This window comes from Nelumbo nucifera, chromosome 1 (assembly GCF_055504915.1).
Source record: "Nelumbo nucifera cultivar China Antique chromosome 1, China Antique-T2T, whole genome shotgun sequence".
Lineage (NCBI taxonomy): Eukaryota > Viridiplantae > Streptophyta > Magnoliopsida > Proteales > Nelumbonaceae > Nelumbo > Nelumbo nucifera.
In genome coordinates this window covers 28,274,228-28,394,220 of record NC_142649.1, presented here as the reverse complement: position 1 = coordinate 28,394,220, position 119,993 = coordinate 28,274,228, and the positions used below count along the sequence as shown (strand labels likewise).

General features: G+C 40.4%; 1 protein-coding gene and 1 non-coding gene across 2 annotated transcripts; both read right to left on the bottom strand.

The window, feature by feature from the left end:
- Nucleotides 1-13,458: 13,458 nt before the first annotated feature.
- LOC104609682 (O-fucosyltransferase 10-like) lies at nucleotides 13,459-65,027 on the bottom strand. The gene is made up of 10 exons (XM_010276053.2): nucleotides 64,205-65,027; nucleotides 59,718-59,799; nucleotides 59,179-59,246; nucleotides 57,929-58,017; nucleotides 35,370-35,567; nucleotides 33,582-33,786; nucleotides 33,298-33,465; nucleotides 14,824-14,991; nucleotides 14,563-14,750; nucleotides 13,459-14,197 (listed from the first exon to the last, which is right to left on the bottom strand). The coding sequence occupies exons 1-10, from the start codon at nucleotides 64,622-64,624 to the stop codon at nucleotides 13,984-13,986; spliced, it is 1,800 nt and encodes a 599-aa protein (XP_010274355.1). The 5' UTR covers nucleotides 64,625-65,027; the 3' UTR covers nucleotides 13,459-13,983.
- Nucleotides 57,095-57,194, bottom strand: LOC148803045 (U6 spliceosomal RNA). Its single transcript, XR_016081772.1, has one exon. It is a non-coding gene; the product is annotated as a U6 spliceosomal RNA (small nuclear RNA).
- Nucleotides 65,028-119,993: the final 54,966 nt, after the last annotated feature.

The following is a 119,993-nucleotide window of genomic DNA, read 5'->3' as shown; positions in this document are numbered from 1 at the left end:
TTTCAAAATACTATAATATTACAGTCGAGGCCATGGTGGGGCAAGGACTTCACTCCCCATATCAATCACTATCCTTGGTTAGATATTTAGATATCTAAATCTCATCCTTGTCCTCACTAGAGTAGTCTCCAACTCTCCATTCCCAACTCATTTGGGATGGGGAGGTCAAATACCTAGTGGAGATGAGGAAATTGCCATATTTGTCTTAGGGCCTGTTCGTTTGCTCTAAAGTCTGACATTTGAAAGTGCAATAATTACATTAAGAGGTATATTGGTATTGGTGAACTTTTCTTTCCTCTAAACTTTGAATGCAGAGAATGTTGTTTTGAACTCTGAACTCTGAATTCTGGAAATTATCAAATATCTATTTTGACCCCATATATTAGAGTTTTTGTTTTCTTTTTTAGGGGTATCATTGAAAAACAAAAAGTTGTATGATTGCACTTTAAGAGATAAGAGATAAGAGGAAATAAACAATTATTTTTCTATTAAAGTTAAAAGATTCCTCTTAAGAGATATGAGTTAAGAGGAAACGAACAGGCCTTTAGTTTACCTAAATGGATCTGGTCCAACAAAAAAAAATTGACCTGGCCTATATAAAATAATTTAATTAATTAATTAATCATTACTATAAATGTGTTAATTACTCTTAATTATTGTATTTCAGGTAAAATGCAATTAAGTTAAAATAAAGTAACATACTTTACTAATTTCAAAGTAAGTTAATAAAACTAAGTTTTTTAATTTATTTTGATTATTAAGTTCATTGTAAGTTGTTGATTTTTAATTTTCCCTTATTTTAATTTTTTTGCTACAATTTGATTTTTTATTTTTTCTCAAAAAAAATATTATTTTTAATATGTTGATAAGTTCTATTATTTTAAATGAAAATTTCTCTTATTTTATTAGTTAATTAAAAAAAATCATGTTTCTATTTTTTGTTATTTTCTAATCTTTTGTAGAAATTTTTCCTTGTTTTATTGTCTTTCTATCAATTAACAAAATTCTTAGTATTTTTCTTGTTATCTCATTTTTTTTCTATTTATAATTAAAAAATTTCCCTTATTTGCTCTTTTGTTTTCAAAATTGCATAACTGGGTGGAACCAATCAAACTAGATTAGTCCAGTTCCATATGAACCAGTAATTGAAGTAGCAAATGGATGGTTTTCAAATGTACAAATATCTTGGTCCTACTCTTTTTGTTTTCAAAATTGCATAATTAGGACCAAACCGATCAAACCAAATTGGTCCAATTTTGTATGAATTGGCAATTGAAACTAGCGGATTGAACAATTTTTGAGTATTCAAATAATCCAACTCTTGAATTTCGTCTTTTTTATGGATAGTGATTTTTAGGTCTCTAGTTCATTTCGTTTTTGGCTTTCTTCTTTTGGTGGGAAATTGGCAAAGATGGGGAAGCAACTTAATCCATTTGACCAACCATTTAATGCTTCAAAAAATTAGCATTTTTCCTGTTTTTCTATTGTTTTATAATTAGTACAATTATTTTTTTAGTGAAAATTTCCCTTATTTGCTCTGTTTGTTTTCAAAATTGCATAATCAGGTCGAACCGATAACCAAATTAGTCCAGTTAATTATGAATTGTTAATTGAAGCTGGTAGGTTGTATAGTTTTTTTGAGTATTCAAGTAACCCAATCCATGAACTTCATCTTCTTGATAGATAACAGCTTTTAGGCCCTTGTTTCATTTCTTCTTATGCTTTCTTCTTCTAGAAAACTGACAAAGATGAGAAAACAACTTGATCCATTTAATCTACCACTCAATGCTTCGAAAAATTATACTTGCAATGGAGATATAAGATAAGGAGACAATTCATGTTCACAAAAAATATTTTATTTTTAGAAAATTAGCAATGAAATTTTTAATGCAAAATATCAACTCATGTTTTATATTAAAATAAAATTGAAGTCAAGAACTAGGCAATTCCTTGATAGGAGAGAATATAGAGAATCATTATGTTTGATAAAATGGACAAGTCATCACTTGACATGGCAAAGACGATATAAAAAAAATGGTTATTCCTCTTCCCTAACTGGTATCAAGGAATTGTTCTCTCCCAAAAGAGAGTTGTGTAAACTTGACTAAGAAAATTTTGTAATAGTTTCCAAAATCTCTTTACTATGAAAGTTCCATTTGGACTTCCAAAGTAAAGAATCCAACCTATTCTAGTGGTGGATCTATTTAAACATACCTAATAAATATGTCTCCATTAATTAAGATGCTAGTAAATATAGTGGATTCTCAAAATCTATCTCCATGTTAAATAATTCCTTTAATGTCATTTGATCATGTTAATGAACTCTATCAAACTTCATGACTTGGGGGAATTAAAACTCTTTGCCCATCCTTTAATCAGTTCATCATGAACTACAACATGAACAAGCTAATAGATAGCTTGTAAGAACTCGACAATATGTTGTAGAGAGCCGAGGAATTGATCAAAAATGACAAGTCAGTGACCATGCCTAGTAAAGGAAGAAATTCTAGTAGGAAGAAATAAAAGGGCAAGAATAGGCCTCAAAAGAAGGGGGACAAACAAAAGAAGTAGAAGAAAGACAAGTCATCAAATCAAAATCACTTATGCAAGGAGACCGGGCACTAGAAGAGGAACTGTCATTAATATCTAGAATCTCTTAGGGGGAAGAGAGAAGGTAATTTCAAAACTCAAGTCATAGAGACCAACATGTTGGTCACTTCTGCATCCTGGTGGCTGGTGTATTGACTCTAGAGCTTTTACTCATGCATGTAACACACTGCAGGGGTTCAAGGAAAGCAGAAGGTTGAATGATAATAAGATCGTACTTGGGACATCTACAACCTGATGGAAGGGTTAGGATCCATCATATGGATGGCCGAACCATGCTAAATGACTGGGCAAAATTTCAAAAATTTCTTAATCCTTCTGACAATTGAATTCCCTATGTTTTGAAAAATTGCATTTTTTAGGATCAGTCTTGCACTGAACCAGACCTGTTTTGAAACCAACCAAAGAGGGAGATGTATACCTGATACAGATACCATAAATGCAGATCCCAAGGTGGAAGTTCACGCCTAAATCAGTCATAAACCAACCTCTACTGAAAATGGCGCAGTGTATTCTTGAAGTTAGTTCACCAATTCAATTTTTAGCAAAATTGCAATCCAACAAATTGGATCGAACTGGTAAGGTGAGCACAAAATTCTTCTATATTTTTCTTGCAAAAATCAGAAGAAGACTAATCTCTATCAGTCCCAAAATAGTTATAGTCGAACTAGGGTTTCTTGGGAGACAAAAAGGAGAGAACAAAATAGAGAGTTGTTCTTATCTAGTTCGCCCTCTTCTTCTTTTATCTCTTTATGGAGCATTTCTCCTAATCAAATTAGGAGATTATCCAAATCTAATTTGGATCTGGACTCTATTAAGAGATAAGCCTTATCCTCTTAAGAGGATGGGTGCTCCATACCCATTTCCAAACCTAGATTCGCCACATGTCACATGACAGTTGTCATGTGACAACTTAATTAATCATATTGATTATGGGCCTTAGGCCCTTCAGTTATAAGGCTCACGACCCAAGGGTGTTGCATGGCCAATTTAGGCCTGATTTGTATGGCGTAAGAGCCCACAATGACCTCACATAAGTTCACATAGGTTGGGCCTTGCCTCTGTGAAAAGGCCTTGTCGAATTCATTGCTAAATGCAGTGAACGCCTGAGCACATCACTATGGACTTAAAATGGGCCCAACATTTATACTTAAATGATCATTGAATTTAGGCATCCTATGAAGACCCAAGGATAATGGATTTAAGTAAGATAAAACTCAAGTAATCATCCCTATAATGGTCTCTTACACTTAACCTCTTGGCCCATAATGATCAAACATTGCCCAACAGGGAAGGACCTCTCCCCTGATTGCAAGGTGCAATGTCACACTTTCTGCTCGGATGGATCCCAGGAATATATATATCACAAATATATTTTGCACAAACCAAATCTCAAACACAGTTGAAATCCACTATCGGCAATTTAGGTTTCCATCAGATAGTATGTAAGCACTATCATTCACTTTGTCCGAAAAAAGAGGCTGATCATATCACTATGATCACCCGCTTAGATGAATTCTCAAGCAGCCCCAATATACCTAGGTTTGACCCTCAATGGATTTCACTAATTGGCATATCAAAGACAGTCCAATCTGACACCTAGTGTAGTACCATAATCAAGTCTAGGGGTTATGTGTAACTTTCCATTTTTTCTCATCAATTTCCAAGGTCCAGAGCATAATTGGAAAATGGTTTGGGTTCAGTGTTTCAACTAAACACACACTACATTTGCTTTGGGTCTAACCCAAGCAGTTGAGACAAGTTACCCCAACTTCTTTGGCAGCATATCAGTGTTAGCCTTGACAGGATAAATTCCCCTTGTCTATCAAATGGCTAAGAACATTCTAAACTAACACGAGTCTCATAAGTGTCCAATTTAAGGGGTAATTTCATAGAAACATAGCAATATCGACATGAAACAATAATGTACTTTTATTCATTTACAATAAATGTAGATGTACATCAATCTGATTGGAGCTAAGGGCATACATTGTCTAATACAACCGTTGTAGCTACTTCTATAAGAACAACAGATTTAGTTTTTTGAGAATGAACTATTACTTTAAAAGATTGTCTTTATGTTCTATTACTTAGAAGAAATTGAATAACAACCGTTGTAGCTACTTTAAAAGATTTATGTTCTGTTATTTAGTAATAAGATTACAATTAAATTGAATAACAAATTCCTTATTCATAGAGAACTTGAGAATGGTTTTTATATTTTCTATCATTTTCTAGAAACAAATGTGACCAAAACAATGACGAAACACATCCCCAAGAAAAGAACACAAGAAATGATTAATCCCACATGTCTGTGGAATTATCGACTTGGCCATATAAACAAAGAATATATCACAAGATTGGTGAAGGATGGTCTTCTAGATTTTCTCACAGTAGAAAATCTACCAACTTGTGAACCTTGCCTTCAAGGCAACATGGAAAAAAGGCCATTTGCATGTAAGCCTGAAAGAAGTACGAGCACACTTGACCTTATACATACTGATGTATGTGGTCCCATGAATTTTAGGACATATAACCAAGACACTTTATAACTTTTACCAATGACTATTCTCAATATGGTTGTGTACCAGATGAGACATAAGTCCGAACCCTTTAAAAAGTTTAAAGAATTTAGACATGAAGTCGAGAAATAGTTAGGGAGACAAATCAAAATCCTTCAATCAGATCAAGGAGGTGAATATCTCTCCAACAAATTCAATGACTACTTAAAGGACAATGGGGTTATATCACAATTGTCTTCTTCTGCTACACTATAATTAAATGGTGCATCAAAGAGAATAAATTAGATTTTAATGGATATGGTTCGGTCACTCCTCGTTCACTCAGAGTTAACCATATCCTTTGGGGAGACGCATTAGAAACTATGATTTATGTGCTAAACCGGGTTCCAACCAAGTCGATTCCTAAGACTTCTTTTGACTTATGGACTAGCAAGAAACCAAGTGTAAGACACTTGAAAATATGGAGTTGTCCAGCACATGTCAAAAAGACAAGTATAAACAAATTAGAATCTAAAACAAGTTGTTGCCTTATTTGTAGGTTACCCCAAAGACTTATTAGGTATATTTTTTATGACCCATGAGAACAAATGATTTTTGTTAGCCAAAATGCCCACTTCTTAGAAGACGACTACATCCTGAACAATCATCATCAAGAAGTCATTCTTGGTGAGGAGGGCTCAGGGGTAGTGGGAGTTAGTCCGCAAGTTCTAGATAACAATATCCAACCTAAAAGATATACCCGGGCATCTAAACCTCCTCTACGTTTTGGCTATGATCAATAAATTTACTTAATGGAAGTTATAAAAAGCAAAAAAATCCCATGACTTATACAAAAACTATGTTAGACATAGACTCATTGAAATAAGTAGATGCCATGAAAGTCGAGATGGACTCAATGAAAATGAATAGAATTTGGACTCTTGTAGAACCAACCCCTGGGGTGAAAGCAATCGGTTGCAAATGGATATACAAGAGGAAGAAGGGCCATGATGGAAAGGTTGAAACCTACAAAGCTTGGCTTATAGCAAGAGGTTACACTTAGAAAGGAGTCGATTATGATGAGACATTTTTCGCCTATGGCTATGCTCAAATCTATTAGGATAGTATTAGTTATAGTTGCACATTACGACTATGAAATTCGATAAATGGATGTCAAATTGCGTTCCTAAATGGAAATCTTACTGAAGATATCTATATGCAACAACTAGAAGGTTTTGTTGCCAAGGGTCAAAAACACATGGTATGTAAGCTGAATAGATCTATATATGGATTAAAGCAAGCTTCCAGAAATTGGAACATTTGGTTTTACTCAACAATCAAACAATTTGATTTCGAGCAAAATCCAAATGAACTCTGTATTTATAGAAAGATAGTGGAAGATAAGGTTACATTCATGGTACTATATGTAGATGACATTCTACTCATTAGGAATGATGCAGGAATGTTAACCACAATCAATGTATGACTTTCTCAACAATTCTCTATGAAAGATCTTGGAGAAGTCCCTTACATCTTGGGACTCCAACTCTATAGAGATAGATCAAAGAGGTTAATTGGATTGTCCTAATCTACTTACATTGACAAAATCGTCAAAAGATACAATGTGCAAAACTCCTATAAGGGATTTGTTTATTTCAGGCATTGAGTCATTCTCTGCAAAGGAATGTCACCTAAAACCCCTAAAGAGATAGAGGACATGAGAGAGATTTCCTATGCCTCAGTCGTAGGGAGCATCATGTATGCCATGTTGTGCACTTGGCCAAATATTGCTCAGGCCTTAAGTGTAGTGAGTAGATATCAATCCAACCCAGGACAAGAGCATTAGGCAACTATAAAGAATATACTAAGATACCTTAGAAGAATTAAAGACTATTGCCTTGTCTTTGATAGTAGTTCACTACAAATGGTTGGGTATACAGATGCTGACTTTTAGTCTGATCTAGATAATAGAAAGTCTACATTTAGATACATTTGAGATCCTATGTAAAGAGTTAGAAAACGAGTCCATGATTGAAGCCAAGAACATTGGCGTAAGTGAGGCTACCAAATAAGTAGTCTAGATGAAGAAATTCATCTAGGAATTTGGAGTCATACCACATTACCCATTCCACTATTATGTGACAACACTAGTTCTATGGGAGATTGTTGGTAGAGGAGACATCCGAATTCAGAAGGTAGCATCAACGGGAAATGTGGTAGACCCACCGACTAAGACGCTAACACAAAAAGTGTTTAAAGAACACATGAATAATATGAAACTGAGGCTTATACCCGATTGGACTAAGTGCAAGTGGGAGCTATTAGACAATGTATGCCCTTAGCTCCAATGAGAATGATGTACATAAACATTTATTTGTAAATGGATAACATACATTGTTGTTTCATGTTAATATTGGTATGTTTTTATGTATTACCCCTTAAACTGGGCATTTAAGAGATTTATTTTAGTTTAGAATGTTCTCAGCCATTGGATAGATTTAGGGAGTTTATCCTGACAAGGCAAGCACTGGTGTGCTACCAAGGAGTTAGAGGAACTTGTCACAACTGCTAGGTTTAGACCCCAAGCATAGCTAATAAGTGTTTATAAGAAGCACTGAACCGAAACCAATTTCCAGTTATGCCTTGAACCTTGGAGATAGATGGGCAAAACTGGAAAGTTATATATAATCCCAAACTTGATTATAGTACTACACTAGGTGTTGGACTATGTTGTTTTTAATATGCCAAGTAGTGGGATCCATCAAGGGTTAAATACTTAAGTATTTTGGGGCAGTCCAAGAATTCACTTGAGTGATCATAGTGATAGAATCGACCCCTTTGTCAGACAAAGTGAATATTAGGGTTTACACTCTCATTAATAAAAAGCTAAACTACCGGTAGTAGATTTCACCTGTGCTTGAAATCTGATTTTGTAGCCAAGGGTTTACTATTTTAAAAAAAATGTTTGCAAAAGGTTTTAATCCTAGGATCCATCCAATAAGAGAGTGTGGCACTACATTTCGTAGCCAAGGGAGAGGTCCTTCCTTGTCGGGTAATGTTTTGATCATTATGGGCCAAGAGGTTAATTGTAAGAGACCATTATAGGGCTGATTACCTGAGGGGTTGTCTTACATTAATCCATTATCCTTGGGTATTCATAGCGTAGCTGAATCCAATGATCATTTAGGTGTAAATGTTGGGCCTAAATTGGACCAATGTTTATTGGGTCAGGGGTTTATTGCCCTAAGTAGTGAATTCAACCTAGCCTCTTTTGGAGGTTGGGCTGAACCTATGTGGGCTTAAGTGAGATCATTTTAAGGTTTCATGCCATATAATATCAGGCCTAAAGTGGCAATGCAACATCTTGGATCGTGAGCCTTTGAAGTAAATGGGCCTAAGGCCCATAATTAATAAGATTAAGTAAGTTGTCATGTGCTCTGGGTCAAATATAGGTTTGGAAATGGGTATAGAACACCTAACCTCTTAAGAGGATAAGGCTTATCTCTTAATAGAGTCCATATTCAAATTAGATTTAGATAATCACCTGATTTGATCAGGAGAGTGATCCATAAGGAGATAAAAGAAGAAGAGGGCAAACTAGACTAGAACACTACTCTCTCTTCTTCTCTTTTGTCTTCCAAGAAAGCCTATCACAACTTAGGCTTTCAAGATTGATTTAGATTACTCACCTCACTCAATTCAAGCAAGTTGGGTCACAATTTTGTTAAAAACAATGTTACCGAATCAGCTTCACCTACACACTTTGCCATCTTCAGTGGAGGCTGGTTTTTAGGGCTAATTTGGGTGTGAACTTCTAGCTTGGGATCTATGTTTGTGGTATCCTTATCAGGTATAATTCTCCCTTCTTGATTATCTAGTCCAGTTCAGTGCAAGATCAATCCGAAAAAATTCAGTATTTAAACTCACCAAAAAATCGGTTCTCGCAATAGTTAGAAAAATTTTTGAAATTTCACCCAACCATTTACCATGGTTCTACCATCCATGTGATGAACTATAAAGCTTTCCAATAGATGCCTATAGGAAACATCTACTGTACTTGATCATTTACTAAACTTGTATGAGCTTAAATAATTACCCTGTTATAGTGAACCTTTTGTTTAAGCAAAAGAAAGGAATGGAATTATGAAAAGAAAAGTTTGTTAGTGATTAAGATCCTAACAAAGCACTTAGTTGAACTAATAGAATTAAGTCATTTTTCAAATATTGACCAATAGAAAGAGCCATATAAAAATATCAGGATTTTTGCAAATCACAATTTCGGTTGAGAAATGAAATAGAAAGAATATTTTTCTAAGAAGAGAAAATATATGTAAGAATTATTATAAAATTCCTTGAATTTATTATTATTGTTGTTGTTTTAGAGTGAGAGGTGAAGAGCTACATACAGATGCTACTTAAAGCAAATTAATGGTGAATGAATCATTTGAAAACCACACATAGACTCTACCATGAAATTAAAGGCAAAATAATATATATTTTTTAATCATAGGTAACTAATTTTAGTGACAAATGCCTTGAATGTGGTACTTTATTTTCCCATAAAAGAGTTGTTAAAAATTAGCTCACCTTGAACAATTTGAATAGTGGGAGATCAAATATTTAATATACATTGTCAATCTCCACTTAATGAGAAAGCTATACAATGGTTGAACTCCTGAAAAGAAATTCTATGGGAAAATAATTGATGTTTTATGCCATTACTTCGGAAAATAATTGATAAGATATGCCATTTCTTCTTTGTTGAAATTATAAATTCTAGAATTTTGTACATAAGATGCATTGTTATCATACCCATTTCTATGGATATTAAACTAACCAATACAGTTCTTTTCTTGTTGACAATAAAAGGAATGGAAAATAAATTTATGTCTAGCAATTGAAAGCCTTTCTTTATACATATGTACCAGGTTTATTTGTTATGTGGTTAGTAAGCTCTTGAAAGGCTACAGTGTTATTAACCTATATTATGATGGTTTAGGTAATTTTAATTTGCAAAGAATGTGTTCCTTGAGCTGTTGAGTTATAAACTATATGAATCCAACTTATTATTTGCAATAATTGATGTCTTGTGGATTTCATTGTTGAATTCATAAGGATACACAAGAGAAAACCAGTTGAAATGGTGAAGGAGCATCAAAGCCAAAGGCAAGCATCTAATGCAAATGTCTGTTAGGAAACTACCAAAGAAAATGGTAGTAAGAACAACATTATAGAGTCTCTACCAAGGGAAAACAACCTAGTAGAGATCAACAAAGAGCTTGAATGAAACTTGCAAAGGGAAAAGAACCTTGTAAGGTGAATTCATTTTTTCACATAAGAGCTACCAAAGGTAAAGAACCTGGTAGTAATCTTATTGGGTGAATTTACTTTTCACATGAAGACTATCATGGGTAAAGAACTTGGTAGTGGGATCGAAAGGTCATAATGGCATGGTTGCTTACAACCAAATCAAACAATTAGCCCGTTAAAGAAGAAAGTTATGAGTGGGAGATGTTGGTAAGTGGCAAGAGGCCCTCCATTGGAAACCTCAGTGTATAGATAAATCCTATGGCTGAAGGAGCAACTTACACCGATGGGCAAAAGTATTAATTTGTTTGAACTTTGAAACACTAATAGAGCTCTTAAACAATCTTTATCCATATCAGTAGAGGACTTACTTGGCATGGTAGTTGAGAAATTCTGGGATCGAAATCATGCCTAATTGGACACTTGTCCAGTGATCCAACAGGCTGAACAGGTCCAAGTGAAGCTTACTAACTGCTCTCGATAATGTGAGGGAACTCTCTAACTTAAAAGCCTGAACGGGAATATATGAGTCCCTCCTGAGCAAAGATATTATCACTTGGGCTATTGCCAAATTGGGTCATCTATAGAGTTCTTAGTCTTGTACTAGGAACAAGCCAACTGCTTTGGCCACCAGATCAGAATACATGTACTGTTTGTAGGGTTCATCAGTGCTTACAAGTACTGTTTGCAAGGACCATCAACCAAGACATCTTTCAATCTCGGAGAGCTGTTTAGGCATGTGGCCTATTGTCAACCTGCTCCACTTATAGAGAAGCTCACAAAGAGTATGGGAAGCCTTGACCTGTAACGAAACTTCCATGATGGCACAAGTGGAATTGCACACATGTGCATCATTTTGCTTATTGAAGCATATTAACAATCGGCTTCCACTGTGACAATGCATATTAACAATCAACTCCCATAATTGATAAGTTATATGTAATTATAAGGATTTAAACTTTGATAAGCCACAACTCCAAGAGCCTATACTACTTTGATCTATATTACATGAGCACATTAAGATAAATTTGGTTTTAACTTTTTAAGTCACCTCTTCCATTAAGGGGTAAAAGACATGGTATCAAAAGAGTTATGATCAATCAAAACATCCCTGTGAATTTTGATTAATACCATCTGATTGGTCACTTTTTTTTATGTCTATGAGTTTTCCAATGTCATGTATTTCTGGTGTCATAGTTCTAATTCGCCGTATGTATCTTAAAATTGTGTTTTTAATATTATCTCTATACCGTAATCAAAAGTTCAAAGTATTTATGCACGATATACACATTGCACATTGCATATCCAAAAGGAACTATATACTTGCATCAAAACTTCTACAAGTACAAGAAATGAGCTACGACATCTCTAGAAAGGGTATTATCCCTCAAAAGTGGCCACATGCCAACTCTCAGTAATTAATTAGTGTATCAGTGGATTCGAAAACCAACACGTATGCATCAATACATATCAATACATTGAACCTTAGCCATAATATATATATATATATATATATATATATATATATATACGAGACTAGAATTATGCATTTCAGTCATTGCAATCCAACCAAATTATAAGACTATAATTTATTTTTGTTGGACCATTTTCTCGGAGTGTTTAGTTTTGTGACCCATTCCTTTTTCAATGCCTCTGTATCTGTATTCTCCTGTGAGGCAACTGGTACTTGAGAATACCTTGTAAGTGGGGTTGGGACATGGGAGAATAAATTTCCTCCGTTACTGAACTTAGAAGTTTTATACTGTATCGCCCCCCCCCCCCCCCCCCCCCCCCCACCCAACAACAAAATAAAGAAAAAGAAGAAAAAAGATTTGACCTGTAATTAGGAGCATACGACCGATAGCTTCAATTCCGAACTAGAGAACATGACCAAGCTGGTAAAGGGGAGTTGAGAAAAACTAATGATGCAAACGCATCCTCAACATCACCTCTGAGATGATGCACCTTAGAGTCCGGATCACCTGTCAACAAAACAGGTTCCAGCCCTCTACCAACATGATCTTACACAACACTTCTCATACATGGCGAGTCCCTCTTTTATGGTGGTAACTGGGTAGTCTCATGGTGAGATGTGCATTATTGGAATGTATTTTGTTGGCAGAAAATCTCAACTCTGCTCTTTAACGTATTGCCATTGAAAGATGGAAGTGAGGGCTGTGCCAGTGGTGACATTAGGCCCATTGTTAGCTGCTCTATCTCACTTAGGGGGCATTCGTTGTAGGGATTTTGAGGGACCAAAGAAAGTTTATTTTCCTAGGGGTATCACTCACCTGAGTAAGTGATACCCATTTCCTAGGTGGGTAAATTAATTTTCCCATCTAGGGGAAAGTTGTAAAAACTTGGATGGGACAAAAATGCCCCTTTGGATAATGAAATTTTTATAGCTAAAATGGTCATTATATTATTTACCTGGGAAATAAAAGAACATGGATAAATCATAAATGCACTCACTCGGATACATGTTTCCCAAGAAACTTACCCGAAACAAGACCTTAAAGGTATACAAGAAATACCATGAATTTAAAGCATTTAGTTAGCTAATGAGTCTAAGCGGGAACTTTCCTCAAAAATATATTAACAAAGTCTAGTTACTTTCACATTTCACTGCTAATCGGGTGTCCTTTAAGCAAAGATGTCAATATTGCAGAGGGGCGATTCAGTTGAAGCCTTGAAGGTAAAGGTGAAAACCTAAGGCAAGTTATCTTTGGTGCAAAAACCCCTCCTGAAGAAGATGGTTTTCCCCTCATCTGTTTCTCTTCTTATTTTCCCACCAAGCATGTCATCTCAGTTTGAAAAGCCATATAGAGCACTGAATCTGTGAATCAGTTGAATAAGCAGATTTTACCTTCTTTGCTGGAAACCCTTGCTCAAGGAGCTTGGCAAGCAATGGAATCCAGACCCATCTACAGGTTCTGTGTAAATAGTGGAAGGGATATTGCTACACTTCTAGAAGTAAATTCATGTTTCTGATATGGGTAGGGACCCTAATTCCCTAACATGGAACACATGGCTGAAAAAAAAATAAAAAAATAAAAAAAACAACTTATACATAACTCCATAAAGAGTCCTCTATTTATGGAACCAAATTGACAATATTATATGGATGGAGGGTTCAATGAAATTTACAGTTTTAAAACTATGCAAAGAACGCTATAAACAGTCATCTTGAAACTAATCTGGTCTTCTTCATCCTTGTGTAAGCTTTGTAAAAGGAATTCTGAAGGCCCATCACTCGTTGCAACTTTTAAGTCCTTGGACCTATGTGGAAATACTTAGATGCAAAGTTAGTTGATCTAATTTATTGGAGAAGATTAGGCACCCTCATATAGAAGCAAAACAAGAACCAAGGTCTCTCAAAATCCAAACACCTGCCTATTGCATATCCATCAATAGTGGCTTAACTACTACTTCATGGCAGGCTTGATCATGGTTTGCAAAGGGTCAAAAGGGATTCAAAGAAAGGGGGATGGGGTTGATGGTGGACAGGAGCAATCAAAAAAATGTAAATGAAAGGCGGCAGGGAAATAAAACAGAATATTCTGTTTTTCTAAACCATGGCATGGGGTTTATGGCCGATAGAATGAAGAGTCTGAGCAGATGAAAGGGTTAAATTTTGTGATCCATGTAGACACCTGCATTCTGGAAAAGGATATGCATAGATGGAAGTTTGTTTGCTCTCTTGTCCCATTCTAGGCACCATTATCCCCTTCCGATCACTTTCTACAAGCATCTCTTCCACATGCACTTTGAAATCTTTCCAGCTGTATAAAGTCAATAACAAAAAAATGGCTTAAAATTACTGAGTATATATACATATTAAATATATAGATATGCACACACATTATATGGGGGAAGAGAGAGAGAGAGGTGACCTATTACTAGTGTTGTGCAGTAGAACAACTAATTTGCACTTGTCTGGCCTGATGGTCTTGGCATGTCCATACAAAAAACACACAAGATAGAGAAAGAGAAAGACACAGATAGACAGAGAGAGAGAAAGGTGACCTGATACTTGTGTTGTGCACTAGAACAACTAGTTTGTATTTGTCTGGCCTGATGGTCTTGGCATGTCCACACACACACACACACACACACACAGGGAGGGATGGAGGGAGAGAGAGGTGACCTGATACTAGTGTTGTGCAGTAGAACAACTAGTTTGCGTTTGTCTGGCCTGATGGTCTTGGCATGTCCATACAAAAACCGCCTGTGGCCCATCAGATGATGGGGGAAGTTACCACCTTGAGTTGTCACAAAAATTTCACTAAACAAGCAAACGGTGTAGTCCAAAGCAGCCAACCTTGAAGAATAGCCCTATAAATCCAAGAAAAATGGAAGTAAAAAAAATGCCAACCAACATGTCATACGGAGCTAGCAAGAAATTTACCTCAAATGAAGCTAGCTCCTCTGGGGTTGCAAGGGACTCTTTAGTCTGCAGAAGGGGAAACATCTTCTTTAGAGGAGTTAAATTCCTCTCTGCTTCATATATCTTCCCAGATGCCAGATAAATTGCTGTATTGTTATCAAAGCCCATACCCCTTAGCATCATTCCAACCTATCCTGACAAGAAACAGTATTTACAAGAAAATGGATTATAAAAATATTTCACATTTGAATGTGGGAGGAAGAGATAACATGATGCAAAATAATATGGCAGGGGTAAAACCATCTGACAACCACATTGTACAATAGTTATATGCATGCAAAGATCCTGATCAATGAGAATTTTTAGGGCTTGGAGCACATTGACAGTTTCTTACAAGGACATTACCCAATGTTGGTCCTAGCTATCTGGCTAACAGAAAATTTATTAATAAAAAAAGTATGACACGGTATCAGGTGATAAAATTTCACCACAAAAAAGGGAAAAACAAATATAGTATTAGACTTTAACAACTACAAAACGACCAATAAGTTTGTTTCCAGCAAAGAATGATCCAAATCCTTGAATTCAAGTGACGAGCACCAGTCCAGTAAAAAAGAAATAATGTCTGTCACATTTCTATTAAGACTTCTACATTTGCCCTCAAATATTCTTCAGTTTCTCTGTTTGCAAAGTCCACAACAAACTGCAAAAGAATTATGCTCGAATAATTCTTTGCCTTCTTGTTCTCTTCAATGCTTTCCAATAAGGAAAGTTTTCCCTTTGGATTACCTGGATTAAATTGAGGCTTCCCAAGTTGTAGAAAAAAAAAGTAAACCCAAGTGAATTCCACTACCTTGCAATGAAAGAATAGGTGCATCATATCTTCATCATTTCTACATAAAAAAAGGACACGTTTGGCAAGATCCCATTGACATAAGATGATCGATTGTCAGAAAATTATCCATAGATAGTAACTATGCAAATGCTTTCATCACCTCGGATCACATTTCTCTGGGTTGATCTTAAGGCTCCTCTAATTTGTTAAAGATTGATGCATTTCTTGATTCTTTTCCATTAAAGATCTTGTGAAAGTAGGATTCCAAACCACATATTCTCATCTTTTTCCAAATCAGTCACTTACCAGTAACATGTATAATCTTGGACAAAAATCACTTATATAGACACTACGGCAGTGATTAGTCCTCCTATCATAAGTAAACGCAATAACTCCTAGGGTTCCATTTGGCAAGAGTACAAATACAAGGTTTAGAAATACAGATATGGACCATATACAAGATTTTGCACTGAACATATTTGTATTTGCACTCTCCCCAAACAGATCCTAAATGACTTAACCAATGATTTTAAAATTTTAAGGACAAACCAACTATAACTAGAGAAATCAAACTAATAGGCTGGACCCAGTGACAGTAGAATGACCAAAATACCCCATATCCATTGTTAAATTATGAGTACTTAAATCATTTCTAATTACTTCAACCTATGTCCCTTTCGGACTGTCCCTAGACCTTCTAGCCCCGTCAATTTATTTTTATGGGAATTTAAATAATTTCTTACTACTTCAAACTATCTCATTTTTGGTCAGCCCCTAGCCCTTCTAGCTCCTTCAACTCGCAACAGATTGCTTCTTCTTACAGGTTCTATAGATAGTATTCTATGGATGTGACTAAACCATCTTTGTCTACTTTCTCTTATTTTATCACCCATTGGAGATATTCGTAGGTTCCTCCAAATGGGTTCATTTCTAACCCTATCTTTCTAGTTTTTCCATTAATCAATCTCAGCATATGCATTAATTCCAAACCCATTTTTTGGACATGTTTCTTGACTTCCCAACACCTTTTCTCCATAATTGTTGGCCTTACAACTGTTTTATAGAACTTTCATTTTTACACAAGTTGTATTCACCTATTTCATAAGACTCCAAATACACCCTTCTGTTTTTCCCATCCTGCTCTTTATTTATTTAGTTATCTTTTATGAGAGAGAGAGAGAGATAATAACAGAAATTTCAATAAAACAAAAGGGGTACATGAGATGATGTACAGCTGAAGCCAGCGCAACTTAAACCACAGGTTACATTGGTAGATTTCTGTTGCTGTACAAAGTATCCCTCTAAGTCCCAGACATGGCTAGACTATCAGCCAAAGAAGAATTCAATTCTCTAAGAATCCAAAGTCATAATTTATCAAAAAAAAAAAAAAAAAAGAATCCAAGGTCACAGTCATTGATTCCAAAATGTCTCTAGCCTCGTTCAGGAAATGAGCCAGCGCCCAGAGACCACCATCTTTCACTCCTAACCAATGTATTAGAGTCTCCTTTGATTGACAAATTCAAGATACCCAAATTTTTAGCAATTCAGAGTCCAGTAAGAGCAGGAAGCTAGCACCTCTGCCTTAGTTGAATCAGCAGTCACAATAGGACCACTAAAAGCCCAACAGATATTTCCATCACTTGTCCTGACCACACCCCCAATACCAGTATCACCTAGGATGCTGAAAGCACTTCTATCAAAGTTTAATATCATCACCCCAACATGTCTAGAGACGGGGCCAGATTGCCAGGTCAGAATCATAGGTGAGGAATATAAGAAGTTAACTAAATTTCTTTGCAAATCTCCCACTGGAATTCCTTGAAACTCCCCAGAATTTGCCACCCATAAATTACATAAAAAAGTGATGTGGGCAATCAACTCATCAAGAGATCTCGCCTTGTTCTCAAAAATATGGTTGTTTGTTTCTTTCCACACACTCCACAACACAGCATGCAAAACCACAGCCCAATAAATCTGACCCCTTCTGACAGGTCCTCTGCATGCCATTTCCAAATAAAATCCATAATTTGTTCAGGAGCAACCCATCTATAGCCAATGAGATTAAGGAAGTGATAACAGATTTTTCTGGTTTCCCAACAATGGAGAAGGATATGTTCAGCTGATTCTCCTCATTGAAACATAAAACACAGGCATGAGGGGAAATACATAATCTTCCCTGGTTCTTCAACCAAATCTTCTTAAAGGGGAAGTGAGAGTTGAACTCTCCCACAATTAGAGCCTTGAAAAAGGATTTGGTTGAGAACTTACCAGTAGGGTGGAGGTGCCAAATATGTTGATCACTAGAAGAAGGAGATGCATAGACCTTCCTTAAAGAATGGAGAAGGTCAGCAATCTCATAAGTTTCCACATTCCTCATTCATCAAAGAATAAATAAATTTCCACATTCCTTAAGGGTCTTCCTAAGGTTAAGGTTTCCAGATAATTCCTTGAGAGGGAGAAGAAAGACATGAAGAGATGGTAGCTTTTTGGTTTTGGAATAGGCTAAAAACATGATGGTACAACTCAGCCAAGATAGACTCACCCCACCAAGATCAGTCCAAAATTTAATTTTGTTCCCATACATGGTCTATACCTTATGAAAGGAATGAAACTAACGCAAGTAGCAACACCTTTCCAGGGGTTGGCTGCTTTAACCTGATTCAAATGAATCTTGCTGTCCCAACCATTGGTGTCCATCCCATGCTTGCTCTTAATTATAGCTGCCCCAGTGGTATTAATTTTGTTGTATTTATCACTGTATGTGACACAAGGTCACTTTAGTCTTTTTATCTTTTATTGTATTGCTGCAAGCCTATTCTTTTGGCTCTCAAAGTCTCTTCTTCCCTCTCTTCTATCTCTTTTCTTACCTCTTTTCTCTTACTTTATTACAAAATAATATGGTATCAAAGCATATTTCTGGGATCTAAGAGCAGTTAGATGAAATTTTCTTCTTCCTTCTTACCTTTTTTGGATTGAAACTCAATAAACTCTAGTCGACCTAGTCTGAGACAATCTATGGTGTTTTTGTATTCTCTCTTCTTGGTTGTAGCATAGAACCAAGAAAACTCATTAACTGTGGTGGCTGAATGCTGTGAAGAAGTTTAAAAGCCTTCCAACCTCTTGTGTAGATCGTGGGATCCAGATGCAGCAAGGCATGTGTTTTTGTTAGGTCTGGTATGACCAAGGTTTAAAATGTCGATGTCGATAGAAATGTCACTTACCAAAATATAGGACATATGTCGGAAATGCCGGAAATGTCGAGGGGAAATATTGTAAAAATTAGAGACATTGTGAAAATATTATGAAATATGTGGAAATATGCAATGATATTTTGTAAAATGATAAAAGAAGCAATAATACATATTTCTAGACTATTATCTTATTCCCAACCATTATATAAAGCTAAGAAACTAAGATCAATAACAAATTAGTAAATGACGATTTACTGATTTATTATGCATTTTGATGTTTTTACAAGGTAATCTGATATTTTCTTTTATTATTTTTAATTCTGATTTATTATAAATTCTAATATATTTATTTCACACTAATAAATAGAAATACATCTATTCTGCTTTTTAAATATTAAAGTTATAATACATTATGTTTTATTATAATTTTAATAAACTGATTCTCCTTTTTGTAGTATTAAGATTATGATAAATTCTGATTTCTGATAAAACTTAATGAATTTATTATGATTTTTAATACTAAAGTTATAATAAATTATGATTTAGTATAAAATTTAATAAATTTATTCTGATTTTTGTATTAAATGTAGAATATGATTTATTATAAAATTTAATAAACATTTTCTGATTTTAATAAATATTTTAAAAAATACTAACTAGTTAATATTTTATTACTTGAAAAATATTTTATGTTTTATATTATTCTTTTTTTTATATTTTGTTAATTCTTTTTTATAAATATTTTATTTGAAACCATGGGTATGACCTGATGACCTGTTTTTACAACAACAGTAGTGGTGCACCATTGTTTAGTGATTGTGTGACCTAAGTTGTCTATGCCTGGCACTGCGAGTGGCCTGAATTGCTTCTGGAAAGGCCTAGCAAGGTTCAAAGTACCGACACGTATCGGCCGATACGTATCGTTCTGGCACCCCACTGATACGCCCCTACAATGGGTGTATCGGTGGTCTGACTGGTTCAGGGTGTGGCGAAGACCTAAACCGGCTCCCCTGAACCAATTGGCAAAAAAAATAAAAAAAAAAAAAACACCAAAAGGAGTATCGATTCGCCTGATACGCCCATACCGGCATATCGGGCGTGTCGATATTTTGAACCTTGAGGCCTAGGAGTGTTTCTTGTGAGTGGCCTTGGTGTTTTGCCTTCTTAAGAAGGTGTTGTTATTTCAGCAGAATTTTGCATCAATCTTTTTAGTGTGGACTGAGGTGATTGGTTTTGTTTGAAGTGGTGTTTCCATGATATCCGATGATACTGCTAATTCTAGCGTTATCCCTAGTAAATGAGGGCTGAATGGTGGAGTGGATCATATGAGTTTCCCCACGACCTTCACCCCACTTGATGGTCTGAATTATTTAGCATGGTCCAAGGAGATTAAACTATATATCACAACTAGAGGTAAGGATGGAAATATTATTGGAAAAGTGAAGGAATCAAAGTTTGGGCTGTTGAACATGATAAGTGGGATCAAGGGAATTGTATAATCATGTATTGGCTTCTTACTTCTATGTTGCCATTGATCTGAAAGAATTTTATGAGGGCAGATACTACTCGTGAAAGATTTTATTTAAAAAAGAAAATTGAGATCCTCCTTCCTCTTCTTCCTTCTCCCCCTCGTCATCCCCCTCCTCTTAAGAAGGCTTACGCCTCTTACATTCTGAACTATGTCTCACGCCTCTATGTAGTGGAACGCCTCACATTATTCCTCCGCGTTTTAAAACATTGCTTGGCATTTTGGAGAAAGTATTCTTGGACCAAAACATTGAGGATACTAGGATTCAGTCAGTCTCTCCAATTGTTTTGGGCACTATTGTAATTTTGTAACTTTGTTGGAATTGGAATGAGACCTTATGGGAGGATACATCCTGTCATTGTAATATCCTAGTTTCTTATTTTAATATAATTTTCAGTTAGAGTTGGCTGTTAAGGGGTAGTTTGGTCATTTTATCTTATAATACGAGTGCGGTGTAATGTCTTTTATGTTTTGTTTTTAGTGTTATGTCCCATACTTAATTAGGGGCATAACTGTCTTTGTAACTTTAATTAGAAACCTTTAAATAATATCTAGCCAACTAGAGTGAGACTTCTCTCTAGTTCAAACCAAACTTCCTCTCCTATCTCTTCTTTTCTTTCTCTCTTCTCTCTTTCTTCTCTGTTTTTTTCTCTATTGTTCTAGGGCTGAAACCAGTACAGATCAGATTTGTAACATGGTACCAGAGCAACTGTAATCAGTTCAGAGGTCAACCCAGAATTTTGCATCACCCTCTACCCTAGTTCTCTGCAAAGATCTCTTCAATTACTTGGAGATTCAGAGGGGATGAAAAGGAGTGATCGTTTTCTTCTTTTGGAGGTTTTCATGTCTCTAGTAGGTGGTGTGGTGATTGTTTCATGTCGTTTGTAGAAACCCTCTAATCAATGGATAGAAGAGGGCTGTTTCAGGTGTAGTGGACAGATTAGTGCAGGACTGATTTATGAGGTTTAAATAAGTTGATTGTATGGGTGTTACAGTGTGAAACTGGTATTGATTGGTTGCAGACCTAGTAGTATGTGCTTGGGGTGTATCTGGGTGGTTTTGGGGTGTTGAAAGTGTAGGACAGCAGTGACTATTATTGCTGAAAACTGTGACAGCAGATGTTTTCAGCAATAATCAGCCATTAGTGGTGCAGTGTGGTGGCTAGCAAGTGAAGTGGTGTGCTACTAGTGAGTGGGGTGTTTTTTTACCATGGAAGCAATGGGAGACAGCAGTGAACACAAATCTGGTGTTATGAACCCCCCTGATTACCTGAATGTACAGATGACTTCTATTAAACTGAACGGTGAGAATTATGTGCCTTGGGCTAAGTCTGTAGAAGTCTTCTTTAGGGCTAAGAAGAAAGTGAAGCATGTGAAAGAAGAAAAACCCTTAGTTTATTCTCAGGGAAAGAGAGAGTGGGTACAAGAAGATGCACAAATTATGACATGGTTGTGGAATACCATGGAACCCAAAGATTAGTGTGAACTTTATGTTCTTAGATACAACCATGGAGATTTGGGACCATGTAAAGAAGCTTTACTCCTGACAAGATAACACTACTAGAGTATACTAGCTTTACCAAAGAGTATTTTAATCTACATAAGGGAAATCAAAGTCTTAAGGAGTATTATGCTAGCTTAAGGAATCTTCGGAATGAATTGAATGTTTATCATCCCCTTGCATCTGGTGTCAAAATTCAGCAACAACAGGGAGAACAACTTGATGTAACCAGCTTCAAGATTTGACATAATGAAATCGAATTCGGATAATTCAAATATCTAACCGGTTGAATTCGGATATGACCTGATTCGATTCGATATATCCGAATTCGACTGATTATTTAATTGGTATATGTAATATATAAAATATTTAAATTTTTTATATAATATATATAATAATTAATTTATATACTTTACATAAATAAAATATTTATTTTATATATTTATTAATTACCTAAAATAATTAATTGGTCAAATTCGAATCGAATCGAATCGAATATTTGAATATTTAATCGAATTCGAATATTAATTTTCAATATCCATCGGATATCAGATTTTCTAATCGGATTCAAATTCGGATATTGCCTTATTCGATTCGAATTCGATCCGTTTACACCCCTAGTTGAAGGTTGGATATGAACTAGTGAGAGCACAAATACTAAATGGGTCTGCCCTTCCCTCTCTTGAGTAAGTGTTTGCTCGCCTTCGGAGAATTTCCGTTGGACCTACAAAGAACTCTACTATATCTGATAGGCCTGCTTTTGTAGTGACAAGTGGGGGAGGTTGTGGAGGTAGAGGAGGAGCCCAAGGAGTTCAGCTAGGTTGTGGTGGTGGTAGTGGTCCAATGTTTAATTGATGGTGGGTGCATTGGAAGTTAAGATTTAGGGGGAGCTCATGGTAACAGACGAAGTAATGGTCCAAGGAAGTGTACGTATTGTGGAATAGAGGGATACACTGTCAATTTTTATTATGATCTACATCAGCCATCCTCAACCTAGGCCAACCATGCGGTGGCTAGTGGTGGTGGTGGTACAAGAGATGAAATTTAGCAAGTTGATCAGACACCTACATCTATAGATGCCTCTGGGAAAGAAATGATGAGTGTTCCATGTGAAGAGTATAAGCGGTTACTCCAGGCTACCTCACAACAGAATACAACTACCCTTGCCCATTTAGGTATGGCTTGTCTACATCCAAACCCTCCCATTTGATTATCAACTTTAGAGCTTCCGATCATATGATTTGGACTCTAGGTGTGTTTTCTTCTCTTTCTTAGTCATCTACATCTAACAAAGTTACTCTAGCTAATGGCTCCACATCTTCTATTTGTGGTATTGGTAATGTTAACATAGATTCATTACCCTTGTCTTCAATTTGTATGTTCCCAAATTCCCCTTTAACCTTATGTTTGTTAGTAAATTGACAAAGCCCCTTAATTGCTTTATCACCTTTTACCCATAGTTGTCAAAGCGATGCCTAGGCGACAAGGCATCCTTTGAGGCTTGCCTCACCTGATCGCCAAGCAGTTTTTTACCTTCTATTATAAAATACTTTTTTTTCATTCTTTTTTGATATTATAATTATAAAATAGACATTATTAAACTAAAATAATCATTTTTTTGTGTTTATATACTAATTTCGTTTTATTATTTTCTTTTTATTAGGGTTTAATCAACACAAACATTGCTAAATATTGTATTTAACCCTCAAAGACTTCAAAACCTAAACCAATAAGGAAGAACTTAAAATTTTATCTAATCAGCACATTTTCTTCTTCTTCTACTACTAGTACTACTAGCAATACCTTCTCTTTTCTTCTTTTCCATTGCTTGGCACCTTGAAAACTATGCTTTTACCCTTCTTGTGTTTTTCAAGGATGAAGATGAAGATTGGTGGATGGCATGAAGCTAGTGGACTGCATTATCTTGATGGTGGTGATTCATCAATAGCTCTTCAGTCATCTCTTTCTCCTTTAGTGGCACTGTAGGCTTGGCCATCCATTTCTTAAGAAACTTAACTTGTTCCGTCATTGAGCCATCAGTCTACTTTGGAATGTGGGTCGTGTCAGTATGGAAAACATCATTGTGTTCCCTTTAGTCCTAGGGGTGAGAGTTGTATGTCGAATCCTTTTTCTTTGGTCCATTCAAACATTTAGGGTCCAAATAAAATAATGTCAAGGATGACATGGCTTTACCTTAAGAAAGAAAGGAGTGAATTGATTACCATTTTCCAAAAGTTTCATGCTGAAATTCACACTCAGTTTGGTATACATATGAAAATTCTTTGTTCAAATAATGGCCGAGAATATTTTTATACACCGTTTCAGCAATGCTTGGAACAACATGGCATTATCCATCAAACTCCATGTACTTACACCCCTTAACAAAATGGGTATACACTGCAAAGTACTTACCATATGGTAGTGTAGAGAGGTTAAAGGCTCAGTTGATTGCAAAAGGTTCCTACCTACTATGTATGATTAACCTTTGTTTCATCTCAACATCAAGAACGTTCTTATACATTGTGACCTTGAGGAGGTTTATAAGGAGCAACCACTGGGGTTTGTTGCTCAAGGGGAGGATGGTTAAGGTGAGCAAACTCAAGAAGGCCATTTATGGACTTAAATAGTCTCCACGTGCATGGTTTGGTAGGTTCAATGAAGTGGTGAAAGAATTTCGCATGAGATAGTGCTAGGTTGATTAACTATAATTCAGGTGCTAGGAAGATTTTGTTTGTGGTATATGTAGATGACATTGTTATTACTAGCAGTGATAGGTTGGGGATTGACAGACTGAAGACATGATCACTTTCAAACAAAGGATCCTGGTAAATTAAAATATTTCTTACGGATAGAGGTTGCAAGGTCTAAGCATGTTATTAATATGTGCCAAAGGACATATGTTCTTGACTTATTAGAAGAGACAAGATCATTGAATGCCAAACCAGCTGAAAAACCTATGGAGCCAAATGTCAAGTTGAGTATGATGCAGGTGAAAAGTTTGAAGATCCTAGAATGAGGTAATGGATGAAGAATTTCATGCTCTTCAGTTCAATAGTACTTGGGAAATAAACCGTTGGTTGTCAATGGGTCTATACAATTAAACATTGTCAAGATGGCAATCATGGTTGTCAAGGCGACACCTAGGCGACAAGGCACCCTTGGAGGCTTGCCTCTCCCAGTCGCTAAGTAGTTTAGTGCACTATGTTATAAAATACTTTTATATTTTTAATTTTTTTACATTATAATTATCAAATAGGCATTATTAAACTAGAATACTCATTTTATGTGTTGATGTACTAATTTCTTTTTATTATTTTCTTATTTGTTAGGGTTTAATCAACACAAACATTGCTAATTGCTGTATTGAACCCATGGTTCAAAGTATCGATACACCTGTGTATCGGCAAAGATGTTGTTGTACCCAGGTTCAGTACCACAAGGGTACTGTTGTAATTTTCTCCTTCTTTATGTTGTACGACTAGTATAAATAATAACTTATGCTCTCGCCTACAGTGTTCTGTAGGGGCTTTCAGTCCTCTCGACTCTCCTCTCCTCTCTCCCTCTCTTCTCTCCTCTCTTCTCTTCTCTTCTCTTCTCTTGCTCTTGCTCAACATGGTATCAGAGCAAGTTGTCCAGGCCTGAAGGGTGGTGTCAAGCAAACCTGTTGTTCAATGTCGAGCAGATAGTCTCTTCATCTCCCAGAGCTGTATCCATCGAACTGCTAATCAGTTGTATTCAGTTCGACCCAGAAATTATAGAGACTTTTCATCTCCCAGAGTTGTATCCATCGAACTGCTAATCTGTTGTATTCAGTTCGACCCAGAACTTATAGAGACTTTTCATTTTCCAGCCCAGAAGTTGTATTCATTGTCTGTTCGACTATAGAGAGGCTATCATCTGAGGTTCGTAGAGGGAGTTCTGGTTTACAGAGAGGCTATCATCTGAAGTTAAAAGATGTACTGTTCATCTACTGTTCGGCTGCCCTACTGATTGACTGTTTATTGATGGACTGTTGATGGACTGTATTTCTTTAACAAAGCAGCTGTATTCAACTGAATCTTTTTCGTATTTCTTTACCCCTTTGATGGACTGTTGATGCCCTGAAGCAGATGTTGTATTGGTCTCAGTCATTGACTGTTCGGCTACCAGGCCTGCCGATTGGGGGTGTGGTGAACTTCACCCTGTATTTTCCATTCTGTTGGGGGGTCATATGACCTCTGTACAATAGTAGGTCATACAGACCTGGTTATGTACTGCAACTGCAGTGTTGTTTTTTGGATTCCTACAAGACCGTAGGTCATACAGACCTGTTCCAGTACTGCAACAGAAGTGTTCAGTCTTTGCTCCCAATGAAACCGTAGGTCAGAAGGACCTATTTCTGTAATAGCCCTGTATGGCAGTACCCCTTTGGTTGCTGTTTTTTTTCTTAAACCCGAAATCATGAGTAGTGAAGATTCATCCACATCTGGAGTTTCCTCAATGCTGAATTTAATGGGTGGGGGTGACCTATCCTTTCCTATGGCTGTTGTCCCTCTTGATGGTTTAAATTACCTAGAGTGGTCAAGAGGGATCAAGTTATACATCACTGCAAGGGGGAAGATAGGCTATATTAATGGGAGAATCAAAGAACCATCCTCTGGGAATGCTGAATATGATAGATGGAATCAGGAGAACAGTATGGTTATGTCTTGGCTCTTGGTTTCCATGCAACCTCAAATAAGGAAGAATTTCATGTGGGTTGAAACTGCAAATGAAATCTGGGAACAAGAAAAATCTACATATTCAGAATTGCGACACTATGCCAAGATTTATCAACTACAGGCAGCATCATCTACTTGTAGATAGGGGGAGAGATGTTTATCAGTATATTACTCTGACTTGACCTCTGTCTGGAAGGAGTTGGACCATTACCAGAGTGTGAATTGGAAGTGTGATGAGGATGCCAAAAAACAGAAGGAGATCTCCAGAAAAAAACAAAAGATAAGGACAAATTGTGGTGCACTCATTGCCAAAAACCCCAACACACCAAAGATACCTATTGGGGTCTTCATGGGAAACCAAAATGGGCTCAAGATCTGACTAAGAAGCAAGGTTCAGACGTGAATAAGAGGTCCGGACAGCAAGGTACGAAGAAACACCACATGGCCAATATAGTTACTCAGGAGAATCAGCCCCCCATTTCTACTGTGACTCAAACACATCTCACTGGATCTGACCTGAGGGAGGATATTGTGAATTCCTTCCGTGACCATTTAGAGCTCTATGGTAGAGCAATTCGTCAGATGGATGCTCCTCCCTCAACATCATTTGCATCTACATCAGGTAACCCAGCCACAGCTTTCCATGTTGCTTCTCATACCCCTGACTCTCCATGGATCATTGATTCTGGAGAGTCAAAACACATGACTGGTACATCCTCTTACTTTCAAACCTATCACCTTCTTTCTGGAAGAGACAAGGTGAGACTAGCCGATGGATCATACACTTCCATAACTGGTCAAGGAACCCTCTCTCTTCCTCTTGGTCTTACCCTTTCTGACGTCCTTCATGTTCCAAAATTTCCCATTAATTTATTCTCTGTTAGTAGTGTTACTAATTCCTTGAATTGCTCAGTAACTTTTTTCCCTTCTCATTGTGTGATTCAGGATCTGGCCTCGGGGAGGACGATTGGTAGGGGACGTATGGTTGATGGACTTTACATGCTGGAGAATAAGGCTAGTCTTTATGTTACAGAGTCTATGAGTCAGTCCTGTAAGAGTAAAGTCTATTTATGGCATTGCCGTCTTGGTCATTTGTCTTTTGAGTCTTTGAAAGTTGTATTCCCAGATATGTTTTAAGTCAATGTCTGTTTCTGATTTTTCTTATCAAACGTGTCAATTAAGTAAACATTGTAGAACTCATTTTCTTCAGAAAAATAGTAAATCTGAGTCTCCTTTTCACATTGTTCATTCTGATGTATGGGTCCCTGTTACTTTACCATCTGAGAGTGGCTACAAGTATTTCATTACCCTCATTGATGATTATTCTAGATGTACTTTGGGTATATCCGATGCGAACTAGGGAAGTACCAAAAATCATTCAAGATTTCCAGTGGATGGTCTTCACTCAATTTCAGACTGAAATTCAAAGTTTTCAATCAGACAATGCAAAAGAATTTTTTCATAGTGACCTCACGGAGTTCTTTGCTTCACGTGGTTCACTTCACCGGAGCTCTTGTGCCCACACACCACAACAAAATGGTGTGGCCGAACGTAAGAACCGTCATCTCCTTGAAGTGGCTCGGGGTTTACTATTTCATATGAATGTCCCCAAACGTTTTTGGCTTGAAGCTGTTCTTTGTTCTACTTACCTTATAAACCGTATGCCCTCTCGTTGGTTAGAGTACAAAGCCCCACATCAGCTTCTCTTTCCCAGGCTCCCCTTCTTTCTATTCCTCCTCGTGTATTTGGTTGTCGGTGTTTTGTCCAAAATATGTCTCCCACCCATGGGAAATTGGATTCTCATGCTATCCCTTGCATATTTCTTGGTTACTCCTTCACTCAAAAGGGGTACCGTTGTTTTCTCGGCAATTCTGTCTCCATGGATGTTTCTTTCTTTGAAGATGAGCCTTTTTTTTCCTGTTTCTCCTCAGGGAGAGTGTAGGCATGAGGAGAAACTGGTTCAGCTCCCTTCTCTTCCTGATCCTTCGCCTTTTTGTGTTTTTTCTCGTCATCGCAAAGGCCAACCAAATTCAAGAGTTGTGGAGAATCCGGAAGCTATACCTCCAGTGCCACCAGACTCCTCGAGGGAGGATCATACTCACTTAGGTAACTTGGCTCCCAATGATGTTACTAATTCTATTGAAAATGATTCCTCTGCTACTAATGACCTTGACCGTCCTATTGCTCACAGGAAAGGTGTTAGATTGTGCACCACTAATCATCCCATTTCCAACTTTGTTTCCTATGAGAACATTTCACCCTCATTCCGTGCTTTCCTTACCTCTATTGATAGTGTCCCTATCCCCAAGAATGTGGCAGAAGCTCTTTTAGTTCCTGAATGGACAAATGCCATGAAGGAAGAAATTAATGCCCTTCATAAAAATGGCACATGGGAACTTGTTAATCTTCCTAAGGGAAAGGTTCCAGTTGGATGTAAATAGGTGTTCACTGTCAAGCATAAGGCTGATGGAACAGTGGAGAGGTATAAAGCTCGCTTAGTCGCAAAGGGGTTTACTCAAGTGTATGGAGTTGATTATGCAGAAACTTTTGCCCTTGTTGCCAAGATGAATTACATTAGAGTTCTTTTCTCTCTTGTTGTTAATCTGGATTGGGATCTACACCAGCTTGACATCAAGAATGCATTCTTGAATGGTGACCTTGAAGAGGAAGTTTACATGATTCAACCCCCTGGTTTTCTGGCTCAAGGCAATGAATAGAAAGTGTGCAAGTTGAAGTCCTTATACGGGCTGAAACAATCACCAAGAGCTTAGTTTAGCAGATTCCATGTTGTAGTTCAGCAGAAAGGATACAAGCAATGTCAATCAGATCACACACTGTTTGTGAAAAGAGGAGAAGGTAAAATTGCTGCCCTAATTGTATATGTGGATGACATAATTGTCACTGATGATTGGGAGGATGAAATTCAGAGGTTGAAGGCTTTTCTTGCCACTCAGTTTGAAGTGAAGGATCTAGGACCTGCCAGATACTTCCTTGGAATTGAAGTTGCCCGATCAAAGAGGGGTATCTTCATTTCTCAAAGGAAAAATGTCCTAGATTTACTTCAGGACGCTGGGAAGATGGGGGTGAAGCCAGTTGACTCTCCCATTGATCCCAACCATAAATTAGGTGATAGCCAAGGTGAACCTCTCAAGGATGTGAAACAGTTTCAGAGGCTTGTAGGGAGATTGTTATACCTTTCTATGACTCGCCCAGACATTGCATATGATGTTGGTGTCCTCAGTCAGTTCATGCATGCTCCTAGGTCCTCTCATCTTGACGCAGCAGAGAGAATCCTCCGATATCTAAAGAAGTTTCTTGGTGCTGGCCTGTTATTTCAAAAGCACGGGCATTTAAAAGTTGAAGTTTATGCAGATGCAGATTGGGCTGGATCCCAAAGTGACAGAAAGTCTACTAGTGGCTACCGCACCTTTGTAGGAGGGAACCTTGTTACAAGGAGGAGTAAAAAGCAAAATGTGGTGGCTAGATCCAGTGCTGAAGCTGAATATCGTGCTATGGCCCATGGGGTAGCTGAAGGCATGTGGATAAAGAATTTGTTGAGTGAATTGGGTTTCCAAGTGGACAAACCTATGACTCTATTATAACAAAGCAGCTATAAGCATTGCTGCCAATCCAGTGCTACATGATAGAACAAAACACATCGAAGTTGACAAGCATTTTATCAGAGAGAAAGTCATCACAGGCAAAGTGTGTACTCCCTATGTCAACTCTGAGAACCAACTTGTAGACATCTTTACAAAGGGTCTAAATCATTCTAGACATCATGATCTTTGTGACAAGTTGGGCATGATTGATATCTATGCTCCAACTTGAGGGGGAGTGTTGACAGATGTTGTTGTACCCAGGTTTAGTACCGCAAGGGTACTGTTGTAATTTTCTCCTTCTTTATGTTGTACGACTAGACTAATATAAATAATAACTTATGCTCTCACCTACAGAGTTCTGTAGGGGCTTTCAGTCCTCTCTCCTCTCCTCTCCTCTCTCCCTCTCTTCTCTCCTCTCTTCTCTTCTCTTGCTCTTGCTCAACAGATGTATCAGTACTTATAACGGTACTCCCCCTATTTTTTTATTTCTATGGTTTTCAATTTCATTTTTAAATATATATATATATATATTATTTTAAAAAATGGGTTCCCGAAAACACATGTAGACATGTGTATTGGGGCGCCAAAGTTACAATACAATACACCCGATACGGGGCGTATCATATCAATGTTTTGATTCTTGATTGAATCCTCGAAGATTTTAGAACCTGAACCAATAAGCAAGGGAAGAACTTAAAATTTTGTCTAATAAACACATTTTCTTCTTACAGATCTTCTTCTTCTTCCACCTTTTCTTTTCTTCTTTTCCTATAACAATAGTAGGGGTTCAGCCCTTATATTTTTTGAATTTTCTTTCCTTTGTTCCTTTTCTTCTCATAAAGTGTTGATTTTCTAAACTGAAAACATGAAATTTATACTTCTCTTATGAAAATTATGGATAATTATTAAGGAAAGATGGTTATGGAACCTAGGAAACTACCCTAGGATATATGGTTTTACTTAAAAAAAATCCATTGCGTAGGTGCCCGCCTAGGCAACAAGGCACCCCCTGTCACCTAACCTCGCCTTGGCTCCTTAAAAACTATGATGGCAATATTGAGTGCTTCAAAGCTCGACTTATTTCTAAGGTATATTCTTAGACCTATGGTGTGGACTATTCAGAAACCTTCTTTCTTGTGGCTAAAATAGGTTTTATACGAGTGCTCATCTCTTTGGCTGCCCACTTTGATTGGCCCCTATTTCAACTTGATGTTAAAAATGCTTTCCTCCATGGTGACCTTCAAGAGGTTTATATGGAGCAACCTCCTAAGTATGTTGCTCGGGGGCGTCAGGGTAGGTGTGCCGATTGAATAAGGCTATCTATGGGCTAAAGAAGTCACCACGGGCATGGTTTGGCCATTTTAGTAGTGTGGTACAATATTTTGACTTGCAATAATGCAGTGTTCATCATTCTATGTTTAGTAGGGACTTTTCATTTGGGAAAATCATTCTAGCAGTGTATGTTAATGATATTGTTCTCACTGGCAATGATGCACATGGAATTAATGAGTTGAAACAGTTCCTACAACATCATTTTCAAACTAAAGATCTTGGAACCTTGAAGTACTTAGAATTGATCAAAGTGGGGAATCTCTATGTCCTAGCTAAAGTATGTTTTGGATATGTTGGATGAAATTGGGTTGTTGGGATCCAAGCCAATTGAAACTCCCATGGATCCCAAAGTGAAGATGACTGATAGTCAATGAGAGCCATTAGAAGACCCTGCAAGGTATCGAAAACTAGTAGGCAAGTTGATCTATCTTACCACCACTAGGCTTGACATCTCCTTTAGTGTTGGAATCCTTAGTTGATTCATGCAGAATCCAACAAGTGCTCATTGGGATGGTGTTATGATGGTGTTGAAGTATCTAAAGGGTGCTCCTAGTTGAGGGCATTTGTATAAGAAAGGGGGAGATGTCTCTTCTAGGGTATTCAAATGCAGATTGGGAAAGGTCTCTAATGGATAGGAAGTCTACTACAGGTTATTGGAAGAGTAAGAAGCAGAGAGTGGTTGCTAAGAGTAGTGCTAAAGCCGAATACAGGGTAATGGCCCATGCTACTTGTGAGCTAGTTTGGTTGAAGCATCTTCTTTTGGAGATGAATATCACAACTTGTCAACCCATTAAATTGTTTCGTGACAACTAAGCCGCAACACATATTGCCTCCAATCCAATCTTTTATGAAAGGACTAAGCACATTGAAGTTGATTGCCATTTTGTGAGAGAGAAAGTAACAAGTGGAGATATTGTTAGTCCCTATGTTAAATCCAAAGACCAAGTAATTGAATTTTTACTAAAAAGTGTGGGTCGATCAAGGATGGATTATATTTGTAACAAGCTGGAACTTTATGAAATATATGTTCCAGCTTGAGGGGAAGTGTTAGAATTGTTAGAATTAGTTGACAAGGGCATTCTTGTCTTTTCCTTGTTATTTTTCTCTCTTATATCTTTTGTAACTTATCTAAGGGCATTATTGTCATTTCAGATTTAATAAAATGTTAATACATGATGGGTCAACAGTAAGGAGAGTTGAGTGAGATTTCTCCTTGCTTGTCTTCCCTTTTTTCTGCCATCTCACCCTCAGGAGTTCACTACCATCCCAAATACACCCTTTAATTATACATTGAAATTAGCTCAGTTTCCATTGGTTACCCCACCCCCCCCCAATACACACCCTAACTTGGCTAATAAATCTTCCATGTTGTTTCCTTCCCTTGGGATCCATCTGAGCTGAACTGTCAGCTTCCTCATCCATTTATAGCAATGCAAAAACTATCTATAGCAATGTGAAACTATGGAAATGACCCAGAGTTTAGATGATGATGATGATGATGCAATGACTCAGGCTGCACAAATATGTTCTAGCTTCTGCCAACCTGGATCCTTGATGGGTCACAGTCTTCCAAAAACCAAACTCACCCCACCCAAATTAGCCTATTACTGAAGTTGTCCCACTAGAGGTGGAGCAGGTTGGCTCTCCCAATTAGCCTACTTCATTGCCATCCCTAGGAATACCCTATGCAAATTATCACATAATATAAGCTCACTTAAACCAAGTAAAGTTAGCAACCTAACATTTCAATTAAACGGAAGAAAAAAGGCAAGAGCACTGTATTGTTTTCTGATACCCAAATAGTTACCTCCAGGGGAGTTAGAGGGCACTTGCCATCGATCCGGTTTAAGTCAGGTCTATCTTCACGACCTTCACGTGTAAATTTTCCTCTCCATCCTTTTTCACGAATTTTATCCATTTTTAACTTTTCACTCTCTCCTCCATCATATATGCAGCATGAGAAGGCAACCATATCCTACAAGTTGAAAAGAAACATTACGCTGAGTCAACCCAAAAATCTGTGAGTCCTCTGTAATCATATATTAAAGGACTTGTTCAACATATCAAATTATCAATTGAAAGATTGCATACCTCCTCAAAGCGAAGGTGAACAGACACAAACCTCCCACCAGTCCCTGAGCTCTTCTTGATCATACGGTTAACTAACTTCTTTGCAAACCTTGAAATAGAAGCAGAGAATCTCAATGCTTTGTAATTGGCTAAGCACCTAAGAAATTGAATGTTGTGCGGAACTTCCATTGCCAATCTGTTTGCAAAGGGAGCTATCCGGATAACCCTAGCATCAAACAAGCATGAAGCAAGCCAGTAAGAGAGACCTCAAAACTCAAAAGCTGACGATTTCATGCAAAGAAGACAATTCTGAAAGAAAGTGGCTTCTTGATAATCATCAGTCAGTAGCAGAACCAATTGATCAATTCAATGCCATGCTGTGACACCTGGACACCTATTCATGCCTAGTGTACTACTGTTGCAAATGATTCATATCTGATACAACACAGGATGTTGCATCAACACTTCTAGGGTATACTTTACTTCATCATTAACACTTACTAAAATATATAAAACAAATCCTTTAATGTAGATAATCTCAGATCGCAGATGAGGACAATAATATTGGAATGAACTATCAATTTGTAATATTCCCTGTTAGTATAAATTGATGGAGAAGTTAAGGATATTTGGAAGAAACCCACTCCTAACTTACCAAGGACTGAAGTCATAGATCTAATGAAAGTAGTACAACAGACTAGAAATCTGAATTTGGAAAAATTAGTTGTTGGAGATGATTCAAGATTGGTGACAGGATGGTTACAGCAAGGGAAGGAAACCTTATGACGATAACAGAAATGATTTATTGATCAACAAATAACAAAAATGATTTAGAAAAAAATAATCAGGTGACTGACCCAAGGAATTGAAGTGAGAATTAACTGGGTGCAAAGGACTGCCAATAGCTTGGCAGATGAATTAGCAAAGCATTGGGTGGGAAGAACTCAAATGTATTGGGCTATTGTAACTAAAAAGAAAGAAGAGAGATAATAGAAGCTATCTCTCAAAAGGATCTTGTATATATGTACTTCTTCCTGTTCATCAATTAATAAAATTAAACTGTATATATCCTTGTAAGTTACAAAGCTCCCTAGTCCTTAGATGAATTAGTTAATGGAGGAACTCTCCCATGTTAGACAGGCAGATGGTGAGCTGATTACTACCATTCCTCCTTCTACAGTATGTGAGAGGAGTAAGACCACTGCCTAATTATAAAACCTGATTATTGTTTTTTCTTTTTTCCTTTTTTTTTGTTTTCGGGAATCATTAAACATAATCAAAGAGATTTATTAATGGCAAAAAGCATAATGCACAAGCCCAATGGCACATAATATAAGAAACAAGTAGAGCAAAACTGGTACATCAGAATTATTGGATGAATTAAAAAACTTGTGCATCAAGCCCAACGGCTCACCAAAGATGATTACTATTGTGGAATAATTCATGTGCAGAGTAACAAATGCTAATGAAACAGAAAATTACATAATAAGAAAATAATTGTATGAAGGGAGGCTCCAATCAAACAAGGAAAACTGAAGGTTGATAATTGTGGTAGGAGCATACATGTCAGGTCAGTTGGACCTGATAGGTTGTCGAGTCAAGTGAAATCTGCCAAAATTTTTCTATGGCCCATAATGCTGTTAATATGGTGCATCTGTTAAGTTGACTGGTCATATTAAGGCATGAAAAGGTAATAAGACTACTTGTTGTTTCTCTTAATATTGATAATAGAAGTACACTATAATATTGATCCCACTAAGAGACATGAGAAATGGGATTTAAAAATTGAATAAAAGATTCAGTACCTACCCTTTCTTTCGCAAGATAGGATATACTTCTTCCATGTAATAACTTGCTTCGGCCCAAGCTTTGACCTTGAAGCTCCGAATTTTACTGATGTTGTAATGGTATCTTTCCATCAATACCTCAGGTAATTGCTGAACAATCTTAACATAGCCTTTGAGTGTGGTTATAAAATGGTTCTCATCATAGATATCACTAAAGCCACTGCAAAGTCAAAAAGATAGTTAATGTATTAGGCATCTCCCAAATTTAACATAAGAAATAGAGACATTACTCAATGCTGGTCTTGGCCATCTGTGGTCTTGGTGAGGTAGAACGGGTATGAGCCTATCCTGTGGCAATTTTTGAGCAAAATGGCAACTCTAGGACTTGAGCCCACATTCTCATGTATGTCAGCCCCAGATTTTGCAATGGATCCTAAATTTCACAAGACCATTACCCAATGTTGGTTCTAGACACATGGGGTCATAAGAGAGGTGGACTGGATATGGATAATGGACCTAACCTTCAGCATTTTCTTGTATGAAATGACAGCTTTCAGAGTTGAACCCATGTTCTCAAGCTTGTTAGCCTAATGTCTTACCATTGCACCAAGCAATGGACCTAAATTTAACCAATGAAACAATTATTAAAACTTATTGCTATTGAAATCTCATGGTTGAGGTCCAATAATGACATCCATAATCTAGGGAGCATAAAAACATGAAGTTATTTAATCCTAAAAAATTAATGCAAATTTTGATAAAGGAACTTTATTATTTACAATTCAAAACATACATCAAAAGGGAACAGGGTTCTCCAAGAATAACAAATTTTCCCTCTCAAATGATGACCAGTCCATATCTTCTAATTCTTTGAAATCAATAGACGAAACCAACAAAAAAGTAGCATCCATATATATCTTTAAAACAAAGACAAGCCATCAAAAGAAAAGTGACAAACTTGTTAGGCAAATAAGCAGGCATTTAATCACTAACTACACATTGAAATGTTGAAACATTAAACGTAAATTACTGACTACTCATGTGTCCCTAGTCTGATCCAAGTAAAACTTTCCAAACTGATCTAAAGTAAAAAAGAATGAGAAGATAAGAAGAAATTCAAAATAAAAGATGGAAATAAAAACATCCCAAGTATAAACTTTTATAACGAAGTGGTCAAATTTTAATTTATGGTTTGACCATCCTTCCAGGAAATACTATCCTAAGCATTTATTTTCTAATATTTCTGATGTTTTTCTTGACTAAAACACCCTTTATTGTCAATTTGGTCCATCCCTATTGCAAGGACAGAAAATATAATTTGAATACTTTTCAATTCATCCCTATTCCCTCTCATTACATCCGAAATTTAAGGTATTAACTCCCATTCTCTATCATTGAATCCTATATTTAAGATATTTTTGTTTCTTATAATTAAATTCCACTATTTAAATCCATATACAACAATATTCATAGTATAAAAACCTATATATTTAAAACCGATAAAAACAAAGCCATCTTTCCATTCAGGTGGTGAGTAAGTAATTCAACCATTTGGGTCAAATGGGTCAACCCATGATCCCATCAACAAATAATAAAAATTTAAAATAGATAAAATAGTCATCTCTAATATTATATGTTCATAATATTAAACAAAAATAAGTATGATTAATAAGAAGTATTTTTATTAATGAAACAAAATAGGACAGCTCTATTCGCTACTCTCCCCGCAATATCATGGTACATTTGGAAGGAGAAAAATCAGAGAATTTTTCAGAACAAGGGCTGCTTAGTGGAAGAATTAATTAAGAAAATAGTGGGCTTCATCCACTCATGGCTGGCTGCAATCGAGGTGAGGTGAATGGCAAAGGGTGGTAATGGAAGCATGGCAAGGAAAAGGCCAGTGTAGTTAGGGGGTAGAGGTCTGAAATGGCGAGAAGGGATCTCGTTCAAAGAGGTGACAGAAACTAGGGCATGGCCGATGGAGGATGAGTGTCAGTTCTTTCACAATGATGGGCTACTTTTCATCGAGACATTGGAGAAAGGTGTGGATCTCCGGGGCAAATTCTTGGAAGGATACCTTGTGGGTAGATTTGCTGCAGAAGTGCCAGAGGTCTCAATAGTGGAGAAATGCGCTCAAGAAGTTTGGAACCTAGCGGAGGAGGTCAAGGTGAAGAAACTAGTGAACAGGCTGTTCCTGTTCATAGTCTCCTCAGAGAAGGAAGCCGAACACATCCAGGGCAGTTCTCCTTGGAGGCTTGGAGATAACGAGCTAATCCTCAACTGGTGGAGTGCCTATGTGGGTGCACTTCCAATGAACTCAAGAGGAAGGATAATCATGAGCAGAAAATTTGCATTCGAGTCTACAGTTTTCCATTGATTCTCTGGAGTCCAAAGATCATTTCAGCAATTGGTGATTTCTGTGGAGGTTTTCTCGCAACTGACAACTCCATGGAAAAATTGGTAACTTGTGAATGGGTTAGCATACAGATGGTGTGGAGGGGAGAAATTCCAATGACTGGAAGTGAAGGTTGGGAATGTGGTGTATGCGGTTCACATTTGTCTGGAACTAGCCCTCAGTGTGGCCGGCAACAGAGTTACATAAATCAGTTAAGATCTTGAGGGAAGTCCAAAGCTGGTGGAGTCTCAGTTGGCCATACCAGTGACCAGAAAATCCCAAGATGGGCAGAGATCGGTCGAGGTGGGGAAGAAAGGTGTTGAGTTGTCAATTGGGTTGGAAGGACAAAAAGATAGAGCAATGGAGACTCCCCCAATTTCTGACAAGATGCTCATACAAAGTCTGAATAAGCAATTTCAAAATTTAAATGAAGTTTTCTATTGGGTCTGGCCATGAAGTAGAGAGGAGTTGAATACTTTGATAGGAGAACACCTTGTGAAGTTGGGTATTCAAGGTGGAGCGGGTAGGGAGAAGCGGGTTGATGGAAGACCCAAGATAATAAGTTAAAGAAATGGCTACTAATCATAGTTGGGAGAATGGGAGGCAAGAAGGATTGCAAATGGGATGGCCGATACTCTAGCAAAACAAGGGGAATATAGGCAACAGTTGTTTTGGGCATTATCGTAAATTTTGTAACTTTGTTGGGAATTGGAATTGATTCTTAAGGGTGACCAGACCTTTTTCCTGTATTAATCAGTTTCATCATATAATAAAATTCTAAGTTTCTTGTTAATCAGAAAAAATGAGAGGCAATTCAGGGGGAACGAGGCTGATAACTGGAGTTAAGGGGCATGGATTTCAAGCTAATGGGCCAGCTGGGAAGGCCTAGTCCATGACTTGGTCCATTACCCCCAATTCAGTTCCACATTTAAACTAGAACAGTGTTAAAATACTTGGGGGGAGAGACTGGAGGATCCTGGGGCTATTAAGATTTGCAAAGGGCAAGGTCTTCAGCCTAACGCAAAGGTGGTCAAGAAGAGGCGATTACAAGTAAATGGAAGAGCATGTCTGAGGAGGAAGAGGAGTCGTTGTCCAATGAAGAACCAGTGGAATTTGGTATCTTAGGCTTTCCGAAGTTTGTAGGAGCTAGCAACCTCAGGGGGTCGGCCTAGCAATGGCCAGTGATGAGAGGTGATAGTTTATAGGGGGAAGAAGTAACTCCTTTATAGGTAGTGGAGCTGTTGACACAAGAAAGGGTGGAGCAATTGCAGGGGATAAAAGGGCACAAGAGCTTTTGTCAATGGAATCAAAAGAGACAATGTCGAATTTCTTCCAGGACTTGGTCTCTATAGAAGAGGGGGAAACCTACATTCCTAGACCAAGTGGACAGTGTGGCAATAGCCTCAAAGTTTTCTTGAAGGTGAGACATTTTCAATTTGAGTGTTATCTAAATATCTGAAGTTTGGGGAATTTCTTGCGGTCTCATTGATAGGGTTAGAGAAGCAAACAAATAAATTTCTTATGGAGATAAAACACAAAATTTTGCAAGAAAAAGGAAAAGCAAACGCCAAAAGTAAGAAGAATGGTAAGCGTAAGTGGGAGTCGTTCAGGTCCACTTGGGGCCTTAATGATAAGGCTGTGTGTGAAGATGACGGGGGTAGGGGAGGAGAAAAGGATGGTGATACCGAGAGTGTCATCGGGGCTGTTTGGAGGTGAAGGGGAGTTAGGAGGCTTGGTTGGAGGATTTTTCTTCTCTCTTTCCCATTTTTATATTTCCTATTGTGATGAAGGTTATGTCCTAGAATGTGTGTGGTTTGTGTTCTAGGTGAAGGGATGAGAGATCCATCGTATGGACGCCCAAAGATTGCAGAATAAGGGGGCGAATTTCAAAATTTTTCTCTCCCTTCAACTGGGAATCACATTCCCTATTTTAGAAAATCATATTTTCAATGATCATTCTTGAACCATGAACTGAACCAGATCTGAATCAAAAGGAGTAGGAGAGGATTATACCTGATACGGAGAAATAGTATCTCCCAACGAAAGTGTTCACGCCCAAGGAAGGATCCAAAGACTGCTCCCACTGAAGATGGCGCAGTGCAAGATGGAGCAGAATCAGCAGTGTTCTTCTCTAAAAACTTTGTCCTTCGCAAGAATCAGCAGGATGGCACGTGAGTACAGCTTCCTATCAATTCTTTCTCAAAGAACTGATGTCAAGATCGAATCTTGACTTCTCACACAACTGGAAATCGAACAGGCAAACAGGGCGGCAAGAACAGGGAGGCGACAAGAGAGTATTCGCAGGGATACTCTGCACCCTGCGAATACTCTCTTGTGATTTCAGCACTGAAGAAAATCTGATTGTGTATCCCCTAAAGGCTGCAGCCCCCTCCTTCTTTTGTTAACCTAAAAAGATCAGCTCCTAATCCAATTAGGAGCTGCTTATCCAAATCATATTTGGATAAGACCCATTTTTAGGTGATAGGGATAAACTCGTATCTTATCTGCAGATTAGATTAGCTTTCTCCTAACCTCATTAGGAGGTTTCTAGATCTGAATCACATTCAGATCTGGACTCTTTGAGTGGATAGGGTCAACACCCTATCCTATCTGCTAATCCATCTCAGAATTCACCCCATTATTAACTAATAAAATAGCCCAGTTCGAAATGGGCTTTAGGCCCATTAAGCTTATATGCTCACTTAACCTTCCTAACTGCTGCCCAGTTGGGCTTCCTTGTATGGCGTGGGACCCAAGCATTGATCTACACATCAGCCACATGGGTTTGGCCCAGCCTTTGTTACAAGGCCTGGCCGAATACACTGTTATGGACAGTGCACCCCCTGAAACCCATCAAATGGGCTCTATGGGCCCAACACTTACCCTAAGTGGTGCTTGGGCCAAGCCACCTTGTAACACCCAGGGACTGTGGGCAGATGCAAGATTAGCCCATCAGGTATTATCCTCAATGGTCTTACACATAACCTCTCAGCCCATAATGGTCATACACTGCCCGACAAGAGAAGACCTCTCCCTCGGCTACAAGGAACAGTGTTGCACTCTTTACTTATATGGATCCCGGGAATTAAAACCTTCTTGCAAATATTTTAGAAACCGTAATATATATACTTTTATATCTCATAAAATATACTTTGCAAAATAAATCTCAACGATTGAAATCGGCTGCCGGCAGTCTTGGTTTCCATCAGTGAGAGTGCATCCCCGATCATTACCTTTGTCCGACAAAGGGGCTGATCCTGTCATTATGATCACCCACTCAGATGAATTCTCGGACTGCCCCAACATACCCAGGTTTTGACCCCCGCTAAGGATCTCACTGAATGGTACATCAAAGACAGCCCAATCCGACAACTAGTGCAGTATCATAATCGAGTCTAGGGGTCGGGTGTAACTTTCCAATTTTGCCCATCAATCTCCAAGGTCCAGGGCAATACTGGAAATCTGGTCCAGTTCATAGATTCAATTAATCCTACACTGTATGTGCCTAGGGTCTCACCCTGGCAGTTGAGACAGGCCACCCCAACCAACTTGGTGGCACCACAGTGTCAGCTTTGTCAGGATAGGTCTCCCCAGACCGACCCACTGGCTGTGAACATTCTAAACTAACACGAGTCTCATTAAGTGTCCAGTTTAAGGGTAGTACACAGAAACATACCAAGGGAACATGAATCAAATATGCACTTTTATTCATTTACAATAAACTCATAAGTACATCATTCTGATTGAAGCTAAGGGCATACAAAACTGTCTAACAGCTCCCACTTGCACTTAGGTCCAATCAGGTACTAGCCGGAGTCCCATGCTTTCTACATGTTTCTCAAACACTTTCTGTGTTAGTGGCTTCGTCAAAGGGTCTGCCACATTCTCCGTTGCTGCTACCTCTCAACATCAACCTCCTGTTGTCACACAACAGTGGAATGGGTGATGTGCTGAATTCCAAATTCAGGAATGAACACTTTCATTCATAAGGCAGCCTCACTCACGGCAATGTGTTCGGCTTGGGTTGTGGAGTATTAATTTGCTACTTAGGACCCCTGTTTGCTGACATTCAGGAAACAACACACGATCCTATCGTGAAAACATATCCAGATGTAGACTTTCTATCACCTAGATCCGACTAGAAATAGGCATCTGTATACCCTTGGATCTGCAGTGAGCTACCGTCAAATACTAGACAAAACTCTTTTGTCCTTCGAAGGTACTTAAGTATGTTTTTCACAGCAGTCCAGTGCTCCTGCCCTGGGTTGGCCTGAAATCTGCTTACTACACTCACTGCCTGAGCAATGTCAAGACGAGTGCACAGCATGGCATACATTATGCTCCCTACGGCAGAGGCATAGGGAACGTCTTTCATGCCATCAATCTCCTCAGAAGTCTTGGGAGACATCTTCTTGGAGAGAGTGACTCCGTGCTTGAAATAAACATTTCCTTCCTTGGAGTTTTCCATGCTGTATCTTTTGACTATTTTGTCAATGTAAGCAGATTGGGATAATCCTATTATCCGCTTCGATCTATCTCTATAGAGTCGAAGACCCAGTATATAGGAGGCTTCTCCGAGGTCTTTCATGGAGAATTGCTGTGAAAGCCATACTTTCACCGTAGTTAACATTCCTACATCATTCCCAATGAGTAGAATGTCATCTACATACATAACCAAGAAGGTAACCTTATCTGCACTGTACTTCCTGTAGACACAGGGTTCATCCGGATTCTGCTTAAAGTCAAACGATTTGACAGCAGAGTCAAAACGGATGTTCCAACTTCTAGAAGCTTGCTTAAGTCCATAAATGGATCTATTAAGTTTACATACCATGTTTTCCTGACCTGCAGCAATAAAGCCTTGTGGCTGCTGCATATAGATATATTCAGTAAGATCTCCATTCAGGAATGCAATTTTGACATCCATCTGCCAAATCTCATAATCATGGTATGCTACTACAGCTAGCAGGATCCTAATGGATTTAAGCATGGCCACAGGCGAAAAGGTTTCCTCATAGTCGATGCCCTCTTTCTGAGTGTACCCTTTCGCCACCAGACGAGCTTTGAAGGTCTCAACTCGACCATCGGGGCCCTTCTTCCTCTTGTAAATCCATTTGCAACCGATTGCTTTTACCCCGGAGGGCGGATCTACTAGAGTCCAGACTCCATTGGTCTCCATTGAGTCCATCTCTGCTCTCATGGCCTCCACCCACTTTTGGGAATCTATGTCCAACATAGCTTTCGCGTAAGTCACGGGATCCTCCTCACTAGTCAAGGTTTCCACCAGGTAACTATCCTGGTCATAACCATAACGGACTGGTGGCCTGGATACCCGAGTGGACCTTCTAGGTTGGTCACTACCTGGAACTTGTGGGACATCTCCCACTGCTCCTGAGCTCTCCTCATCAAGAACAACTTCCTGACGATGGGTGTCTAGGATGTAATCAGTTTCCAAGAATTGCGCATTTCGATTGTAGAACACTTTCTGCTCACTTGGGTCATATAATAGGTAACCTACAGAGCCTTTTGGGTAGCCTACAAATAGGCAACGGCTGGTCTTGGATTCCAACTTGTCTGCACTCGTTCTTTTAACGTGTGCTGGACAACCCCAAATCTTCAAGTGTCTGACACTTGGTTTCTTTCCGGTCCAAAGTTCATATGGAGTATTCGGAACCGATTTGGTTGGAACCCGATTCAGCACGTAAGTCGCAGTCTCTAATGCGTAACCCCAAAAGGATGTGGGTAACTCTGAGTGTATGAGAAGCGACCGGACCATATTCAATAAGGTCCTATTCCTCCTTTCTGAAAGACCGTTAAGTTGTGGTGTAGCAGGAGGAGCTAATTGTGATACTATCCCATTGTCCTTTTAGTAGTCCCTGAATTCGTCAGAGAAATACTCGCCACCTCGATCTGATCAAAGGGCTTTAATTTCTCTCTCTAACTGTTTCTCGACCTCTTGTCTAAACTCTTTGAACTTTTCAAAGGATTCAGACTTGTGTCTCATTAGGTACACGTAACCATATCGTGAAAAATCATCTGTGAAGGTGATGAAATACATGTGTTGATTCCGTGTCCTAACACTCAGGGGACCACATACATCAGTATGTATTAGGTCAAGAGTGCCTGTACATCTTTCAGGCTTACCGTTGAATGGTCGTTTCGTCATCTTGCCTTGTAGGCAAGGCTCACAAGTGGGAAGATCTTCTACAGTTAGAAAATCCAAAGGACCATCCTTTACCAACCTTGTGATTTGGTCAACACCGATGTGGCCAAGTCGGTAATGCCACAGACACGTGGGATTAACTGTATCACGGGCTCTCTTCTTGGGGATTTCAGCCGACGTAGTTTCGGTTATGTTAGTTTGTAGAGAAGGATGTAGAACATAGAGACCGTTCTCTAGTTCCCCGTATGCGATGAATCTGTTGTTTCTTTTAATAGTAATTGTATTACTAAAGAAGACAGAATAACCATCTGCACACAGTTTTGAGACAAAAATCAAATTTCTCCTTAAATTTTGTACATAAAGACAATCTCTCAGTACAATAGTTCCTTCTCTAAAAAGTAACTCCACGGTTCCTATGGCCGCGACTGCAACAGTTGCAGTAGTCCCCAAATAGAGTGTGACTTCTCCTTCACTCAGCCTTTTGCTTACCTTGAACCCTTGCAGTGAGTTACATGCATGAGTTGAAGCCCCGGAGTCAATACACCAGGACGCAGAAGCTACCAATAAATTGGTTTCTATAACACAAGTTTTGAAATTACCTTTCTTGGATTCCAGGTAGGCAGGACAGTTCCTTTTCCAGTGGCCAGTCTTCTTGCAGAAGTGACAGGCATCCGATGCTTTGTCTTTCTTCTACTTCTTGCCCTTAGTGGCTTTCTTCTGAGGCTTCTTTGCCTTCCTCTTTCTCTTGCCTGTCTTGCTAGCTTCAACAAGCATAGCTACGGGCTCATCCTTTCTAATCAGTTCTTCAGCTCTTTGCAACATATTGCTGAACTCTTGCAAGCTGACATTCAGCTTGTTCATGTTATAGTTCATGATGAAGGGATTGAAGGAAAGAGTCAAAGAATTAAGGATAGCATCTATCTGGGTTGCAAGGTCCAGCTTGGATCCAAGACAATGATCGTGAACTTGTTGGCCCTTGGTCACTTGTGCGGTCATGAACTGTTTCAGGACCTTTTGTCGAGTAGAACGATTCTGCTCTTCATACATCGTCCTGAGACTGTCCAATATGTCCTTGCAAGTTCAATCTGATCGAACTGCCTCTGTATTGGGTTGTCCAAGGAGGCAATGATGTAACACCGGGCAAGGGAGTTTTTCTCTTCCCATTCCTGATAGTCTCTCCTTCGGGCCTCAAAAGCCCTATCTCCCGGACACTCCGGGGCAGGATTCTTTGCCATTTTGTCTAGCTTTTCAGAAGCTAGGATCAGCATAAGGTTCCTGTACCAGTCGACATAGTTTTGGGCCCTTCAACTTGTTGTCATCAAGCAATTTTGCAAATGATCCGTTTGCCATTTTCTAATAAAAGAGCAAACATCAGTCCACAACCTAATTTGATTCATGTTCATTTCATAGATATGGATTTTAATCTACGTTCCATTTCCATTTATTCATCTCTGAGATTTCCCTCCTTTCTCAGTGACGGAGACTACGGGTTGTCTCTGGAAATGTGGGAAATCACATAGGGTGCACAGAGCTAACTGTTTCAGCTGCATAACCCCACCACCTTTCTGTAAAGGATCATATCCACTCATCAAATGAGCTTTCCCTTTGGCCTCTGTCAGACAAGGTTCAGAGTCGTTTTCAGGTAAACCTTTCTGTCCAGTGAGTGCTTACCCATCATATTCGTGAACACCAAGGTACCGTGAGAGAGTTCCCATTTTCTGGTGAAGCCCTCCCACATCGGTCTATGACGCCCCTATCATCTTATGAAACACTCAGATAAGCCCAACAGCAAATGGATAGCCCATTTTCTGGTGCGTTTCCTCATTACTGAATGACCCATCTTCATGCTAATGACGGAAGGCCTTTAGAGAGTTCATCATATGAATTTCCCTATCACATGCACTCATATTAGCTGGAGGGAACAGTTAATTACGCCCTAGTTCTAATTTTAGGTCAAACCAAAGTGGCTCCCACTGACTTTCATAAAGCCAGATTTCGGTGGGCCTAAATCGGCTAGGGTTCCGCACGTAACCTCTTGATGAGGTGTGGGGCCCACCACTGAGGGAGGTCATCCAATGACCAAAAGGGACACCATGGCAATGATGTGCATTCAGCCATGGTGTGCGCAAGAGCCACTGTCAATTGAGCATGGGCCAAGCACTTATGGCCCATGTACGTAGCACATCACATTCATACATCACATGCAGGGATAAATTGATCCAATCAATTAATCATCTGTAAGGCCCATTTGAAGCCCATTTTAAACCTATAATATTAACCATTAATATTATCTAGGTATATGGGCCGAATGGTTCAGCCCATATAGCTTAAAATGTTAAGTGGGCTTTTAGCAGTTTTAACTATTTAAAACTAGGCCTTTACAGGTAGGGCCGAATTAACTATTTAATTAAACATCAATCCTCAGGCCCATTAGTGGGAAAATTAGGGCTAACTTTCAGCCTTGATTAAACCCTAGATTCGGTCCAAACAGTTTGAACCAATCTTGGTTCGAATGGGTCTAGGGTTTGATCTTTAATTAAATCTTTAATTCAAGAAAATAATCTGAAATTAAATACTAATAAAAGATGTAGAGAAGATGGGCCGAATGGCCCATAGACTGTCATTTTATGTTATGTTATGTTTCTCTCTGTTGTGGGCCTTATTCTGGGCCCATACTCGGTAATATTCTGTTTTTTGTATTTTCCTGCTCACTCAAGGGCCTCTCTGTAATTTGTCAAAGATTAACTTATTAATAAGATGTTTAGAGTGTTAGAGAGAGGTAATGTTCGAACCTCTCATTCTCTAACACTCATTGCAGCAGCTCTCTCTCTTCTCTTCCTCTCTTGTTTGCTGTTTTGCTATTTTGCATCTAATCTCAAACAGTTCCATACATCAAGTGAACTGTTTTTCAACTTGGTATCAGAGCGGGTCGTTGCTTGGCGTGTCCCTCATGTGGTTCTAGTTCAGCCAACTGCATGAGGAGGTTCTAGGGCTGAATGTTTACAGTCATTCGCCTGGTTCTTGGAGGTCATTGGAGGGTGCCCAAGTTTCTATACACTTGGAGAAGGGTTCGGTGACCAGGAGGAATCAGAGAGCAAGTTTTTTAGCCTGATTTGAAATCAGAGAAAAGGGATTTCGAAACTAGCTCAGAGAGCAAAGTGTTCAGCCTGGTTTGAAGTTCAAACCAGAGATACTGTAAGTTGTTTTCTCAGTTCTTTGCTGAGTTATTTTTGTTATTTGGGAGGACTGTTAAAGCATTCAAAGCACACCTCCATTCGGCCCACTGTTGCTGGACTGATTTCTGGGTTATTCTAGAAGTGTGGTTCGGCTGTTATTGGGCTTCCAAACTGCTGAAAAATTGATCTAAATTAAGTGGTACAAGCCTCTACTTTAGTTCAGCTGCTTCTTGGACCTAGACAAAGTGTTCTTGAAGTGATTTTTGCTTGTTAACAGTGAAGTGTTGACTGTTGCATACATATTGTTTGTAAAAAGTCCTCTTAGGTACTGTGGACTGTTTTCTTTGTTCTCCTTGGAAAATTACTGTTGGGAACCAAGAATACATATTGTTTGGAGGCCTGCTGATTGTTCCTTGAAGGCTGAATCAGGGTTTCTTCTCTTTGAAAGTGCTGCCACCGAACTTGGTTCTCACGGCTGTCAGTTCTGAACTGAGTTTGTGTGCTGCTGTGTTTGCTACTGTTTCAACTCAATCTGAGTTCTTTGAAATCAAATCACTTTTAAAGGCCTGTCGAAACCCTAATTGAAGCTGTTACATAATGGACTTCTCAGAAATTGAGAACAAGAGCACTGCTGAATATGGACATAATTTGGGAACTACAACTGATTCCTTGTTGGCTGTAACTACAGTTAAATTGGATGGAACCAATTATTTGGCCTGGTCACAATCCGTAAAAATTCATATTTGCAGTAGAGGAAAGTGGGGGTTTATCTCTGGGAGCAAGAAAGCTCCCCCAGAGGAGGATCCCTCTTATGAAAAATGGGTGCAGGAGAATTACATAGTGATTGGGTGGCTTGTGAACTCAATGCAACCACAGATTAGCCAACATTACTTGTGGATGAACTCGGCTAAAGAAATCTGGGATAGTGTTGCAGAAACTTACTCCCAGAAGTTGAATGTTGCCAGAGCTTACAAACTGAGAAGTGATGTGAAGATTCTAAGACAGGGGGAGAAGTCACTTGCAGCATACTTCTCAGCCCTAAAATCTATATGGCAAGAAATTGACTTGATAGAGGCCGTGACATGGGATACCCCTAAGGATGCTGAAACATATAGGAAATTGGTTGAAAGGAATAGGGTCTTTGAGTTCTTGGCAGGGCTCAATTCTGAATATGACATTACAAAGCAAAACATCTTGTCCAAGGAAGATGTTTCATTGTCTCAAGCATATGCTTTGGTCAGCAGTGAGGAAAGTAGGAGGAAAGTGCAGGTTCAAGGGGTCAGTATCAATGATCATTTTGCAAATATGGGAATCAAACCCAAAGGGGTTACAGGAGCTCCCAGTGGCACAGGAAAGAAGGAGGTGGTATGTGAATATTGCAAGAAGCCGAAACACACTAAGGACAAGTGCTGGAAATTGCATCCCAGTCTTGTTCCTATCCGATTCCAGAAGAAGAATGACAATAGAAAGACAGGAAGTGCACATACTGCCACAAGTACAGATACAGAGTTTGAGTCTGCAAGTGCACAATTGGCAGCCATGAAAGCTGAATATGAGAAGTTTGGAAGGATGATCAGCCAGCTTGAAGGTGTAACTTCATCATCCAACCCTTTTGGAAGTCCAGCCACCACTGCATTTGCTCACTCAGGTATAAGGGCTTCTGCTAACCATGCATCTACCTCAGGTAATCCCAAGACCCCTTGGATCATTGACTCAGGTGCTTCTGATCACATGACCAACCTTTCCACTTTGTTTGTGTCATATGATTTGCTTCCTAGTCGTGACAAAATCACCTTAGCTGATGGTTCTCTTGCCCCCATTTCTGGCAAGGGAACTGACAAGCCTACAGACTCTTTACTTTTATCTTCCACTCTTCATGTACCTAAGTTAAATACCAACTTGTTATCTGTAAGTAGCTTGACCAAGTCATTGGATTGTTATGTAACCTTTTTCCCTTCTCACTGTGTGTTTCAGGACCTGAAGTCTCGGAAGGTGATTGGGAGTGGCCATGAAGCGAATGGAATATACTTGCTTGACACCCCTGGCCAATGCTTTGATCATCCAAAGAATGTTGCTTTTGGTTCTACTTCTTCAGAGTCTGTCAGTCAAATTATGTTGAGTCATTGTCGGTTGGGTCATTTACCTTTTTCTGCTTTAAGTCATTTGTTTCCCAAACTGTTTAAGGGAGTCAGTGTGTCCAGTCTCAGTTGTGAGTCATGTCAGTTGTCAAAGCATTGTAGAAAAAATTACCCTGTAAGTAATAAAAGATCCTCTTTTCTTTTTCATATTGTACACTCTGATGTGTGGGGGCCTTACCACTTACCCTCTATGGGGGGCTACAAATACTTTATCCTGTTTATTGATGACTTTTCTAGATTCACTTGGATATACTTAATGAAATCCCGAGACTTGTGAGGCAATTTCATGAGCTTGTTTTAACTCAATTTGGTACCAGAATTAAGGTTTTCAGATCTGACAATGCAAAAAAGTATTTTGAGAAGAGCTTATCCTTGTATCTCTCTGACATGGGGGTTATTCACCAAAGCTCCTGTGTTAGAACCCCTGAACAAAATGGAGTTGCTGAGAGGAAAAATAGACATATTGTTGAGGTTGCAAGGAGCCTTTTATTTGCCTCACATGTTCCCACAAGATTTTGGGGTGATGCTGTACTTATTGCTACCTATCTAATAAACCGTATGCCATCCAGGGTTTTAGGGTTTAAATCCCCCTTCAGTCTTCTTCATCCAGATAAGGATCTCTTCCCAATTCCTCTTCGTGTGTTTGGTTGTACCTGTTATGTTCACATTCCAAGTGTGCAGAGACACAAGTTTGAACCAAAAGCCCACAAATGCATCTTCCTTGGTTACTCCCCCACACAAAAGGGTTATTGTTGTTTTGATCCAAAGACTGGCACCAAACATGTCTCTATGGATGTTACCTTTGATGAACTTTCTCCTTTTTATGGTTCCTCTCAGGAAGGACATTGTCAACAGGGGGAGAGTCTGTCACAAGTTTTTGCTCTTCCCCTTCCTGTCCCAATTCAGTCTCTTGACAAATCTGTATCCTCACAAAATGAATCAAAGGAGGATCAGCCACTTCATTCTTCTTGTCCTAGTGCTCCTATCTCTTTACCTCCTCGTCCTACCCATAATCCCAAAGTGTATCAAAGGCAGAGACCCAGGAATGAGCAAGTGGTTTCCCTTACAACAGATGAGGCTCATACCCTCCCAATCACAGATGAGATAACAGGTATTGCTTCAGCTCCCTTGGAATCCTCCTTCCCAGATCTTGATGTCCCCATTGCTATTAGGAAAGGAAAGCGGAAGTGTACTGCACACTGCATTTCCAAACACCTTTCTTACGACCTACTTTCCCCTTCATATTGTGCCTACCTCTCTTCAGTTGCTTCTAACCCCATTCCTAGGTCTGTATCAGAAGCTCTTGGGATTCCAGAATGGAGAGATGCCATGCAGGCTGAAATGGATGCTCTACATGAAAATGGTACTTGGGAGGTGGTGGATTTGCCTGAAGGGAAGGATCCAGTTGGATGCAAGTGGGTTTTTACCATTAAATACAGGGCAGATGGGACTATTGAGAGGTACAAGGCCAGACTTGTTGCAAAGGGCTACACACAGACATATGGGATTGACTATCTGGAAACTTTTGCCCCTGTTGCTAAGATGACATCTGTGAGGGTTCTTTTATCTCTGGCAGCTCACTTTGATTGGCCTCTCTATCAGTTAGATGTAAAGAATGCATTTCTGAATGGTGACTTACATGAGGAGGTCTACATGTGTCTTCCTCCAGGAATGTATGGGAAAGATATGCAAGGAAAGGTATGTAAACTGAAGAAATCTCTTTATGGCCTCAAACAATCTCCTAGAGCCTGGTTTGAGAGATTTAGAGCTGCACTTGTTAAATTCGGCTATGTTCAGACACAGTCAGATCATACTCTTTTTGTGAAGAAAAGTGGGTCTCTAGCAGTGTATCTCATTGTGTATGTTGATGACATTATAGTGACTGGTGATGATGCCTCAGGCATTCTGGGCCTTAAGTCTTTCCTCCGTACAGAATTTGAGATTAAGGATCTGGGGGAGTTGAGATATTTCCTTGGCATAGAAGTTGCCAGATCCAGGGATGGGATTCTTATTTCCCAAAGGAAATATGTCCTTGATTTGTTGTCTGAAACTGGCAAATTGGGTGCAAGACCAGCTGCAACTCCTATTGATATGAGTCACAAACTTTCAGCTTCGGATGGAACTTTGTTAGAAGACAAAGGGGTCTTCCAGAGACTTCTTGGGAAGCTTTTGTACCTGTGCATGACTAGGCCAGATATTGCGTATGCTGTCAGTTGCATTAGCCAGTTCATGCATGCTCCTAGAGATACCCATATGGCAGCAGCAGAACGGATTTTGTGCTATCTGAAAGGCTCTCCAGGAAAAGGACTTCTATTTTCCAAACATGGTCATCTGAAACTTGAAGCCTATACTGATGCTGATTGGGCTGGAAATATTGATGATAGAAGATCTACTTCAGGGTATTGCAGTCTGGTGGCTGGTAATGTTGTCTCTTGGAGGAGTAAGAAACAAACAGTTGTGGCTCGATCCTCCGCAGAAGCAGAATATAGAGCCATGGCACATGGAGTCTCGGAATTGTTGTGGCTAAGGTCCTTAATGGAAGAACTTGGGGTAGATCATGACAAACCCATGATGTTGTACTGTGATAATCAGGCTGCCATCAACATTGCTCACAACCCGGTACAACATGATAGAACCAAACATATTGAGGTTGATAGACACTTTATTCGTGAAAGAGTCTCCTCCGGTGAAGTGTGTCTTCCATTCATTACTTCTGAAGGACAATTGGCAAATTTTCTCACCAAGGCCATTTCCAAGGCAAGGCTTCAACATGACACTGGCAAGCTGGGCATGATTAACATCTATGCTCAGCTTGAGGGGGAGTGTAGAGAAGATGGGCTGAATGGCCCATAGACTGTCATTTTATGTTATGTTATGTTTCTCTCTGTTGTGGGCCTTATTCTAGGCCCATACTCTGTAATATTCTGTTTTTTGTATTTTCCTGCTCACTCAAGGGTCTCTCTGTAATTTGTCAAAGATTAACTTATTAATAAGATGTTTAGAGTGTTAGAGAGAGGTAATGTTCGAACCTCTCATTCTCTAACACTCATTGCAGCAGCTCTCTCTCTTCTCTTCCTCTCTTGTTTGCTGTTTTGCATCTAATCTCAAACAGTTCCATACATCAAGTGAACTGTTTTTCAACTAAGAAAATCAAGAATCAGTCAATCAGGGCTGTTCGCACAATCCATCCTACAAAACAGAGGTTAGATCACAGTTTGCAGTTTCATAAACTGCAAATCGCAGATTGTAGTTCTCCCATCTGCGAAATCTCCTTCTCTGCGAAATCTCCTTTTCTGCGCCGCCATCTTCGATCCAAAATAAAATAAATAGAAATCCTATTTCTATTAATGATTACATCAGATCGAATACCTAATACATTGAGTCTAGAAAATAAAAAAAATATTTACAGACCAAATGTAACGAATGAATCAAGAAACAACAAATCTTGCAGGTTCCCTACGCAAACCAAGAATTCGATCTCCTCTTGTACGAACAGCCCATAAATCAAGAAAATCATAAAGAACGGTTCTAAATAATAATCAGATTTATATAAAATTAATTTCAGATTATTCGCCCATTAATTTTGGGAACAAATTTCCCAAAACCCATATCTGCGCAAATCGGGTAGAATGCCTTCTGCCCATTTGCGCAGGTTCAAATCTGAAACAAATTGGTTCAAGATTTAAAACCATGGCTCTGATACCACTGAAGGGATGAGAGATTCATCGTATGGACGCCCAAAGACTGCGGAATAAGGGGGTGAATTTCAAAATTTTTCTCTCCCTTCAACTGGGAATCGCATTCCCTATTTTAGAAAATCATATTTTCAATGATCATTCTTGAACCATGAACTGAACCAGATCTGAATCAAAAGGAGTAGGAGAGGATTATACCTGATACGGAGAAATAGTATCTCCCAACGAAGGTGTTCACGCCCAAGGAAGGATCCAAAGACTGCTCCCATTGAAGATGGCGCAGTACATGATGGAGCAGAATCAGCAATGTTCTTCTCTAAGAACTCTGTCCTTCGCAAGAATCAGTAGGATGGCACATGAGCACAGCTTCCTATCAATTCTTTCTCAAAGAACTGATGTCAAGATCGAATCTTGACTTCTCCCACAACTGGAAATCGAACTGGCAAACAGGGCGGCAAGAACAGGGAGGCAACAAGAGAGTATTCGCAGGGTGCAAAATTCTCTCTTGTGATTTCAGCACTGAAGAAAATCTGATTGTGTATCCCCTAAAGGCTGCCGCCCCCTCCTTCTTTTGTTAACCTAAAAAGATCAACTCCTAATCCAATTAGGAGCTGCTTATCCAAATCATATTTGGATAAGACCCCTTTTTAGGTGATAGGGATAAACCCTTATCTTATCTGCAGATTAGATTAGCTTTCTCCTAACCTCATTAGGAGGTTTTTAGATCTGAATCACATTCAGATCTGGACTCTTTGAGTGGATAGGGTCAAGACCCTATCCTATCTACTAATCCATCTCAGAATTCGCCCCATTATTAACTAATAAAATAGCCCAGTTCGAAATGGGCTTTAGGCCCATTAAGCTTATGTGCTCACTTAACCTTCCTAACTGCTACCCAGTTGGGCTTCCTTGTATGGCGTGGGACCCAAGCATTGATCTACACATCAGCCACATGGGTTTGGCCCAGCCTTTGTTACAAGGCCTGGCCGAATACACTGTTATGGACAGTGCACCCCCCGAAACCCATCAAATGGGCTCTATGGGCCCAACACTTACCCTAAGTGGTCCCTGGGCCAAGCCACCTTGTAACACCCAGGGACTGTGGGCAGATGCAAGATTAGCCCATCAGGTATTATCCTCAATGGTCTTACACATAACCTCTCAGCCCATAATGGTCATACACTGCCCGACAAGAGAAGACCTCTCCCTCGGCTACAAGGAACAGTGTTGCACTCTCTACTTATATGGATCCCGGGAATTAAAACCTTCTTGCAAATATTTTAGAAACCATAATATATATACTTTTATATCTCATAAAATATACTTTGCAAAATAAATCTCAACGATTGAAATCGGCTGCCGGCAGTCTTGGTTTCCATCAGTGAGAGTGCATCCCCGATCATTACCTTTGTCCGACAAAGGGGCTGATCCTGTCATTATGATCACCCACTCAGATGAATTCTCGGACTGCCCCAACATACCCAGGTTTTGACCCCCGCTAAGGATCTCACTGAATGGTACATCAAAGACAGCCCAATCCGACACCTAGTGCAGTATCATAATCGAGTCTAGGGGTCGGGTGTAACTTTCCAATTTTGCCCATCAATCTCCAAGGTCCAGGGCAATACTGAAAATCTGGTCCAGTTCATAGATTCAATTAATCCTACACTGTATGTGCCTAGGGTCTCACCCTGGCAGCTGAGACAGGCCACCCCAACCGACTTGGTGGCACCACAGTGTCACCCTTGTCAGGATAGGTCTCCCCAGACCGACCCACTGGCTGTGAACATTCTAAACTAATACGAGTCTCATTAAGTGTCCAATTTAAGGGTAGTACACAGAAACATACCAAGGGAACATGAATCAAATATGCACTTTTATTCATTTACAATAAACTCATAAGTACATCATTCTGATTGAAGCTAAGGGCATACAAAACTGTCTAACACTAGGAGGGTTGTCATCTACTCGGTAATTAAAAAAGCAAAATCTAGAAGTCGTCTTGAAACAAAATTGAGCAAGATGGAGGCCTCTGTGGTTAGAAGTGTCTGGGGGTATGGTCATTGTGGGTGGTGTTGTCTAAATGCTTCCGTGAGAGCAGAGATGATTTTGGTAATCTAGAATGCCAATCCAATAAAGGTGAGTCACTCCTTTGTGGGGAATTTCTCTGTCCCCATTGAAGTTTTGGGTCTTGGAGATTTCAAGGGTTGTATCACAGGTGTTTATGATCCAGATGATGAGGTTGATAGGCAGGCTTTTTGGGAGGAGCTAAACAAGATCCAGAACAAGGATAATTTTCCTTCTTTTGTTGGAGGGGATTTCAATATTATTAAGTTCTCTCTTGAGAAGAAAGGATGTATGAGGAATTCTGTAGGAACGAGATCTCTTGGGAAGTTTGTTAATAGGCATGGATAGCAATCAATGGCAAGCCCTTTTGACAAAAGAAAAAAAAAAAAAAAAAAAAAGAAAAGAAACTTAAAATCACTAAAAGTAACCCATGTTGTAGTCACTTGGATACTCATGGATGGTAGCCAAGACGGGGTGGTTTGTCCAATAGGTCTAGGTCAACAGACCTAGTTCTCTCTGAGAAAACATGGATGCTCTCCCTTTACAAGTGCATCTTTCATTTTTCTGATAGTAAATAGAAATTCATTAAAAGAAAGGAAGGTGATAAGCTATCACCCAAGAGAAAGACAAAAACACCTACAAACGCTAAAAACTTCCAACAAAACCAAACATCAAGGCTCAAAACACAAAACTCACAACCGGGGAAAAATCCAAAATATTCCATATCCCAAAGCACCACCACCTGACCCCATAACCCAAGAAACTTAGGATTCCTCCACCTAATCAAAAACAATGAACCACCTTGCAAAAATCACCCCTAATCCTCCACACTTCCTCCTACCTTTCATCAACCTCATTCCAAACCCCTCCTCCTTCCTCCACTATAACTTTTCTCGACCGCTCTTCTGTCTTCTCTTGAGCTCCTCAAAAGATCATCTAACAAATGCCTCACCACCCCAAAAGAGACACCAAGATTTTTTCTCACCTCTACATCTCTCTCAACAATTTTTTTCAAGAGCCAAACTTCCTTCCCTTTCCACCTTTTCTGAATCTCTATTAAGCATTCTCGACATCGATTCATTCCCACCCTCATTTTTCTTCTCGAGGAAAATTCAGCTGATTAGCTTCCATCCTGATGGGAGCATGAGGTGCCTCCCCTCCAGTCACCTTAAAAGTCAATGCCTTCATCTTCACTCCTTTTATCTTAAGCACCTTCTTGTACTTATTTGTAGTACCTACCCCAACCACACCAAGCTTCAGCCACAAGAAAACTTTAGTCATATAAACAAGAAATAAATTACTTGAACCACGAAATTTCTTAGGAGCCACCTCCTCAAAAGCAGCCACTACTTTCTTTTCATCCTTCCTTCTACATTCCAAGTCAACCCCTAGCTTTCCAATTACAACTTCCTCAAAACTGGTCATCAACAAGAATCTATTTCTGGAAACCTTGTCAAATGCAGCACCCAGGAAAACTACCATTGTATACATCACTTCACTTTTAATAAGACCACTCTCCTCCCCATCATACAAAACAATCTTTTTTTACCTAATATGCATATCTGAAAATTTCCCAGAAACAGTTTTCTTCCTTCCCCCTTCGCACCTTGACCAGCTCCAATCCCTTCAAAGCCCCAACCCTTTTGTTCTTTGGGCTTGAAAAGAAAACATCTTCTTTTATCAACCTGTAACTTGACCTGCTGGTTTCCATTCTGCCATCTTTAAAATTGGCCCTCATAAAATGATCCCCACTTAAACCTCCAACGTGCCTCACAACCCAACCCGCCTCCTCAACTTTTAAAAGCGAAGATTTCTCTAAACCCTTATCAAACTCACCCTCTTCTCTATCTAGCCTTCCATGTATCCCACATTTACACTTTCCTCACCAACACTAGCCACCAATAAATGAGAGCCCACCATTTCAAATTCAGAATGGGCTTCGTTCTCTTCACAGCTCTTCAAGCCCCTGCAAACTTTACTTACAGCAACTCCTAATGAGCCACCCCAACTAAAATTAACTCTATCTTTAATTCCAAAATTATCCTCATCTTCAACCTCTGCTCCTCATCAGCCTGATCGTTCCACTTCCACCACTCTTTTTTTTTTGATAAATAAAAATTTAGACCATTTCTCGATTTGTGCATGGCATCCTTGTGCAGGGGTCATGCTAATCTTCCACCATTCTCAATTTGTACATGAATATGACTTTGTTCTCGCATCAGAATATCACTCACTTCAACCTCCTTATCAAAAGTGAAAAAGAAAAAACCGGCATGCAATTTTCTAACCTGAAAAGAATAACTTGGGCAAAATTCAGCTACTGCCCAGGCTCTAACATGTTCCATTTCTGGCTCAGAATTAACAAAACGGCCAACCAAACTCCTCTGTTATTGCAATGTACCTCTCCACCTCACTTTTGAGAGCTTGACAAGCATGAGAACATGACTTTGTGGAGGGAGCTCAATTTTGTTGCTCTAATTTGAACGAATGAAGTGGAAGAGAGAATAGCTTCCTTCATCAACTTCTCTATCCTTCTTCCTTCTTCAACCAGAGAACAAAAGCGTGATGGCAGACTAGTTGCCTACATTTTAACAGGGACAAAATTGACATTTTGGTTCTCTATCTTTTCTTTTGATTAATTTGGTCAAATGGGAATTATGGTCAAAAATGTCATTTTACATGTCCATCTAAGAAAACCAGTAATAAGTAATATAGTTGAAAAGTAGGAGTGTCATAGTAATACGTAAACTAAAGAGTAGGTCTCAGTAAATATGCAAAACTATAAGGGATTTCATAGTAAATGACCCTTCATATTACTTGTCACTACATGGTCCACTGCACATCCTTGTCACACATTCTTTTCTATTCGTATTATAGTACATCTTTGCATTCAAGATCATTCATTATTGCCACAAGATGAGGAAAGAGAGAGATATAAATTGTTCACCTCGGGTCCTTCCAAACACTATGGAAATCGAATTGTGGGATGACCAGTACTGCATCCAGAAGCCCTGCCACTGCAACTGCATTGCAGATCTGCCAGAAGACAATTTCTTATACAGGGTAGAAGATAATATGTGTAATCATGCATATAATTAGCACTGACCAAATAGACCTTTGGAGAAAAAAGAAAATCACTTAGGAGTTTCAAGTTAACATTTGAGACAAATAGTCTCAATTAAGAATTCTCACTTTCTTGGAAGCATCTTACAACTTTATTGTTTCAACTTCTGACCAATCATCTTCTTTCCTCATTTTTGGGGAGGCAATGTAAATATGGCAACACTAATGTTCCAAGTCTAAAAGAGACTAAACTTCTCAAAAATGTCTTGTCCATCATTTTTCAAGATATTGTATTATTATCATGGCACTTGCAAATTAGAATGCCCAAAGGCCCCAAATACAGATACAACTGATGCAGGAAACCAAATATAAATTTTTTTTTTCCTTTATTTTTGGATCAGTACAGTAAGACTTATTTGCATTTCCTTTCCTTTTCTTTCTATTTTTAAGGTAAACTAAAGTTGTATTAAGAAATTAAAAATGTAATACAGTACTGATACACAAGTAATACTGCATGGATAGCTTCATTATAAAGTTCTCTTATCACAATATGTTACCAATACTGGTACAAGATACCGGAGATAACAAACCACCCATTTCCAAATTATAACACAGATATCATACAGTTAGACAACCTAATAATGTCTTATGTTAAATGCAATCAAAATTGTAACTATTTCAAAAATTTTCTCTTCCATTTCTCATATACCATGCTATGATATATTTATCTTCATGTAATAAACAGAAAACTGCAGTGAAGGAAGCAAGTAAACCATATAATGCAATTGTATAAGGCAAGCATGTATGCAGTATCATGTACCAGGATCATTATCATATCATGTATCTAGGTACAATAAGTATGTTGAATTGTTGAAGTATGGGAGGACCATGATAAAAATATAATGAAGCGCTGTGAATATCATTTTCCACAAAGAATTTTAAAATGAAAAATTGAGAGTTGTTCCTAGTGAAACAGAACACCATGTCTTGAACACTAGAGTACTCATGTTGTGCCCCTGCAGAAACAAGAGGGCAAAAAAGTTCATTCTTATAGTGCATTGACAAAGATGTGTGCAAAACAGTTTGACAACTAAAGAATCAAGATGGTCATGCATACCCGACATAGTTACATACCGATGTTCGTTGTTGATTAAGACCACCATTAGCCTCAACAATCAAATAACCACTGGGCACAGAAGATCCTGAAAGTTGATAGAGAACATTAGTTTTCTAAAAGAAAACCCAGCTTTTTTCCTTTTTTATTATTAGCTAAAATGTCCTTGTAGTCAACCATCCTTGTGGTGAACCCCAGCAATGAGGAACAGTATGTCTTGGGGCCAAATAATGTAAAAGATTTCGTATTTTTGTATTTTGGAAGGTGTTCACCGAGGCTAACCACACCATTGAGGTGTAAGAATGCCACTGTATTCTTTCTAACAGCATCAATAAATTTTGACAGTTAACCATCAAAAAAATGTCCTTGTAGTTCTGATCCCAAAGTTTTTATCATCCATTTGATTTATTTTGTAATCGTTATAATTATCATGAAATTTTCTCAATAAAAGGTAACAAATGGATGCTGTAGAATCAACGGGAGAAAGATGAAATATTGTTTTCACATGATAAAGAAGATAAACGGAGAAGCCAAAAGTAGCTACAATAACTGTCCATACCAGAATGCCGCCGTCCAGGACTAGTATTTTTACAAGGTTTCCCTTCTTTCTGCCTCTTTCTATATCTCCATAAAGAAGACAGCTACAGAAAAGCAGAATACACTCAGCAAATAACTAAATCATATGCATGCATGCAAGCAATATGTCTATATATTTGTTAAATATGTATACATGAAACTATATATATTGAGGTATGCTTATTTATATTGGAGACTCCTGTAAGAAGTCGGTGACCTCTTTTAGCCCTCCACTCTATTTGCCAATTTTGTACTATTTGAATTTCCAGTTATTTCTACTTAAAAGGAAATTTCTCAACATTTTTTTGCGAAGCAGAAACTGTTATGGAGGGTTAAGTAAATGCTTAAGCAAATCTATTTGACCATCATTAAATCCTTCAACTGAAACAAATAAACTACACAATGAGAACTTTCCTAAAATTGGTCTCATACTCTCAATTGAGCAAACTAGCCTCTATACATTGAAGGCAACATTGTACATTCTTGGAACGTACCTTTTTCAATAAATTCAATAGAACTTGATAAGATTTCTTTACCACATTCTTTTTTCGATAATCATGTGGCTAAAATAACATATTGGAATTTCGAAGTAATTAAGGCCATGTTTGGTTCCACTCTCATTCTTCCTCATTCTTTCCAATAATAAAATTTTAAAATGGACAAAAATGGTAGAAATGGACAGAATTAAAAAATGTTGCTACAAACTAAACGCTTTTATCCAAAAAAAAAATGATTTATTTTCACAGCAAGAATTAGAATAAATTTTGAAGCCATTTGGTTACAAATTTCAATTTTATTCTTTTTCTCATCAACGAAAATAATAATATAGTTATACATACAATGCTCATTAGCATATATATAGTGGAAACATGCAAGACACACTAAGAAAACACAAATCAACCATGTGGATGCCACATCATTAACACAAATATGAAAAAGAAAAAAAGAAAAGAAACTACAAAAGATTTTGCACTTGATTGCATAAAGAAAATTTAAAGGAAGCAATTATCACCTATTTAAAACTAGTTTCTGAATTGAGTAGCAGTTGTACAAATGAAGAACAGAGCTTGGAACTTCTAAATAGAAATGGAATTTAAAATTTGTAAAATTAAAAAAAATTAATAACATAATAAATACAAAATGTCTAACAATTTCACCAAATTGATAATAGTATATTCTATATATACATATTATACTAAGAAAGTCATAAAATCTGATAACATACAATCATGCCTCATGTTTCTCATTTTCATTCTTCAAAGAAGCTCTATGCTAGCCATCACAATCCACCGGCTTAGGTCTCCAATCCAGCAGAATAGATTTTTACTGACAGATAAGCAGCATTCAATGTCTGTTGGCATAAGTTTTCACAACAGAAATAGCCAATGGACAATTGACCGCTGTCCATCCGCCGGTAAAAATCTATTAGTGGTTTGTGACCACTGGCACAAAATTCCTTTGAAGAATTACAATGAAAAATTGAAGAATGAAAATGAAACCAAGCCAAAGGAGGAAATAATTGAAGCTATAAAAGTAAGATCTGCACATCGGGTAAAAACAATGTATCCATTCAGGAGTGTCTCAACAAATGGCATCATAAGAAAGTGAGTGAAGTGACACAAACAGAAGTGCAAAGAGAAAGAATAAGTTTGGATTGGAAACCACCAAGTTTAAACAAGCTAAAACTGAACTTTGATGGTAGCTCCTTCAGTAATCTGGGGAGAGCATGTGTTGGGGGAGTTTTTCGAAATCACTTTGGTGTAGTAGTGGCTTTGTTCTCAGGACCAATTGGTTTCAGTGATTCACTTCACGCTGAAATTCTGGCACTCCGACAAGGACTAAAACTGCAGAGCAATTAGGAGCAAAAGATTGGGAGATTGAAGGAGATTCACACTTGATTATATCCTGGGCAAAGCAAATCAATTCAGCACCTTGGAAATTCATATTTATCTTCAGAGAAATTGACCTACTTGCAAAGAGATTCAGTGATTCACTTCAAGTTTTGCTTGGGAAAAGATGGAAGCAAATGTCTTGGAGGATATTCTAGCCAAACAGGGAACTGAGAGACCCACCTTCTTCTGGGCAGTTTTGTAATCTGATCAATTTTGATTACCTCCATGATGGAATACTTCATGCTTGTACTGAATCAGTAACTTTAATTTAATGAAAAGATTTCTTTTGCTGATCAGAAAAAAAAAAGGAATGAAAATGAGCAACATGGGGCATGATTATTTTTTGTGCTGTTGGTTACCTCAATTATTGTGCCATGGGCTTTTCATTCTAAACAGAATGAGACCCATGGGAAGAATTTTGTAGCCAAAAGCTCTAATGTTATTCATTCTTTCCAAGAATGAGTAAGAGTTGAAAGAATGTGAACCAAACATGACCTAAATGTCAACATTCTCCATTCTCCATTTCCTTTTTTTTCTGGTGATTTTTTCTCCCAATCTTTCCATTCTTTATTCTCTAAAAAGTAAAATAAAAATGAAAAGGAATTAGCTGTTGCACTTTGTTACTGTAGATTCATTGGCAGAGATATATGTGAAAAACTCTTCTAACTCCTGTCTCTTGTAAATGCACAATTAGGGGTGGATTCGAGCCAAACCAAGCCGAATATCTGGCTATTTGAGCTCGGCTCACCAAAAGAATGTTAGGCTCGAGCTCAATTCGAGCTAGATACTTGAGCTTGAATTCGGGTCAGTATATATATATATATAACAATTATTATTATACATATAAAAATAAAAAATATATATAAATTGTTTTTATTTTACATATGAAAAATAAGAATTATAAAAATTATTTATTATTATACATAAAAGTAAAAATATTATATATATGTATGTATGTATGTATGTATGTATGTATGTATGTATGATTAGGCTCACGAGCCTCACAAGCCGAGCTTCATTAGGCTCAAGCTCGGTTTGATTAGCAAACGAGCCTGTATATTGGGCTCGAGCTCATCCCAAAGCTCTGTTTAAACCGAGCTAAATCAATCTTTTTATGAGCCGAGCTCAAATAGCTCGTGAAAAGCTCGTTTCATTTCCACCCCTATGCAAAATTTCCAATAAAAGCTCTAGTTTCTTGTAAACAAGAAAGAGCAAATTGATTAATGTGAATTATTTGTTTGAATTTTATTTAACACCATATAACATCGATTTTTTTCACTTCATAACTTGATATTGATTTTATCACTATACTTAATTACCTTCAATATTTTATTCAAAAGAACTAAGAAGGCATAAAGTATAAACATATCAAATTAAAAGATAAACATAGCAAAAATTGCCAGGTTTCATCACCCCAACTTCAGATACAAACAAATGACTAATAAAAGACAGGCCAATCTGTGTCTTCTAATATATCTTTTCATTAGTCTAACAATGTCTGCAGTAGCACTGAAGTCTGGTGATACATCCTGATGTTGCTTGCTGCATTCCTTAGATAAAATTTGTAGTTCCCAATTTAATTTTAGCCATTACAGCGGCAATCAATTATCCCCTAATAACAATCACAGAGTTAAATAGATGTAGAGGTGATAGCAGAACAGATATAAAGTGAAGTCACCGAATTTAAAACATCTACTTATCTTTTTTACTTATCGAGAAATAAAAATCATCTACGTATCTTTTTTCATTTTTCCAATCATGTGTACTGCCTTTTCACTAGCATATGCCGAAACAATATTAGAACTGAAGTAATGAATTCTGGCTTCCTAGAAATTGGCAGATATGTTATTACAAGGGCATTGATTTACAATCATAATGAACAACATCTAAGCACCAAAACGCTTCAAGATTAAGAAAAATTCTTGTAAAACTCAATGCCTTTGTGAGAGCAAGCAATGTGATTATGAGAGATTATGTTAAATTCTCTGTACGACCCATATCTCACTTCAAAGAATTTGTGACATGGAACAAACAATCACCTCAACTTTGGACCAACTACTGCAGTTAATTAGATATAGAACTTCTTCTCTAGTTGCTGTATTCCTACAAACTCCACAACATTGAGCCCTATATGTAAATTCTATAACTGTCTGGACTCTGGACAATTAAGAAATGAAACAAAATGTCCAAAAAGAGAGAGTTTTCACCAAAATAGGTCCTCTTCTTTTTAAACTTGCAGCTTGAAGCATCGCCACCACAAGTAAATGAATTTCAAATGTCAACTACAAAGTATAGTGTACTCTTCAGGAAGACAAATCCCATTAATCTTATTCCCTTCTTATCTCGAATAAACTAGAATTTCTTCTGTCTTTTTTTCTTTTCTTCTTTTTTTTTCTTTCTTTTTTTTTTTTGAACCTCAAAGAAACAGAATAATCCAAACCAAACACTCAAAAATCAAACATCAGGACCAGAAAGGAAAATCCATCATACGAAATAAACAAAATGAAAAAATAATAAACAAATGCAAATAAATGGGAACCAAAAGGTCCAAAAACAAGGAAATATAGAGAAACCCGACCTCAATCCCGGAGACATTATCCGACTGAATGTCAGGCCAGAGGTTTTGGAAAACTTCATGGCTGCGGTACACCGATCCCGGCTGTGGAAGTGGCGGAGGAGAAGTAGGAGCAGAAATTGAAATAGTAGGAGGAGGAGGAGTACAGAAGTGGAGAAGCGCTATCCCCAACAATATGAGCAGATAAGAGATGTAGAGCAGCGGCAGGAGAATGAATATGCGTAAATTGCGTCGAGAGAGAACTCTGCCGAAGAAATTTCCTGGGCGAACCCGCAAATGGTCTTTTACCCGATAACGTCTCCGGTGATGTGGGACCTTCCCGGGACGGCGTGGGGAGGAAGGTGGGCTACAGGAGCTACTTTCACTGCTGTACCCATTAAAAGTATTTAGAGCGAGATTTTGGAGATGGGTCTTGCTTGTCATGGTAGAAGAGGCTTGTGTGAGACCATGCAAGAAAAAAAGAGAGAGAGCGAGCTCTCTTTTATTGGTTTTATATGGAGATTGAGAATGTGACTTTTGATCCTTCTTGTTGCATGGAGTATAGAGTAACTTCTTTCGAAGGAACAATGGCTGTGAGTCTGTGTGACAGGGAGAGACAATGAGACCAGAACAGAAGGCAGTAAATTACAGATATAATGATTGAATGATGTTAAAAGTTTGAAAATTGAAGTTGTCTAGCCTTGAAGGGGAATGAAGAATTTCAGAGGCGAAATGGGTCTGAACTATTTCCCAAATCTTACTAAGAGTCAGATTCTCAGAGACGCAATCGGAGAGAGAGAGAGATCAACATCAACAGATGGTAGTGGCGACGGAAAATAACCAGCTTCGAGTTCGGCGTGGCTTGGGCCGAAAATATATGATTTCCTATACGGTTAGGCACGTGACTTACATCTGCACACGGCACGGGCGCACGGCTAAATAGAGTAGTGCATTGCAAAGGGATCAAATCGAATCAGATATAAAATCAGGGAGAGGTACCAATCAGCCCAGATCAGAATTCTCTAGCCCCAAAGTACAGGGAATGCATCTGACCGTGAATTGATGTCAAATTCACGGTTAGGATGTGGTTTATAGGGGGGCAGAGCGTTAGTAGTAGGGGGGGTTGGAATTCAGAATTCTGCATCGTGTGTTTTTGTACTTCTCCCTATGGAACTAAAGATAAGTTTGTTTTGACCAAAAAAAATTTGATTAGTTTGTATTCGAATTTAAATTGAATCTTAACCACTAAATTTGTATAAAGTTGTAATAGAGATATTGTACATATTTAGATAGATTTTGTGCATATTTTTAGGAGAGTTTTAAGAAGTTAGAATATTTGCTACGTATTTTCCTCCATTGATTAGGATGTTGCTAATTTTAGCCTTGATGTAATCGTGTATATATTCGTTGTCTCCGTCAATGAAGGGTCAATTTTTTGGGCATCAATCTTTGCAATTGTTCATTATGATATCAGAGCCTTGACATTGCAGTTTATGGCATTGTTAGATCAAATATTCTGAGTACAGATGTGATGGTGTGCAATCCGGCTGGTCTTAGCTGTCAACGATCTTGCCTCTGAACGGAGCTACAGGGAGCCTGAAACAGAGAAGATGAGGAAGCTCCGGGGGGAACCCGGTATGAATGCTCCGAAGCTCAAGTTAGAATTCTTTCAAAGGCAAGATAAAACCAGATGGCGCAAAGTTCACATACCTTGTTCTTGGGGGGTAGGGAGCCTTTTATAACCACCTCGTGCACTCACTCCTAAGCTTCTGTCAGGTCGGGTATGATTACCTCTGGGTTCCTGCCAGTTCGGGTGTCATCCCCTCTGCTGGACAGAACCGCCACTGCTCCCTTTGTCGGAGCCGTCTTTGCGACTGGCGATGACGGTGGCAGGTGGTGGTGGCAAGTGACCGTTGAAGTGTGGCTGTCAAGCGTCAGATCCCAAGTCAGTTAGGTGCGCTGCCCTTGGATACAGACCTCCTCAGTGTCAGGTATGGTACGTTTGTTCAGTTCGGCGTCCCGGAGGCGAAGTGCTGGAGTGGTGAGCGAGGTGAAGTCTTGAGTTCAGATAGGGGAGTGTCCCGAACTGCCATGAGGCGGGCCAGTTCGGGTCATTGCCTTGTGTGGCTCGAGGCCTAAGGGAGAGTTCAGGCTCCTCGTAGGGAGTTCGGGCTCCTAATAGGGAGTTCGGGCTCCTCGTAGGGAGTTCGGGCTCCTTGTAGGGAGTTGGGACTGCTGGTTTCCTCCCTTTGGTGCTCGCACCTTGGGCGCGCTGTTGTACCATGTTGAGTGATTACGAGGTCTTGCCTTGGCGCGGGGAGTTCGCAAGGTGGTAGGTGGATTTGTCCCGTACTTCGAATCTCGGTTGACTGATAGCGCGAGGTGCGTTGTCAGGGTTCGTAGTTTCTTCGAGCGCCCAAAAGACAGAAAATGCGCCGACCTGCCTACAAATGCTGCCAGACGTGACAGCGCGCGCTTTATTTCAAAAATCAAAAAAGTGCACCGCTGGGAGACGTGATAGCAGGCATCTTTTCAAATTTTGAAAACGTGCCGCCGCCACCTTTAATGTGAGGAGACGTGCGCTGGCGTTCTGTCAATTTCAGAAAGACGTGCGCCGGTGCTCTATCAGTTTCAGAAAGACGTGCGACAATCACGTCTTGGTCTCAGGGGACATGCGGTCAACGCGACTGCAGGCCGTCAGATTGGCTTTGATCTGTGTTGTTGCTTCTCGGTCACTATGGGTATAAATAGTGGGGGACCCCAGTCGCTTTGTCACTGCTGTGCTTTGCCTCTTGAGCTCGCGTCCAAGTTTCAGCTCGCGTCCAGGCTTTCAGTTCGCGTTCAAGGTTTTTGCTTGTTCAAGTTCCCGTAGTCTTGTTCAAGCTTTTTTCCGGGTGAGTACCTTCCTGGAATCCACCTTCTCTCCTCGATGTCTAGCTCAAATAGCTCAGACGGTTCTTCAAGTGGGTCAGATGCAGGTTCTATGAACCGAGTCGCATCCCCTGATAGTCCTAGCGAGCCGGAGGTAGAGCTCGAGGAAGAGTTCGAACCCATAGGTCGAGTCGCCTCGGGTAGTTTGGCGTTCACATCTCGTCGGGGTCAGACGTTAGACAAGTTTGGCCCCTCGACCATGACGCCTGAGGGGCTCCAATCCCTTATTACCCATTACAATTTGCCTAGGGAGTACGCTTATTTCATACCTTCGGGTAGCTTTCCTTGGGAACACGGTCCTGATGAGATCATGATATTCCGGGAGAAGCTCGCTGCGGGGCTGCGATTGCCTTTCCATCCCCTCCTTGTCGAGGTCTTGAATCACTTCGGCGTTACGGTCGGCCAACTTCACCTGAACTCCATTCGTAATTTGGTGGGGACAATCTCCCTATTTTGCGAACAGAGCTTTCCTTTAGACTTGGAGATCTTCTCTTCCATCTTAATGCTTAAGAAGCAAGCAGGTCTCCGCCCCGGGCGTAGGTGGGCATATTACTTGTCTCCTCGCCCGGGTTTTAAGCTTTTACATGAACTTCCTAACAAGGTCCCGACGTAGAAGCGGGACTACTTCGGGGTGCGAAGTGTGCTGGGGTGGCCGCCCCTGACTCCGGTGTTATGCTTGACAAAGAGACGGTGAAGGGCCTCCGACAATGGGCGAGGCTTGGGCTAAAGTGCCAACAGTATCTGGCGAAGGCCAAGCTCATTGCGGCCGGCCTGAGTTCGGGTAGGTTCCTTACTTGGAGGTTCTATTTTGCTCTGTCTGGCTTTTTTCTAATGTCGAACTCTTTTTTCCAGGTGTGATGGACTTAGGAAGGACTCGTGGTGGGCACTTGTTTCAAGGCATGAAGAGGAGGAAGCGAGTCGCCAAGCGAACTCGCGCCGAGCTGCCCCGGGATGCGGAGCCCGAGGTACCGGACTACCCGTCAGGGGATCCGCCCAGGGAGCCCGAGATGGCTCCTCCAATGCAAGAAGCGGCAGGGGGCCCATATGCTGAGACTACTTACACGGGGGCTCCCACCTACTCTGGTGCTCCTGCTTACTCTAGGTCTGCTCATACGCCAGCTGGGCCCTTGGGCTCGGGGGCCCCAGGGGAATTCAGGAGTGTGCTGTCGCCGACCTATGCTCTTCAGAAGAGTAAGGAGGCCATTTTCCTTGAGGAGGTCGCGGCGTGGACTGATCTCCCTCTGCACCAGGTGGCCTGCCGTGCTGTTACTCATGCCATGGTGGTAAGTCAGACTTTTTATCGAGCTCTTTTGCTTTTATCCTTCTTGCTGTCGTTCTTTTGATCACTCATTCTTTCTTTTTGGTAGGTGAACTCTTCTATCCATGCCTTGGCGGCCTAGGTGGAAAGGAGCTCGAGGCAGGTGCAAGCTACTGAAGAGGCTCTTCGTGCTACCGAGACGACTTCCCGAGCTGCTGAGGCGGCTTCCCGAGCTACTGAGGCGGCTGCTCGTGCTGCAGAGGCCAGGCAGGCGAGGTCTCAGAGAGATGCCGAGGCCATGGGAGTCATAGTGAAGCACATGGCGGACCTAAGGCTGGATTTGCAGCATCAGGTTGAATACCTTCAGGAGGACATTAGGGAGAGGACGCAGATCTTTTCTCAAGGTATTGAAGATGCCAAGAAAAAGGCTGTCGATGAGTACATCGCCTCGCCGAGCTTTGACGACCTAATGGTGGATTCGTACCGAAGGAGTTTCAAGCTAAGCCGGTGGATGATCCAAAATACGTACCCCGAGCTCAATATTAGTTCCATATCCACTTCGCGCATAACTCAGGAGATGGCCAATGTTGCTGATGGTGAGCCAGATTTCGAGGGCGAGGTAGGGCCTTCGGGTATTGTTGAAGTGCCTTCCGATAATGAAGAAGTAGCTCTGGGCCTGTAATTTTTTTTTTTTGAAATGCACTCCCTTATTTTGAAATGGAATGACTTTTCTTTTGGTTAAGTGTTGGTTGTTCTTTCTCCCGAACTGAACGTATTTGCCGAACTGACCGGGTTACCTGCTTGGGTTACCGCACTCGCGCGACCTGTTTTGGTGTTAACTCTCTGAGATGCCGATGTCCCTATTAGTTCGTTGTCTCCGTTTCACCTTTGGATGACTTTTCTTTGCTTGCCGGTGCCGAGGTTCCTTCGTTAGCTCGACATCCTAGCCCATAGGCTTTGGTGGCGATTTTATCCACTTCGCTTGGTGGTCTATAGGTAGTATCGCCTTAAGTTGACGATGTTCCATGCTCGGGGTACTTGCTTACCCTCTAAGGTTTCGAGCTCGTATGCCCCCCCGAGTGCTTACTTTACTCTGTAGGGTCCTTTCCAATTTGGTCCGAGTTTGCCCACGCCGGGTTCGGGTACCATGATCTTACAGAGAATCAGGTCACCGACGCAGAAGCTCCTCTTCTTTACTCTGGCATTGTAGTACCGAGCTAATTTTTGCTGGTAGGCCGCTGTTCGGATGTGCGCGAGGTCTCTTACCTCATCCAATAGGTCGAGGTTGGTGCGTAACTCGTCTCCGTTTGTCTGATCGTCATATGCTTCTAGTTGCAGTGTAGGTATTTCGATTTCCGCCGGGATTACCGCTTCGGTGCCGTAGGTGAGGTTAAAGAGGGTCTCTCCCATGGCGGTTTTTTCCGTAGTTCGATGAGCCCATAGAACACTTGGTAGCTCGTCCGCCCACAACCCTTTAGCTCGGTCTAGTCGTTCTTTCAATCCGCGGAGGATGGCTCTGTTCATTACTTCTGTCTGACCGTTTGCCTGCAGGTGTGCGACCGATGTGAAGTTCTAACGAATTCCCATATCTTGGCACCATTCTTGGAACTTGATATCCTCGAACTGTTTGTCGTTGTCGGAGATCAGTACCCGAGGTAGCCCTAAGCGACATACTATGTTCTTCCAAAAGAAGTTCTGTATGTTTCGGGTTGTGTCTGTTGCTAGAGGTTCAGCTTCTATCCACTTTGTAAAGTAATCTACTACAACCACTCGGAACTTTCTCCCACCTATTGCTGGTGGGAATGGCCCCAGGAGGTCGATGCCCCATTGTGCAAAGGGCCATGGACTGGTGAGGTACTTGAGGTCGGCAACAGGCTGATGGTGGATATTGGCATGCTTCTAACACTTGTCGCATTTTCTGACGAGCTCGACGGCTTCTGCCTTCATCGTTGGCCAGTAGTATCCTTGTCGAAGTGCCTTTTGGGCGAGGGCTCTGCCCCCCAGGTGTCCGCCGCACAGACCTTCATGAGTGTCGCGGAGTACGAGCTCGGCTTCGGCAGGTCGCAAGCAATGCAGGTAGGGGAGCATGTAGGATTGTCGGTACAACCGTTCGTCTATTATGACGTATTTGGCTGCCTGGCGCTGCACCCTCTTGGCTGCATTGCGGTCCGCAGGGAGGGTTCCATCTAGCAAGAAGCTCGCGAGTGGGTTGATCCAGCTCGGCTCTGCTTCAAGGACGGGAGCGACCTCTTCTGCCCCATCGAGAATGCTGGGCCGAGGTAAGTCCTCTATGTACACGGTTCTCATGGTGTTGTGACTCGTGCTGGCTAACCGGGACAGGGCATCAGCCTCAGTGTTCTCTGACCTCGGGATTTGTCTGATGAAGTGTGACTGGAAGTTGAGCAGAGCCTCCTTTACTTTTGCCAAGTATGCAATCATAGTGAGCTCGCGTGTTTCGTATTCGCCCGTAACCTGGTTGACCACGAGCTGGGAATCACTGCAGATAACTACGTGCTTTGCCCTTACCTTGCGCGCTAGGTTCAGCCCGGCTATTAGTGCCTCGTACTCCGCCTTGTTGTTGGATGCCGCAAACTCAAAGCGTAGTGCGTATTCCAATTTCGTTCTGAGGGGATGAGAGATCCATCCTATGGACGCCCAAAGATTGCGGAATAAGGGGCGAATTTCAAAAATTTTATCTCTCCCTTCAACTGGGAATCGTATTCCCTATTTAGAAAATCATATTTTCAAAGATCAATCTTGAACCATAAACTGAACCAGATCTGAACCAAAAGGAGTGGGAGAGGATAATACCTGATACGGAGAAATACTATCTCCCAATGGAGGTGTTCACCCCCAAGGAATGATCCAAAATCTGCTCCCACTGAGCATGGCGCAGTGAAGGATGGAGCAGAATCAGCAATGTTCTTCAAAAGAACTTGACCCTTCGCAAGAATCAACTGGACGGCTTGTGAGTACAGCTCCAATCAATCTTTTCCCAAAAGATTGAAATCAAGATCCAATCTTGATTGCACCCAAGAACTGGAGATCGAACTGAAGGAATGGCAATGGCAGGAAGGTGGCGGCAGAAGAGAATTCGCAGTATGCAGGAAATCTCTTAATCTTTCTTTCTTAAAGAGAAGAATGCTATTGATGTTATTGTGTTTTTCAAGGCTGCCGCCCCCTTCCCCTTTTATAATCTTAAAGGGATCAGCTCCTAATCAGATTAGGAATTGCTAATCCAAATCATATTTGGGTTAGAAGTCCCTTAGTGATAAGGGATAATCCTTATCTTATCTGCAGATCAGATCAGCTGTCTCCTAATCTAATTAGGAGGTTTCCATATCTAAATCTTATTTAGATCTTGGACTCTCTGAGTGGATAGGGTCTAAGCCCAATCTTTTTAGCTGACCCACTTCAGAATTCGCCCCCTTTAGATGACTGATCAAATCAGCCCAGTTCGAAATGGGCTTAAGGCCCATTTAAGGTAATGTACTCAAAAACCTTCCAAATTGCTGCCCAGTTGGGCTTCCTTGTATGGCGTGGGACCCAAGCATTGATCTACACATCAGCCACATGGGTTCAGCCCAGCCTTTGTTACAAGGCCTGGCTGAATGCACTGCTGAAGACAGTGTACCCCTTGAAACCCATCAAATGAGCTCTATGGGCCCAACACTTACACTAAGTGGTCCCTGGGCCAAGCCACCTTGTAACACCCAGGGATTGTGGGCAGATGCAAGATTAGCCCATCAGGTGTTATCCTCAATGGTCTTACACTTAACCTCTCAGCCCATAATGATCATACACTGCCCGACAAGAGAGGACCTCTCCCTCGGCTGCAAGGAACAATGTTGCACTCTCCACTCACATGGATCCCGGGAATTAAAACCTTTTGCAAACATTTTTGAAACCATATATATACTTTTATATCTTATATAAAATATATTTTGCAAAACAAATCTCAACGGTTGAAATCGGCTGCCGGCAGTCTTGGTTTCCATCAGTGAGAGTGCATCCCCGATCATTACCTTTGTCCGACAAAGGGGCTGATCCTGTCACTATGATCACCCACTCAGATGAATTCTCGAACTGTCCCAACATACCCAGGTTTTGACCCCCGCTAAGGATCTCACTGATTGGTACATCAAAGATAGCCCAATCCGACACCTAGTGTAGTATCATAATCGAGTCTAGGGGTCGGGTGTAACTTTCTAGTTTTGCCCATCAATCTCCAATGTCCAGGGCAATACTGGAAATCTGGTCCAGTTCAAAGATTCAATTAATCCTACACTGTATGTGCCTAGGGTCTCACCCTGGCAGCTGAGACAGGCCACCCCAACCGACTTGGTGGCACCACAGTGTCAGCCTTGTCAGGATAGGTCTCCCCAGACCGACCCACTGGCTGTGAACATTCTAAACTAACACGAGTATCATTAAGTGTTCAGTTTAAGGGTATTACACAGAAACATACCAAGGGAACATGAATCAAATATGCACTTTTATTCATTTACAATAAACTCATAAAGTACATCATTCTGATTGAAGCTAAGGGCATACAAAACTGTCTAACACGTTCCGTTCGGGCCGCGTAGCACTATTCCAGCCCCGCTGCCCTGTTGGTTCGAGGAGCCATCTATATGAAGGATCTAGGGCTCCTCATCCCAGTTCGCGTTTGGCCTAACCAGGAGAGATGCCACACTGGCTGCTACTTCACGGGCTTCAGACTCTATTGGCTTGGGAGCTCCGGGCTCGACCGGCCAGGGGCTTCGAGGATAAACGTGCACTCGGCGATAAAATCTGCTAAGACTTGGGCCTTAATAGCAGTTCGTGGCTCGTACTGGAGGTCGTACTCGCTGAGTTCGATGGCCCATTTCGTCAGTCGACCGGAAACCTCGGGCTTGAGTAAAACTTGCCTCAGAGGTTTGTCAGTCAGGTTGATGACAGTGTGAACCTGGAAGTATGGGCGGAGTTTCCGAGCTGCTATCACCAGTGCGTATGCTAACTTTTCTATCTATGGGTACCTTGTCTCTGAGCCCTACAAAATTTTACTAACATAATAGATGATTCGTTGGACCCGATCTACTTCTTATATTAGTACCGAACTGACCACCTCGTTGCTTGCCGAGAGGTACAGTTCTAAGACCTCGCCCTCCTCGGGCCGGGCTAAGGTTGGCACACTAGTGAGGTAGCTTTTTAGCTTGTCGAACGCGAGCTGGCAGTCTCGGGTCCACTTGAACCCTTTGCCTTTGATTGCTTTGAAGAAAGGCAGGCAGCGGTCTGCTGATTTGGACATGAAGCGACTCAGAGCGGCTATGCGGCCGTTTAGCCTCTGAACTTCTTTTACTTTCTGGGGTGGTCTCATATCTATGATGGCCTTTATCTTGTCCGGGTTGGCCTCAATACCACGCTGGTTGACAATGTACCCTAGGAACTTGCCCGAGGTGACACCGAAGACACATTTGTTAGGGTTCAGTTTCATGCTAAATTGACGCAGGATTTGGAAGACAAAATCTAAGTCTTGTATTAATTCCTATGAAAATTGCGTCTTGATGACCATGTCGTCTACATAACATTCTATTTTCGTGCCAATCAAGGGCCGAAACAGCCTATTTACAAGTCTTTGGAAGGTTGCCCCGACATTTTTTAATCCGAAGGGCATGACCTTGTAGTAGTACAGGCCGAACTCGGTTATGAAGCTGGTTTTTTCCTCATCGGACTGGTCCATCCTGATTTGGTTGTAGCCCGAGTAGGCATTCAGGAAGCTTAGCAACTCATGTCCCGAGGTCGCATCCACTAGGCGGTCAATTCTGGGGAGGGGGAAGCAATCTTTCGAGCAAGCTCGGTTCAGGTCGGTGTAGTCGACGCACATGCGCCACTTGCCGTTTGCCTTTTTCACCAGCACTAGGTTGGCTACCCAGCTCGAGTAATGAACTTCCCTTATGAAATCTGCTACGAGGAGCTTTTCAACCTCCTCGTCGACCGCCCTCCAGCGCTCTGGGGCTAAGTTGCGTTTTTTCTGTCTAACGGGTCTGACTACAGGGTCAGTATTAAGTTTGTGAGTTATCAGGCTGGGGTCAATACCGGGCATGTTGGCCGCGGACCAGGCAAAAATATCTAAATTTTGAAGTAAAAAATTCACCAATTCGGTTCGTAATGATTCCTCGACGGAAGCACCGATCTGTAGTGTGCGAGCTGGGTCTGTAGTCGAAGTCGGGACTGCGACCGTTTCCTCTGTGGGCGAAGCTCATTCCTCGCCTTGCTCCGTAGGCCGCTTCAGTTCAAGGTCGTCGGCCGCCTTGGTTTTTACCTTCAGGGCGGCAACATAACACTTGCGGGACTCAAGCTGGTCGCCCCTCGCTACCCCTACACCGAAGTCTGTAGGGAACTTCATTGCCAAATAGTATGTGGAGACCACTGCCCGCAGGATATGCGTAATTGGCCGCCCTATTATGGCATTGTATGGGGAAGGGGTCGCGACCACCAGGAAATCATTGTTGAGTCTGACCGCACAAGGCCATGTGCCGACTTCCACAAGTACTGTTATTTTTCCGAGGGGCCTGACTTCCTCTCCGTTGAAACCCACTAGAGGAGTTTTCGCGGGCTTCAGCTTGCTCTTCTGTAACTGTATCTAGTCAAATGCTAACTTGAAGAGGATGTCCGCCGAGCTGCCCGAATCCATGATTACGCGCCTGACCTCGAAGTCGCTGATCCTTAGTTTTATGACAAGCGCATCATCGTGAGGGTAGTGGACCCCTCGCGCATCGTTTTCCGTGAAGAAGATCGGCTCTTCAGTCTTCGGTCTCTTTGGGGGGTTCTGTTCCTCTTGGGCTGCTTCGTGAACTGACGTCCGGGCCGTTGCCGAAGTACACCCTGCTACCACCGAACCTCCCACTATTACATGGATGGTTCCCCGAACTGGCCTCTCTTCCGGAGGCTGTCGCTGCAACGGTTCGGTCGGTCTGCTGCTAGATTTGGGGGCATCCTTTCCGTGCTCCCCTTGCCGACCTGCCTTATTGTTATTACTATTATCATGCTGTACAAAATTCCTTAAGTATCCGCGACGGATGAGTCCCTCTATCTCATCCCGGAGATTATTACACTGTTTGGTACTATGACCGTGGTCTCTATGGAAACTACAGTACAAATTTTTATTTCTCTCGTTCGGATTTCCCTTTAGGCGAGGTGGCCACTTTACGTATGGGGCGTCCTTGATCGTCATTAAGATCTCGGTCCGCCTCATGTTTAATGGCATGTAATCCGTCCGAACTGCTAAGGGAGCTCGGAATGACTGGTTCGGCTTCGGCTCCCGGGACGGGTTTTTTCTGTCGACTGGGTTGGAGGGCTCGCCTTCCCTCTTTCTTTTCTCGTTCCCGCTTTCCGTCCGTTGGTTGATTTCTTCCTCTGTTCTCATGAACTTATCCGCGAGCTTGAGGAATTCGGCCACGGTTGCGGGCTGGTTAGCTACCATGTGCCATTTGAACTCTTTGTGCGTTACTCCTCTCTTGGCCGCCGCGAGGTCTAACTGCGGTATCTGCAAGCACGCTTCATTGAACTGCTTGATGTAGCCCTAGATGGATTCTCCTTCTCTCTGGACTACTCCTAAGATGCTTTCCTTTGTTCTGGGGCACCGCTTGCTGGTGACAAAGTGTGCAGCGAAGACCTGCACGAACTGGGCCCAGCATCTTATCGACCCGGGGGCCAGGTTTCTGTACCAAGTGCGGGTTACCCCCCTGAAGGTGGTGGTGAAGGCCACGCACATGCATGATTCACTGGCCCTGGCGAGGTTCATTTGGGACTAGAAAGCATCAACGTGGTCGTTGGGGTCGAAGGACCCATCATACTTGTCCAAAGGTGGGAGCTTGAAATCTCTGGGCATGGGGACCGCCAGGAGTTCTGATGCGAGGGGGGAAGGAACTGAGAGAATCGGGGCAGCTTTTACCTCGTCCGAGCTCGTCTCTTCCTTACCTCTGAGCTCGGGCAGGACACGGGTGGCAGTTCGGCGACTTCGTCGGTGCCTTCGTTGTTGAGTGAGCCTGGTACTGGCGCTGCTGGCCTCTGTGTTGTCGAGCTCGATGGGCCCAGAATGCTGGTAGTCTGCTGCCAGGGCGCTGAATCGGTTCTCTGTGAGCGGGAACTCGGGCCTGGAGCGCCGAGGTGCTGACCTTGCGGGCGAGGTTCTTGACTCGCCTGCGAGCTGCGAGGTGGGGGTGATTTTTCTCTCTCTTCGGCCTGGGGATGAGGCCTGGCTGTTAGGGGGGTTCTGGGGCCGGGAGGCTTTTCCCTGGTGGGGGCGTCCACCTTGAGGGGAGGCCTTAACCGGCTTCGGAGCAGGGTGCCGAGGTGGAAGTAGTGGTTGGTTCAGAGGCAGTTGGGGGAACTGCTACTGATAGTGATACTGGGAGATATTGTACAGTACTTGGTGCTGCTGGAGCTGATGTTGCTGGAATTGTTGCATTTGGGATTGCATTGCCCGCATGCATTGCATCAGGTCGTCCAACTGGTTCTGGCTGGTTGCTAGGGGGACAACAGTTGGTTCAGTAAAGGTCGTTTCGATAGAGAGAGGAAAGGGGATGCTCATGGCAGGAAGGTTTACGGGCGCCACTGCTTGTGGCGCATTCAAGCTGGGGATCCCATCCACCGAAAGGGGGATGGTGAACTGTCCGACTTACACCATAGGGACTTGAAGTTGTTCCCCGGTGGTGTTTGTCTCCGTGCCACGTCCGGCGTTGCTGGAAGAAGCCATGAGTGTTAGGGTTTTTGGAGAATAGAGGTTATGAGAGTTTAGAGGGAGGCTTTTAGAAGCGATTTCCCACAGACGGCGCCAATTGATGGTGCACAATCCGGCTGGTCCTAGCTGTCAACGACCTTGCCTCTAAACGGAGCTACAGGGAGCCTGAAACAGAGAAGATGAGGAAGCTCCAGGGGGAACCCGGTATGAATGCTCCGAAGCTCAAGTTAGAATTCTTTCAAAGGCAAGATAAAACCAGATGGCGCAAAGTTCACATACTTTGTTCTTGGGGGGTAGGGAGCCTTTTATAACCACCTCGTGCACTCACTCCTAAGCTTCTGTCGGGTCGGGTATGATTACCTCTGGGCTCCTGCCAGTTCGGGTGTCATCCCCTCTGCTGGACAGAACTGCCACTGCTCCCTTTGTCGGAGCTGTCTTTGCGACTGGCGATGACGGTGGCAGGTGGTGGTTGCAGGTGACCGTTGAAGTGCAGCTGTCAAGTGTCAGATCCCAAGTCAGTCAGGTGCGCCACCCTTGGATATGGACCTCCTCAGTGTCAGGTATGGTACGTTTGTTCAGTTCGGCATCCTGGAGGTGAAGTGCTGGAGTGGTGAGCGAGGTGAAGTCTTGAGTTCGGATAGGGGAGTGTCCCGAACTGCCATGAGGCGGGCCAGTTCGGGTCATTGCCTTGTGTGGCTCGAGGCCTAAGGGAGAGTTCGGGCTCTTCGTTGGGAGTTCGGTCTCTTACTAGGGAGTTCGGGCTCCTCGTAGGGAGTTCGGGCTCCTTGTAGGGAGTTCGGACTGCTGGTTTCCTCCCTTTGGTGCTCGCGCCCTGGGCGCGTTGTTGTGCTGAGCTGTTTGCCTTTGCTACGTGTTGAGTGATTACGAGGTCGGGCCAAATCTTCCTTCATCAAGATCCTTTACCTTCATTGAATTGAATACATGCAATGATTGTGCAAGAATAACAGCATAGAACGGTGGCTCGAGCACGTGAAGAATGAGCAGAGGCTATGGGATTTGCTGTGCAAACTAGAAATAGAGCCAAAGCACCGAACAAGGATAAGAAGATGTGCTCTCATTGTGGAAAAACTAGACATGAGGTGGTCAAATGCTTTCAACTTGTGGGCTACCCAGATTGGTGGTTTACAGGCAAAGGACGTCGTTCTGGTGGTGATGGGGGACGAGGAGGTCGAGGTGCAGGAACAAGAAGGGGTCGAGGAAGGTTTGGTACAGCGGTTGCCAATGCTGTCCAGACACTTGGAAGCTGCGGCGCCAGCGCCACTGCTGCTGCTGTCCGGACTAGCGAAAAAGATGGTTTTTCCGGGCTTAATGACGAATAGTGGGCAACGCTAATGGCGGTGATCAATTCACACAAGGAATCCACTTCTGAGAAATTGACGGGTAAGAAAATGTGGTTGATAGATTCGGGATGTTCTCACAACATGACCGGGAATTTGGAGTTACTGAAGAATGTGCCTGAAATCCCTCCTTGTGCCGTTGGACTCCCTGACGGAAAGAATATGATGGTGTTGCAAGAAAGAGAAGTGCAGCTTAGGAAAGGATTGATCTTAAAACATGTTTTATATGTTCCCAACTTGAATTGCAATTTGATATTTGTGTCTCAATTTGTCGATGAATTAAAATGTATAGTCACGTTTTCTGACAAAATGTGTGTAATGCAGGACCCCACTTCGAGGATAGTGATTGGTGTGGGTGAGAAGCGTGATGGGGTCTATCTTTGGCGCTGTGTGGCAAGGGCTAGTGCATGCAGATTGGCAAAGGTGGACTCATATGAATTATGGCACAAGCGAATGGGACACCCCTCAAAACGAGTTGTTAGTTTGCTTCTTAATATTAAAAATAAAATTGCTAGTCAAGAAACACACAGTGAGTTATGTGATGTTTGTTTAAGAGCTAAACAAACCCGTGATGTGTTTCCTTTAAGCAATAATAAAGCTTATGCACCTTTTGCCTTGATTCATTGCGATGTTTGGGGACCATATCGTACTCCTGCTTCATGTGGTGCTATATATTTTTTTACCATTGTTGATGATTACTCACGAGTAGTGTGGATTTATTTGATGGCAGAAAAGAGTGAAGTTAGTGCTAACATTGTGAAATTTTGTGCAATGGTGATTACTCAATTTGACAGTAAGGTACGGGTGATAAGGAGTGATAATGGGTCAGAATTCATAACCTTGAGCAATTATTGTGATACTCATGGCATCATTCACCAAACATCGTGTGTTGGGACACCTCAACAAAATAGTAGGGTAGAATGCAAGCATCGCCATATTCTGAATGTTGCGTGTTCTCTGCATTTTCAGACAAATTTACCTGTAAGTTTTTGGGGTGAATGTGTGTTGACTGCAGGATATCTGATTAACCGTACTCCAAGTCCTCTACTTGATGGAAAGAGTCCATATGAATTGTTGTTTGGGAAGGAACCAACTTACAAACATATTCGTGTTTTTGGGTGTTTATGCCATGCTCATTATCAAGGGTGTGACAAAGATAAGTTTGGTTCTCGAAGTCGAAGGTGCATTTTTGTTGGGTACCCTTTTAGTAAGAAAGGATAGAGACTTAGATACAAATGAGTTCTTTGTATCCCGTGATGTTGTATTCTCTGAACATATTTTTCCTTATAAGGTTGTTGTCTCTGAATCTCTTAACACCGGTGTAATCGAGCAACCACCTGTCTGTCATGATGGTGTGCATTTTTTAGATGATCATGAGCTGGATAGTGTAGATACTTCGAATAGTGAACCAACTTCTGAAGAAGATTTGACTCCGGAAACAAGGGGGAGTGGTGAGGTTCTTAATGAACACAGAGGGGACGATGTGAATTTGGAAAGGAAGAGTGAAGGTGAAAACCTTGGTCGAGGATGTAGGGAAAGGCGTGAAGGGATGAGAGATCCATCCCATGGACGCCCAAAGATTGTGGAATAAGGGGTGAATTTCAAAAATTTTTCTCTCCCTTCAACTGGGAATCATATTCCCTATTTAGAAAATCATATTTTCAAGGATCATTCTTGAACCTTAAACTGAACCAGATCTGAACCAAAAGGAGTAGGAGAGAATTATACCTGATACGGAGAATTATAATCTCCCAACGAAGGTGTTCACGCCCAAGGAAGGATCCAAAGACTGCTCCCACTGAAGATGGCGCAGTGCAGGTGGAGCAGAATCAGCAGTGTGCACATTTATTCATTTACAATAATATTCTAAACTAACACGAGTCTCGTTAAGTGTTCAGTTTAAGGGTATTACACAGAAACATACAAAGGGAACATGAATCAAATATGCACATTTATTCATTTACAATAAACTCATAAAGTACATCATTTTGATTGAAGCTAAGGGCATACAAAACTGTCTAACAAGACGTCCTCCTGAGAAGATGAAAGACTATGTATTCCACATAGTGCAACACATCGACGACCCCCTCGCTGATCATGCCACATCATGCCACTCCTCAGGTGTGTCTTATCCTATTGCACGCTACGTGACTTGTACTAACTTTTCCCTAAGACATAGACAGTTCTTGGCAGCTATAATTGCAGAGAAAGATCCCACATATTTTTTAGAAGCGATTCGTGAGCCGCATTGGAGACAAGCCATGAAGGAGGAGATTGAAGCTCTTGAGCGTAATGGCACCTAGACCCTTGAAACGTTGCCCCCCGAGAAGCTAGCAATCGAGTGCAAATGGGTGTACAAGACCAAGTACAACTCAGATGGAATGATCGAAAGACACAAGGCTAGATTTGGTGATTTTAGGGAATAATCAGAAGGCTAGGATAGATTATAATGAGACTTTTGCTCTAGTAGCAAAGATGGTGACTGTTCGATTGTTTTTGGCTGTAGTGGCAGCACGAAAGTGGGAGCTTCATCAGATGGATGTGCATAATGCCTTTTTGCATGGTGACCTGGCAGAAGAGGTGTACATGAGACTGCCGCCTGGTTTTCATCTACACATTCAGGAAAGGTATGTCACTTGCGAAAATCTTGGTACGGATTACGACAGGCACCCAAAAATTGGTTTTCCAAATTGGGCACGGCCTTGAAGATGTATGGATTACTCAATCACACTCAGATTATTCTTTATTCACTTACCATAAGGAAGGAGTTACACTTTGTGTTTTGGTATATGTGGATGATCTTGTTGTGGGAGGAAACAATGGGGAGATGATACATCAATTCAAGCAGTATCTGAGTTGGTGCTTTCACATAAAGGATCTTGGGTTGTTGAAGTATTTTCTTGGCATTGAAGTCACCAGAGGAGATGAGGGCATCTATTTCTGCCAACGAAAGTATGCACTAGATATTATTTCTGAAACAGGATTGCTAGGAGCTAAACCGGATCATCTGCCCATGGAACAAAATCATCGACTCGCACTGGCTGACGGGAAGTTACTTGATGACCCAGAAAAATATCGACATCTAATAGGAAGATTGATCTATCTTACCATAACACGACCTGAGCTTTACTATTCTGTTTAAATATTGGCTCAATTTATGCAACAACCATGACAAGAACATTGTGATGCAGCTCTACAGGTGGTCTGATACCTCAAAGGGAATCCCGGACAGAGAATCATCTTGAGCGCCAACAGTGATCTCCGATTGTATGCTTATTATGACTCCGATTCGGCTAGTTATCCTTTGACACGATGCTCTTTGACTGCGTACTTTGTGATGCTTGGATGGTCTCCTGTTTCTTGGAAAACCAAAAAGCAACATACCATCTCACGTTCATCTGCAGAAGCAGAGTATAAGTCCCTGGCTACCGCGACGTGTGAACTGAAGTGGTTGAAGAGTGTCCTATGTGACCTTGGCGTGGAACATCCCAGGCCTATGAGATTGCATTGTGATAGTCGTGCAGCTATTTATATTGCAGCTAATCTAGTGTTTCATGAGTGCACCAAACATATAGAGGTTGATTGTCACTTTGTTCGTTATGTCGTGCAAGCCCGGACTATTGAGACTATTCATGTGCGAACTTATAATCAGTTGGCAGATATTTTGACAAAGGCACTTGGCCAACGTCAGTTCGATTTTCTTCTTCGCAAGTTGGGCATACGTGACCTACATGCTCCAACTTGCGGGGGAGTAATAGAGATATTGTACATATTTAGATAGATTTTGTGCATATTTTTAGGAGAGTTTTAGGAAGTTAGAATATTTGCTACGTATTTTCCTCCATTGATTAGGATGCTGCTAATTTTAGCCTTGATATAATCGTGTGTATATTCGTTGTCTCCATCAATGAAGGGTCAATTTTTTGGGCATCGATCTTTGCAATTGTTCATTAAGTTGTGAAAATTGATATTTGATTTTTTTTTTTTTGAATTTGATCAATCTGATTTAGTTTGTAATTGAATTCAAATTGGATGTTATCCATCGGATTTGTATAGGATTATTGTCAAATTTGATTAAAATGGTCAAGAAATATTATATACTTTTAATCAAATGAATTAGGGTAAATTACATATACCCCCCTATACTATAGGTCAATGATAAAGATCCCCTGCATTTTTTTTGTGACAAAGACCCTAAACTTTTACATTGTGACAAATACCCCTTTCATCGGTAATTCAGAAAACATTAAATTACCAAAATACCTCCATAAACTTTCTCTCTTTTCTTTTTCTTGTTGTTCTCTCTTAAAATCTTACTGGACGAAAAATACCTTCAATCTTCGCCAAAAATTGAAAAAGCCTGCAAGTTGTTTTATTTTTAGAGAGAGACGCTAAAGCCTATCTCTAAAAATACCCCAACAAGTGCAATGCGGAACATATCACAACTCACGTGATAAACGCTAAAGCCTGCAAGTTGTTTTATTTTTAGAGAGAGAGACGAAAATAGGGTGTGAGGGGAGTGTCAAGTGTGCATGTGAGACAAGACTTGGTTTTATTTTCATGAAATCTCTGATGCATTGATAGGCAAGCAAAGAAAATTCTAACCATCGCCCATCGTTAATGGTTCTTAAAATTTTGAATCTCCCTCCAACAATGGTGCAATTGTCATATAATATAATAGATTATGGGTAGTTTATTTCTACTTTCTAATTCCTACTTGGTTGAGGAATGAGGATGAGCATTTAAAGATTCGTCAATGCTAGTAGTTAGAAAGTGATATCCATACTACTACCATAGTAAGAATGATAAAATTTTGGTTGGGACTTTGACTTGGAAAAGGAGGGAGGTCGGCACTATTACTGTCTGCTTATGATACATATAGCCATCAACACCAATTATCAAATTATATGGGAGCTGGCTGAAGTGGCCATAACTGGTTTGCTCTTTGTCTCTAAGAATTTGAACCGATGTTAAGTAAATTGGTTATGTTATCAATTTTATACTCAGAGCTTTCAGATAAAGCCTAAAAACCCATGCAAGTTGCTCATTTTTAGGCTTCTTCCCACTCTTCTTCTCTATTTAAGCAAGCCCATTGATTTACACTTTTGTACGTTGAGCTATGAAGAGAGTAGAAATCCTATCTCCTCTATTCCTCCCCTGCCCATCGAACACACTTCTCACGTCTCATTTGATGTAACAGACATATATTACCTTCTCTTTTTGAAACCTTCAAGAGTTTAGCGACCTACCTTCAATTTTTTAACTACGTCTAGTTTTAAAATCTCTATAATGTTTGATTCACCCAGGCTTTTGTACTTGGTGCTTACTGTAATTTCTGAAATGTGTGAGTATAACTCATTTCTATACCCAATTCTTTGATTGTAATAGTATTAATGTTTGTCCTTTCAACAAGGCTAAAGCTTCTTTTCTTTATCCTTTTCCATCATTTGTTTGTATCGGGTCTTTTCTTATTCTAGTTTTGGTCCTTTTGTTGATGTTGTTTTGTTCATTGAGATTTGGTTGTTCTACTTTGAAGTTTCCTATTCTTAGACTCTGGGCTCCAGCCAATTCTAAGCTTTCTTTATATTCTTTCTCAAAGATTATAACTTCCTTACAGACTGCTAGGTGCTGACAGCTCTCAATTCTTGTTAAGGTTCATGCACTATATAGCATTGTGCCAATTCTTCCACTTCCACAGCTTTCACAATCTTCAAATTTCTCTATGGTTGTATGAGTTCTCTTTTAGTCCTTGAAGTCACATTTCCTCTTTTTATGTGTTTTTCTTCAATTTAATTTATTTAGACTTAGAAATTAGAATGCACCGGAGTAGTTGCTTAATCTTTTTTGCCTCTTTTCTTTTGCACTAATTAAAGGCCGATCGAGAAGCTTTTTTTTCACTGATAAAACGAGAGCAGCACTGTTGTTGCATCGGGTCTTAGGAGTTTTGGCATGTTTGAGCGTCTTTGGTGAATGCAGAGGACCCTTACAATGATTGCTCATTTCCTCTGCTTTTTCTCTCCTTTCACAAATTAAAGAACAAGGTAAAATAAATTAGAAAAGGGTAGTTTGGGCATTTAGAAAATTTTTAAGCAGTCAGATGAGAATTATTTTTGGAAATTAACTGATGGAATGCTAACAGAGGGGGTCTTTGCCTAACAGTCAAAGTTTGGGGGGGTCATTGTTGCAAAAAAAAACAATGCAAGGGTCTTTGACACTAACCCCATAGTACAAGGGGGTCTTTGTAATTTACCCAATGAATTAAAAATGATTTTAATATTATACTTCATGAACAAAGTGAACTTTGGCATAAAGCCTGGGTTTACAAGAGCAATGCCGAAGTTATTGTGTATCTACTCAATTTCCACATAAACCCTCCTTAGAGATTATACCATATAGTTATGGAGTGCAAATCTATGTTGTTATATTTTTCTCGAGCTTTAGTGCTTTTTACATCTCGAAGTTGTAATAGATTAGCTCACAAACTTAGTATTTATGTTATTCAATATCATGTGTTTAGAACTTGGGCCCGTGGGCCTCATCCGTTTACGGATAAATAAGTTTGGGAAAGTTGGTCAATGTGTATCTTTTTCCCATTGACCAACTTTATAATGTTCTTTTTGCATTTGCTAATGGGTTCTATGGTAAAATAATCTCCACTTTCCCAAGTAAAACTTATCCATCTCCTTAATAGGTAAGTAACTTACCCACTTGGCACCTAGGGGAAATTTTATGAAGCATAATGTGACAACTTTGCCCATTTTTATATTAGCTTTTTATGGGCAAAAATGACATTCTATTACTTACCTAGGAATCTTGGAAATCAAAAGAACATGGGGTAAGTGCACTTACCCAGGTAAATGTTACCCAACAAATGTTTACCTGGATAAGCGCACTTACCTAATAAGTTACAAAGATGCAAACGAATGAGGCCTTGGTATCATCTCCTTCATTTATAAGGTCGATACTCCATTCCGAGACATAATCTTGTTGGAAGTTGAATGAATATACCTTTAGGCTTCAAAAAAAAAACTTGTATAAAAAGTTTTTTTTTTTTAAATAGTCTAAACATATTTACATACACATCATTAATAGTTAATATTTACATTTAACATACTCACGACTATTTTGCTAATCTCTTTACTCCATCTAGCTCATAATTCTACGAGTGTGATGTCAACCTGATTCCTCGACAAGTTACTATTGAAATGAATTCTCTTTTATGTTCCATTCCTTCGGAAGCTGAAATCAAACAGGCCTTCTTCTTCTCGGAGCACACATAGCCCCCAAGTCTTGATGGAGCGAGTGCTATTTTTTCTGTCTTATTGGTTTTAACTAGTGTCAATTTTGTGGCATTCATTAAAGATTTATTTCAACATCCAGAAAATGCCTTTTCACTGGGTAGACAAATTCACAATAATAGAGTCCTCACACCTGAGGTTGTGCACACAATGAAGGTGTATTACTACAACTACATACTTCATTCTTGAAGGCGTGTGGCTTCTCTTATTTTGGAATCTTTAGCAGTACTGTGTGGCTTCTCTCGTCACTTTTGTGCATTATTGAAGGCGTATTACTACAACTACATACATCATTCTATTGAATGGCACTTTGTCCAGTCAATTTCAACCCCAAAGAGGTCTCTAACAAGGATGACCTCTTTCTCCATACCTATTCATTTTATACATGGATATGTTCTCATGCCTTCTTCTGCAACGGATGGAAATGGGTGTTATCCATAGATTTAATCCTTTTAAGAATTGTCCCCCACTTAGACATCTTTTCTTTGATGATGACATCTTGTTCTTTGGGAGGTGTTCTTCTACTATACTACACTCTTTCAAGCAGGCTCTAGAGGATTTTACCACATGGTCTGGCCAATCTGTTAACATGGATAAGTGGTCCATCTATTTTAGTCATAATGTCCACCATCAAAAAAGAGTGGAAATTACTCAATTACTTGGAATTAAGCTGATGCAAAGAATAGATAAGCATCTAGGTTCCCCATTATTAACCATCTATGGAAGCATTGACACGTGGTGATTTGTGGTTGATAAATCAATAATTAATAAAAAATTAATGCATTAGTTATAAATTATTTCATTCAAATGAAGAAAATTAAAAAAAAAATGGCTAAAGAATTAATACTTGTATCTGTAGTGGTTAACCCAATGGTTATCCACAACCCAACCCAATCCAACCCATTTAAATTGATCCAATGGGTGATCAACCCATTTCTAACCCGCCAAATAAATGGGCGGGTTGGGTGGGTTAGATAGGGGTGGCCACGAGCCGAGCTCTTCACGAACTACTAACCGAGCTTGAGCCCAATTTATAGGCTCGATTAATAAACGAGCCAAGCTCGAATATATATATATATATATATTATTTTCTATAATAAAAATATTATACTTCTTAATTTTTTTAAGTATCAAATAAAAAATATTTTTTATATATAATTTTTTATTTTTATAAAGCATTTTTCTCAAATCAAGCTCGAGCCGAGCCGAGCTCAAGCTTAAGAGTTTTTTACTCAAGCCGAGCTCAAGATCAAGGTTCTAGCTCGAACCGAGATCGAGCTCGAGCCTTGTACTTCCTAGGCAAGTCAAGCTCGAGCCTCATACTATTCGGCTCGAATCCACCCCTAGGGTTAGATACTGGGTGGGTTGGGTGAAAAATTGCCACGCCTACTTGGCCCAAAGAATGAGAAAGTGTAGTCCATATGGCATAAAGAATAAGAATGTTGTTGTATGACTGTAATTTTATTGCACCATTGTCGCTTCAAGAATGTTTCATGCTTCATTTCTTGGATGTATGTGTAATTTAGGGGTTTCTTTTACTATAACACTGGTATGGGGGGACTCTAAGGATGTGAGAGATGGTTTTCTCATGAGTTTGGACGTGGGTTAGGGAGGCTTAGAGCTTCTTGGGAAGTGAAAGGGGGTATTCTCTAGGCTAATGGGGGTAGAGTTCTCTCCCTAAGCTAAATTGTGCATCTTAAAAAGGGGGTATTTATAGATTTTCTAAGAGGGGAATGAGGGTTGAGATAGGAGACAAGGGAGATCAATGGATGAAGTTTAAAGGGTTTTTAGAGGGAAATTGATTGAGAGAATGAGCTTTCAAGATAGATTTGGAAGAGATTCTCTCAATCAATCAAGACAACAATGAACGGAAGATTTCACTAATTTACCTAAATTGGACATTCCAAGTTTAGGTGATTCACTTGATTGATTGGAGGCTCCTAGCTGGTCAAATCTTGGATTTTAAGATGGTTATAGAGGTTGAGAGAAATGTTTGGTCATGGGATACCCTAGGTTCAAAGTTGTAGTAAAGAGGATTCCAAATAGAAGGCCCAGATTGAGTCTAGCTTCAGGTCTCAAGATGGAGGGGTTAACAGTGTTGGAATTGGATGATTTTAGTAACATTGGAGTCAAAATTTCGAGATCTATCCATTTACAAGGTGGATTTCAAATATATTATATGGTTCAGGATCAATAGTGATCCCAATTGGACGATAAGAATTGATTATGTCTTTGGATCTTGAGATGAAGGGATAAACATTGTCAAATTTGGGTGATCTTGGTGTTGTCAAATTTATACTTTCGGGATCCACGTACTTATGGTTTTGGATTAATTATTTGATGTGGAATGAGGTTCAGGATAGTTCTGACTTCGGGCGTTGAGATGAAGTTGTAAATCGTGCCAGATTTGGGTGATCTTAGTATTGTCGGGTTTGGGTTTTTGGTCTCTATGTGCCTATGGTCTCAGATTTTTGATTTGATGTGAAATAAGATTCAAGAAAAAAAAAAGAATCCAATTGCACGATCAGAATTGATTCCAGCTTCGGGTCTTAAGGTATAAACGGTGTTGGATTTGAGTGATCTTGGTGTTGTTGGATTTAGATTTTTGGGATCTATGCACCTATTGGATTTCTAATTTGACGTGAAATGAGGTTTATGATCAAAATGACACCGATCAAACAATTAAAATCGGTTCCATCTTTGGGTCTTAAGATGAAGGGGGTAAACGGTGTCGAATTTGAGTGATCTTGGTGTTATTGGGTTTGCTTTTCTGGACTCTATGTACCTATGTTCTTGGATCCTTGAGGCCTGACTTTTGCAAAATTCCAAAAATACCCCTAGGTTGACTACGAGGTTAGCTGAAGAATGCTTGAAGCTCAAAATGCTACAAGACTAAGGGGTGCAAAAATGGGGTGTCTACAGATTACCCCTCTTTGTTGGAGGATGATAATCCGAACAACAAAGCTTGAGGAGACAACCCATTTTTGTGTAGAAATGCGATGGAATTACTGTCTTGTTCAAAAAATGCTGCTTAAAAAACTTTTTCACAACAAAAGTGTTGATAATTGAAAAAGGTGATTGTTTTTTATTGAAAATGATTCCCCTGGAATCTCCTCCTATGGTACAATTCTATAGCTGTCTAGCACTCGTTCGACTATTGACAGAAGGATTGTCATACACAGGACAACCCTCAAATCTTCGAATGGGTTTTTGAAATGAAATCTCTCACCCACAACTTATGTGTGGTTGTCTAGGACTACAGTCACCCTTACAACAATGGAATTGTGGAATGTCTCACTGGTCAATTCCTTGAGATTTTTTAGTATGCATGATTTGATAAATAGATGATGAAAGAGGAAAGATGACCTTTATCAATGAGAAAATCTGTTTTTTCTCTTTTTGCAGAAAACTGTTGAGTGCGGGAATGCCATTCCAATGTATATTCTTGTTAAACGCAACTTAAAGACATCCAATAGGTTCTTACATATGAGTCATGCATGTTTGACATAGGAAAGTCAATATGCATGGCTCTTTGGGCATTTAGATTTGAAGTCCAAAATATGATTTTCTGTTGGGAGTTGGGTCAACCACCTAATATGATGATTAGGGGCGTATGGGACTCAGTGCTCCCATAATGGATGCAATGTGATGATGTTGATGAATATGAGATGGTGTGGTTGTAATGAAAAGATGCTTGATATGCAATGTACATGAGACATGGTTTTAAAAAATGACCCGGAAATGAATGGCCACTAAACGATTCGACTGTCTAGTCCGAATGGATGGCCCACTCTGACAACAAAAATTAAAAAAAAATAAAAATAGAAAATGGTAAAAAACTATTGAATAGGTCAACGGTTCGACCACCCGAGTTAACGGGTCATTGACCAATTCAATGGTTTTTTTCCAAGGATCGAGTTTGGGGTCAAATGGAACCAGTTGCCTGGACAGTTCCCGGGCCGAATGGTCCAACTGTCCAGGTCAACGACGGTTCAAAAACCATGATGTAAGAGATGAAATAGTTAATGATTGTGTCCTTGGGGCTTACCTATGTTGATGATTGATGATTCATTTTGAAGCTATTGTTTGTGACTGCCATGCTTTAGAGATGTATGTCATTGATGGTGGTGATGAACTACATGAAGTATTGAAAACACATTTTTTTGGAGAAATGTTCATACATAACTTGGTGAAAACACTTTTTTTGTTGTTAGGACCTTCTTGCCTCAGAAACACTAGTTGAGTTATCATTTCATTGCATACAAAGAATTTATCCAATCTATAACTTAGGAGCTTAGCCTCTTCCTTGAGATATAAATCTCACCAAATTTTGCCTAAATCTAGGATTTGTCACAAGATTCGTCTTTCATGATTTCTTCAATTTTGGATCATGTAGAAAAGCTCAACATAAGTCATGCCCTTAGATTGAATTTCCTTTATCCTTAGATATCTATAGTTTGTATCATTTATCCTTTATAAGCTCATCTTGAAGGGTTGTGGACTTCATTGCTCATGCAATTTATTTTTTTATGCCTCATCTTTTTCCTAGATGTCCTTTCAGGTTTTCAACTTAGTAGGCTAAGGATATGTCCTTCCTTTGGAATGGTTGCATCTAGAACAAGGGTCTAAACTGCCTACATACCCAATGTGGGATCAAGCCAGTGTAGTTCTAGAGGATGTTAGATTCTAATAACAGGTGTTTGGCAGCCTCTTAAGATTCAGAGAGGACTTTGTTTGGGATAAAATGTGGTTTGGAATTTAGAATAAAAAGGCTCAAAGACAAAGGACATAAGGTTGCTTTGATGGTTTATGGGTTGGTGAAAAGGATAGTAGGGCGTAAGTGTTTAAGGGTCACCTTCTTGCTGAGAATTGTAGGGCTAATTTTTTTCCTTTGAGCAAAGAAATTTCTTAGAGCCATACCAACTATCTTTTTGGACTTAAAGCTTTCACTGCTCAGGGGTCTAAATATGACTTTTCCTTAAGACGAAACGTGACTTAGGGCTTGGGTAAAGAAAGGAAGGAAAAAAAAGGCTCAAATTGAAAGTGGCACCTAGGGGCCTATTGAAGGGTTATGAGTGCATTGTACCACCCCTCTCGAATGATTAAAAAGCTGAGGACATGATGGATTGCAACTTTGACTTAGCTTGTGCTTGATTTCTCTTCTCATTCCTTTTTTTTTTGCTTTGCTTTTTTTCTCTTTTTTTGTGCTTTTCTTTAAAATAAACTTTTGTCAAGACTTTTCACTTCTTTTTTTCTTAACCATGTTGCCCCTAGTTTGGATGAGGTGGGTGAGTATTCCTTAAAAGGACCTTAAGAAAGGTGAAAGGGTGTAAAAAGGAAAATATTTTTGGATATTTTTGGGTTTTTCTTTTTTTTTTTTTAAGTTTTTGAGGTTTTATAAAGGAAAGGCCAGGTCCAAAATGGCTTGCAAGGGATTAAGATGCGGTCATGGGTGGCTCAGAGTAAGTGTTGGGCCAAAGATGGCCTCCCCTTTTGTGATCCCTCAGGGCATTCATTGCCCCTTGCCTAAGACATAGGTGGCCTCCCCTTTTTCATAACCATGTTGCCCCTAGTTTGGATGAGGTGGGTGAGTATTCCTTAAAAGGACCTTAAGGAAGGTGAAAGGGTGTAAAAAGGAAATTATTTTTGGATATTTTTGGGTTTTTCTTTTTTTTTAAGTTTTTGAGGTTTTACAAAGGAAAGGCCAGGTCCAAAATGGCTTGCAAGGGATTAAGATGCAGTCATGGGTGGCTCGGGGTAAGTGTTGGGCCAAAGATGGCCTCCCCTTTTGTGGATCCCTCAGGGCATAATGCCCCTTGCCTAAGACATAGGTGGTTAACCCAAAGAATCCTTGTCTCACTTGATTTTTTTTTTCTTTTTTTTTTGTTTTTCATACTTGCTTAAAGAGATTGAGAAGGTGAGCTATTCACTTAAGCAAAGGGTTTAGAGGTCAAATTTTGTGGTTTATCAAGGAAGGGCTAATCATGGGTTGAAAGTGATGAATGTTTGAAAATGACATCTTCCATTTTTTTGGTGAACCTTAATAAGTTACTTTGCTCCTAGTCTTAGAAGAGTTGGGAAGGAATGGAAATAACATCTTCCATTTTTTTTCCTTTTTTTTCCTTCTTTTTTTTTTAATTTTTTCTCTTTTTTTCATTTTTTTATGCACTTTGAGCTTAGGAAGTCCAATCATACCTGAATTGATGACATGTGTAGAACTTGCTGCATATGGCTCGATTGAGATATCATGCTAAGGAATTGCACTGAGAGTTGATAGGCTGACTTGTAATGTTGAGGATCTCACAATGTTGTGATTGGAATGTTGATCTACCATGCTGATTAGATGTTTCCTCATGATGCGGACCAAGGTGCCTTGTCATGCTAGTGACATGCCATGTTGTGGACTAGATTGATAATTTATGATATTGCAAGTGTTGGTTAGATGATGATTGTGCCAGTGATAATCGATGATGATGTGCTTTTGTTTCTTCTATGATATAAACACTTGACCAACTTTCCAAGTAGAGAGTCATAGACTTCTGCATTTCTAGAATCCATTTGATCTTGAGTAGGTAATTTAGCTTTGCATGTCAATATGTTAAATCTTTCTCAATGTGCTTTAGTTTTTCAATGTATTCCTTTACTCGAACCTTGCTTCTTGAGATAATGAAATCCCAACTTCTTTTTTGAAAATAGATGCATGAATGGAAACTCTTTTTTGTGATTTTTGAAGTTTTTGCCTTTTTTGTTTTTGAGGATCTTTTTTTTTATTTTGAAAATTTTTTATTTTTTTGTATTATGAAACTTTCTGTTTTTTGTTTTTAAGAAAATATTTGATTTTTTGTTTTTTTGAGCAATAAACTAATGTTAAGAAAAGTTATCCCCTTTTGGAAAATGGTAACCACCTGGATCAAAGATTAAGATGGTGAACACCATTATGGAATGCTTGGGAAACCTTTGGCACTTCAGATTAAGAAATGAGTCTCTAGGGTTAAAGATATCTATACGTGGAAGAATGGCTGACTTATTACACCCGATGGGGGGGTCTAGGTTGACATAAATCATAAGGGATAAGGAAAAGCAGTGAAGGAATGCAAAAACAATATAAAAATGACAATTGTTGACTAGGCCACATAAGGGAATGAAACAAAAGATGAGAAATAACCACCAAAAAAAAGGAATTATGCATGACTTTGTATTTTGTTCGATTGAGAGTGTTGGTGTATTGGGTGATGCTAATCTGGTTGGATCATGATCTTCTCTTTGATTGATAGTATTTTTGTCCTATAACAAGTGCAAAGGCTCCAGACTTGAGCCTAAGTCAATAATGAGTCCTTGGTCGGGCTGCTTCATGCTTGAACAAAGGAAGTTTTGCTTGATGTTTTGATGTAGTTGAAAGATATGTAGCCCTAGATTTGGGCTTAAGCCAAAGATGGGCCGAGAATTATCCCATGGTGGGTCAAGCAGTTTTGAAAAATTGTGAAGCCCTTTGATTGGGCTAAGGACAAATGCAAGCCTAAGTCTAGCCCATGATGAATCAAGAAAACCAAGCAATTGTGAAAAATTGTCAAGCCTAAGACATTGATCGATGTCAAATATGGGTGCAAAATTAGCCTATGGTGGATCGGGTGAATCTAGTGATTGTGAGAAATTATATATCCAATGATAGGTCAAGAAGCAAACAACCTTGCTTTGATAGTCATAAAGAGTTTTGAGGCCTCAAACTTGGGCATTGATCAATGACAAACTCAGAAGTCACCCATGGTGGGTCTGGAGTTCTACCAAAGCAATTTGGCCCTTGGCTTGTCATTAATCAATGACAAACTCCAAGAGTTCTACCTTGACCTCTAAGTTGTTGACAAGATTTGAGTCAATTCATCATAGGAGAAGATTGATATGCTTAAATTTTTGTAGGAGGTCAAGAGTCATTTCTTTTGCATCTGAGTCATAGATGGGCTTGATATTGGACCAATCCAAGTCTTGGCTAGTCCGTTCTACATCTTAATGGGTTTCATGTTGCATCTTTAGACTTAAGCCGTCAGTAACCCCTAAATTGGGCCAATTAAGATCATGGTTAACTTGCTCTTGATGTTTCAAGTTCTATGCAAATGATGGGGTCCACATCAACCTAATTTATATCTTGTTTGACAATTCCTATGCCATGCCAGACTTCTGATTCAATGTTGGGGTTGGGCTCTATATTTTTCTATTGAGGCTCTTGTTTTACCTATCCCATGTTATGCCAATCTTCTATTCTTGTATTTGAGATAGGCTATAGGTCATTTTGCTTAGGCCCCAACTTTTCCTGTCATGCACCATGCCAACCATCTGATTTGGTGATGAAGTCTTGATCAACTTGATTTGATTCTTGCTCTGGTTGCCTAGTACCATGCTAGATGTCTATGTCTTCCTTCATACCATACCAATCTCCTATGTCAAATTCAGAGGGGGCCTATTGAGATTCTAGGGCAAAATTTTTCCCTTGGTCTAGATCTGTACTATGATTTTCTTACCCTTGGATTACGGGAATCACTTGAATTAAGGCAATAGAACCTTGTTCTAAGTTTAGTTGGTTAATTTGCACATCATGCTCTTCTTTTTGAACAAGTTTGTTGATGTGCATTTGCTTTATGGGATTGATTAACTGAGTTGGATTGAAGGGCTGATCTTCTTTAGTCTTTTGTTGCATTACAGTGATAATGTGCATTGCCGTTTTGGGGGGTTCTTCTCTTGACCTCTGAATTGACTTGATGAGTTGGGTCAAATCGAAAACCTTGTCTTCCTTGGATGTTGATAACACCTTCACAGATTGGATGGGCCTAATGTACTTGATGGGATCAAATGATTGGATCTTTTGTTGCAAGGTGCTAACTTGATGACTTGGTAGGGCTTATTGCTCTTTTGTTGGGCCTTGAGGATTGATTTGATGCTCATCTTCTAGAGCTTGGATTGGCTTATCCTTATAGATTGGTTGTTGAGGTTGACTATTTGGAGTTGATGCACTGTAGATCACTACTTGATTTTAAAGCTCATTCCCTAGTTCGTCCACCTTGACTTCTTAGGTGAGATGTCTGCTACTGATGATACTTCAAGGGTGAATGTATTATCAACTATAAAACAGTCTTCCACTTGGCAACTTGCACAAACTAGGGCTTGAAAAGTAGGATGATAAGTCTGAGTCAACCTGCTAGCATATTCTTTATTCAAGCTCTTTAAAACCATTGAATTTTAGTCCACTTCACTAGGCCTCTTAAGGACTTGTGCTGTTTGAGCCCCCTAGCTAGCTATGAAGTTTGTCAATGATTCTTCTGGTCCCTGCTTGACCAATTCTAATTGGCGCCTTGTCAATAAGATGTCTCTGTTATACAAGTAGTGATTTACAAATGCGTCAACTAGACTTGGCTAACTCTTCACTAGGCTAGGGTCGGTGTTCATTAATCAAGTTATGGTAGGTCCAGTTAGGCTCCTTAAGAATGACTAGGCTCGAAGCTCATTAGTTAAGCCCATGGGCCTTAGTTTTTGTTAATACATTCTGATGTGGGCCATTGGGTATCTTGTCCCATTGTATTTTTCCATGTCAGCCCATTTAAAGCCTAGAGGTAGCCTATGCCAATAGTCAAGTCAAGGGCAGTTAAGTTCAGGTTGTTTGTCTTGCAACTTGCTAAGCCTTTATTCTATGTGGTCTAACCGTTGGTCCAACCCTGGATCAATTGGGGTCACGGGAAAAAGTGTTGCCCCTTGCATGCGATTTTGGGTAGGTGGTTGTGTTGGAGAAAAGGACCAGGGTGTTCGTCTCTAGATGGGTTGTTTTATTGTTGCCCCTTGCATAGGGACCTGGGGTGAATTGAACTGAGCTAGGCTTGATTAGACTAGCATTGCTGAGGGTTGGGTTGGGCAAGAATTCCCTTGGATGGATTGTATTGGAACTATGGCCCATGATGCTTGGGCCTACCCTGGTTGGCCTTGAATGAGCTGAACTGCCATAGATGGGGCTTGTGAAAGTTAAGCTTGATTGTATTGACCTTAGTTGGGTTGGATTAGCATAGATGTGGCCCATGATGGTTAAGCCTAAACGTATTGCCCTTAGTTGGGTAGATGGGGCTTTTGAAACTTAAGCTTGACTATATTGTTCTTTATTGGGTTGGATTAGCATAGATGTGACCCATGATGGTTGAAATTGTCTATATTGCCCTTGGTTAGGCTAGACTGGCATAGATGTGGCCCATGATGGTTGGGGATGACTGTATTGACCTTGAATTGACTGCATTGGCATAGATGAGGCCCATGATGGTTGGGCTTGAGCGATTTTCCCTAGGTTGGGTTGAATTGTATCTGAGTGGGCCTGCAACTACTCTTACCTACTTCCTTAAGTAGAAACAAAAACAAGAAGACAAATGCAAACAAAAAGAGAGATGCAAGACAACTATAGAAAAGAATACAAAGTGCAAGTAAAGACAAATACAAATAAGTACCAATGTACTAAAATGCTTAGTTGAGACTCCTAAGGGTAATTGTTAGGGCTCTACATGCAAGGGTTTGGCTATGTTTCTATAGGATCCTAATGGGTGTAGGGGAATCTCAATCGGTCGGGTTACCTATATATATACCTCAAAACAAGTCTTGGGTATGTTGTTGAGGCCTTACCTTGTCAATGTAGAGCCACCAACCATATTCAAGCAGTTGTTGGATATACCGGAGGTAAGATAGAAGGGTCCTCATCTTTCTAGGATGGTTATCCCTAAACAATCATACCAGGGACTGCCTATAGTTGAGTCAGAGGGACAAAATGCAATGCAATATGAGTGACGTGTGTGCAACATGAGTGAAAGCCCAAAACTAATTAAATAATCCTTGAAAATTGGTTTTTTGAGTTAGGTCCTTTTATTGAATTCCCAGTGGAGTCGCCATCTGTGGCTATTCGACCCAGAGGGATAACGGAATGGATATGGAGTTGGAGTCACCACCTAAATTTTTGGGAATTGAGAATTTAGGAAAACCCGGGATTTTTCAAGAAAAACATTTTTTTCTTGGTGACTCATTGCTCAATGGAATTAGAGATTCTAAGGGTACAAGGACCAATGTACGGTGTGGGAAGGTGTTAGGCACCCCATACACGTCCAGTTAAACTGACCTCTAGTTTGCCAAAATTCCAAGGAAATTTTAATAATCTTGGGCATTAAAATAAAACACACACAAAAGAATTTCTATGAAGTAGCGGTCTCAACTATAAATTTTCCACAAGCAAAAATAAAATAAAATAACTATGTGATTATAAAACCAACTGAACTATTTAACATGAGAAAGATTTGCTAAAACTAGAGCAATACCAAATCAAGGAATTGAAAGTTCTACGACAATGCAACTAAGGATTCAAAATTTAAAATAACAAGAAAGAGAAATTCTACCTAATGATTAGGTGAAAAAGAAAGTAGCAACCAAATGTTTTGTTTGCAAGACAATGACTATGCAATCACTCTATATGCTGAAAATCACAAGAAAAAAAATGACTCAATAAAAAAGGTAGGACACGTTAATTATGCAATGCAAATGTTTTAAACCAATAGGTGTTTTAAGATGGAACACTAGTGGTTGTAGATATTTTTTTAATTGTGACAAATAAGATCTAAACAAGAAAAAAAATTGAGCCATATGTATGCAGAGAAAAAGATGATGTCCCCAAGTAAATACTACTGACAAAACTGAAGTAAAAAAAAAAATGTATTGATTATGGACAATACTGACATTTCCCTTATTGAAGTTCTCTATGTATCACATTTTCAAATAAATGAGTTGGTTAGTATGAAACAACTTCAAAATTAAGCTTCTCAATAGCCTTCACCACTAAGCCTACCACCCCAAGTCACTTGGACTCTGCCATTGATCCCATCCATTCAATAAAATCAATGTTGATGGTGCACACAATTGCACCGCCTCAGGTATGGGCATACTGCTTCAAGACCATCATGGTACTCTCTTGTTTGCAAGATCTATTCATTCTCAGCTGGTTAACCTAGAGCTAGTTGAGGCTTTGTCTTTTCGAGCAGATTTGTTAGTGGCTCGATATCTTCAACTCAGCGTAGAAGTTCATTTTGATCTTGTTGGATGTTAATTTGGACTTCCCTTGGCATTTACACAATATAATATTCGATTGTAGGTCCCTTCTGCTCCCTTTCCAACAGTATCTCATCTCCTTCATCCCCCATATAGGCAATATTATGGCTAACACTTTGGCAAAATATGGTTATAATACATCTAGAACTACTATTTGGTCACATGTTCCAATGTTTTTAAAACCTATACTGGATGTTGATTTGATGCATTAATTGAATAAATTGCCAACAGACTTCCTTAAAAAAATATTTACATCGATCTATACTGTATTTTAAATTACAGTTGTCCATGTACTCTTCATACTGCTTTCCAACCCTTTCAGAATTTTGTGGTTTTTTTTTAATTTTTAAAAATAAAATATTAAATATGGGGTTATTTAAGCTCACCCACAATCCCTTTACTTAAGAAACTAAATGTAACATGAGCATCATTTTAACACCACCTCGTGCATTGCGGGGGTCTATTCTAGTTTATACTATAAAATACAGTTGTCTAGTTAGACTCCTCATATTTCTTCCCTCCCTTTTAGAAGTTTGTGGATTTTTTATTTTAAAAAATGTAAACTAAATATGGGGCTATTTAAGCTCACCCACAACCAATTCAGTTAAGAAACTAAATGTAATATGGGCATCCTTTTAACACCAGCCTATGCATCACATATGTCTCTTTCTATTGTATACTAGAACAACAATGACCATGTTAGTATGCCTCTCCTTTCTCCAACCCCCTCTTTTAGTTTTCTTAGTTTATTTATTTATTTTTTAATTTCAACTCATATTAAGAAATAACCAATGAGGGGTGAGAGACATTTGGACTTCTAAATCATCTCTTGCTATCCTTTATTTTGTTTAAGTTATGGGTCTCCAACCATCTCATTTAAACTATGGTTCTACTTTTTGGAAATAATTAACAATAGGAGCGAGAGATTTGTTTTTAAATGAGTCTTGACACAAGAGAGAGGGCGGAAGCACTCCATTTACAAGTTGCTCATAGAGAAGAGGAGGGAAGAAGAAAGAAGAAAACAAATTCTTCACAGAGAAGACAAAAGAAGAAGAAAAATAAGGACAAAGAAAAAGGAAGGGAAAAGGAGAAGAAGAAAGCAGAGCTGAGTATAGCTTAGTTAAAACTAGAAAAGTGGGGAAAAGTAGAGCTGAGTATAGCTTAGTTAAAACTAAAAAACTTAACCAATTATTTTTTGTTCTTTTAGTTTTAAAAACTTTTGGCTTAGTTAATTCAGTTTTTCTATATTTTGATTTTGGTTTTTGTTGTAAGGCTTATTTAATTGTTACTTTATAGTTGTTGTTAGTAGGCTGACTTCTTAAGATACTGTCAGTTAGGTACTTGTCTTTTTTTTTTCTTATTAGTTTGGTTCTAGGGTGTACCGCCAGGGGCATACTTGTAATTTCTATTCTTTTTATTAAGTTAATATAAATAGAGAACTGGCAGCAGCCAGTAGTATCTTTTTTCCTTCTCAATCATATCTCTCTCTTCTTCTCTTTCTCTCTCTCTCTCTCTCTCTCGTCTCCCACTTTCCATGAATGATTACATGGTATCAGAGCAGATTTTCTGGGTTGTAAAAGACCTACGATCCCTCCTGTTTTGAGCAAGGTTTCCTTCTTTAAATTCTTGGATGTGGAAGACAAAGAAACCCTAGTAGGTTATTGGCGGAAACCCTAGCAGATTTCTGGTGGCACTTCCTATGGTTTTTCCTTGGTCGTAATACCAAGGAAACCCTAGTCAGAGAAGGGCGATGCTGATAGAGACTCTCTTCCTTCTTTGTTCGATGTTGTGAAGTTGATTTCAGGTTGGCACCTTCGTACAGGTGCTGGACAGGTGTGTTCTTGTTTTTGTCTTCTTTGGCCAATGGTATGAAGGGCTTATTCCTTGTTTGGATGTTGGATTGTTATACTGTATGAGTTGTAGTCGGACTGATAGCAATGTCTACCTTGGTTGTTTTGAACTGATTACTAGGCTGGTTTAATGACTAAACCATCTCAGAGTTGATTTCAGTAGTGTCTTGTTCTCTTCCTCACATCCTAGAAGTAAATTCCTTGAGGGTTGGTATTCTGTTTGTGGTTGTTGTGTAGTTGTGTGGTGTTTGGACTAGTTTTCAGCAGTATCCTATGGTGAGTTATGAATCAACCTCATCAGGGATTACACCAACCCGCAACATAGCTGGTATGGAAGGTGAAAACATGATTTTTCCCATGCTAATTACCCATTTAAATGGTCTGAACTACCTGGAGTGGGCTAAAAGCGTAAAACTCTATGTAACGGCAAGGGGTAAAGCTGGTTACATTAATGGAATGGTGAAAGAACCCAAGGGTGAGACAGCTGAACATGATAGGTGGGACCAAGAAAATAGTATGGTGATGTATTGGCTCCTCACAGCCATGGAACCTAATGTGAAGAAGAACTTTATGTAGGCAGACACCGCTAGTGAGATCTGGGAACATGCCAAAACTACCTATTCTGAGCAAAGGCATTATGCCAAGGTTTACCAGTTACAAGCTAAATTTTCAACCTGTAAACAGGGAAATCGTAGTTTGTCTTCATATTATTCAGCCCTTACCTCCATATGGAAAAAAATGGATCATTATCAGGCCATAGAGTGGAAACATGCTAAGGCCTACAGGAAACTGGTCTCTTAGCAACGTGTGTTTGCCATACTGTTGGGACTGAACCTTGCATATGAACCATTGAGGGTTCAGATCCTAGGAAGCAAAGAGTTGCCGATGGTTCATGAGGTATACTCCCTTGTTCAATCGGAAGAAAACAGGCGGAGTGTGATAGTTACAGTTAAGGGGGAGCAACAAGTTGTTTTGGCTGCAATGAATAATAACTCCATGGGGAAGAAAAGTGACACTAAGAAGGTTAATGATAAAGATAAGTTGTTCTGTACCCACTGTCGGCATTCACGGCATGCACGTGAAACCCAAGTGGGTAGTGAAGAATCAAGAACAAGGTAAAAGTCAAGGTCAGAAGAAGGTGAACACAGCACTGAGTGCAGTACATGTTGCAACCCAAGAAACTCAGGTTGCCGGTAGTACCCAGGACCACCCTAATAAGTCTGACCCCAAGGAAAAGATAATGAATTCCTTCAGAGAGCACCTGGAATCTTATGGTAGGGCTTTGCGACAATTGGACAGCTCAGTCACTGGTACTCCCTCTACTTCATTTGCATCTACTTCAAGTAATACGGCTTCTGCATTCCATGTCACTCTCACGGATTCCCCTTGGATCATTGACTTAGGAGCCTCCAACCACATGACCGGTAAGCTGAACTTGTTTCAGACTTATAGCCTTTTGTCAGAAAGGGATAGAATGAGACTTGAAGATGGTTTATTTTCCTCCATTGCAGGCCAATGATCAATATCTCTTCCACATGGCCTTAACCTGAATTGTCTATTGCATGTCCCTCAACTTCCTATAAATTTGCTTTCAATTAGTAGCATTACAAGCTCTTTAAACTGTAGTGTAACATTTTTTGCTGACTCATGTGTTTTTCAGGACCTAACTTTTGTGAGGACGATTAGTAGAGGGAGCCTAGTGGATGGTCTCTACATTCTCGACAACAAAGTTGGTCTCTCGGTGTCATCCTCAGAGTTACATAGTCAGTCAAATAAGAGTCAATTCTTTTGTGGCATAGTCGTTTAGGTCATGTTTCTTTCAAAATAATAAAGTCTTTGTTTCCAGTTTTATTTAAGTCATGTTCAGTGTCAGAGTTCCAGTGTCAAACGTGTCAGTTGAGCAAACAATGTAGAACAACTTTTCACTCAAGTAATAAAAGATCATATGTTCCTTTTCATGTTGTGTATTCTGATGTATGGGAGCCTACCAATGTAATATCTGAGGGTGGATATAAGTACATTATCACATTGATCGATGATTACTCTCGCTATACATGGGTAATTCCTATGCGTAGTAGAGACGAAGTTCCAAAGATTGTGAAAGACTTCCAAATGATGGTATTTACGTAGTTCCATGTTGAAATACAGATCTTCCAATCCAACAATGCAAAAGAATACTTCCATGAGGAGCTCAATGAGTTCTTTGTCTCCCACGGATCTATTCATAAGAGCTCATGCGCCAGAACACCACAACAAAATGGTGTTGCCGAAAGAAAAATAGACACCTCCTTAAGGTAGCTCATGGGATGATGCTACATATGAATGTTCCAAAAAGGTTTTGGGTGGATTTTATACTTGTAGCTACTTATGTCATCAACCGCATGCCCTCCAAAGTTCTGAACTACCTGGCCCCTCATCAGTTATTGTACCCTCATTCTCCTTTATTTTCCATTCCCATGAGAGTCTTTGGTTGTCATGCCTTTGTCCATGATTTGTCTCCATCTCGAGGTAAGTTAGACCCTCGGTCCATTCCTTGTGTCTTTCTGGGGTATCCCTCATCTCAAAAAGGGTATTGGTGCTTTGATCCCATTAGTCGTAAGTTTTTTGTGTCTATGGATGTGTCATTCTTTGAGTCTAAGCCATTCTTCCCTTGTTCTCCTCAAGGGGAGAGTTGTAGTGTGGAAGAGGAGAAGCAGGTTCAGGTATCTCTTCCTTCTATTCCGGACCTTGCTCCCTTTCGTGTCTTCCAACGTACACGCCGTAGAAATCAGCGATGTGATAGAGATGTGGAGCAACCAAAAACTGAGCAACCAACACCATTAGACTCCCAGGAGGTAAGTCCACTCCCTAACCTTACTCCTACTATGGATGACCTTGACATTCCTATTACTCAACGAAAGGGAATCAGGTCATGCACTACCAAACACCCCATGACCCATTTTGTCTCCTATGGTCACATTTCCCCCTCATACCGAGCCTTCCTATCTACAGTTGATTGCATCCCTGTTCCCAGAAATGTTACAAAAGCCTTAAAATACCCTGAATGGTCAGATGCATGAAGGAGGAGATTAATGCTCTTTACAAAAATCAAACTTGGGAATTGGTGGATTTTCCAAAGGAAAAGACCCTATAGGGTGTAAATGGGTGTTTACAGTTAAGCACAAGGCAGACAGAACGGTTGAAAGGTACAAAGCAAGATTAGTAGCCAAAGGGTACACACAAGTATACGAGGTTGACTATATGAGACTTTTTCTCTAGTAGCTAAGATTAACTCAATTAGGGTTTTCCTGTCCTTAGTTGCTAATTTTGACTGGGAATTGCATCAACTGGACATAAAGAATGCTTTTCTGAATTGTGACTTAGAGGAGGAAGTATACATGGTCCAACCCCCTAGATTCTGTGCTAAGGGAAGTGAAAATAAGGTGTGCAAGCTGCGAAAGTCTCTTTATGGCTTAAAATAGTCTTCCAGAGCCTAGTTCAGTAAGTTTCACATGGCGGTTCAACAGATGAGCTTCAAACAATGTCAGTCTGATCATACACTCTTTGTGAAGAGATGTAAAGAACAGGTTGCTGTATTGATAGTGTATGTGGATGATATCATCATTATAGGAAGTTGGAGCTCAGAGATACAAAAATTGAAACAATTCCTTGCATCTAAATTTGAAAGATCTAGGTCCCCTGAAGTATTTCCTTTGGATTGAAGTTGCCTGCTCAGAAAAGGGTATCTTTATCTCTCAAAGGAAATACACCCTTGATCTATTACAGGATATAGGCAAATTAGGTGCAAGGCCGGCTGATACTCCCATGGATGTTGACCACAAGTTAGGTGACTGTGTTGGTGAACTTCTGAAAGATGTGAAACAGTTCCAAAGGCTAGTGGGAAAGCTAATTTATTTGTCCATGACCCGTCTAGACATTGCCTATTCCGTTGGGGTCCTAAGCCAGTTCATGCACTCTCCTAAGAAACCACACATGGAGGCAGTGGAGAGAGTTCTTAGATACATGAAGAAATATCCTGGAATAGGTCTACTATTCAGTAAACACAATCACCTAAAGGTGGAAGTCTTTACAGATTCTGATTGGGTAGGAGCTATGGATGACAGAAAGTCTACAAGTGGGTATTGCACATTTGTGGGAGGAAATCTAGTGACCTGGAAAAGCAAGAAACAAAGTGTGGTAGCAAGGTCAAGCGTTGAAGCTGAATATAGAGCTATGGCACATGGGGTGGCTAAGGTCCTTTGGCTAAAGAATCTTCTAGGGGAGCTTGGAATTGTTATTCATGGTCCTATGTCTCTTTACTGTGACAACAAGGCTGCAACAAACATCACCAGCAACCCTGTCCTACATGAGAGGACCAAGCATATTGAGGTGGACAAACACTTCATAAGGGAAAAATTGGAAAAAATGAAAATTTGCATCCCTTATGTCAACTCCAAGGAACAACTTGCTGATGTCCTCACAAAGGGGATTCTATACTCGCGGCACAATGAGTTATGGGACAAGCTGTACATGATAGACATATTCAACCCAACTTGAGGGGGAGTGTTGTAAGGCTTATTTAATTGTTACTTTATAGTTCCTGTTAGTAGGCTGACTTCTTAAGATACTATCAGTTAGGTACTTATCTTTTTTTTTTCTTATTAGTTTGGTTCTAGGGTGTGCCACCGGGGGCATACTTGTAATTTCTATTCTTTTTATTAAGTTAATATAAATAGAGAACTGACAACAACCAGTAGTATATTTTTTCCTTCTCAATCCTATCTCCCTCTTCTTCTCTTTTTTTCTCTCTCTCTCTCGTCTCCCACTCTCCATGAATGATTACATTTTTCATAATTGAAAATCCGGTTAACCAAAAAAACTGAATTAGCTTAAATATATATTATTTTTCCATAGACATATAGTGTAATATATTATATACTACATATACATATATTATATGTATTATAATATATATTACATAAATTATAATAAAATTCAGTTTTAACCAAAATAACAAATAACTTAACCAAAAATTTTGGTTTATGGTTTGATTTTTCAAATAAGAGTTTTAGTTAATTCAATTTTTTATTTATTCGGTTCAATTTTTAATCGAATAAATCTTATGCTCACCCTTAGGGAAAAGTAGAAGAATAAAGACAGGAGGATAGGGAGTTGTTGGATTTCATTATCTCCTATCATCTCTCTTTCCCTCTCTCTCTCTCTCTTTTTCTCTCTTGGTCTAAAGAAAGTTCTAGTCTGTTTTCTTCTAATCTGAGTTCTTTGTCTTCCACGCTCATTTAACTTATTTATTTTTCCCTTTTTCTCTTTTTTGGACTCTATTGTAGATTTCTTTGGTATAGGTTGTTGATTTTTTATTTATTTTCTATTTATTTTTTTATGATTTCTAACTACTATTGTTTTTTGCAAGTTCAGAACCTAGAGACTAAAGTAGCTAAGTTAATTAACAGAGAAACAAAGTGCTAGAATCTTGTACTATATCAAATAATAGAGAAAATAATGGTAATTCCCATTCTTGCAAACAATGTGGGAAGACAAACTTTTATGGGGAGGGGGTCAATCTGAATGGAAGATTATATTCTCAATTAAATTCGCTTGTGAGCTAACCAACATTAAACAAGTGGTCAATATAGCTTTATGAGGATGTTAGAAATCCCACCAAAATTAAAAGCTAGCCTTTTTATGGCTTTTAGTGGAGAAAAATCAAATAATTAAATGGCCAAGATCATCACAGTAGGCGAGAGCCCTGCTGCCTTCGTACGGAGCCAATCACATAACTATCTGGCGTACCGTCAGGGCCTGTAGCCTGATCTCGTACAGCTCTCATTCGAGGCGTTCATCTCTACCTATCACTAGCATGCTCGACCATAAATAAGAGGTAATTGCCCCTGAAAAGGAGCTGGAACAGAGTAACTATAACATTTACTCACTCATTTACTTTCTGCACCTACATTGTCTACCTAGCATTAATTCTGGGAGATCCGGTGCATCCAAGGAATCTCTCTAGGAGTACTCTCACACCCTCCCTAGCTTCACACCTCATACTAACTTGAGTGTCGGAGCCTCCGCCTCGGGTATCCACCCCGAGGCCTCTGACACTCTCTTTCTTGCAGTATCTCAAGCCACCAGAGACCTCACCTCGACTAGCAGTCCTCGGCTACCATAGTCTTCGACTACCGTAGTCTTCGGAAGTAGTACTTCACCTCAGTTTGTTGCTCTCATCTTTGGTCAATCTCTTCCGAAGCCTCGGGGTCCTCCAATAACGCTCGAAACTTGAAGAGTAAATTTACCTTGTTGCCCTCGTTCAAACTGTGTGGCAACAATTGGCGTCGTCTGTGGGAATGTGGTTACTAAGATGACCCCCACTTCAGGATAAACAATAATAACACTCTAAGATCCAAAATCCCTGTAAACTCGGAAGCCATGGTGAGGAGAGCCAGGAACACTCCGAACCTAGTTACCTATGAACAGTTTCAGGCCTTTCTTGATCATTTGGACTGCCTCACCCAACGAATGGAAGAAGTCTGCCCCTGAGCAGGAGGTCCCTCTCAAGGCGACCACCCCGCTGGGGTGTTAGAGGATCAGGGTCAGCATGAGAACATCGAGATACCTGCCCTTGGCCATGGTAATCCGCTGGCCGGACCATCAGAATCTGTCAACAACCACCTCTCGGACTCACCTCGAAGGAATGTCTATCCTCTAAGCCGAAGGGAGAGTGTGCATGCTCAATCTGAAGACAGTCATCAATCTTTGGAGTGGCACCAACACCATCATAGGGAGGCTCCCCAGGATGATGGCAAGCAGTTCGGCCGCCCTGGAGTTCTCTCTCGAGGCGAGAGCTGACGCCATCCCACTCCACCTCCTGTCTCAGACCTCAGGGACATTCTGAATGACCGTCGTGCCTATAGAGGAGCACGCGACCCTGTCTCAGAGTATTTGGGAGTCCGAGCCGACACCCATCGGGTCCGCGAAGACAAGAGTAGGGCCCACACCTGTGCCGACCTAGGGATCACCGAGTTGCGAGCCGTCAAGAATGAGCTTCGCCAGGTTAAGGAGAGCCAAGCCAATGCCTCAATCAGTCATGACAACTCCGGCGGTTGCATGGATGCATTCACCCAAGTAATCATCTCAGAGCCTTTCCCCCCACACTTCAAGACTCCCACGCTGGAGATGTACGACGGAAGCACTGACCCCGATGACAACCTGGAGGGTTTCAGAGCGATCATGATACTGTATGGCTATTCCGACGCCTTGACGTGCCGGACCTTCCAGGCTACCTTCAGGGGGGCCGCTCGTCGTTGGTTCTCCAATCTTCCTCCTCAATCAATCAGCACATGGGAGCAATTTACAACCCTGTTCCTCGCCCACTTCATCAGCAGCAGGCGATGCTAGAAGACACGTAGTCTCTCTAATGTTGCTCAAATAGGAGCCAGGTGAAAGATTGCGGTCTTACATCGACTACTTCAAGAAAGAAGAGCTTGAAGTTCGAGACCTCGACCCTATGGTCTCCATGCATGCGACCATCAACGGACTCCGCCCCAGCTCAGCTCTCAAGTGCTCAGTTTCCATGACCCCGCCAAAGACCAAACTCGAATTCCTCAAGAAGGCCCAGAAATACATCATGGTTGAAGAGGCTTCGGCTGGGGACAACCAAGAAAGGGCAGCCGAGCACCACGATGGGCCCCCGGAGAAGAGGAAAAGTGGAGACCAGCACCACCCTGGCAACAATGGCGACAAAGACAACAACAAGCCCGCCACCCTGGCCTATAGGGACTACATGCCACACAACTTCACCCGCACCCAAATTCTGATGCAATAGGGGAAGAGAAGTTCGTGAAGTGGCCAATGAAGTTGAAAAGGAAACCGCAAGAGGGGGAATCCTATGAAGTACTGTAAGTACCACCGCGGCACCGGACATGACACCAAGGACTGCTATGATCTAAAGAATGAAATAGAGTCCCTCATTCACTGAGGACACCTCAAGCAGTTCGTCGGAGGAGAGGTTGGCACCTCGTCATCTCAGCAAGAGCAGCAGCAGTAGTACCAGCAAGTGGCAGGCATTATCGACGTCATCATCGGGGGCATGGCCTCGGGTGGAGCCTCGGCTTCGGCTCGAAAAGCCTACACCAAGTAGCTCAACATCCAGGAGCCTGCCTCGAAGAAGCAGAAATACCCAGACACTCCACAGAGGTCATGATGCTCACATGCCCTCGTCTTCACTGACAAGGACCTAGAGGAGGTTATTGTCCCCCATGACGATGCCCTCGTGGTCGTAGCCATCATCTCCAATTTTATGGTGAAGAAGATTTTAGTGGATAGTAGCTCGTCAACTGACATCATTTTCTATGACACCTATGAGAGAATGAAGCTCGCACTAGAGAGGCTCCAGCCAGCTGACGCTCCTCTCGTCGGCTTCTCCGGCAGCATCACTAGGTCGAAAGGAAAGATTACCTTGCCCATCACGATGAGAACAACACCACACCAGGTGACTTGGATGCATGAGTTCCTAGTGGTGAAGGTTGCCTCTTCCTACATTGCAATAATGGGAAGACCAACCCTTCATGCACTAGGGGCAGTCATGTCCTCTTATCACTAGGCCCTTAAGTTTCCCACCGAGCACGGCGTCGAAGTCATTTGTGGGAACCAACAGATCATCCGCCATTGCTACATGGCGGCGCTAAAAGGAAAAAATAAGGAGGCTTTATCACTAGAGGGCCTCAACCCCCGAGAAGAACCAGCGAGCCGAGGCCAACCAACCGACGACCTCATCTTAGTTCCCCTAGATGAGTCAGCCCTAGAGAGGACAGCCCGCGTTGGGTCCAACCTCCCCCCTGAACGCCTATCTGAACTAGTAAGTTTCCTCAAAACTAACACTGACGTCTTTGCTTGGTCCGCCGCTGACATGCCCGGAATTGACCCTTCAGTCATTACTCATATGCTGAGAGTGGACCCAAGCTCTAAGCCAGTTCGGCAAAAGAAGAGGAACTTTGCACCAGAACGATGGAAGGCTATAGGAGAGGAAGTTGACAAGCTACTCGATGCCGGCTTCATCTATGAGGTACATTACCCTAACTGGTTGTCTAATGTGGTTTTGGTAAGGAAAGCTAATGGGAAATGGCGGATCTGTATTGACTTCATAGACCTTAACTGACCTTGCCTGAAGGACAAATTTCCTTTGCCGAGGATAGACCACCTCGTCGATGCCATTGTAGGGTATGAACTACTCAGCTTCATGGATGTCTTGTCCTAGTACAACCAGATCCAGATGCACCCTGATGACAAGGAGAAGACATCTTTCATCACTGAGCATGGTATGTATTGCTATAAAGTGGTGACGTTCGGCCTTAAGAATGCAGGGGCCACTTACTAGCAACTTATCAACAAGATTTTTAAGAATCAGATGGGGAGGAATGTCGAAGCCTATGTGGACGACATGGTGGTGAAGAGCTTGAAGGCCAAAGCACACACCTCGGACATGGCCGAGACCTTTGATACTCTGTATAAGTTCAACATGAAGCTCAATCCAAGCAAGTTTGCCATTAGGGCTACCTCAGGGAAATTCTTAGGCTTTGTCATCACTCAAAGGGGCATCGAAGCCAACCCAAGCAAGGTACAGGCCATACTAGACATGACACCACCTTGGTCAGTGAAGGAGATTTAGAGGCTCACTGACAGAATAGTCGTCCTCAACTGCTTCATGTCGATGTTGGCAAACCGCTGCCTTCCCTTCTTCTACACTATCAAGAAGCTGAAAGATTTCCAGTGGACGGAGGAGTGCCAGCGTACCTTCGACAAGCTCAAACTGTACCTCACCTTACTCCCACTCCTCGCTCGGCTGGTGGCAGGAGAAACCCTATATTTGTACCTATTAGCCAGAGACAAGGTCGTTAGCTCAGTCCTAGTGAAAGATGATGAAGTTCAAAGACCTGTGTACTATGTCAGCAAGGTCCTCAAGGACGCTGAGACTTGGTACCCCGAAGTGGAGAAGCTAGCTTATGCCCTCGTCACCTTGGCCAGAAAGCTTAGGTCGTATTTCCAAGCCCACTCCATAGTTGTCTTGACAATCAGCCCCTTAGGGCCATCCTCGCCAAGCCGAAGACTTTAGGATTCCTGATTAAGTGGGCAATAGAATTATCAGAGTTTGACATACAGTACCAGTCGAGGCCCAATACCCCGAAGTGGAGAAGCTAGCTTATGCCCTCGTCACCTTGGCCAGAAAGCTCAAACCGTATTTACAAGCCCACTCCATAGTAGTCCTAACAAATCAGCCCCTTAGGGTCGTCCTCGCCAAGCCAAAGACTTCAGTATGCCTGATTAAGTGGGCAATAGAATTGTCGGAGTTTGACATACAGTACCAGCCGAGGCCCGCAATCAAAGCACAAGCCCTGACTGACTTTGTAGCAGAAAGCACTTTCAGCAGGCCCCTCGGCCGGCCTCGCGAAGATGAGCCAAAAGAAGCACGACCAATCGAGGAGGTCCCGCCCGCGTGGAAAATTTTTGTTGATAGTTCATCCAATGCCAAAGGGAGTGGAGTGGGCCTCATTTTCCTCACCCCCGACAATGTCGTCAAAGAGTATGTGCTGAGATTCAAGTTCCCTGCATCCAATAACGAAGCCGAGTACGAAGCCCTCTTAACGGGGTTGTAGCTCGCCTGAGACCTTGGCTCCAAGCACGTCGAAGTCCTCATTGACTAGCAGCTGGTGGTGAACCAAGTCAACAGTGAGTATGAGGCCAGAGAACAAAGCATGGCTAAGTACCTCGCCAAAGTCCAAGAGTTAGCCTGCCACTTCTAACGATTCTCTCTGCAGCAAGTCCCGTGAATTGAGAATTCCCGATCTGATTCCCTCTCCAAATTGGTGAGCACCTCGGATGTGGTCCTCAGCCGCACTGTGCGCATGGAAAGACTAGCCAGACCCTCCATAGAGGAGATCCAAATCCTACCCGTGGAAGTCGAACCATCTTGGATGGATCCTATCATCGATTTCCTACTTACAGAAAGGCTACACGATGATAAGAACGAAGCCCAAAAACTTCGACAACATGCAGCGCACTACACTTTGCTAGAAGGAAAGTTGTATAGGAGGTCCTTTACCTTGCCTTACCTCAAATGCCTCCGCAGGGAGGAGGGTGAGAACGTGCTTTAGGAAATTCACGAAGGCATCTGCGGCAATCACCTCGGCGGCCGGACCCAAGCCCAAAAAACTTTAAGTCATGGGTACTTCTGGCCAACACTTCAAAAGGACGCGGCCGAGCTGGTGCGGAAATGTGATCAGTGTTAGACACATGCCAACCTTTGCCATCAACCAGCAACCACCCTCTCGTCTCTCAGCAGCCCCTGGCCCTTCGCCACATGGAGGATGGACCTCCTCAGCCCCTTCCCTCAGGCTACGGGAGGCAGGAAGTACCTCGTCATTGTTGTGGATTACTTCACTAAATGGGTGAAAGCTGAACCCCTAGCCACTATCACTATGCGGGCAATTCAAAGCTTCTTTTGGAAGAACATCATTTGTTGCTTTGGCCTCCCCCACATGTTGGTTACGGGCAATGGAAAGTAGTTCGATGATGCTAAATTCCGAGAATGGTGCACCTTCCTCGACATCAGGCAATAGTAAACCTCGGTGCGGTACCCACAAACGAACGGCCTGGCCGAGGTCACAAACAGAACCATCCTGGACAGGCTAAAGACTAGGATGGATAGAGCTAAAGGCCTATGGGCCGACGAACTACCCAGCGTCTTCTGGGCGTACCGAACCACACCTCGAACAACGATAGGAAAAACCCCCTTTGGCCTGACATACGGTCCAGAAGTAGTGATCTCGACGAAGATTGGCCAACCAACGCTTCGGGTCCAAGGGTATATCGAGGACGAGAATGACGAGGTGTTCAGAGCGAACTTAGACCTGCTGGAAGAAGCCCGAGAGCAAACACAGATAAGGATCTGCCTATCAGCAGCGAGTGGCCCGCTACTACAACTCCAGAGTGAAAGAAAGACACTACAGAGAGGGAAACCTTGTCCTCAGGAAGGTCGTGGTTCCCAAACCTGGAGTAGGGAAGCTGGGCCCCAACTGGGAAGGCCCCTACTGGATCAAGTAGGCTCTCGGCCCCGACACATTTCGACTGGAAAACTTAGATGGAAGACCCGTCCCTCAGACGTGGAACTCGGAGAACCTGCGAATGTACTACAGATGAATGTAATTTTTTTATGAAAGTAATGAATGAATGAAGCAAAGTTACTCTTCACTTCACCTCATCACCTCCTCACCTCGGAACGTGGTGACCCCCTTGGCCATCTGCACTTAGCGCAAAGAAAACAATGAGGCAAAGCCCTCGGCTTCGCTGGTGGGACGCCTCAGCCTCCCTCGAGAGAACACTTGGTAAGAACGAGTCAGGGGAGCTGCACCCTGATGGTGCTACTTTGCTGTAGCTCTTCATCCACCCAAGTACCTCAGCGGCATATTTCGGTCCCGGACCTTGGCCAAAGTGCCAGATCTCTTCGGCCTCGCCTGAGATAGCACGAGATTTGGAGGCCAGGCAAGCTCCACCTCGAGTGTATGACTCTGCCTCGGCTCCCAATATCCAGACAAGTCGAGATGAGTGTGCAAATAAACGAATGATACGACTGAACCGTATATGCCTTGTGTATCGTGGTTTCAACCTTTCAGAGGGGCAAGGACCTCTCGGAGAGAGGAGATCCCTTAGGCTCCCTTGGTGACGCTGAGGCGGTGCTTTCATGGGGAGTGTCATTTCCTCGGTGACTTCCCTCGGCACCCCCCAAGGTCAACCTCTCCCATAAAATGGCCACCTCCCGTCGATAGGGGACTACATCTAAAGAACCTAGAGAAGACAAGGGAAAGGGGGTTGCAGGAGAGCTCCCTCTCGAGATGTTCGGGAGTTCAAGGTACTCGGGGCCAGAGTCTGAAAATGACATTTTGAGATTACCAAACAAGGATGGAGTGTCCCGAAGAAAGAAAGAAGAAAAAGAGTTTTGGAGATTTGGGAGTTAGGGAGCTGTGTTCACTTGAGAGCAAGGGCATCTAAGTTCAAATGGATAAGGAAAGTACTTATTGCTAGAGTCCCTATTTAAAGGAAAATGAATGACCAAGATTTCTCTAAATCTGACGCGTGAAACTAATCTGCTTCCGCCATCCAACCGCGATGCGCCACCTAGCATAGGCCCTCGGGAGATGAGAAGACACCCAAGGCAATGGTTCAGATTGGCGCAGATCCAACGGACGTGGAATCCCCCTAGAGTAGGCCCTCGGAAGACGAAACGACGCTCAAAGCAATGATTTAGATCGACGCAGATCCAACGGACGCGGGAGTCCCCCGCTCCTACGAACCAGTCTCACCATACCTCCTAGCGCATCCCCTCGGAAGGCAAAATGACGACGGGTGAACCGAAAAGACCACCCGTAGCAACCCGCCGATCAAACCGAAAGACCCGCTCGCCATAGACCACCAGACGGATCGTTCAACCCGGCAAAAATAGGATTCCCGAGGCGGCCATCCCCTGCACGGGTGACCTGCCCGTGCGGGATATGGGACACACCCCGCCAGGCCAAGGCATCCACATCGCTCGTGCTTCCGAACTGAAGAGTGACAACGCGAACAACGAAGATGACGCCACTGCAAGGCATCCCTCAGCTGACGATTCCGAAGGCATTGCGACAGCTACTCCCAATGATTGAAGCCGAAGCCTCACTTCGATGACCACCCTTATTACGGGTAGAAGCCGGGGCCTCACCTCATTCTCGGGAGTGGGGGCAAGTAATGTGGGTTAGCTTGGCCTAGCTCACATAGGGCTAGAGGGCCCAGCCCACTAACGTCAGCCACAGTAGGCGAGAGACCTATTGCCTTCATACGGAGCCAATCACATAACTATCTGGCGTACCGCCAGGGCCTACAGTCTGACCTCGTATGGCTCTAACCCGAGACGTTCATCTCTACTTACCACCAGCATATTCAAGTATAAATAAGAGGTAATTGCCCCTGAAAAGGGGCTGTAACAGAGTAATCTAACATTTACTCACTCATTTACTTCCTACACCTACATTGTCTACCTAGCATTAATTCTGGGAGATCTGGTGCATCCGAGGACTCTCTCTAGGAGCACTCTCACACCCTCCCCAGCTTCACACCTCATACTAACTTGACCGTCGGAGCCTCTGCCTCAGGTATCCACCCCGAGGCCTCTAACACTCCCTATCTTGTAGTATCTCAGGCCACCAGGGACCTCGCCTTGACTAGCAGTCCTCGGCTACCATAGTCTTCGGCTATCACAGTCTTCGGAAGTAGTACTTCGCCTCAGTTTATTGCTCTCATCTTCGGTCAATCTCTTCCAAATCTTCGGGGTCCTCGGATAACACTCAAAACTTGAAAAGTAAATTTACCTTATTACCTTTGGCCAAACCGCATGGCAACACCTATTATTCTATTTGCTTAATGTTAGATGTTTTTACTTCATGACAATGGTTTTGGGTTTCTTATTTTATCTTCTAATAATTCATGGCTTTCCACCATTTATGTAATATAATGTACTTATTTCTCATGTTTTAAAGGAAATTAGAGTTATACCCTTACTAATGTCCCCTTGATCAAGCAATTAAAGATGTTAGCAACATAGGCATTCTAGAAAATAAGAGATAAGCAAAAAACTTAAGAACTTGTTATTATTGTAGTTTGTGGAATTCGTTAACAAGTTTTCATGAATTCTCTGTTTCTCTCTCTCTCTGCAAAGATACATTAATTGGATAAGACGTTCCTATGAAATTTTTGTTTCTATTATTTTCTTCCAAACTAAATACAAACTTAGCTTCTCTTGCAAAGATACATTAATTTTATACCATTTTAATACTTTTTTATTTTCAATTCACAGTACTAATATATTATTCATTTTTTCCACTTTTCAGTTTCTACTTTTAATTAGAAGTTAGAAACTTAGAATTAAAGATTATAAGTGAAAACTTTGTTTTCTAGAAAAGAGAATTAAAAAAAAAAATTACTAATGCTTTATTTCACTCCTTAAAAATTTTGGATGCCTCTCACTTTAGATGTTCATATTGATACAACTTTTGCTCGAAGCAAAAAAGCAACTTCAATATTGTTATTTTCTTTGAAGCAAATTAGATATGGCTTCTAAAGTAACTCAGTTTCCATTTTTCCTTTCTTAATATATAAATCGTATTTGATAATATTTTTCATTTTTTATTCACATTCCACAATAGTAGATTTAACTCAAATGGTTAAGTAGATATTAGGAGTGTGTGCAAATACTAGATCAATGGAACAATGATTTAGTTACCTCCAACAAGGTGATAAAGCAGTAAAAGAGTATTATGCAGGCTTGAGAAGCTCTAAGAATGAATTGAATGTATATCAACTTTACATGTTGCCCAATTCTAGGTAATTGTGACCTTCCATCCCTCTCTTAGTTGTTCTACCATGTTAGGAGAGCTTCCAATCACAAAATGAGAACATACCTATCTCAAAAAGATCTGCCTTGGTGATTACTAAAGGAGGTAGTGCTAGAAGAGGTATACATGGTATAGGTTAGATAGAGGTGGCTGCGGTGGTGGTAGAGGAGGATTTAGAGGTGGTAGAAGTGGTAGTGGAAATGGAAAAATTCGTGAGTGTTATCATTATCTTGTATCTATCTATAGGATTGGATTTTATATTTCACTTGGCATATCGTTTAGGATCAAAAGTAATCTTGATCGGAAGGTCATAATCGGTTCATCTTCAGGTCTTTATGAGAATGGGTAAACAGTGTTGGATTTGGGTGATCTTGGTGTTATCGGATTTAGATTTTTGGTCTCTACGTATCTATAGTTTTGGATTTCTGATTTGATGTTAGGTTCAGGGTCAAAATGACTCTGATTGGATGATCAGAATCGGTTCTGGCTTTGGGTCTAAAGATAAATGGGTAAACGATGTTGGATTTGGATGATCGTGGTGTCGTTGGATTTGGATTTTTGGGTTCTATGTACCTATGGTTTTGGATTTTTGATTTGACATGAGATGAGGTTCATGATCAAAATGACCCCGATTGGACGATCGGAATCGATTCTGACTTTGGGTCTTAGGATGAAAGGGTAAATGGTGTCAGATTCAAGTGATCTTAGTGTCGTCGGATTTGGATTTTTGGGCTCTACTTACCTATGGTTTTGGATTTCAGATTTGACATGAGATGAGGTTCAGAATCAAAATGAATCCGATCAGAATCGATTCTGACTTTGGGTCTTAGGATGAAAGGGTAAATGGTGTTGGATTCAAGTGATCTTAGTGTCATCGGATTGGATTTTTGGGCTTACGTACCTATGGTTTTAGATTTCTGATTTGACATGAAATGAAATTTATGATCAAAATGACTTTAATCGAGTGATTGGAATTGGTTCCGGCTTTGGCTATTAAGATGAAGGGGTAAACGGTGTTGGATTTGGATAATTTTAGTGTCGTTAAAATTGGAACTTTTGAGCTTTACATATCCATGGTCTTGGATCTTTGAGACCCCAACTTTTGTAAAATTCCAAAATTACCTCTAAATCAATTGAGAGCTTAACTGAAATATGCTTAAAATTCGAAGTGTTGGAGAAAATATAAAGGGGCACAAAAATGAAATATCAATAAGTAGCATCAAGAAGGAATTCTATAAAATGGCTTTGCAAAGCCAACGGGAAATATTGGACTAATGATGTTCAGATTGAAGGTATGATTAGTTCTTATTTCATGAATTATTTTCTTTTACTAATCGGGATTACTCAAGTATTCCTCCTAAATTTGTTCCTCAAGATATTTCTAAAGATGATAATAACACTCTATGTTCTATCGTTAATGTTGATGAGATTTCAGCTGCGTGGTTTGATATTCACCCCATGAAGGCACCGAATTAATCCTGATGATCTCTCCTCTCAATTTTACCAAAGCTGTTGGGACTCTCTAAAAGATGAATTGGTGGCTTTTTGTCTATTTGCAAATCCCCATAAATTACAAGAAATTAATGCTACTAATATAAATCTGATACGGAGGAAGTGGCTGACTTTTGATCGATTGATTTAACCTAATCATCTACAAAATAATCACTAAGATTATAAAAAGAACGAAAATCATTGTCTCATTTAATCGATCATTAGGAGCTTTCACTTCTGGAAGAAATATTATTGATAATAGAGTGGTGGCCTCTGAGTTAATTCATTTTATGAGAAGGATCTAAAAAGGTAGAATGGGAACAGATACTACACTACTGAATGTGGTATCTGTTTCCATGGTGAAGAATCCCTCATCCATCTTCTATTCCATGGTCGAGTACGCCTCGCTCTTGGTCTGAATGTTGATTCTCATCATAATTGGGATGGGACGTTAATGACTGGTTCAAAGCATGGATTGGTATGGCTCCCCTCTTGGTACGATATCGGTTGATTTTTAGGATCAGTTTGTTTTGTGGTAAGTTATTTATTCAGATAAATGCAGTTATCTGTGTAAGTTTTTTTTGAAAAACACTTATTTGGGTAAGTGCATTTATTTATGTTCTTTTATTTTTTTATATAAATAAGGCAATGACTATTTTAACCATAAAAATTTATTATTAAAAGGGATATTTTTATCCTATTCAAGTGTTGGTAACTTCCCCTTGGGTGGGAAAGTTATTACCCAAGAAAATAAACTTTTCCTGATCCCTACATAAATTCGAAAAAAGAACATGGGATTCTTGGTCAATAGGAACCAAAATCCCATTGACCAAATTACCCTCTTTTCAAAATCCAAAAAAGGAACGCCCCCTCAATTCTGCCTATACGTAGTCTTGTATCCCGGATTTTCTACTTCCTATACTTCTAAGACAATTTAACTGAGAATTATTAGCCTTCGGGACTTGTTTCAAAAAAAAAAAAAAAAAAAAAAAAAAACGAAAAGACCGGTTCAAAGCTTGGGCTCAAATGAACAATCCCATGGCCAAAGATAGCATATCCACTATTGCACAGTGTGTTGTTATTATATGCTGGATTTGGAACGAGAGATGTAAATTGATAATGGTTCAACATTATCATTGGATGTGTATGTATTGTGCTTTGTAATCACCATGGTTCACTGATTGTTGTACAGGCTATTAACCTTCCTACCCTCTCAGTTGTGGAATGAGAAGCTTGAGCCCTTCTTGAAGCCATAAATAAGCTGACCTTAAATTTGAATTTGGACTATGGTTACCTTTGAGGGAGATGCATTGATGGTTATTAATTTTATGCGAGAGGATAAGAAATGTTCTTATCTCAGAAAACTCCTTTTTAAGATCTCGCATTGTTCAGTTGTGTTTGTTTTGGCTGTGTTTGGTTGAAGTGCAAATTTATTTGCATTAGTATAAATGCATGGGAGTGCAAATGTAAAAAATGCAAATTCTTGTTTAATTTTGTTTTGGATTTTACTTTATTCTCCTTCATGTCTTAATTTATTTTATTTATACTACAATCAAACAAAAAAGCTAAAATTTGAAACAAAAATAGGTCAAAATTTATACTCAAATCATTTGCACTTCTATGGTTTTGCATCAGTACATATTTATTTGCATTGCAACCAAACACAGCCAATTTTTTTTTTGTTTTATTTCTTTTGTAGGGCTACACAACGGGGGATAGGGTTATCCCCCAACCCATAACCCTCCCAACTCAGGTAGAGGCGGGATTCAATCCCAAGTCTTCACTAAGACTAGGAGGAGACCAAACCAACCAGTAGGTTGGCACCTTTCCTGTTTGTTCTAGTTGTTAATGTAATATGGTGGTATCACAAAGTGACCTTTTTGTTGTTTCTATTTCTCAAGGTTTTTAAAATTGGATCGGACAATGAATCGTTCTGAGGTCTGGTTCCTAGGTCAAATGGTCCGACAGTTCAATCTGAATGGACAACCCACTCTAACAGAAAAAATTTTAAAAATTTTAAAAACCCAAAAATTGTTCCTATGTCAAACGGTTGATGGTTTGACCGTCTGGATCAATGGTTTGCTAACCAAATCAATGGTTTTTGACCAAAAAACAGTTTTGGGGTTAAACGAAACCGATCAAGTGATTGATTCCTGATTTTTCTAGTCCAATCATCCGATCCAATCTAATTTTGAAAACATTGCTATTTCTAAACCAATCACTTGGTCCTTACCATCCGACTTTATCTATACAAATACAAATATGTACAATATAAATACATACAAAATATTAGGCTTTATATTCTATATATTTGTATTTATACTCTTTGGATAGCCTCTTAATCATTACATTTTTATATGGCAAACAAAACTTTATAATCCAAATTGGGGTACATAAATACCCCGATTTGGCGTTTGTGTCCCAAACAAACTCAACCTTATCTTTTGATGTAAATTCTGAATAGCGTTAATGAAGCCTGCCTAAAGCGTAAAAAAATGCTGCACTTTTAACTCACTAACTGAAATAACTGTCGCCACGATGGATTCATCTGCACAACGCGCCGATGCCGTGAATAGCTAGAGCCTTCCAGCTGAGCCGTATAAGCTGGACCGCTTCACATACATTCATTTTCCAAAAATATTAGAAAAACGATTTTGTACAACTCATTGATTCTTGGGGTGGGACCCGCGAGAAGACATTACCAACCTGTTTATCTCTTTGTGGGTCCCACAATGTCGACAATGCGAAGTTGGAAAAAGAGTTGGACGGTGACGTTTATAATTTATTAGCAGGGACCCTGCGATGTACGATAAAATCTAGAAGATTTAATAATTTTATTTTTTATTTAATATTGATTTATAAAAAGTAATTGTTGTTAATTGAATATGAATAAATATTTTTTAATAAATTTAATTTTATTAATAATTTGTAGTAATTATAATAATTTTTGTTATTTTTTTTATTTTAAATGAAATTTTGATTAATTTTAAAATAAATAAAAAAATTATAAAAGCTAATATTTTTATTAACTCCACTAATAATTAACAATTATATAGGAATGACAACGGGGTGGGTTCAGGGCAGGGCACCCCATCCCTTCCCCTGCCCTATTGTCAAGACACTCTACCCCATTACTGCCTCGTCCCCAGTGACACACAAGTTCAGAGCAAGGTAACCACTCCTCAACGTCGGGCAAATTTATGGGCAAGGCATCCCACTGCTCATCAAGGATGGAGAATTCTCGAATTTTCCTATCCCGTCCCTAGTATTGGGAAGGTTCAAATAGAGGTGTAAATTGGGTCGTGCTAGGTCGGCACGACACGACCTGCATGTGGCCCGCACAAAGTGCGAGTCATGCTGTGCTGGCCAACGAAGTGTCCT

What these genes read in the sequence shown, in the direction of transcription:
- LOC104609682 (XM_010276053.2), bottom strand. Translation starts at nt 64,624, where the DNA reads ATGACAAGCAAGACCCATCTCCAAAATCTCGCTCTAAATACTTTTAAT. An exon ending in ATAATGTCTCCGGGATTGAG is followed by an intron (nt 59,800 to 64,204) that starts GTCGGGTTTCTC and finishes GCTTTTCTGTAG; the next exon opens with CTGTCTTCTTTATGGAGATA. An exon ending in CCTATCTTGCGAAAGAAAGG is followed by an intron (nt 33,787 to 35,369) that starts GTAGGTACTGAA and finishes GTTTGATGCTAG; the next exon opens with GGTTATCCGGATAGCTCCCT.